The sequence below is a fragment of the Rhamphochromis sp. 'chilingali' genome (genome assembly GCF_963969265.1).
Source record: "Rhamphochromis sp. 'chilingali' genome assembly, chromosome: 6".
Lineage (NCBI taxonomy): Eukaryota > Metazoa > Chordata > Actinopteri > Cichliformes > Cichlidae > Rhamphochromis > Rhamphochromis sp. 'chilingali'.
This window is the reverse complement of record NC_137933.1, coordinates 32,697,331-32,841,509: the sequence shown is the minus strand read 5'-3', so window position 1 is coordinate 32,841,509 and position 144,179 is coordinate 32,697,331. Positions and strand designations below refer to the sequence as shown.

The window sequence follows — 144,179 nt, the reverse complement described above, 5'->3', positions numbered from 1 at the left end:
CTTGCGAATTTTAATTAAGTCGTGGGCGCAGCCAAACAATGATGAGGTCTATCCCAATTTCAACTGTGTTTTTGTGTCACTCACTCCTCTTGTGTAGCTTTGCATATAAAATAATTAGGCTGGTTTGGAGCAGCAGTGTTAGATTGAGCTTGCAGATAAAGCCCAGCATTCCCTCGACTGATGTACTTGATGAAGTACATTATACGTCACTGGGTATTAACTCAGTATGAACGCCATGTTTGGTTTTGGCACAGCAAAACGGTTTACAAAATGACTCTATTTTGGAAGCTTGTCAGTTGCAGGGCAGGTGTGTAACAAGTTCTTCTTGCCAAGTAGTGCAATGGCACTGTAGCAGAAGTGTGACAAACACTACACGATGTGACAAAAATGTCCCAGTGAAAGACCAGTCATCCTGTGTGACTTGCTTGATGACCCCTGGCAACAGGGGCTGTCTGTCTGATAGAGTGCTATGGCTGTTACTCTCCTCACACCTGACGTTAGAAACACCAAAACACCTGAAATCATCAGTAAAGCATTCTTCCCCAAACGCCTGTACTCGAGCGATAACGTGTGACACAGACAAAGTAACACCCTTAAAGCAGGAAAAGGGTTCTGACGGAGATGTAGACACTAACACAGCAAAAAAGCAAGAACCTACCATTGCTTTTTCTCATGGTAAATATGATTTGTGGCATGCACCAGCTAGCACAAGATTTACTTGTGCTGTCAGTCTAAGTGGTTGCTGGAGTACTTTTCTATGCTGTGGTGTGCTGGGGGAGCAGCACAGCAAAGAAGGACTCATCCAGGCTGGAGAAACTGATCAGGAAGGCTAGCTCTGTGGTCGGCATGAAGCTGGACACTCTGGTGACAGTGGCAGAGAAAAGGACATTAAAGAAACTGCTGCTGCTGGACATTATGAACAATGCTGGGCATCCTCTGCACACGGCCATAAACAATCAGAAGAGTCTGTTCAGTGACAGGTTGCTTCTCCCCAAGACAAGAACTAACAGACTTAAAAACTCCTTTGTCCCACACGCCATCAAACTGTTTAACTCCTCTCTGGAGGGGAGAGGGAGGGGAAACAGGAGGACAAAGGAGGGGGGAACAACTAAGCTGTAGTGCCTCTTCACCTCACTGTGCAATACCTTGCGCAATACTTTTTGTAAATAGTCAACAGTGCAATAGACTCAATACTTGAAATGTGCAATTCACTTGTATTTTTATTTTTTATTCCTATTTATTCTATTTATCCCCTTTGTATATTTTATTTATATTTGTCTCTGTATTTATATGTGTGTGTGTGTGTGTGTGTGTGTGTGTGTGTGTGTGTGTGTGTGTGTGTGTGTGTGTGTGTGTGTGTGTGTGTGTGTGTGTGTATATATATATAACAATTCTGTAACTGTAACTTCGGTCGTTGCTGTGCTTTTTGGAAGTCGAATTTCCCAGAGGAACCCACCCGAGGGATTAATAAAGTTCTATCTTATCTTATCTTATCTTAAGTGGTCATCTTTATGTCTGTTCCATGCATGAGGTGGGAGATCCTTTCTTTGCATTGCCAAGAACACTCAGTTGCAGGTGCACAAACGTTTACAGTGTTGCATAAATTTAAGACACCATGCAGAAGTGTGATCTAAACATTTAGAAAAGTGTATAGCAAAGTGGTTTTGCCATAAAGCGACAGTTTTTCTCAGCTAAGGACAAGTGAGTCATCTTTTCTCCTTCACTGCAAACCCCTTGCCTCCACTGCCAGATACAAAAAAAGGCTTCTGATCTCCTCAAGATATTGTTTTATGGCAGGATTTTGCGCCGCCCTCCCTTGGCAGACAGTGAGATTACACAGTGATTATAAGCAGCTCAATATTGTATGACAGCCTCTTCTACGTGAGGGACTTACAATCATGTTTCATTAATTCAGCTTGAATGAAGCCTCATTTCAAGCACAGAGAAGCTTAAGATTTATGTGAAATTAATAACATAACAGATGTCTTCAGAATATCATATCCCTTGTAAAATAAAAATAAATAAATAATAACAATAATAATGATAATAATAATAATAATAATAATAATAATTAGGGAACATTATTTTTTTAGTCTAATTAAATAAATAAATACAAACTTTAGATGTGGATACAGGCAGGATTACAAGGGTGGAATCTAAGTACTCAAGGACCCTTTACTTACATCATGCATTGTAAGGTACCAGAGGGGGTGTCAACTGACAGATTTATATCAAATGGCCTTATTCAATGCTGCCTTTTGGCTTTAATGCTTGCAAGCCAAAACGAGCATCGTGTTGTTTTTTTTCCATGAGAGTGTAATCACCTTGGGAGCTTGCTGTAACACGGTATGTATCAGAGCTCTCCTTTTTTTAATTTTCATGACTTGCCATTACTTCTCATCTATTCTTTTCTTCTGTAACAAAATGCATCTGTGTTTCGAAAATGTCTCACGCACTTTGTTCACGCTCAGGGAGCCCAACACAAGATAGCCTCAGGCCAAAACTGCTGTACTCCCTTTCCCTTTTGGATGTACTTTCTGTGCATAGACTAAATATGGGGACAAGAACTTCACAGACTACTGTCTTGCATAGTGCTGCCCTCCCCAGGTACTCCACCAGCGCAACTCAAACAGAGGCAGTGGGGAGACAGCATTTCTCTGCTTCAAAGAGGGGGAAAAGATAAATCATTCAGGTTGGGCTTTTGTTCCAATATGCCACGGAGCTGCGATCACAATCCCTTTTTCCACTCTCTTTGTTTCCCAAACTAAAGTGTCTGGATGTGACAGTGAATCTAACTTCCTCTGCAGGTTGTTTATGCAGCTCAATCACTATAATTCTTCATATTCGAAATGACACAATTGACATGTTTGCTTTGAGAAAAGTGGAGCTGTGAGATCTTCATGTGCAAAGATTACCCACTTGTCATTTCAAAAAAAAAAAAAAAAACCAACAAGCATGCATACATACAGTGTGTATTGCAAAATACTTTTACATATATTTAAACTCTCTATTTTTCACAATGCAGAAAAAAGGCAATACGGAGTGACAGATCTGAGATGGAATGGTATTAAATATGATTAACAGAAAGTAAACTGACTATAATCTTCAGAATTGTTGAATCCATTTGCGCCAAGACAGATAGTGATCATCTCTGTAATTAATTTAATCACATTTATTCTGTTCGTCTAAGTCAGCTTAACCATGAATTCAACTTTTTGTTACCCTCACTGAAGAGAGCCAGCATTTATTAATGCTCTCAGTCAATGCTGTGAACTATGTGTATGTCTTTGGTAGGCAAAGCTGCACAGCTCCTGTCTGAGCCAGCCCGTCATCCAGTCTGGTTAAGTCACTTAAAGGAATACAATGCAAACAGAAAAAACAATAAAAGGAAATCAGAGTTATTAAATTGGATATCACAGTAATGCATAATCTAACTTCATCTCAATGGATCCGGTGGAAATTCTTTGTTTAGCCAGCGAGATGAGGCACTCCAATCACTGAAAAACTAATTCAAATTTATATGAGAGCCGGGTCTATGCAAAAATGGGCTAATGGAAGAATGAGGTGTAGAGGTGCATTAATCTTTATAACGTTATTATTTTTTCTTCATTTCTAGAATAACAATTGTCTACAGTATAATAGGATCAAAGTGAATTTGCTAATAATGTCTGAAGACGCAGGGGCTTACTGTATGTCAGTCAAACACTTTCTAATGGTGTCTAATTCAGTGTGAACTCAACAACCCTTTGCACTGCTCATTCTGCTTTACACATCAATGGGCACAGTGCCCCTCCAGCTCCTGCCGAGAGCACAGTGGGGCAGAATAAAACACAGCATTGTGCTAAACTGTCTTTAATCAATTCACTATTAGGGCTCGGCTTATGTTCGCTGTGTCCGTTTTATAATTACATCCAGACAACAACTAGTACAACTCCTAACATTCATTGTACATTCTTGCTACATTGCACCATCGCTCCACGAAATCTATAGAAAGAAATCTCTTAAAATAAGCCTTTATGCATGTTTGAATGCATTCAGATTTTAATTTGACTGACATCCAGATACTTCAGGTCAAGAAGGTGAGGTTGGATATTTGAGACATGTGGTGGTAAGTATGAAGGTGTCAGTGTGACATGGTGTTCATTTACTAATAAATAGAGAAAGGAAGGGTGGCAGAAGGACGAGAAGAAGGAAATTCCTGATTATTGCCCCTGGGGTGATGAGTGGAGGGACATAGAGCCCAGAAGCTTTGGCCACTTGCCAATGTTAACTGTACTTGTCCTGCTCCTCCCTACTGAGGGAACATCCATCTCCCTCCTCAGCCTGACACTCCGTTTATTCCCACATTCATTTGTCATGTCCCCAATCAGCTGGATGAATAGAAATGCTGTGACCATGATAGATGGCGAGTCTCATTAAGCACCCTTCACCCCATCCCAAAAAAGAGAAGTCTGCCTCAGCTTAAAATGCTTCTTTCTTCTTTTTTGAACTATAATTCACAAAGTTTGTTTTTGGTTGCTTTTTTCCTTTATGGTTGGTCATCTGGAAACAGAGAGAGAGAGATAAGGAGATAGGAAGAGAGAGAGAGGTGGGATGGCGAATGGGAGGGCAGTTGAAGTAACTCTGGAGCCAGGACGCTTTTGTTTGTTTGTTTGCTTTGTTTAAAACAAAGAGCGCATGGCATTGAGAATTCCATCTGAGGGAACTCCCCTCAGAGATTAGTTATTCAAAGACATGCAAATGACATTGCCATGTGCTGATTTACAAGGGGGTTGTGTTCATTTTGGATGTGCTTAATTGCTTCATTTCTAAAATAACTTTTCTGTTGTTTACCAACGCACTACAGATACAGGCTGTGTATAGCGGGGCTGTACCACATTTGATGTGTCTTTTTTTTTTTTGTTGGTATATTATTATGTGTATATTATTCCGATATTTGGTCTGCAATGGGTTTATCTAAAAATCACAGACCACATCTGAATAGAGTGTAATGTGGATTAGGGTATACTGGCAGAACCACTGGAAACAAAAATAAACACACATAAATTATTGCACATTAAAACATATTTGGAACCTTTTTTTCAAGTATTTCATGATTGCTATAGCAAAAGATTATATGTTATTTCTGCTTTGTTATACATTTGAAACACTCTGTTTGTTTTATGCAGTCCACAGATTTTGTATGCATTTTGTAACTGCCTGTCCATATGTAAAATTGAATTGAATCAAGACAAGCCAAAGTATAAAATCACGTGAAACTAAAATAAACGATATTATCTTGAAAATTTTTCAGTTTTATATACAGACAAGAGTTACATAGATATAACAGTGAAGTGAGTGCAGTCAGTGTGTCTGGAGCTGCATACAGAGTCAGAATGCAGTCATTCTTTATCTCCAGTTATTTTTTTATTCATAATTTTATTATCAAATATTTATTTTTAATATTTAAAATATATTACAAATGACTTTTCTAACTGTAGGACAAACAAACAAAACCAAAACCAAAAAAAAAACCTTTCATATTTCAAAAGGTGAGAACGAGTATGTAGGTGGAGAAAGGCTGGATTGAATTGCAAGAAAGCAGCATATCTGTGGAAGGAAGTCATGCGTGACATGCCTGCACCCCTTTTAAACATGCAATGCCAGTAGGCGCCACAGAATTTTAAAATCACTGAAAAGAATCAATTACCGAAAATGCAACATGGGCAGTCAGGCATGTAACACTTGACATATCTTTGGGGAGCCAGAAATAGCATTTGGACTATCTATTGTGAAATTCTGTAGGGGAGCCAACATTATTCTAAACTAATATCCATAATACATGGTACATACACCCCCTCAGCTATGTTGGATACTTCAAATACGCATTTTGAGAAAGACTAATACCCACTAACCAAAGGTTGTTTCACATTTGTTATATCAGATATGATGATGTGTTCAGCTGTTGTTAAATCATAGCGGGTTTTACTGAAATTCCAGATATCCTAAAATCATATTTATAAAGGCTAGCAGTTTATTTTCTTTGCATTTTTTATATATTGTAAGCAACAGTGATTATTTTCATTCTCCACCCTTGAATGCCAGACTGTTCGGAGTATGTCCACATCAAAGCTCCCAGTGAAAAGTAATGTGATTTCAGTGGCTTTTGGATTGCTGTTAGTAACTAAGCATTTCAAAATAACCCCAATATTGCCCAAATATTCTTGTTATGTACATCACATAACCTTCTTTGCTTCCAATCAGCGTTGAATCCTTCCTTCAGCTTTATTTCAGCAGTTACATGTCTAATCCCATGTTAAACGCGATGACACATAATAAACGGGAAAAAAAACATCAATCCATGGTCAAGCCCTAAATCTCTTTTCCATGTCCGTCCTGAGTGAACAAGCAATGTTATTTAGTGTGAAACAAGGCAGGGACAAGGATCAGAGCTCTTCTTTGAGCACCCATCTGAAGACTGAACCACTGTTTTCGCATCATATCCGAGTGTATACAAGCTGTAAACCCACGTTGCAATGGCCTAGGCCCTTTGTTAACACTTGTATATTGGTCCTTCTCTTGATCAGACATACAAATATTGATCGCTACAAATTTCTGACAATGTCCTCATTGCCAGAACAGCAACCTTGAAAAAAATAAGAGCTAATGTGGAAGAGCATTGCCTATCTAGCTCTGTTTGTGTTGTGGAATGACACCCCTCAACCCCCCTTTTTTTTGCTTAGTGCCTGTGGATACTTATAGTGGCTGTTCTTGTTTGAGGGGCATAGCTTGATCATTCATTATTAGCTCATGTCTGTCACACCAAACAATGAATAGACTGCTCAAAATTGATGACTATATAGAAGTGCATATGAGCAAAAAAGACTTTCATTTAGTGCCCTACTCTCCATGTACGATGTGACAGCAGTGATGGATATGACACTATACACCAGATTTATCTTGGAAATGGAATAATTATGCACTTAATGCATGGCTGGTGGTCTGCATTTATACTGATAGTTAACAGGGCAGGCAGCACTATAAGCAGGGTGGAAGGGGGGGTTGGACTGTAAAATCCCAGAGGCCTTATAGCCTCAGACCTCATTGGAAATCTTTAAATACTAGAAAATACATTTTCTTTGGTCAAGGTTAAGATACGAGTCTGCATTTGCCAGGTAACACCCTGACAGTGTCACCTCCACAGGGATAGCCAGCCCATCGCAAGGTGACCTTAGAACAGTTTATGGCGACTAATTATCCTGTAGAGGGAAGCTGAGGGTCATAACACCCAACAACACTGACAGGAGAACGATACAGAAACACAGCTAACACTGATCAATATGTTGCATTACAAAGTCCTCCATCGTTGTTTTCTCTTCTCTACAGGACAGCCATCAAGATACCTAATGTAGAAATAATGTAGATTTCCATCCAATCTCCTGTAAAGGCAGTGCATAAACACCTGGCATGCAAAGGCTCAGTGTTTCAAGAGAATGACTTTCCATTACAAGTTTTCAGTTTGACTGTTCTGCTCAGGGAACTGAGCAAACAGTTTTACATGCAGCGCTGCCTTTACAATTGAATGTGCATTTCGCAGACATCAAAAAGATCTCAATGGCGTGGTGGAAGGCTTTCTCTTCATTTTAACTCATTCTAGCTTCAGACAGTTTCTTGTCTTATACTGTAGGGGGAGGATGGAATCCTCAGTAGTGTCACTGAGTGTTTTGTAGAACTCTAGACAAATAATCCTCCCTTCTCCGAGGCGTGAATGTATTTTACAGGTATCCGTCATCCAAGTGTCAATCTTGCCTGCAGATTTCACACGCCACTGGCACCACCGCACCTCTGCCTGCTTGCTTCTTGATTGCATAAATACTCCCGGTGACACAGTGGGCTGCATCCAATTCCACACCTGCTCAGACTTCACAGGGAGAGTTTAAAGAGAAGCATTCGCTAATCAACACAAAGTGCACTATGAAGCTTTCGTATGCAAGACTGGCTTCTCAACTCCTGTGTGCTTCTTAAAAATATATCATCATGTGATGATGCACATCATCAGCATAGAAATGAGGGAAGCAAATTAATCATTTGGGAAAAGGGTCATCAGAGTGCCTAATAGCTCATACTAGCTAAATATTATCTGTATGCACACCTCAAAGACAGCAACTCTGTAATTAAAGTAATTGTCGTCATTAGCCTTGCATTTTTTTTAAATAATAAATTCCCTCAGGCTTAGTATGATTGCATTGTTGTGCTGAGGCAATTTGAAAAGCCACAAATCCACCCTGGTGCTAAGCTATGTACAACAAATGTTACAATGCCAAATTCCAGGTACAGGATGATGAACAGCAGCTGAATGGGAAAGTGGTTCAAATCCATCTGGCAGCTTCCTATTCATTTCTGTTCCTGTGGTTTTAGAAGTGTGCGGTGGCGGTGCATTGCCTTTGATCAGCTGATGGAAACAATGAACTCTCCTCAGCTCTGTGGCACGGGGGTTTACCTGCCGCTAAGTGAGGTATCACACCCAGGGACCCAGCACCTTAAAGAGGCTTTAACCCTGCTCTGGATCAGGCTGACATGATTCATGTAGGTTGGGTGTGGATTTGAGTCCCTGCTGTGGCACAGCGTCTTTCATGTCAGGCTGTTTATGAGAATATGGAGATGGGTTTTGCGTGCTCGTGGGTGTTCCTTAAAGCAGCGATACGACCTCAGGCTGGGCTTGATCCCTGACGAGTCAGAATCTACCTCTCGATGAATCTCTTGTAGCACACTTAATACCCGTAAGAACATGGTGCATGAGGCCCCTCATCTTGGTAACAGAAAGGAATTTGAGAGAAGATTAATATTATGAACAGTAATATTCCCCTGGCGGCATCTGCATGCGCCAGGGATTACAGGGCTCCAGGGTGATTACCGGCAGGGGAAGTGGGGTTACAAGTCCAAAAAAAGTTTTCATCTTTACCCAGGGCACAAGAGCACACACGCAGAAAGACATCTAAATATATAATAATATAGCCTGTGTACATGTGTGGTTAAATCTGTGCCTTGAGATGCCCTGTTATGTGCATTGTGGTATGGCTTTTTTCAAGTGTTAATGTGATCAGCATACATAATGGGGAAAAAATAATCTTAACACTAAGGTGAACGGCTGAAAACTGGACTGTCAGTGCAACTACTACTGTAAACCAGAAGGTCAGTCAGTAACACGTAAACCATACTAATCTACATCTGACCTATTGTGCATTCTTTCCACTAACTTTGCACTACATGGACACTTTGGTAACATTGGTTACTTATCATAACAGAGAAGGTTACTGCATTGGTTTTACACGACAATTAAGTGCCAAACCACTATACAATTTTATTTATTTTACTCAAAAAGGTGATATTTCAGTAAACATATCTATTATTTTATAAAATCTTAAACAACATTGGAAACAGTGACTAAAAAGTTTTGTCCTGTTTCTACTTTTTTAGCTTCTATTTCAAGGTGAAAGCCAAAACTCTGCATTCCTGTAAGTGTGAATTACCCCGCCACATGTAATCTTTACAGTAGCCAGTGTCTCAGAGTGTAATCTTGTTTTTTTTCTTCTCTCTCTCTCTGTGAGAATATTATTAGTTTAGTGAATTAAGAAAGGCAAAGCTAATCTCCCATAGGATGGCATCAGAGATCCCTTGGGGTTACATTTCTGGCCCAATGTAGATATCGGTATTCTGTTCGGCATGTGGACCTGCTAGGCTTAAGATCCTGCTCTATCTAAGCCCCATTATTCCCCACGCCACCGGTCTGACGCCAAGCCACGCGTACAAAGCAAGCCAAGGAAATCACCTTTAGGACCTGTCTCGTGACGGAAGACTCAGCAATTTCCTCAGCACCTCTTGCATGTGGATAACACACAGTCCACTTTGACCATGTGCAACCAATAAGGTGGCCTAATGAAGGCCAGGCTGCACAGGCAAAAGGGGCAAAACAGAGGGCTGAAATGGGCCTCTCATGTCTGAAATTATCCAGAGGAAAGTGGTCTGACATGCTGTTTTGCTGCTAGATGGTGGCGTGAAAGAAAAGAAACAACACTGTTTCCATTTAGTGTTAAGACTGAATCACAGTGTGCCAGAGATTGCGCACATTTGTGAGGAAAAACAGCAGGATATTTCCTTTCGTTAGATTCCAGTGTTGACTTTGTGTATTCCACAAGGTCTTAGAGATTGGATAGAGGAAGGAAGGTGAGGGGCGCTGTGCTACGCTGCCTTGCCGAGTCTAAGTTTGTCAGCATCTCTCAAGCTTGAAGTTCAAAGAGCAATTTGATAGAAAATCTGTCTTGGCAGTGGTTTCCTCTTGTGTATTTTCCAGCACACTGTTTCCGTCAGACTGTACCCAGTGGTCATCAATTAGAAAACTGAAGGGTGCCATCCACACACTATAGTACAGCCACTGTTTGAGTGTTAGTAGAGTAGATAACTGTTCTGAAAATTCCAGGCCTCTAGTCACACAGGTCCAATAAAGAACAATATTCCATAATACCTTGTGCTGCATTATTCTCTTCTGTTTTGTTTGAAACCTCTGATAAAATAAATTCGTTCTCTTTTAAAGAGAATTAATCTAATTTCCCCACCAGCAGTAAAGAGGATGAAATAAACCTGACTTTAAGACATATACACATAGGTAAATGCTGTGCAACCTAAACTTTTCTATTGTTTGCAAGTTTTAGTTTTGTTTACACACATCTGTCATTTTTTAAATTAGTATTTAGTTGGAAAACTTTTGAAGAAGTTCCTAATAGCGATCAATTGTTACCCAACCCCATAACTGCTAAAGTGATTTAAGTTATTTGGCTGTTTTGGTTTTCTGGCAAGTTAAAATATTTTCGATTTATTGTCTTTGCAGTACTTTCAGCCACAGCAGGGCTCTATCTATCGGGTGATTTGTGACTTGGTGGCCAAAAAGCTATACACATGATTATAAATGAACTGCAGTGTTGCTGCATATCTGCTTGAGAGGCAAGCAAGCGTCCTTCTGCAAACAACTTTACCATATCAGACTAATGATAGTGATACTTATGGTAATATTCATGGGGTTTTTTGTTGGTTTTAGAAGGATTTAATATTTTTCCATATCTTATTAGAAAATTTTAAACCAGTTTTTAAAAGATTGTAAATTGCAATATGTAAACAAAAAACTCAAAGACCACATAAAAAACACAGCTGTTTAAGTTCACCATGTTTTATAAGAATGGCAGCTGCCAAGTCTACACTATACCTCTCTATGCAATGCAAAGCAAAGACTGAATTTCAAGTATACAACAACAGCATGTGGTAAATTTTAAAAGGGAAAATTATCCTTTGGTCTTTTACCTAAATATCATTCAAAGTCTAGTATGAGGAAACATCCCAATTCATAATTCTTGATATATATCATTAGTGGTATAATGTGTTGGATGAATTACTTTGCAAACACAAAGCGCCTGGAGCGTGACCTGTGAAAATTCCATACAATGCCTCTCCAGAGCTGAAGGAATTCATTTTCATTTCCCACCGGCTGTCCTAATCACCATGTCTCACTGTGACAGAGAGTTTACACAGGCTGATCACATATCAAGAATAAGACCTTAAATTGGTTTCAGTGCTGTCAAGCAGTAGTAACAGTGAAATGTAACCAAATTAAATTTTCTTGACCAAAACTGCATCATTAGCATTATTTGACTGTAATTGCATATTCTTTCTTTCTTTCTTTTTCATGATAAATTAGATATGTCAATGGATATTGTGATGGGACTGGCATATAGGACACGTCATAGAAAAACCATCTGCTACAGCTCTGCATCCTCTTTAATCCCCTGATCTTCAATTGACATCTTTCAAATCTGCAATGAGATATACAGATTTAAAAGAAAAAAAAATCTGATTACGCACAAATGTTATATATTATAGAGATTGTTAGCTCATCATTCTTCCAGAATTAAAACGCAAAAAAAAAAAAGCAAATATCATCACATGCATTTAAAAAAAAAAAAAACATTAGGATAACAAACTGCCTTCAATAATAACAAGAAATCAGAAACATGGAAAAGTCCATCTTTGGTGTTCCAGGTCGTTTTAATGACAGCAGTCCAGGGATTAGAGATGTGCATGGAAACTGAGTAGCAGTAAAAGGAGTGATATAAGCATGAGAATAGGGATGCTGTAGAAATCAATATAGCATTGCATTTGCATTGCTTTGATCATGTACAGCAGGACCGCAAGATTAAGTAATACAGATTCTCCCTGACAGGCCGATCATTAACACTAGTTTGCAATCTGTGTGTGTATCCGCTCGTCCTGTCTAACGCCTTGGGAAAGACAAGTGTTCTACATAAGTGAATTTAGGAGGGCACATGTAAGACAGTGGCTGTAACAAGCTGAATGGTGAGCTAGGTGTAAATCATTGCCTGACTTCAAGCTAGTTTGGTCAAAAGCATATGAGTTGAAAAAAGAGGGTAAGTGAAATTAGCATCTTTGCCTATAAATCTAGAAGTTGCCTTAAACTTCCATCTTTCTGCTTTAAGTCATTACACTTAACTAATTTACAGTTTTTCTCAGTTGCTTTGATGCAGTTCTCACATCAGGAGCATCGTTCTCACCACTCTTAATGTAGTTAAGAGCACATTTCCCCATCCACATTAGCTCTTTTCAATTACCTTAATGCTGTCCAACACTGCATATGTGTTTTCAGTTAAATCATTTAAAACTGTTATCAAGTAGGTATGAAATAGTAAGGTCAGTCACACATGCTCCGTGGCAGTAGTGAAATGGCCACTTATTTGAAAGCAAATAGAAAAGTTCAGATGAAAGAAATAGAAACACATACTCCCAGCCTTGTATCGCACGTACATGTCATGGCACTGCTAATTACACATAATCATATATTGTACCGTGTTGTAAGTGTGCTGTACTATACAGGAGTCTAGGCTATGCTCTGAGGTTATATATATTTTTTGTTCTCTGTTTTTTGATACTACAAGGGTCATTTGCAATACAAGGATAACAGGAAGAGTGAAAGTAGTGAGACCTGCTGTAATTTATGCTTTGGAGACAGTGGCATTCACAAAAAGACAAAAGACCAAGCTGGAGAAGACAGAACTAAAGCTGCTTAGATTTTCACCAAGAGTGACCAGGAGGGATAGCATCAGAAATTAGAAAAACATTAGAAATCATATCAAAGTGACAGCTCAAGTTGAGCAGTTTGAAGACAAAGTTAGCGAGACAAGGCTGAGATGGTTTGGATATGTGCAGAGGAGGGATGTTGTACAAAGGCTGTTGAAGATGGAGCTGCCAGGGGGGAAAGAGCAAGACTACAGAAAAAGTTCACAGACGTAGTGATGGAAGACATGAAGAGTGTTGGTGTGACAGAAGAGTTAGGGATAGGGTGAGATGGAGGCTGACGCGCTGTAGCGGCACCTAAAGGGAGCAGCTGAAAGAAAAAGGAGATAGTATCACATAGTTACACATGTATCATTTTGCTTTTCTGTATGAATTGTGGCCTCAGTTTCCTGTTCTTAGCTGACAGGAGCGATCCCCAGCAGGGTGGCTTTGTCTATTTTGTGCAGCAGTTTCACATGTATCATTGGCCTTTTCTGGATTCCAGCAATTTTGTATTGTTTCAAATAATCTTCCATTTCTGCGTCTGTACATGTTTTACCCTAAATTAGGCCTACATTTTTCAGTTCTCTTTCCAAATCAGAAAGGTTTTGATAAAACCTTATAACCACTTGGTGTCAAAGTCTTAAAACTGTGGTTAAAAGGTTTTTATTCATTGGTTCAGAGTTCAAGTGATTGACTGACTTTGAGTGTTTTGACATATGTGAATAAAGACTTTTGCACAAAGTCTTTTTTAGGAGCTTTTGTTAGGAAAAATATCTCAACTGTTTTGAGTATTCTGACTACTGAGTGATTAGAATGACATTAATGTGAGAATTGCATCAAAGGAATCAAGGAAAACTAAGTATACTGATCCAGGAACAGAAAGTACTAATTCATATTGCACTGATATTGACATATCAACTTTCTGGTCACAGTCTATCCATTTTTGCGTAGTCTCAATGCTCATATTCACATAAACAAATGAAATACAGAGAAGTGAAATAAGGTCTCACTATGCCCAGATGTGAACATTACTGTCTCTAAGAAATTGCAAATATCAGAAATATAATGTGTAATATATAATGTTGTGGATTATGTTTTTTTATATATATATATCAGCTCTTACTTACTATTGTGCATTAGGGAAAAAAGAAGAAAGAAAAAAACCCACCTGCCCTCTATCACACTAGGATCAGCAGATTAATCTCGGTAAGATGTAACACACACAGATGGTCAGAAAGAAAAAATTAGAAAAATATGCCATATGAATACATTTGTCTTGTGTAATATCAAATAAGATTAATCTATATGGCTTGATGCATTGGTATACTTAGCATAGAGACAAAGTTAATTTCTTTATAGGCCAAATAATCCTACCAAGATTTCCTGTAATAAAAATCTTTTATGTGGGAGTATTATATAAATTGATTGCAAGCCATCTTTCTGGTTTGCATGATTAATTTGTACTTACATTTCATTGCTGCAAACACAATGCACTCAGGATATACTGAGGAATTACTGGATTTCTGCTGCTAATTTGTTGTTGTTGTTGTTGTTGTTGTTGTGAAAAAAATAAATAAATAAATTGCCTGTGGAGATTTTAGTTATTACACTACTGAGTTTGTTGTTTAAGAGGATATAGACAGAAATATGATATGCCAGTTTAGAGAACCACGGTCACAGATCCCCAATGGTCAGTGGGGCTCCACTTCCTGTCAAAGGTCTTTTTCAATATCCTACAAACATGGTGCTTTGCATGCTATCCTGTAGTTAAAACACAGGGGGGCTGTGGGTTGCAGACGCAGTCCTAAAAGTGACTCAGATCACAGGTAGCAGCAATAGAAGGAGGCATGACTTCCACGGGTGGAACACTGACTCATACATCCACCCAAGTCTACAGCTACATCTCAGAACAAAGCTGTTTTCATGCAATACATGCTACACTCTGGCCTTATGGTAAAACAAGCCATCCCTGTTGATAGATATGGAATCTAATGTCAGGATAGAAAAGGCCTTTTGCAATACTCATAATAAATCCAAATTATCTCAAGGATAACATCAGAAACTGACTCACCTTATAACAGAAAACGCTCAGGCTTTCAACATCTTTTGCCTTTTAAAAATGAACGTATTGACCATCTATATCTACAGATATCTGTCAAAAGTGCACACACCTAAAACCATACATTTAAAAAAAAAGCTGTGTTTGTTAAACTGTGTTCATACAGGATACTCAGCATTTTTTGTACTTGCCAGAGGGGAAAAGAGTACTTCAACCTTTTCTTCCTAACAAGGTGAGAGAGGTCAAACTGGAAAAGCACAAAAAAACCTTAATCAAATCACGCACCCCCCTGACTTCAGAGGTGACATTGGGTTTGTTATTGACACAGAAAAGGAAATTCAGTTTTGTCTGGAATTTGCGATGGTACAGCCAAACAATAATAATGTATGACCCATTGAGCTTTAAAGGAATTACGCTTATCTTCCAGGAAGCAGGTTTGGTGAGTTAACTGTTCGGATTTATTTCGGCTTTACATGTGACTGATGACTGAATTTGGAGAAACAAAAAGCAAAAAAAAAAAAAAAAAGTTAAATTAAGTCCAGTTGTTGAAGCATGCTGCAAGATACACATCAAATTAAATTCACACACTCTGTTTTTGTGTGTGCCATCTAATTAGATTAAAGCTGCTTACCAGAGCATACTGCACTTTCTTGAAATAAAGGCCTGTCAACTTTCCTGTCAAATTTCCCCAGTAAAACAAAATATTAAACCGAATCTGTTCTTGTTTGGCAATTAATGATACAGTGTGACAATTCAATACACTAAAAAGATGCTCAGAAACCAGGAAAGATGTTGCCAGGCCTCGTGGCATTCTTTCTTTAATGAGTTAAAGGAAGTAATTGATTTCCCAAAGGGGCGATGTTGTTTTGGAAACACTATTTTCATTTTGTTCTAATGGACAATTACTTAACATAGGATTGTTTTTTTCTATTCCTAATTATACTCCAAGGGAAAGAAAAAAATCACCATTTGCATAAAAAGTGGTGTTCATCTATCAACTCGAATTATAGGCAGAAATATTCACAGGTAAATGGTTTCTGGAGGCTGGAATCCTGTAGTAAAGTTATAATTGTCTAAAGCGTTTACTAATTTATATGTTAAGAGAGGCAGAAGCTTCCAAAGCTGACATTTGCAAACTACATAATAGCTAATGTGCCGCACAGCTCTCAGAACTGTCAAGAGCACCAGACAGATGGCAGCATTTCAACACTCCTTTCAGTTACTTGCATCATGCACTATTTCATTTTCATCCAACAATCCAGGTAGCAATGTTCCTGACTTTTCAAGGCTATCCATTTACTGTGACGGCCAAATCAGATCCTTACTGAAAAATTCATCCCCAAATGTCAGCCTGTGCACAACAAGCAATCGGCACGGCGCTCCAAAATACCACGGTGAATATTTTAGAATAACTAAAAGCAATCCAAGGTAGACATTTATATTTCATATGCATGTCCTTGTACCTCACGATATCTTTGAGAGTAATTTGTCTTTGATGTAGGCGAGGCATCAATATTTGAATTTCTTAAAAAATCACACTGGATCAAGGTCAAGCCCAAGAAACAAGTTTTTTAGTTGGTCTAAGGTTTGTTATTTGAACCTAAACTTTTATATATACTATAGATAGACATAATTTATATGTACTTGTTAACATATAGATATTAAGCTACAGAGATAGCTTTTCTGCTGCAAAAGAGAGAACAAATTGTGAAATGCTGTGGCACGGTCAGCCATCTCTTCACTTGCTTGTTTCCATCTGCTGTTGCCAGTTTCTGCCACAGAGTGGTGCAGACGCTGCTGTCTTGGAGTGAGGCAGGGCCAGCCCCGTGTCCCATAAACACACACAAATCATTTACATGCTGTACTCATCAAAGGCAACTCTTCCTCATCTCCGCAGAGATTTGCTGCTGATCTGAGTTTCCAATATTGCATCTCAGAGCGTTGCGGCTAACCTTTGCAACTGCCAAGAATGTGATTAATTTTTTAAATACAGCTGTTGACCTATTATTGAGATGGAGAAGAGCCACGCGAGACACTCATCTCCTCTCCGCTGTATAATGGAATGCATTATTGCATCAGTGTTTACAAGGCGTGCTAAAAGAGAGACAGAATGAGGGAGAAAGCATTAAATAAAGCAATTCAGCTAATGTCGCTTTGGGCCTTGTGCACACACAAAATGCCAATCAAAAGTCGCAATTCTTTGATTCATTGCAGTTTGCGCTGGCAGTTGCATCTGAGAGAAGAGCGGTGACACAATGTGGAACAATAATTACCCCGCAGTGTTAAAGTCCTCCAGTGTCTTGGTGCTTTCATAAATAAAATATGTTCAAGATAATGGATTTATGCTCAATAATTCATCATCAGAATGTTTCAAACCAAGTGATATGTGTCGCAGTATTCTGTAACACAGCGCTTAGCCAAATTAAGTTATCTTGAAACAGATTTATTGACAGGGCTACTGCTGTTTTCATTTACTCAGCAACCATTTCTTAATTACCCCTGCAAAACACATAAAACAAACAATGCCAATGGACTGATTCTAAACCACTCAGTGTCATTATTAACTACACACCGTGCATTCGAGTCCGGACCAAAAAGTACCAAACATTACAACTCGCTCAAACACTTTGAGTGGCTCTGAGTTAGAGTGAGAGGAGAGCAGTGGGACTGTGATATTTGTCATTCATGACCTTGGTGCTAGCCAGCCATACAGGCAGTTTGGTTTGATGACCCATCAGAGAATCTGTCTGGGTCCTTGCAAGAGCCAGAGGACCAGGGTGACATCCAGGTCTGCGGTCTGTTCAGCTGGACGGGGGTCAATCAGTGGGGCTGAAGATCCAAAGCCAGCTGGAGAGCCATGATTTGACTGGCCTTCATGTCCAGAGTGTCCCATTCCCAGAAGCAAGAGGAGGCCTCACTGGCACGTTGGAGAAGGCTGCTCATACTCATAATTAATTGCATGAGTTTGTATGGTGTAGGACCAGCACAAGCATATTGCGGTTTTGCATTAGATTGCTAGAAAGACAGAAAACACATGCATATATATAAACAATGAAGTACAAATCATCTGTGTTAGTGTAAAGCAAGCCCTACCAATGTGATTATGGTTAAATCAGTTGTCTCAGCCACAAACAAATACAAATGGGACGGATGCACTTGCAATCAACTGCAACAAGATACCCACTTTAAATAAAAACAACTCCATTTCATCAAAACACACATATGCGGTGCTTAAATCTAGAAAAGGCTTAAGCATCCAGCAGAGAATGAGGGAGAGAGAAAAACAATTTACATGCAAATCAAACCTTATCATCTCCATCTCTTTATGCCACTTTTGCCGACAAAATTGCATTCATATGCACAAAGGCATTCAATTACTGTAGCTGTGGCTCAACTTTTCACATACCAGCATTTTCTATTTGGAGAGGCAGGCCCATGTACATTTAATAGGTAGCCATTCTGTTCCCCGGCTCTGCGAGAGATCACTGCCAGTCTGTCAGTTAGAGGAGATGGCAGCATGTATCAGTGCATGAAATAAAGCTCATGCTCCAAAGTGACAGGTCCTGGATATTGTTGGCAAATGGATGTTAAATTCACTCTGCAACCACCAACAGCAGCCCTGGCTATGAAAAATTAACTGTACTCTGGCTAAAGGGAAGGGAAATTGCTTTGCTAGATATACCACAAAATCCTGTTTGTGATCTGTCAGATCTCTTTGCAAAAAAAGTCCTTCAGCTCTCTCTATTAAAGAGTCTGCTCTCATATGCTGTTCAGAGTAATCCAGTATGAGAGCGGAAACAAAGAGATGTCAAAGAGAGTTAGAGTAAATCCTAAATCTGTGCTGTAGATTACAAATCAGGAAAGAACACTGGCTCCAAGGGCCACAAAACAGACCAGGTACTTGTTATATGTGAACCACTAGAGGGCACCAATCACCACTGTTACTATTCAATAGTTAAAGTAGGTTAGTTCACTTAGTGTACATTATAGTCTATAACTGTTGGCTTTGGGAAGCAAAGTGTTATACACCAAACTACATAAGAAACATTGTAAAGGATACATTTTCCACTGCACAAGAAATATTTTGTAAACCTTTATTTATCCAGGCGCGTGATTTCCAGGGGGTTTAGGGAGGTTATGACCCCCCCAATAATTAGACCCAACCAATATAATCCTCCCAATAAAATTTCAGGTATTACCAGCAAAACAGTATAATGTTTAATCATCTGGGAATTTACCCAGATTTATTTCAGCACAAAGTTACACTGATGTATATATACACAAGGCCTGGTATTATATACATGTTTTATCTGCAGATTGCTGTCGTTAAGTAAAATGTCTCATGAGGTTTGAAGTCCACTCATGGTAAGCAGCAGTGTATTTATTTATTGTTTTGTTTTTGGTTTTTTTTTGTTTTTTTTTTACCGTGTATTTATTTTCTATAACATGTATACTGGGATAAGTCAGCATTAGCAAATCTCCCCCCGGCACACACACACACTCTCACCCTTATTAGTTTTCATGGGTACAATACATATGGTTCACTTGGCTCTTTCTAGCTTCCAAATATTGAGACCAGTTTCGCATCCTACCAGTAGATGTCAATCTACCACTTTGAATAACTTCTGGCCTTTCTGCAACTGGGTGTCGCTGTTTTTCTCTCCTGGCAAGGTAATATATTGTGTGGTGACGCTCAGCAGCTTTGCGTCAATGAATTCCAAATTAATCCAGTATAATGATTTCCTCCCTCTCCCCCTACCCACCGCATCGCGAATGATTATTTAGAAATTCATGAATAGGGATAGAAAATCGGTCGCTGGAAGTCAGAAAGTTAGAAGGGAGGTGTGGTGATGCTCTCAGACAGCAGTGAACAGTGCAAAAAAAGTACCAAAAAAGTCGCCCACTTCTACCAGTTATAAGGTTATTGGCTGAATTGGTTGGCAGAACTTACTTTAGTAAACAAATAGGTGATTTTAAGTCTGGAAAGAAAAATCATGAAGATCATTCCCAAACAAACAAAAAAGTCAAACAACATGCTGAAACCTCTTGGCATGCAGGTTATAGTTTATCTTGGAATCTGCACATATTAATTTAAGAAATGCACACTTAAAAAGCAGGTCTTCATTGGTTTAATTGGTCAGCTTGGCCCAAAATTGGTTAATTTCGCCTCTAGATGATTATCCTACTCTTTAAAAAAAAAAGATAAAAGAAACAATTTAAAAAAAGAACATTTTTATTTGTTTGTAGACGTTTTCTGGTAAAAGCGAGTGACTAAGAACTGTAGTCGGTGAATCATTCAGCATTTGATTTGCTGGTTCGTCCCCATTTCTTTCCCAACCTGGAGACTGCGCAGAAGGCGTCGGGGGAAAAGTGCATGTGCAAGCAGAACTAAGAAAGTTCGCAGACCCGAGGTGCAGGATGTCCCGTTAAGGAGAAAAAAAAATCCTGCTGAGGAGCAGAAGCAACACAAGCTGACGGGCTGCAAGGACTGCGAACGGCACTTACCGCACAAGATATACTGTTAACCAGAGAAAATGGGCTTTCCGACGATATTCAGTTGTCGTCGGAGTCTTCTCAAATTGTTTTTGCTTCAGTTCATCGTGTTCCAAACAGTAAATGCTCGTCCTTCTCCTATTATCAGGTTTCCTGGAGACGATACCCCCAGAACAGACAAAGAAGTTGCTTTGGTAAGTTTCTGTCTTTTTTTTTTCTTCCTTCCTCAGGATATGTCTAAGTAGGTCAGGCAGCAATGAACTGTTTTTACCCCTGGAGTACCAGAAATGAACAGGAGTAGTTTTCACATTATTTATTTCTTATTGCTCTAATTTTATATAAAGATACCACAAGAACGCTAACCTATTATTTTATGTTTTTATCCAAACTTTAGCATTATCTAAACAAGTTTTATGGATGCCCACAAGACAGATGTAATCTTATGGTGCTCAAGGATACCCTGAAGAAAATGCAAAAGTTTTTTTCTCTGCAAGAAACTGGAGAGATTGATGCCAAAACTGTAGAGATCATGAAAAAACCCCGCTGCGGTGTCCCAGATGTGGCCAATTATAACTTCTTCCACAGAAAACCCAAATGGCAGAACAAGGACGTCACCTACAGGTCAGAGAATTAACAATAACACACATGATTAGAGAGGCTATGGATTATGCTATAATGGGAGTGAGTGCCAATCCACTGTGACTCCAAATTAGTTCTCAAACAATTGCGGAGGTTTTAATCAGCTTTGCCTGCAAAATGGTTATGGCATTACCACTGGGTGTGATCTAATAGTTTTTGAGTTACTTGGCATGCTGCACTTTAGGAAACCGTTTACTGCACAGCACTATTTTAAAAATCTGTTGCTTTAACAATTGCCCATAAATCAAAGTTGTTGTACTGAGACATATTTGCCCCTGTCTAACCCTCTAAAACCGACCCCACCCTCTCCACAGCCTCCATTCCACACTACCCCCATCCACACAGTCTTGAAGTGCTTGCATCTTTATGTCTCGCTAACACCAGCATTCCTACACAGTATGTGTCAGGTCCTTTGTTTTCATTCTGTTTGAGGTTTACTATGATGTGGATGTAGTTTATTTATATCAGCGGTTTTGCATGTTCTGATCATTCCAGCCTCTCTGTCTGTGTGTTTATAAGAAAGACTGGAAGCCAAAGACAATAACAACTATGAGATCTTAGACTGTTTTCAGGAAAAGGACTGTGTAGACAGGCATACAAATGGGTTTGCGGCTGAACATTGTTTCAGGAGGTGCTTTTACAGATTACTCATATTGGCCTCTTTATTTTCCATGATCTTTAGTAATGAAAGGAGAATTTGCAACACTCACAGGTTGTCCTGATTGGACAATTCAAGTCATGCTTGTTTTTTTTGTTCTACTCAATTTGTAGAATCCTGGGTTACACTCCCGATCTGGATGAAGAAGTCATAAATGATGCTTTCTTCAGGGCCTTCAAAGTATGGAGTGATTTCACGCCACTCACTTTTACTCGCATCATGGATGGAGAAGCTGACATCATGATTAATTTTGGCCGCAATGGTATACTATGTGTATAAACATCACACTATATAGATATTCCATTTGTTATTTGAAAACTATTGTACATCTGTACTCAGGTGGGTTTACGAGAATCACAATTAATAAAGAAATGTATCAGTTTGTTTTATAATAATACAATTGTAAGCCCTCAAAATCCTCCTTTTATTGGATCTGCCACATCTTTGTAATAGAATAAAGAGATTGTACCACAGGATAAAATTCTAAGAATGTTCCTATAATAATTAGCACAAGTCAATATTTAAACAGAAGCTCACCGAGTTCTAGACTAATGCTGAAGGAGCAAAAACATACATCTTTTTAAAGTAACATTCTTTTCAAAGTGACTCTACATCCCGCCATCCTGTATTTTAGGAATTCTTTAAAGACAGTGGGGATTATGGTATTAACCCAGTTCATTCCAAACATTCCAGCTAAAATAACCACTTGATATTTACCCGCATTCTGTCTGGTCACAGCTGACTATATTCAGAAAGAATCTAGTAATTATAGGGAAACGCAACTGAAAATCGGCCGCTGAAGAAGACATGGAATTGTTGTTTCAGAAACAGAAATCTTTGAATACATGGACAAATGTCACATCATGTCTTAAGCAGTCAGTATACATGTTTTGATTGGTTAATGATGTCATCAATAGAGCATGGAGATGGTTACCCCTTTGATGGCAAGGATGGCCTCCTGGCTCATGCCTTTGCTCCAGGCCCAGGAATTGGTGGAGACTCTCACTTTGATGATGATGAGCAGTGGACACTTGGAGAGGGGCAAGGTAATGCAAGAATGCTAGTTACAAAAAGTGCATGCAGCAAAACCACCAGTGATGATTTCTTAAATTTATTTAGTTCTTCATTTTTTTGCTTAGACTGTTATGTAAAGTTAATTTAAAACTTTGTCAGGTGAGAATTTGAAATTGTAGAAACTAATATAACTTTCAGATGCTATTTTCCAAGCATCTTTTTCTGGCACCTGACATCATATCAAACTACAGCCATCTGGAAGCTAAATTTAAAAAAAAAAATCTCTATTGCACACATTTGTATTCGCATCCATTGACCCAGATAGTTTTACTCCCAAGTACTTCCCCTTTTTAACATCCTTATGTCTGGATATTTAATTTGTATGGAAATAATCTATAAACCTATTTTCCATTTCTCTTGGTGCTAGTCTTAAACAGATGAACAGATGAGGATCTCTTGGATGAATTTTTATTTTCTCAATATGTGTTTGTTGTTCATACTGTTACATACAAATCATTTGTACCCTGCATTATACAGTTTGGTTGGACATTTTTCAAAGCCTACTTTGAAACTGCTTTCCAAATTCTAGACAACAATATTTGCTTTAACTTCCAGGAAGTTGAAGCTTGCTATGTTATGTTAGCTTGCTTGCTATTATTGTAACAAAAGTTACCTTCTAAACATGTGTGAAACTAATGCTACAAAGTTTTATAGTGAATTGAGAAACCATCATATGAAATCAAACACCATAGAGCAAATATTCATATATCTTCACTCCTTTCTATGTATGCATTCTTTGTTTTACAGTGGTGAAGGTGAAATTTGGCAATGCTGATGGCGAGTTTTGTAAATTCCCTTTCCTGTTCATGGGCACTGAGTACAACAGCTGCACAGCTCAGGGTCGTGATGACGGTTTCCTATGGTGTTCCACCACTTACAACTTTGATGAAGATGGCAAATATGGCTTCTGCCCTCATGAATGTAAGCTTACCCAGTGGGTCCCTTTTTTGTTAAAGCATATACTATATGTTTGACATGCAGCTGTGATGTCTGTTTGGACATTTTGCTTTTGAAACTTGTGATTTTTGTGGCCCCACATGACCTTAGGCGTGATGTGCCCTACTTGGATCTTATTGAACCAGACAAAACATTTAATTAGTCTTTCAGTACTGGTAAAGCAATACTTAATATCACATCATAGCTATACTCAAAGCTGTTCTGTTGTTTTTGAACATGAAGAAAGTAGGTTGGCCAGGAAAATGCTTTTTTTTTTCTTTAAATTTGTTTTATTTGGAGTGAATTATGGAACATTTCTTCTCCAAGTTACTGCCCCACTTTACAACATGAGGCTTTGTCAAACATTTTGTTTATCTCTGTTATGTTGCTGTCCATGGTACTAACATGATCAGATGCTATTACAACTAACTGCCAAAATACACATGTTCAAAGTCATTTTATGTGATAAAAACATGAGTAAGGCCTGTTTGCACTGGAGTTTTCTATTTTGTTAAACTTTAGTTTTGAAGTAAAAAAAAACCAAACAGTTCCAATGTACCTATTTTGTTAATTCAAGTTTATTGTGTTCCCTTGTGTTATATCACTACTTAGTGATCAAGGGTTTTGTATTACAATTGAATTTCTTATTTTAGTTAGAAGAATGTAAAAACAAATACTGTTTTTAAATTTATTAGGCCATCTGTAACTTCATTTGGTTTGTGATTTGCAGTACTTTTCACCCTGGGTGGAAATGCAGAAGGGGCTCCATGTAAATTCCCCTTCAACTTTCAGGGGGAAAAGTATGATGGATGCACCACTCAGGGCAGAGATGATGGTTACCGCTGGTGTGCCACTACTGAGGATTATGACCGCGACAAAACGTATGGCTTTTGTCCTGAAACTGGTAAGTGGTGTGTCATGTGTTGTCTCTTATTCACATAACATATAGTAAAATGAAAGATAATCACATCAAGTTGATGTCCACTTAGGTGTGCATAGTGGTCACGGCCTTCATTATGCAATAACACTTAAATAAATAAATATTTCACTAGCGGTGCTTTTTTTGATGAGCAGTGCATAGTGCCTTGCCATATGTTGGGCTACAGGAATTCTGCAGCTGCGGTTTTTGGTTATGCTCGTGGTGGGCTGAATAGCTATAAAAGTATTTTAATGTGCAGTAGCAGGGCCTATTTTCCATTCTGTCAGTGGGGCTTGTTTTAGGGTTGAGGTACTGGGGTAGGGAGAAAGGCATACAGGGAGAGGTACTACCGTTGGTGCTTTCATCTGATTTTATTTGATTAGGGATGAAGCTTTGCTGTAGAGTCCTGTGTGAGAACTTGTACCGAATAAGAAATTATACTGTTTTTTTGTTTTACTCTTTCTTTCTTTCTTTCTTTCTTTCTTTCTTTCTTTCTTTCTTTCTTTCTTTCTTTCTTTCTTTCTTTCTTTCTTTCTTTCTTTCTTTCTTTCTTTTAACACAAAACCACTCTTGCCAGACTGAAAATGATCTCTCTTTGAAAGAAAATCAATTTGGATGGGTGCATTTTGGTTGTGTGCCTAATGGATTAGTTATTGATGTCGTGTGTGTTGTGCCAGCTGCTTTCATCGTGCTATTTCTGAACATCATCTGCACTCATTTCATAATAACCCAAACTTTTCCAGAAAGAAAAAAAAATCACTTTGCATAGTGAATTTATAAGATAATTAAGCAACTGAATTCAGTGCTTATTTTGCATTTACTGTTTTGCATTTTGTTGCTGTTACCAGCAATGTCAACAGTGGGAGGCAATGCAGATGGAAGCCCCTGTGCCTTCCCTTTCACCTTCCTGGGAGACACTTATGAATCTTGCACCACCTCTGGACGCAGCGATGGCAAAATGTGGTGCGCTACCACCAAGAGTTACGATGATGACCGCAAATGGGGTTTCTGTCCTGATCAAGGTAAAAGAATTTGCCAGTGGTATTTGGGGATATTTTTCCCAAGAGCCAGTGGATTGGAAGACACTGAATCTATCTTTTTCTTTTTTTTCTTTTTTTTACTGTGGAAAGATAATAGATATTTGTTTAAACTAACTTGTTTCTAGGCTACAGCCTTTTCCTGGTAGCAGCCCATGAATTTGGTCATGCTCTTGGTTTGGAGCACTCTCAGGACCCCGGTGCACTGATGGCCCCTGTTTACACTTTTACTAAAGACTTCAGGCTCTCCAATGATGACATCAAAGGCATCCAGGAGTTGTATGGTGAGAGAAAATGCCACATAGAGTCTAATACCAATAAGTGCCTGGGAAAATGATTGTGTTGTCAGTGGATAATTTGCAGACCCCTTTAAATAATAAATACTGTGGTAAATCTGACAACAGGTGTGCCAACAGACAAGCCTTTGCCTCCAACCCAGGGTCCTGTCACTCCAATGGATATCTGTAATGAGCCAGTGATCTTTGATGCTGTAGCACAGATCAGAGGAGAAACATTCTTCTTCAAAGACAGGTAATCATCTCAGTTAGCAACTTGATGTATCTTTAAAAAAAAAAAAGACTTCAATGTAAGAAAAGTCTGAAGCCCAGGCAAAGTGTTCTAGATATGCAAGCTGTAATGTTCCCAGTTGCTCTTTTGAGTCTTAAATGTGATGTAAAGGCTGAGTTTGTGAACACTGAAAGCACTGCCAAAGTCCTGTTAAATTTCCTGTCTGTGATCTGTGCGAAGAGCGATAAAGAAAACGAAATTGCCTGCTTCAGGCTGTATCGCGTGACTGAAACACAGCAGCCTGCACCAACTGGATTTCACAATCACATCACTGCAAACAATGAGCAGTTTAACATGAGGTTTCTTGTTAATTATGGTTTCTCTTTTTACAGTCTTGTGCCACTTGAAGATTGTGAGCATATTGTTGTTTTGTGATATGACAATTAGTAAGAGTTGAAAACAAGCTATCCCTCTACTCACGCAGTGACAACCAAAGTAGTCATCATTCATAAACAGTCTACACTCCTCTTCTCCACCGGCGCCAGTGAATCCAAAGTCATGTAGCTTTACTATGTGTCTGCTGGCTGACTCTGTAGAAAAGAAGTTGCATGAAGTCCTGTGGTTCGGTCAACAGTCTTCGTGAGTCAGGGTACTTCCCGTAGAAAGATGAACAGTTTCATTGCAACAGCTGAAGTTTGTTACAAAGAGCTTACCCCAGTGGCATGTTACAAAAAGGAACTGTTAGGACAAACAAATGATGGGTTAGCTGTTGACATTGTTGACACAAACACTATAATTTCAACGTTAAGAGCTGCATATCCTGTCACAATCATTTGGAAATCAGCTAAGAGTAGATGCATCAGCAAAATGCTCAAGAGTCAGTTAGCTTGGCTTTTTTCACTGAGTTACAATATTTTTCACCTTGCTGTGGCTCTAGCAGAGAGTGTGCAGCGAACCATGAAACTTTGGATCAGTTGTTGGTCATCAAGTCAGCTGAAATGATCTTTTTCTTCCATCTGAAACATTATATATCTTATTTAACTGTTGGGACAATTTTTTTTTAAAGTGAAAATTTTATTTTCACTTTAAGCATTGTTGAAGTCTGAAAATGCACACAGTCACATTAATGTAAGGGCAAGAACAAGTTTCCGACATACCTCGGCTCTCAGGTCACCGTTGTTTAAATGAAGCCATGGAAAAATAATATCTTAAAAAAGAAATGACATTGTGTCTAAATGATAGGATGACAGCAGTGCTAAGCATCACCTACCTGGGTGGAATGTAACAGATGATTAAACTGTCATTTTGCAGAGAGATGGTATTTAGAGCAAACTGGTTCAGTTTAAGGTGGCTAAAAGTTCCATATACATATGTTACACTGAAATTTAGCTGAGCTGTAACATATTTAGACATTTTCCTGTTTGCCAGATTTTTTAGCACCATTGTGCACTAATCTAAGCTGTTGTGTGATGTTTTCAAACACATTTAATTCAATATGACGTGAATTTTAGGTTGCTATGTGAAAATTTAATCAAGCAAAGTTTAAAAGTTATTCTGAAGATCTGGGTGGGAAAATGAGGACATAGTATTATGAAGTTACTGTAGTGAACAAACAGTATATTTCACTGAAATCTGGGATCGGTAAAGTTTTAGTACAGGCCTGTTGGTCCAACTTCATAAGTTGCCTGAAGGGCATGTCAGAGTTGTATGCTGCAGAGTTCTGGTACATGCTAAGTTTTATAGCTTTACAGAAAGAGCTGTACCCTCTGGGCTCTGGGGCTAAGCTCACTTGACTCTCCCACTGTAAAAGTGGAATCTCTCATTCTGTTAGCTCAGCATATTTATGTTGTGAGACAAATCTTAACATGATGCAATGAGTAATACTTGCAGCACTCCCTGAGCTCAGCATATAAGTGGGTCTGTCTGTCTCAAGGCTTAAGGAGAAGGTACTTAGAAAGTCTGACTTATAGAAAATGTTTGGCCAACCTGCTGGTTAGGTCTGTTCTGAAGCGTAAAACCAGTAGAGATTGTTGTGACTGTTGTGCAGAGGCTGGTGAAAAACTGTTAAGAAAGACTGCTGTTTTATAGAAGCACTTTTGTTGAATGGTAGTAGTTAAAGATAATGACAGTATAAAAATACAATAGGCCTCACAAACACTGCCAAATACCTGTGACTGAACTTTGCTTTTGAATGTTTCATTATTTTCTGACTTTTTTGGTGCACTTTAAACATATTTAGACTCAAAAATGATAAAGATCTGTTCTCCATCTACTTTATTCTTTTTCTTCTGGTTTGTGAATGTCGAATGTTTTCCTTTTTTATGTACACCACAATCCATGTCTGAGAGGATGTAGCGTTAAACCCCACAAACCAAACTTTTTGTTTTACCATCATAACTCTCAAAGAAATACTTTGGTGTACCTTTTCCAGCTTCCCTGACAGATACTATTGTTACTCTTTCTTCAGTTGTGAAATTCTTTCTATCTTCTTTTTTGTTTTTGCTCTGTTATACAATTTTAGTGCCTTTTCCACAATGCATTTTAGGCAAACTTATAATGTGGGTCAGTACATTGAGCCATTTAAATCAATGTGTTAAAAACTTATATTTCTCACAAAGCTCAGTTGCATTGTCATAATCATCAACCTGTATTTTTACACAGTTCAAACAGGACTTTGTTAAGAACAAATCCAAGATCAATGGATTATCTACTTCAGATGTTCGGGTTATTAGTAATTACCTGTATGAAAATACAGGTAAATAAAAAAAGAATAAAACAGACTCAGAGATCTAAAACAACAGGAGTGCTTTAGAAAAATCACTTGAATATTTTCTGTACACGTATTCCCCTTACCACCCCTAGGCAGATCTTGTTTTTCCTTTTATTGAGTGCATACTGGAAGAAAAGAGAGGGAGGAAAGGATAAAATTAAAGCTCTGCTACAGACTGAAAACCCTCTGGATATTGTTAGTGCACGAACAGCAAACTGATCTGCAAGAACACAAATAAAATAATGACATTCGTAGATGGTTGGTTCAGACTGGAATATGTCTCATCTTTCATCCTGACAAATGTAACTTTGGGCAAGTGTTATGTATGCACACTTCTATTTATGCTTGTTTGTAAAGTTTTATTCTCATCTTCACTTTATCATTATGACAACTGATCTTTGTTTTTGGCAAATCTTTGTCTGTCTAAAAAATAGGTCAGTGGAAAAGAGTATGGTAAGCTGCTATTGTTGCGCAGCTGTGTATTGGAAATCCGGGCAAGATGGGTCTTGTTCCGCTGGCGTCTGCAGCCTTAGTCCTAACGAGAACCAGATGCTCATGAATCAGACCATTGTGGCTGGCTCGGCCAGCGAAGCACTTGCACTAAAACCCCGATCTCTTATACACACAGACACACATGCTTTTTCTCTCTCTTTCTCTCCCCACCTCCTCATCAGCCCCCTCTGGTCCTTTCACTCTTACTTCTTCACTCTTATTTCTTCCCTAGCCTGTCTAACTCATGATTGCTCATCCACCCACTCTCTCTGCAGGTTCCTGTTCAGGTCAGTCAACTTTAGAAGCAAACCCAATGGACCAATGCTAGTGGCCACCTACTGGCCTGACCTGCCCGCCAAGATAGATGCTGCCTATGAAAATCCAGAGGAAAAAACAGTCTTCTTTGCAGGTATTCTGAGGAAAGCAAGAGACTTTGAAAAATGCACATTTAGATCTGTTTTAATATTGACATAACCCCGCACTTATAAGGTGATGAAGGAAACAGATGCATTACTTTTAATGAGTAATGAAGATGTGTCTTCCCCATTTTACCACTTGGATGCATTTCCCCTAATGGTCAGCCATTTCTATTACCTGAAACTTTAGGAGGCACCAGAATGTAGGCCAAACATTCTTAAGTGCAGTGTGGACTCTTCCAGCATACTTATTAGTGGTTTATGAAATATTCACAGCATTTTACAAATATGACAACTTTCCTGAATACTGATGAGACTTACATGATATATCCATCAACTCTAAAGACATTAAGATGGTTTGGTAAATGTTCGACTTATTATCTCACTGCAAAATTGGTTCATAGAGTTAACCCTTGTGTTGTCCTTGGGTCAAAATTGACCCCTAGGTGAATGGCAAACAAGTATATGGGAATCCCGAGGACAACACAAGAATAAATGATTAAATGTTGATTTAAAAGTTTAGTGATTTTCATTAGAATAACATTATGTATCCTAAAGGTGAGTTCTCTTTTTAACTTACTCTTCTCTCCCAGGCAATGAAATTTGGATTTATAGAGCTGATCAGTTGGAGACAGGCTACCCGAAAAGGTTGTCCAGCCTTGGCCTCCCCACTGACCTGCAGCAAATCGATGCTGCCTTCAACTTTAGGAAGAACAGGAAGACTTACTTCTTTGCTGGAGACAAATTCTGGAGGTAAGGAGAGTTAAACTTTGTGCAAAGATTTGCATTTAATGTAATTAAAAGCCCTGTGTGACTCAACCTAGCTCTTGCAATTCAGGTCATAAACTGTTGCAGTTGTGTGCTATATCTGAACTGAGTTAGTGTTTGGTGTGACCTAAACGGTACAGTAACTCAACAGCTTGTAGTTTTTGCACACATGAAGCCGTAGTGTTTGTTTTATCTGGGAAAGTGCCATCATATGTGTTTCTGATGCACTTTATCAGATGCAAACCAATGAATGTCATTCAACAACAGAGGGTCTTTAAAAAAAAAAAAGTGAAATCATGGCTATCTCACTTCTATTGTGCATATTGCACTGGTCTGCAGGCTCTTTGGCCTAAACAAACAGGTACAGCATGCTGGCCATGTCCACAGTCCCTGTCCAATTGTAAATCGACTTTTTAGTGCATTTACAGCCACAAACCTTGAGTAACTGAGAGTAAATCATAATAACAATGCAGCCAGAACAGTTTGCCCTAACTAACGTCCTATGTTATTAAATAGCAATGATATTAGTCATTATCTGGCTGATGTGCACACACCCAATTTTTAACAGGCTAAAACAGAGAGCAAAGCAAAGCAGCAACTGTACTTTGATAAAAGGACTGTGCATTATAAAAAAACATTTTTTAAATTCTTTGGGTATGGGAGCGACCTAGTTAACAGTCTGGATTGTTACTCTACTTCTTTTACTTTTATTCTCTTCTCTAAATGATGCAAGAAAGGAACAACAGTTTATGAAACTGATGGTCAGATTAGCTACTAAAGCTCTGAAGGCATCCTCTGACAAAAATGTCAATACACTACATATTTTTGGCACAGCATAGAGTTGTTCGGTGCTAAATTAATGCTATTAATGTAATACATGTCATATGTAAAACCTCAGATGTGATTTCATTGTTGTGTGTTTACAGATATGATGAGACCAGCAAGACAATGGACTCTGGCTCCCCAAAACTTATTGCGGATTCCTGGAATGGCATCCCAGATGGCATTGACTCTGCCTTCAGTCTTAATGGCATTGGTAAAATAATACTTTTAACAAGTAAATTTGACCAAAATATGGCAGGAACAGTTATTAGTATGTGAATGAATTTGTTGCACGATTCATACCATTGTGCCATTGCTGTACTCTATTTTCCAAGCAAAACTGATTTCAAGCTTTCAAGATATGGCAGTATTTAGGGAAAAGGATAAAAAGCTACACCTGCAACTTTGTTAGTTACAGAGCAGTGTAGTTCTTTCCACTGAAAACAATATATGAGTATAAGGTTTCATAGGTATATCATTTTAGAACACTGTCATATTTTAATTAGTACTAAACAAAAAGAACAGCTCAAACTAAGCAGGAGAAGTTTGATTCCGCCACATTTCATGGCAGCCCATGCCAAAGGAATGTCAAGACATTTGACTGGAAAATATGAATCAACCTCACTATGGTAGGAAAAGTCACAGGTTCCCCAAAAGGTCTTATTTTCTGGGAATTGTGAATGTTTGTACCAGATAATATAGAAAGCTGTTGAAATATTGGAGTCCTGAGCAAATGGGGAACTTCCTGACTCTACCGCTTCTAGAGCCATGGCTCCAATATGCCAAGAATATGCCACACAACTGTTGCTATGCTCTGATAACGACACTAGTGTTTTTATGTGTGTGTGATTACTGTCTGCACAGCAGCATTCCTTCTGGTAAAATTGCAGGAAAATCCAGTCAGCTCTATCAGTGAGTCTGGCACTCTGCCTTTGTCAGTAAAACTCCTCATATACCAGAATTGAGCAAACAGTGACGCCTTCTAGGCAAAAAAAAAAAAAAAAGTGTTTAGAGGAGTTGGCTACACAAAGAATGTCAGGAAGGCAAATAGACCATAAGGAGTATTTCTGAAGTCAGGGAGTGATCAGTGGTTTTATAATGACAGAATTGTTGCATTTTTTGTGAGTGAATATCACAGGTTAGTTGACACTTACTTTTACTGCTGGTGCAAAGTGCATTGCAGCCACTGTAAGAAGTAAATGGTGAATTTTTAATGTGAGACCACCAGTAAATATCTTTTGAGATTCTCACTGTCAGCCATGTATACTTGAGGTCAGAGGTGGTTAGCAAATTTTTGCCTATGGCAAGCAACCAGGGACTTTTTCATTGCTTCTCTCCTAACATACAGACAGTGCTGTAAGTGTCACATAGCCCCTTCCCCACACCGTAAACAAACATATTTATATAAAGAAGGTCTTTCACCCTCTACAGAGGCGCCTCTGTGTACCTCCTCCTTAGCATAATTCAGAGAACGCGAGGCTTGACTTTGGCTTCTGATTGGGTATTTTAATTCTTGTACGCTTGTACAGAAGCTTGTTTATTTCACTGTTATTGCGTGGTAGTTTGTTTGACTCGAGCAAATTTAATAAAGAAAATTCTCAGCTTAGTAAATGTTTTAAACACAATGTGTATTCTGCTTGTCTTTCACAGACTACAGCTACTTCTTCAAAGGCAACCACTATTTCAAACTAGAAGACAGCAGCTTGAAGATCGTGAAGTTGGGTGAAATCACAAAGGACTGGCTCGGATGTTGAACATTTCCAAAATGTCTCACAACTAACTTGTGTAATGGTGACCTCTTGAGCCTCATGAGGACATTATTGTAGTATTGAACACAACTTAAGGTCGCTGCAGTGAAAACTGTTGTAATTTTTCTATCATGGCAACTCTGCACGCTTTCCTGCAGCCTGTATAACCGGTCTCCAGATTTGTAGAACGCCACCCCTGAACCTTCTTCGTAGGCTGAACATATGCAACTGGATATTTGCTACATTTCTGTGTGACTTTGACATTTTATTTGTTATGCTGTTATGCAGATTTATTACAATATGCACCCCATCTTTTATTATTTTATAGATTTTTTTTTCCCAAGTCAGACATCAGGTATGTCCACACTGCTTTAAAATGCAGTGCTATACTGTGCTGGTCAATATTGCCTTTTTATACAAATTTGATTTCTTTAACACCATAAGAGGAAATCATGTTGGCTTAGAATTATTTCAGTGTAATAAGTGCAGTTTAATAATTGTATCTGTTTAATTACGTTTTTCATTGTTGTGCGCTACATTTGAAAGAATGAATTTGCACAATGTGACCGAAAATGGTGCTTTTAGAGATCGCTTTTTGCATATAGTCATATATATACATTATATTCTGTATAACTATGTCTGATCGGACTACTTAGTATCCTCTGGATGTATAAAAGTAGTATTCCCAGACACATTATCCTTCATTTGATTAGCACTTTGTTTAGGACTATACAAGGGAGTGGCACAATAGGAAGACCAAATTATTTCCGTGTCAACTCCATGTTACATTTCCCTACACTAATGGTACAGAAAGATTAATGGCACAGGTTGCCTCTAGAGGCTGTATAGGTTTCATGCATAATGGAACCATGACAAGAGTACCGCAGTAGTATTGCTTAATTATCTTTTTTTACATGTTTTTTCCTTGTGATGGTTTGTTTATGCTTTTTGCACTGTCATCAATAAAGATGGTCAATATAATAAATCTACAAAATTGTGAATGATTAGCCATGATATGTGATCCTTATCCGCTAGGTACCAAAAAAAAAAGTGGGAGATCATATACCTTAGTGCACTGTATACATACTCTTGCAACACATTAGTGGTAAAAGTAGATCTATAATGCTTGTGTTATGAACTTACACCAGTGTTGCTTTGTCATAGAGTTCATCTTTATGATATATAGTAATGCTGGCACTTCTTTAAATTTTAAGGTTCTATAAGTAACAAGCGGGCTAACTTTAAAATAATCAGATATAAAATTCATTGAATAGAGCAAACGGACTTTATCTAAACCCCTGCAAAGACTATAATTTGTTATGAAACTGTGCCATCTTGTGGACATTTATGATAAATGTGTAGCCTTTGCATAAAATCAGTTATTTGCTCGTGACACCGCGATCGTCCTAACTTTCTTTAGCATTTACTCCCCCGGGAGTCCTAACCAGTGTTATTTTATCAAAGCACACAACCTACGAGACAATTTTAATCTTTTCCTATCTGAACCAATTTTTTTCGAGGCATCTAAATGGGATACCACTATATTTTAGATACTGTCGAAAGGGTACTGTCTAAAGTCAGTACCTTGCAAAATTTAGTGACAGTGTACAAACATTCACTTAACAGTCTTAATTCCCCACTGCACAGCGGAGGTGGAGCTTGAAGCTACCGGTTTTGCTCTCGCGTGCTTGAGTTTTGTACTCGTCGTAACTCGCGCTTGATACCGTTTGGCTCAGCAACAAATGAGAACAGGTTCTCTGTTGAGGAAGTGAGATGGTAACATCACGGGGCTACAAATTAGAACTTCAGCCGTCATTTCGCTCACTGGACTACGATGCCACCGCAGCGAGTAGGTGCCTTGCCGAGGCAACAATCTCTGCTTTTGCCTGCGGTCATCAACCCGTTTGTCCAAGACACCAAACTAAGCAACGCTGCTATAATTAAAGTGAGTATTTCTTCTTCTTTTTCTTCTTCTTCTGCTTTTTTAAGAGATTGCACAAAGGCAGGATTTTGAAGAATGCTCGTTTGGTAACAGTGTTTCATAGTGTGACATAGTGCACTCAGGCTGCTGTATCCAGGGCCTGTAATCTTCTCCAACACGGCTTTGACAATCAGCTTGTAAAGCCTCCTATGCAGCACAACAGACTGAGCCATTGGGAGCTTTCTAGAAAGCTTTCCAGCAATGTGGATTTCTAGGCTCGTGCATATTTCTGCTAGGTGGGAGGTCAGTTTTCAGCCAGGCAGCAAGTGACTTGAACACCAGGGAGGTTTGGGCCTGTAATTAATATGCATAAATGTACTCCTCTGCCTGCAGTGTGTCTTGTTGGGAATTTTCTTGGTCCCTCTTCGAGCTATCTTTATAACCCTGGTTCTGATGGTGTTATGGCCAGTGTCTGTCATTGTCACCTTCAAGCTGCCTCTGAAAGGAGCTGTGGAGCCAAGCACAGGATGGAGAAGGTAACTATGGATACCAGTAACATCCAGTCTTTCTCAGAGTTGGCCACGACTTTATCACACCTAAAGCAAAACAATAATAATATATTTAGCTTATTCTTGACATCAGTTTTGTTTACTTGCAAATGATCTTTTGCTTATTTATTTTTTCAAAACTTGGTTGCCCAGAAAAACTGTTTGGCTAATCTGGGACATCAATAACCCATTTGCCTTTTTTACTGCAGACATTTTGTTTGCTAAGCAACTGCATTCACCTTGCACGCCATCTTATCACCATCTGTCAAAGTGAATTGAACTACTACTACTAAACGCTTTGAACATATCTATCAAACAATAAACATATTGAACTTTAAGTTTTGCAAAAGTAATGAATTGTACTGAGGTGAGAAGAAGGATAAAAAGTCAGTTTTCGCTCATATGCTTTACAGAAGCAAAACATGCCAAAAAAATAATAGTTCCTGTAATAATGAATTAGCAGCTACTTGTGTTCATGTCGACTCATGCTTTTCTAGATCATATCCTCTTCACAAGCAATACCTCACCTCAGTTTCCTTCAGAAAGGAACTAGTCGGTGGGGGGTTAAGGGGAACTGGAAATGATGTTTTAGCCACTTTGTTCACCTCTGATGTCCAAAAGTAATAACAGACATTATAATTATAATAATTTTCTATATCTGTTTATATCTTGTATGAAAAGGACTCATTCCACTGGACTTATTAAACAGTATGTCTGTACATATAGTCTGAAAATGACAATTAGTTTTGTAGTCTATATTTTACTTGGGTGTGTGTTGGCTTCTTCACACTTGTTCACAGTGTAAACAGTTCTTGTGATCTTAGACTACAACATTTTTCATACATTTTGCAGATGACTGACAAAAAAAAAACCATAAGTTTAAACTATTGAAATCTTGTAATCTTGTGTCTTGTCTTTTTTTGACAGACAGGTTAGGCTGTTACTACAAAGCTTTATATCAATGAATTTGTGTTGTATTGCAGATACCAGTGAAAATCGCCACCCTGCTTTGTCGAACCACAGGTTTTTTTAACCTTGATAGTTTGTTTGCATTAGTAAAATGATGAACCATCCTTCAGCTTAAAGGCTGTATACTATTTTCGGAGCCTGTGACAAATTGCTCAGAAGCACAGAAAGTGTGACATGATAGTTTAAAGCAGGGCATAAGCCCACACTGCATAATGAAGGAAGTGAAACTTAACCATAATAACTTGACTGATAGCATACGTTAAAACGTTTTACTGTAAGAGCCGATTGATTAATGTATCTTTAAATATTCATGTTTGTATTCTCTTTAATTTGTTTCATATTAAGTATGTGAAACTAAGTTCATAATGTCATTCATCATTTTGTATCTCTGACTCCATAGCAACACCCCTTCCTTCCTTTCTACAGTTTTTGAGGAAGCAATTGGCAACAGTAACATACTTTGCGCTTTAAGGTTAAAGAAAAGCACGAAATTGTGAAACGCATCCTGTTACCACAACACATCAGTCAATATACTGAACCGATAAACAAAGAAGGTCTAAATAGACCCATTAAAAATATTATACCAGCCCTTTTTATGTAAAGAATTTAGGATTTTCTCATGCAAAGCTTCTTGCACTGTTGTGTAGAATAGACAGTCACTTCCCATTCACATTTTTTTTCATTCACAAAAATTCAGCAATTTAAAAAAATATTTTTTTATCTCCAGATTTTTGTGTCAAAGAGTGATGGCTGCCTTGGGGAGGGCTTACTTCTTCAGCATGGGTTTTCGAGTGGTGGTCAAGGGTAAGCAGGCCAGCAGCCATGACGCACCCATCCTGGCTGTGGCCCCCCACTCCACCTTTTTTGATGGGATTGTCTGCGTTGTAGCTGGCCTGCCCTCCACTGTCTCCCGTGTCGAGAACCTCGCCACACCCATCTTTGGCAGTAAGATACTTTTTGCATGATTGTTTCGAACAGGAAAGTAGGGACAAACTGTGTTTGTTATAGTCCATTTCCATCTGCCTTCACCTGAATGCACAGTTTCCCACTCTCTATGAAACGTGGGAGAGCTTGTAATATATATACAATGGAATGTCATTACTTGCTGCCTGTACTGGGTATCAATTAGTCCAGTACTTTGGAGTTGTCATTGACATAAATCCTTGTTATAGTAAGTAAAATTTACAAATGCACTCTATGAAGTAAACACGAGCTAAGACATTGATTAATATAAGCCTTTTCATCCATCTTTTTAAAAGTAATAACAACACATAACTCATTTCATATCTGTCACATGTGATTTGTTAAACAGTGATATCACTCTGTCTTATTTAACGCTTACAAACGAATGCAAATAACTAAAGCCTGTGCACCAGATTAGTGGAAAATATGATCAAGATTACTATATTCTTTTGTATGTTCATTACCATTAATCTTTTGTTCTCTCTTTAGGGTTCCTTCGGAGTCTCCAGCCAGTGCTGGTATCTAGAACAGACCCAGACTCCCGGAAGAACACAATCAACGAGATTAACAAGAGAGCCAAGTCAGGAGGCCAGTGGCCACAGGTCTGGCACTGCAGTCATTCTCAATAAAAATGACTTTTATATGAATTTATTCGTTGTTTCCAAAGGAGCAAAACTGTATTCAGTGTTGACTCAGATTATTTTAAAAGCAATCTTTGCAATTTTGAGGGGTATTATTTTACCATTCAGCAAGGATGCTTTTTTTTTTCAGGTTCTTATATTTCCAGAAGGAACATGTACAAATCGCTCATGTCTTATCACGTTCAAACAAGGTAAGATATAAAATGTACATTTTGTGTAGTGTAATCATTAGTTTAATTTCTATCAGCATGTCAAATGCAAATAAAAAAGATAACATTTTACTATACAAAACTTAGATCTACTACTGTATTATAGAACATTTAGTATTTTCTCTTAACATAAATCAAATCCATTTAATACATCGATTTCATAACAGAGAGTGCTTCTTCGTACGTTATTCCATTTAATCAATATTTGATGTGGTTTGTGTTTTAACTTTTGGTTAACTGATGCCTATAAGAGTGGTTCTGTATGTGGTGAGAGAATGGAGAAGTCAGAGTAAAATCATATAGTTTTACAGCTATGCACTTCATATTTAACTACACGCTGTGTGGTTTTTTTTTAATTTTAATACCTATTGTTCCCCACACCACTTTTAGGTGCCTTCATTCCTGGTGTTCCTGTGCAGCCTGTGCTTCTGAGGTATCCTAACAAACTGGTAAGTAGGGTTGTGACAGTAATAGATTTTCATTTTTCGTACATATACATACACAGCCAGTAATATCTGTTCAGTGATGTAGTGCAAAACTATAGGAATAGTGTATATATTGGATTCCCTGTTGGATTTGTAGATTTGCTCACAAACAAATGAACAGTCGTATTTTTTATGATAGTTTCATTTTATTGGAGAACGACTTACTTTCTAAATCTTTTACCTTTTTTTGGTTGTGGCTCGGCAGTTCAAAGCTTCAATTCCCTCCAGATTTTCGTGAGGATTGTGGGCTTGTCTCATCATTGTGTTCACTAGGAAATCTAAAAGCATGACATTCCTATATATTTGTAAATGATTTTAAAATTTATACCAGTGTTGTAGTGGATAATATAATATGACACAGTCCTATGTGCAGACTGTCTTATACCAATGTTAAAGATTCAGGAATGAATGAATAATATACTTGTGTTTTTTCTCTGTAGGATACAGTGACTTGGACATGGCAAGGATTCAAGTCGTGAGTATGCTTTATAGAGTTTTGCCTCGTCCAGTATACATCACTCGATCTATAAGTATGCATGTCTAAATATGCATATTTATAAATTGCATGCATTTGTAAACTGTCACTTTTTCCCAGAAAATAAACATAATTATTGCACAATTATATGGCTGCCTTATTTTTACAACACTGTAGTTCTAATGAATGAGAATGTATAACAGTTTTTTTGATTATGCAGGAAAACACTTCTGCTTTTGACACTGTGCCAGCTCTACACAACAGTAGAAATTGAGGTAAGAGATTTTCTGATTTCTCGTAGTGTTTGTATAATAACATTATCTCATGAAGTCGTTTAAAGAGTTTTAGTTGTTTTGGATATATGATGTACTCAAAAGGACTCTTTTAAACTAAGGCTAGCAGAAGTTTTTATTTTCCTTTTTGGTTTAAGTGTACTTTTTGTTTGACTGTTCTCATACACTTCTCATCTGTTTACATGCTTCCCAGTTCCTCCCACCTCATATCCCCACAGAGGAAGAGAAGAAAAGCCCCGCTCTGTTTGCCAGCAGAGTACGAGAAACTATGGCCAAGTAAGTGTTCATTAGTCTTAAGCGTATAATGTATTATGTAAAGCAATTTATGTTGCCTTTTCGTAAAGAGGTTCTGTGCAAAACCACATTGCACTGCATATTGCTCAAATGCAAAGTGGAACAATTTGCTATAGAAAGTAAAAGTACTGTATAAATGTTTAAATAAGTCATAAATATAGTGTTATGCACATGCAAGGCTACTAAGCTGATAAGAAAATAAACAAGTGGTCAGTATTGGAGAGTGAGTGCAATTTGTCAAACTAAATTTGCATTTTTTACTGTCTTTAGGTCTATATCCATGCACAGTGAATCTGGCTATTGCTTTGCTATAATCTTTGTGTGCCTCCTTTGACTACTATAGTGAGTTGATTAAATGTCTGCAAACCTTCTATTTTTAGGGCTTTGGGCGTTCCTGTGACAGACCACACATATGAAGATTGCCGCTTAATGATCTCAGCTGGTGAACTCACACTTCCGATGGAGGCTGGCTTGGTTGAGTTCACTAAAATTAGTCGCAAACTCAAGTAAGAACATGTAATATGAGCGTTACCAAAAATTGCAGTTAGTACTGACCAATGCAGCTTCAAAGGGTTCTTATTGTTGTTAATGTTGATTATGATATAACCTGTCACCATTATGTTTGGCTCAACTAGTCTGAAGTGGGACAATATAAGGAAGGAACTTGACGGTTTTGCAACCATGGCCAGCACCTGTAAGGGGGGACGCATAACTATTGAGGAATTTGCCAGTTTCTTAAAGCTTCCTGTCAGCCCAGTCCTCGAGGATCTGTTTAGACTGTTTGACAGGGTGAGAAACTTGTATGTTAAATATTTGTTAAACATTATATGTTGAAATCAACTGAACATTACCCTTTTCAAATATCGCCGTGGCGTGGCACCACTTCACAAGGTTTTAAAACAGCCAGTATTTGGCCTGGCCAAGCGAATGACATTTATTAGATGGACACATTTGAATGTGAATGATCAGTAAAATAGTGAAGTTCATTTTACTGATAGCTGTAGTATTTATGTAAGTTTAGGCACTTTAGAAAAACTTCGCTTGCAAACCCTTAAAAAATAAAACACCTTTTATATTTATTTTTATAAAGCTCTAATAGGGTATGTGAAATGAAGTGAAAGTCCAATACATTTCTGTGTCACAGTGCTGCACCAGTTGGAGGGGGAAAGCTACTGAGTTTCATACTTTCTGTTCTCTTATCTGTGTTCATCACTTTCAACATGAGTCAGAGAGCATGTGTTTACTAAAAACTGAATGTTACCTTGTATCATGTGCATTTCATAAACTTGTTATCAAATCACTATAGTAGTAAAGACTTAATCAAATAGTATTATCACTATTACCAGACACCGAATAACAGCAGACAACAAGCGCTTGCACCATAAATGATTAAATGCTGTCGATCATAATAATCTTTACATTTAACAGCTCATCTGTTCTAATTGACCTCTCTCTCTAGAATGGAGATGGCACTATAGACTTCAGAGAATATGTTATCGGTGTGAATATCCTGTGTAGGCCATCTAACACTGAGGATGTTCTCAAAATGGCTTTCCAGGTGAGACCATACATTTCTCATACTGATGTGTTCATATTGGGGGCTGAATATTATGCAAATCTCTTGGAGTGAAGCAAGAAAAATTACAACAGCTCCTTTATTGACTCGCCCAAGGTAGCACTACTATGGTTTTTGCAAGGCAAATGACCTTCAAGGGTATTTATACATTTCTGTATAAATACCCTTCTGTACACCTAATATGTTACTTCTATTGCATCATGCATTTCCTGCTGATAGTAGTTTTATCACTCTATCATGATAAACTAGTAGCTATGAAGGATATATCTGAGATGCTTAAACTGTAATCTGTGACAATTTGTGAGAAGTATAAACAGTGCAACTGTTATGAATATGAATATATATGATGTTTATATATGAAATATATACCCCAAAATATAAAAAGCATATACACTTTGCAAAAGGAATAAGTTAAATGCAAAAAATGACCAATGTTAAGATAAAATCAACCAGCCCAGCCCTTACTGTATGTGCACAGCAGCAGCTTTAGTATAGCAAGAACAAAGGCAGCATACAATTCACAGAAGGTTGCATAATGTCAGGCTAACAATGTGTGTCTGCTGTGAACATTTTGCTGGCCATAAAGTCAGATGCAATTTGAACTTACTAATCAAAACTTACTTTCTCCTGCTTCGTGCAACGTCCAAGATCATTTTGAAACCTTTTTCTTGAAAGTCGTTACTCATTTCTCACTTTTTATTATCTTTCATGCAGCTTTTTGACACAGATGAAGATGAGAAAGTCACCCATGACGAGTTTACTGCTCTGCTGTGCTCTGCTTTGGGTGTGTCAGATGTAGACATGACCAAACTTTTTGAAGCGATTGATGCCGACGGCTCTGGTTTCATTACCTTCAGTAAGTAGAATCTAATTGAAGAGAAAAGCCTAATGCAAAGCTCCCGTTATGTCTTGTGGCCTCTTATTTGATTCCTGGTGATATTTTGTCAAGAAAATGTTAAATAAATAAAATAATAATAACAATAATAATGGATTGCATTTATATAGCGCTTTTCGAGACCCTCAAAGCGCTTTACAATTCCACTATTCATTCACTCTCACATTCACACACTGGTGGAGGCAAGCTACAGTTGTAGCCACAGCTGCCCTGGGTCAGACTGACTAAATTGTTCAAAAAATAGTTCATTATTATTGTGTGTACAGCACCCTGTAGTTTTTCTCTGTTCTGATTCTTTAGATGAATTTCAAGAATTTGCTGCAACCCATCCTGAGTATGCCAAGCTCTTCACCACCTATCTGGAACTTCAGAGATATCAAGCTATCCAAGAAGCAAACCCAGGTGATCTGGAACTTGCTGGTCAGCCCAGTTCAGGGGAAGAACCAGAGGAGAGCACATCTGACAAAAAAGATGACTAAGACAGACCATAACTGTGACTTTTATTTGACTTCACTGAAAAGAGAAATGAATACAAGGCTGTTGCAGTCTTGTCAGCATATTCAAGTCACTGCAGCAGAAATGGTCATATATGGTGAAGCGCTTGCATTTTTATAGTTTTAGAAAGCTTTGATTTTCGATTTTAGTGCCTTATAGATAAAAAGCAACTTACCCCCAAATTTTTTCTGTCAGTGTATTTTTGTGTATGCTTTGCTATGACACGAAACACAGATGGGGTGCGTCATAGCAGGACAATATGTCTGAAAACTGGTCATTGTTTTAAATAAGGTTTACACCTATTCTTCAGTCATCACTGTGGTTTTTGCTGGGTTTTTACTGACGGAGATGAGCACAGCCTTGTGCACCTTATCCTTTGTCTTTGTAATTTTTCTTTAACAGAGTGGGAAATCTTGCCAAATCAACACAAATTTTAAATGTAAGCAAAGAGTCCTTGTGCTTCTTTATTACAGTATAATTAGAGTACTGTGAGCAACCCAGATATGTTCTGTTTTAAAATTTTGTCTACAGTGAGCATAGATGCTGTGCATTACACTTTTCCCACCCTCGGTGCTCAGGGACACAGAACTTGTAACTCAGCTGTATAATTAGCCAGAAGTTTGCTTTGCATGTGTATCTATTTGCATTTCTACTGAAGATTGTTGTTGCTGAGACAGCACCACATCTGTGCAGCTTTAAGTTTACTAAAGCAAATCAACCACTGAAAATAGGGCAATTTGTGAGCAAAAAGGCAACGGTGCTTCTACACAACAGCATATTCCAGTGGGGTATGCTTTCAGACCCGATTAACTAGAGGCATTGTTATTTATTTAGTGGGTTGTATTGCAATTATGTTTTGCTTTTTGTTAACACTGCAAAATGTTATTTTTAAAATAAAACAAGAACACAATCCTCTTTGCCATTTTTTTTATTCATCACAGAGGAAACTTGTAATGACTTTCATAGACTTTGTTTCTATTAAGGCATAAGTGCAATAAACAGGCTACAGCTGAACTGCTGTTTTTCCAAAATCACCACAAGGTGTCAGTAGTTACCCATTACAGTTCTGTTGTGTGTGCCTTTTTTCTTCACCCACTTGCCAATGTGAGTTAAAATACCTTGTGTCTATTTTGACTGTACCTTACTTTGATGTTGGCGCTAGACAATGAGGTTTAAACTGGGGGAGGAATTAAAGGCAGGCATGTACTGATAAAATTGGATAAATGTTGTTGTGCATGTTTGTAAGATTTACCTCATTACTGGCCAACATGGATGATTTTTTTAAGCTATGGATATCTATAGCATGATTCAGGGGTTTTTTCTGATTACACTTGCTATGGATTTAAATGTTAAAATTATTTGAATCAGAGAAATATTTATGCAAATAAAATAACATCCTTGCATGTCTTGAAAGAATGTGTCCACTTTTATCATTTAAGAATTTGTGGAATTTTCAATTTCTAAAAAAAAAAAGATTATAATCACTTATCATTTGGTACATATTGATCTGTCAACTGATTGGTGAAACTGTTGCTTTTACGTTTACCTTACGTTTTAGCACAACTGTGTGATCCTCCTCACCTGATCTCAGCAGAGAACAACCACTAAATGCAACTTTAGTCTTAATACAATTTTGGTTACTTTGTTCTCACATCTACAGAAACACAAAAACGCACAGTCTTGCTTTATATGCACAGACAAGGCAGAAATGAGTGATGGAGAGCGGCCTCTTCATTGAAAGCCCGCTGTTACACAAACTGTGATTACCAGCTGTGATTTCCACCTTCAATTTGTTTTAACCTTTTCAAACATACAGACGCTCATTTAATTTTAATCAAAATTGATGAGGTGGCATGGAATCAATTAAATCACATTGTCGCCGCGCTTACAACAGTGTGACTCCCTCCCTACCCCCAGCTTCTGCTCTTCTCTTTGGCCACATCTCCCTCCATCCTCACACTTTCCTCTGGATGGTTCTTGTATATTGCTGTATCCATTTGAGCCATGCCTGCAGGGCAATCCTGTCGCAGTAGATTGTGGGAGAGATGTGTTGGTAATCTGATTTGGTCTCCTCAGGACCTGAGTGAGTGATCAGCCTCTGTGGATGCGAGCTGGACACAGGCCTCATACGGATTGGGGACTCACCGTGCCAAGCTGGAAGGAAAGGTCAAACCCGACAGGCCTCACTCCTAAATTAATGTGACTCAACTTTGGGCCTCAATTTAACCGAGCTGCCTTCTCAGGCAAAATCAGAACCAGGAATCAGTCTTGGCGGAGTTCCACTCTGCAAACTGAAATCCATCTGAAATCCATTTAGTGTATTTCAAAAAGTTTAAGGATGATTTTTATGTTGCGCTGACAGGTTTGACTTTCAGTATACAAGGCAAACACTCTAGTCCAAGCAATCCCAAATATCATGTTTTAACATCTACAAATGCTGACCATATCCAAATCCACATTTTGCTCATGTAACTCCAGAAACAACAGAATAGTCTAATTCATCTGCTTTTATGTAATATTAATAAAAAAAATATGTCTGTGAAGGTTCTCAGTCATCCAGGTCATCGTAGTCAAAGGAGCTTGCAAAGAAAAGCGTCTGGACTTCTTTAAGAAGTCTTAATAAAAAAAAACAAACAAACATGAAAAGTCCCCAGCTTTGTTATTGCAAGGATGTTTTAGGAATCTTACATAAGAGGAAGAAATCAAAATAACTTCATGTTCCTATAGAATCGACTTTCCTGATTATAAAAACAGGATACCTGGGTGTGTGTATACATAGTCGTCTGACCCTCCTTCCTATGAGTGACGAACATGGACATAAGGTTTCAAAAACACAGTATTAACGTTAGCTTACAGGTCAGAGGAGTGCACAAAAGTTCTGGCAAGAAGAGGTTGGCAAGCTGAAATGCTGGAAATGTTTGGATGAAAGTACGTAAAAGGTATTAACGCTTTTACCCCACCCAAGCTTGAAATTAGGCCTTAAAAAGATAACATGTAAGAAAAATGATAAAGGCTTTGATCTCTGGTCCACTACAAATGCTTTGTTCTTCCTGGTTGTATCAATTGTAAAGTGGAGATCTTTTCCACTGATTTGGCATGGCATAATGGGCTTTCACTTTGAGATGTGCTGCATAGTTTACAAAAAAAAAAAAAAAACAGTCTATGAATGTTTGGCAGCATTATGGCCCTCTGTAAAGATGAACCCACTGTTTAATCTGCTGTCAGTTCAGCTGTACTAAAGCCAGCTGGAAAGGCTGAACGTGATACAGGTGCTGGGTTCAACTGTAGCTCAGTGTAAATGTTTAATTTAATTCTTTTGGATGGTTTCCTCTCTAGACGCTGGTATTTTGATTTAATACATTTTTACTGCGATCGGTGCACTCATTAGTACACACCTTCACAGCTCACATGTTGGACCACCCTTGACTTTTGCTAGCTTAAGCTTAGCAGTCTTTCTCCTACAGCTCTTCAGGGAGTTCCTCCAAATTTCATTGTTACATTTCCTTATCACACCAGATGACACCTTGTTGATTTTCATTCTCCTATTATTCTCTCAGAAAAGTGATTGCGCCTCATTTCCTGTGTAGTGGTTTATAGAAACAGTGAAGGGCTCGGTGAGGGCAAGGTTCGGGGAACCTTATAAAACATCAGTTATCCAGCGCCAGTATCTGCAGTGAAAGTTTGTTTTCTTGCTCAGTGTTTAGGGTGTTTTACATCTCTGTCTGATTTCCAGATGGTTCTGTGAATGAAGGGCAACAACTTTTCCTGCGTAATAGTCGAGGATGGGTCAGCATGAGGTTGAAATAAAGAAATGTGTCTTTTATTTGCCAGTGAGACTGGCCAACAAAGGTGTGAAAGTGTTTCTATTTTTCAAACAAACCCCAAATAATGCCTAGATCAGTGGTTCTTAACCCGGGTTCGATCGAACCCTAGGGGTTCAGTGAGTCAGTCTCAGGGGTTCAGCAGAGCCTCCACCGTGACATGCACGGCTCATTTTGTGCACCAATAAAAAAACATATCTATGTCTTGAATTTGAAAAAAATCATTTTTTTATTTTTCACTAAAGAGGGGTTCAGTGAATGCGCATATGAAACTGGTGGGGTTCGGTGCCTCCAACAAGGTTAAGAACCACTGGCCTAGACACTCATTTTCTTCCTCTTTTTCCTACTTGATTCCTATTGCCAACAAAACTTGATCATGCGTTACAGTGTTTACAACAGTTTCACAATATGTATTTATGGTTACATCATAGAAAAGTAGAAGTTGGAGGATGGAAATTGAAATGTGTCTCTTAGAGGAGATGTTAGTGCAGTCTGATTCTAATCTATAATTTGAAATTTTATGTAAGACTTCCTGATCAACTGTAGCCTTTTTTCAAACCATAATCATGTCAATCAGCATGCTATTAGGCTTCCCCTTTCAGGCCAATGATTACTACCCACAACTGAAGGGTTGAAAGGATGTGACCAACTGAAAGATAAAAGTCTTTTTGATATACTGATGAGGACTGATGGAGGACTTTTTTAGAGACAATGGCATTCTTACAGATTTTCTTTTGTGTGTACGTGTTGGCTGAAGCTCTCTTTACTAGTCTGCAAGTTTGGATTGTCTTAGGCATATTTTAAGGATGTGCTGTGTGCTGCTCGGAACATGGCTCTCTGTCCCCAGACATCTGACTCAAACTGCTGTTTCACTCACCAAATGTATACAGCAAGAAGGAAAAAGACTTAACATTGCTGAAGTAGTTAAATCTTTGCAGATACTACTAAAGCCTAGAGGGGAAAATTTAATGACACTCCTCCCTTAGTGAGGCCTGGAGAGATTTAAAACAGAGAGCTTTAAAGGGGCAGCAGAACAAAACAAACCCACTCAGTACTAATACCATGAACTGATTGCCATGTAGTAAAGACCTGGTAAGTTAAGTCTGCGGAATGACCACGTAAGAATTGCATTTTTGTTTTTATGTGTAAGGGCAAAGGTCCTTTACGTTAAAATTGTGGCCTATGGATTTACAGAATAGCCTGAAAGTCTCATTTAAGCTGTGTCATATGTGTCTGTTTTGAACTTAATTATAAGGTAAGACAGAAAGGTATATATTTGTCATTATATTTATAATATTACCAAGACTGAAACTATTAAGTAGAATAGGTGCATATGGCATTGTATGGAAAGAAATGTTTGTGTGGTTTTAAAGGGCATTAGAAGGGAAAAGTCTTTGCTTTGCCCCTAACTAAATGTTCAGGTTAATTCTAGAGGGTCATGCTGTGGCAGCTGAGAGATTGCCTCTCCGTTTATTACAGTTTAAGCCTAAGGTCAATCAGGAAGAATCCAAATCTTAAGAGAAAAAGAAGACTGAGGAAAAAGTGGAGGATAGAAGAGGACTTAAAAACTCCATGGATACAGCATGATTAGGGTTATAGACTGATTTGCCCATTCCCAGTATTTGACCTGCATTATGCACCTGCACAGCAAAAAACTGTGAGGACTATTACCTTTAAAATAAATGTGCTATTGTATAATATTTAAGATGACTGAAAATTTGAAGGAACACACTTGTTGAAGGTACATCATAACAAAACGCAGTACATGCAATTTAGCTGATTATGGTCAATTTTATTCTTACCTAGAAATGCCATTTTCAAATGTAACTGGCACTGCAAAATAAAGTGCAAAAGAATAGAAGTAATTCAGAAGAAAAGGGCAGTAATAACACATTATCCTACCTTGTTACCTGGTCCTTTGTCTTACCATCACTGCAGTTATTCAATCTTCACAAACAAAACGCCTCCAACCAGCCCTGTTAGGGTTTTTTAAAACAAGCACTGGAGAGCAAAGAGGACATTCATTGACTTTAATGGGATGAACTGATCAACCATATCTAATAGAAATCATTGCCCCTGGCAAAAGCTGCTTTAGAATTGAATTACACATGGGACACAATGCTTTTATGGCTTCTTAGAAAACTGTAATTCAATCTGTTTAGTGCAGAGAAGAAACAGATAAAGTCCAAATGAAAACATTAAAAAAAGTTTTGGTGTATGTGAAATTTACGTGCTATAAAAACATGAAGGTAAAGCGATCATATGTCTCTTGGACAACGTTAAATCCAAACACCAAGTAGAAATGCACATAGGCCTACATGCGCTATCGTTTTACCCCATTCTTGACACGGAAAACTTAAACATCAAATAAATCAACATATTCTAACAAGTTTGTGCTGTGTACGTTTTGTGTGTTTGTTTTTCTCACATACTTGATTTATAGAAAAAGCAATGCTTCGTATAAGTTCGTACAAGTTTCGTTCCAGGTGGAACAATCTTACCACGACTGTACAGTCGGATGTAGGCGTGCAGATTTATGGAAACTTGAGCTATGACAAGCCAAAAAAAAAAAAAAAAAAAGTCGACATCAAACTGGAGAGAAAGCGTTCAATTATGAAATATCACGTGGAAGGGAGAGGGGAAAGCGATTTAAAAGCTCGCATTTTATATCGTCTCTGCTGGAGAAGGCGAGCCTTAAAGTTCCTTCAGAATGGGCAGTCTTCCCTCAGAAGCATCTGGACAACAACAGTATCGGGTCATAGAGTCGTGTCCTTAACTTTACCAAGTATGGGGGGAAGCCTTTTATTTGCAGGACTTTAAATTGCGTTAGCAACAATGGCATTCAACCATTTATCTTTTTTTAAATTATCCTTATGATTAATGTTTTAGGTAATTGTTAAGTAGATTGTTCAGCGCACAATGCGCTCAGTGCGCGCTGTGACGTAGAGAGGATTTTACTCTGAAGTATGCTTCACTTGTCGCCTCGTATTCCTCACTACATCAGATTCCACAGGCATTTTCCTTAATGGTTTACTAATAATAGTAACTCGGATTCAGTAGGTCTGTTTCCTACAGAACGAATAACGTCGCTTTTTCCATCTTCGCAGTTCTAAGAAGTTTCCCGCTGTGCGTAACTGAAACTTTACGCACAAACACCAAATCTCTCTAAACTCTTTTTTTTCTTTTCCCTTCTTTTCAGCCCATGTACACGGGAGTATCACCTGTAGTGTCGGCGGAGAACACTTGCGTATCCGCTTTTTGCCGGCGGGATAGCGGTCCTTATTCAAGCGCACCGACCCAGACCGTTAACTCCACCAGAACCCGCAGGGGGCCGTGAGAGCGCCGCGCCAGCGTGTGCTTCGTACTCACTGCAGAGAAGATGAATATCCAGGTTATGCCAGAGCACAAGCTCTCATCGGTTGCCCCAATGAAACAGTGCAATGTGGAGAAAAAAGAGGTAGAACTGATTCTAGTGAAGGATCAGAACGGCGTCCAGTACACAAATTCCTCGATCATTCCCACCAATGGTTGTCGCGTAGGTCCACCCGGATCCTCCTCCGAGGACAACCGAGAAACTTGGGGCAAGAAAATAGACTTTCTCCTGTCGGTTATTGGCTTCGCGGTGGACCTGGCTAATGTCTGGAGATTTCCTTACTTGTGCTACAAAAATGGAGGGGGTGAGTATGTGGCCTCTGTTTCTAATACGAGTGTATATAAAGATGCTTATTTATTTTTTTAATTACCAGACTGATTATGTCACTAAATAGTCGTAATGTAACGGCAAAGATAGCGGACAGCGAAAATGAACTACAAATTACCCTAGGTGCCCTTAGTAAAATTTTCTTCTGTACTGGTGTTCCTTTATTGATGAGGATGAGGATGATGATGAGACGTGTGTGTAAAGTGTGTGTAAATCTGTTTTTATTTTATTTTATTTTATTTTATTATTTATAAAAATAAATTTATGTTTATTTCCTAAGCAAATAAAGTAAATATCCTTTAATTAACTAAATGAGCTGATGACAAGACATTAAATTAATGATTTGAAACTGTCAGATAAATAATGGAAAGTGACGAAAAATTAAAGTGGCTTGTGGCTCCTCATAAATTCTGGGGACAAGATAATCAACTTAAAATATATATTTTTTCAAATGTACTTAATAGCTTTAGCCAATGTATGTAAACTGGACTTTAATGGACTATGGATTGTTTACAAAACTACCAAACACTGCATTGATGCTATACAGCAGTGAGAGAAAAAAAGTACAGTGTGTGGTTAAATAAACAAAGGAATTTAAAACAAAGTGGTGTTTTACTTTCAACACTAATGACAACAGAGTGCTCACTAGAAGGTGCGCCCTATATGTTTGTCTGCATATGCATTCACAAAAACATGTTGTGGTCTGTGTTCACAGTGGTCACCTCTACCGCCAACCTGTCAATCATATAGGCCCTCAGCAAAATGTATTCATTACTGTGAATAATGTGTCAGTTGTGATGGACAATGTCAAGAACAATTCAATTGTGAGAGGTTGTTTCCATTTTGGTGGGTGTGCTACTGAGGCACAGCATGAAAATAGCCATGAGCCATCCCACTTCTATGTTATAGTGTGCTGCTTTTACAAGTATGTTATGGTTTGTGGCCCCTACCACTTCCTTTCTCCTTTTCTTTTTGAATATTGTGTTTTGTTTGGCACTTATTTCACTATCAGGCACCCTTGTTAGTTTTTTTTTTTTAAATATTTAATTGATATTATTTCTCTCCTTCCAGGTGCCTTTTTGATTCCCTATATTCTTTTCCTGTTCATTGCCGGGATGCCATTGTTCTACATGGAGCTTGCCTTAGGCCAATATAACAGAGAAGGAGCAGCTACGGTTTGGAAAATATGCCCCGTCTTTAAAGGTGAACTGTGACACACCCAAACACAGAGACACTCTACATTTACCTGCACAGCCATGTATGTCTATATACTTCACCCTTCACTGATCTCCTAATCTGTGTACCTGCTTTGGTCATGTTGTTTTTGCTTCTGTTCAGTGTCTTGCCCTTTAATTTTGTCCATCTGTTCTTGTCCTTTCGCCCTCAGAGGTGCATAGTGTCACTTTAAACTAGTGTCTGTCACATTGGCTCTTTCATCTCTCTGTATTTTCTTTAATCCCTCACCTATTGTACTTCCAACCTTGCAGCCTTCTGCAAATCTATCTAATCTAATCTAATCTAATCTAAAATGTCAACTTTCCACGAGTGAAACAAAACCACACTAGGCCAATGTTAACAGTACGCTAAGGAAAATAGATGATTACAATTTAATCACTCATATTCGACAGAAGAACACTGAAACAACTCCAATAAAACCCAGTCTATTTTAGATTTACAGAAAAGGACAGTGACCTCACTGGAGTTTGCACCTAGCTTAAAACCTTTAATTTATTACCACCAAAATGACAAGTGCTTTTCATATTATGTAAACCAACTGTAGACGCTCAGAATATTTAGATATTTTGTCAGAATAAGAGTGAATTGTTTTTCTCTCCTTGTATTTTTTTTCCCAAAGTCTTGCCCTCCATATTTTCGCTGGCACTGATTCCCTACTGTTATCTTTATGAGGATAACTGACTGCCAATATGTGCCAAAATCTTCAGATGCTGATTTCAACAGCTCTTTGCAAAGCAAAATTCTGCAATGGTATTACAACACAGTTAAAAAAAATCAGCAGGAGTGCAGAAAACATGTGGATAGTTACTACCTAAAAACAAAACAGATCTACAGCGTGCAATAGAATGCTATAGTCTGAATAGCTAGTGGACACTGTTTGGCCACACATTTTCATAGATTATAGGCCTTGTACTAAAGTTTGTATGCTCTCTTTTGCAATCTAACAGTGAAAGAACCACTGTTAGGCTAAGTCCATCACTATTACCTGCATCAATAAATTATCTTCTGCATCTTCATAGCAACAACTCAGGGTAGCAACATGTTGCTACTCTGCCACATGTTATTATGTATCTTACTGTTCAGTGAGGTAGGTTGTTGCTTTCATATAATGTTTATACAAGCTACTCCATGTTCATATATTGTTGTAACTCTAGTGTCAGAAGCTTTAGAACTTTGTTTTACAATACTCATACACATGACTTACACTTGTGCTCCTGGCAGACTTTAAATATTAGTAGACTAGTGTGCACCTGATGACTTAGACCAGGGGTCCCCAATCCCAGTCCACAAGGGCCGGTGTCCCTGCAGCTTTTAGATGTGTCCTGGGTCTGGGTGCAATTCCCCCCTCCAGGGGCAAGGGTACCTAGACCCGGTTTGTAGAGTACGCTTGGGGAGTGTGATTGTGTGTACAGCGTCTCTTTATGTCTGTCTCCACGTTGGTTGAGTGTGGAGTGAGTGCATATGAGAGCATGAGGGTGGGAATGGATGTTTGTGTCTGTGTGTGCCTGTATGTCTGTGTCTATATGTCAGGTTGGGTATCAGACGCCACCTCTCTGGGGACACCTCAGGCCCTCCAAGGTTTGGAGGCCTATCTCCACCCACCACCACTTCCCCTGCCGGTGGCGGACTCCCTCAGGTGTCGGTGTGTTGGTGGTTCTTTGTGTCTGGGGGTGGGCGTCCGGGTACACACCGGCTCACTCCTTGGCGGCCGCTTGTCGGGGCCTGGGGCCTGGGGCTCGCTCGGGCCCCTTTGGAGGTGGGGTGCCCCCGGCCTCTCGGCCTGGGGCTCGGTCACTCAGGCACAGCTGGGGGCCGGCGGAGCTCACGGGCGCGTCACTGCAACTCCCCCTGACTTCTGCTCCGCGGCTGCTGGGCGAGCCCTCATCTGGGACTCTCCTCAGCTCTTACTGGAACAGTGGCGCGGCTGCCCCTCTGTTGGTCTTCCATGGTCTCTTGTGTTCTGGGGGCCTCTGGATGTCTGGAGTTTTGATCTCCTCCATACCCGCTTCACACCCTGGAGGACGGGGCTGTGGCCCCCCCACACTCCCTAGCAGATCATTACATGGAGAAACCTTTGGAATGCAAGCATGCTGATCCACACAGGTATGCACACATGGGTATTCACAGACGCGGACTAAAGCTTTCTTGGCTGCTGCCTCAAAGCACACTGTGCGCTGTCTATCTTGCGTGCTGCACAATATCATTTATTATTTAGTAAATATTGATATCTATGACTAGCTAGTTTATTGTGATGGTGCTTTGTTTTCTCTATTATTATGTTACTCTTTGTTGTTTGCTGTCTCCTCTGTTTGTTTTTTTTGTTTGTTTTTTTTTTTCTCCATACAGGTGACCCAGGAGTTCTTTTTTTTTTTCCTCTCTCTTCCCCCCCCTTCTCACCGTCTCTTCTCCCCTTTGGTTTTCTTTCTTTCTCTCCCCCTCTTTCTCTCATTCATTCCCCCTGTCCTATTTATTAAAAAAAAAAAAAAAAAAAAAAAAAGATGTGTCCTTGATCCATCACAGCTGATTTAAATGGATAAATTACCTCCTCAACATGTCTTGAAGTTCTCCAGAGGCCTGGTAATGAGCTAATCATGTGATTCAGGTGTGTTGACCCAGGGTGAGATCTAAAACCTGCAGGGACACCGGCCCTCGTGGACTGAGATTGGGGACCCCTGACTTAGACAATGAAATATGTAGGAGAATAAAACTAATCAACTGAGAAGAAACCTAATCTTTTTTTAATCACGACTTATGCAACCAATAACTGTTTAAACTTCATTTGACAAAATGTACAAAAAAAGTTAGTATAAAAACTTGAAAAGTTTAACAATAAAGGAGGTATTACAACGTGTATCTTAAAAAAACGCCAGAGAAGTCCCTCTGTCTCCACTGTTAAAACAGCACCAGTCACTGCTTTTGTTGGCTTTTGTGCTAAGGCGGATTTGTTTTTTTTCCTGCGTAGAATGAGTGGGTGATGGGTTTATGGGCTTCTCTGCTTCATGCAAGGACATTACATTCCAGAGTAGGCAAAATAACCCACCCAGAATCCATGAAAATATAGTGGATATATTTGTGTGTGTGTGTGTGTGTGTGTGTGTGTGTGTGGACAGTATTTCTGTTTTCAAAATACTGGTAAATTTTCAGATATGTGTATTTACCATTTACTACAGTCCCAATGAAAAAATATAGGTGCAGGTCATGGTAATGGCGAAACGATAAAACAAAAACTTGTTCCCATGTCTGCAACCTCTAGTGCTTATTTGCCTGTGTTACCCATTGTTTGTTGATTATATCGCTTTCTCTTGAGTAATGGGTGAACTCCACCAAATTTTCCATAGTTTATTTATTATACCTCCAGCTTTATACACTTATTTTTACAAATTATCTTGAAAAAAACCACATTGGAGTGTTTTTTAAAAAGAACTTGACAACTGCATGAATTCCATATTGTGAGAATAAGCCGTAATTTCTTTCTCATTAATAACCCAATGTTCCTTAGGTGTGGGCTACACTGTGATTCTCATAGCCCTGTATGTTGGCTTCTACTACAATGTCATCATTGCTTGGTCACTCCACTACCTGTTCTCCTCCATGACTACTGAGCTGCCATGGCTCAAATGTGGGAACAGCTGGAATAGTGTGAACTGCACTGAATTCAATGGATCTCTTCCTGATAATAGCACATCATACGCCAAGAACAAGAATACACCGGCAGCAGAATACTATGAGTAAGTGATTTCTGAAATTAATTTGTCAGACAATAAACTATTTAGAGTACTGGATTTTAACAAAAATGAAAACTGGCAGATTTTTTAAATTCAAAGCAAAGGAACATCCTAGCATCTAGCTTTTTTGATGAGTGACAAAATCATTAGATTAAAAACCAGAAGCATGTCTACATCTGTTTTTTAGTAAAACTCTTATGAAAATCTGAAGGCTAAATGTATATTGAGTATATAGTGTAAATGAAATAGTAAATCAGTAAATAGTAAACGTAAAAAATGTAGTGATCTTCATCACAGTATTGTATATAAATGGGTTTTTTTTTTTAATTGATGACAGTGCTTTGACCTGCTTAAACAGGAACTTGCTGTCTTCATAAGACAGTGTTTAAATGTTTTGTTCATTCAAAACTCAAGTATTTGTTTTTTTTGTATTGTTGCTTTATTAGATGCAATTAGCCTGAGTCAGTAAACTGAATACAGTATAATAATTTACATTTTAACTATGACATACTGAAGTGAAGCATTCTAGTTTTGAAGTTGTTCTCACAATAACATTAGAATAACATATACACCTGGCTAAAATAACCCAAGTAATACTTCTAGAGGGAAACTACCAGTTATGGAAACAGAAGTAGAAGACTTCAAAATTGTCCAGCTATAAATGTTTTCACTGTAAAAGGCTTAAACATAAAAAGTTGAAATGCACTCTTTGAAGTGAATGAAAACACTCCATCTGTTTATACTTCAAAGACAGCCAGTTCTTCCCCAGCTTCTGTGAAGACTGACTGTGCAGTCCAGAGGAAGTCTGTGAAATGATTTGGACAATACAAGGGACACATGCTAAGCATGACGCACAGAATACATTGACAGTGCACCACAGCCAATGAGCTTTTCAAGATTTTTCACTCCCATTCGGCTGAGCATGTATGTTTATTTAATCAGTATATATAGTTATCTTTCAAACTTCAGGAACCCTTAAACTTGATTTGTTTTAGGTACCAAATACTTTTTATTTAACACAAAGAGGTCAGTATTCACATGCAGGCTCTAACCTTTTGGATTACGTCAGATCCTCAAAGAAGTGATGCAATATTACTTAAAGCATAGACAGGATCCATAAAACCACATCTCAGAATATATATTCCTCATGTATTATTGAGCTTCATTCACAGACAACAATGGGGTACTTTAAGACAGATCTCGCACTGCAGGGGACAATAAATCCTCCTGCTTACAGCTAGCTTTGAACACAGGAGCAATGCCAAAGCACAGCATGAGGAAGGCCAACTGAGTCAACAGTTCTCTTGCTTCACCTTTTGAGCTTAGTTTGTAACACGAAGTTAGTGTGTATCAAAGTTCAACAGTAAAACAAACTGTAAAATATAATGCCTTCAAAAAACGGGTTGTACTTTACATGGTTTACCAACCTAAGTGCCAAATACAGCATTTCAGTGCAGTACATTATAGGCAGAAGACAGCAAGCGTGTACACATATTGTCAACCAATTAAACTGATATGACAAATATTTTAGGAAGTAGCTGTCAGTTGATTATTCTTTGGTGTAGGGTCTAATGATCCTATACCAGCTTGTTTATTGGTTGTTTTCAACCAAAATTAAAAAAAGCCTGATTATTGATACAGCCTTTGTACCCTCAGAGTAACACTAAAATATCTGACAAAGACCTAAAAAGTGTTTAATAATAACTCATTTGAGGTTTTTCACCTCACTGTTACCTTTCCTGCAAACATCTGATGGGATTTTATTATAGCATAAAATAATGATTTCTAACTATTGTTAATTTTGAATAAAATTCAATGGAATTTTATTCAATGGAAGTTTATTCCACTGAATTCTTCTAGAACCAAGTCTTTCCATTTGACAGCTATCTTGCCAATGGCTCAAATCAGATTGTGGACACAATTAAACTATCTGGCTTATGAGATCATTGAACCAAGACCATGTGATTCATGTTATGTTACTAAAGCAAAAAAAGGAGAAAAGAAAGTATACTTGCGTACATTCTTAGTATGTTAAAAAATAGAGCTAGGTTTCTGTAACTACATAAGTGAAAATGTGGTGAACCTCTATTGCATCAGTCGATCAACAAGAATTTCCTCTTTTGGCTTTTGATTGGCTCTTTATAGATAGAGGTGAGACAACCAATTCTGTTGCATGGATTGCAGTTTTCTCATAGATTTGTATTATTTTGAATGATGTCCCTGATGATGTCCTTTTTAAAAAAAAATCTTTTTCCACTTCTTTTATATCAAGTCAGTTGAGAGGAAGAGCTTTTACATTACATATACAGCAAACATACACTATGGCTGACCTGGCCTTATATAGGTGATATCAAAGTAAATTTTAAATCATGTAAAAGGGTTTAGCTTGGAAGACGTCAGCTGCAGGAGTCACGTAAGGACAGCCAAAAACATGATCTCTGCCAAAAAATCTGACCTGGGGAAAAGAGATTTGCTGGGCATTCCTCTGTGATTAATATGATAACTTTTACAGTATCAGATCAAAGAAACCTTCCAAACGTTAAATACCCAGATCACTGAATCATTTCAATTACCATAAAACATAGTATCTTTGCTGTCTCATTGCTTAAAGCCATACATGTCAAAAAACCACCGGCTTTCACTTAATATTTAGTCTAATAGTTTGCTTCAAAGTACTTTTGAAATGGCTAAACTGCTTTGGGAAACCTTACACAATTCTAAATTGTATTTCTGTAATTTCTTAATAAAATAATATAATGACTAGGCTTTGTTTACAAAAAACAAACTTGTAAGAAATATAAAACTCTTTTCCATCTGGTCTGTGCTGTAATTTGGTTTTTTAAGCTTTCAGTAATATTACAGTATGATTCCTCTTATAACAACAATTTCCGGTCTCTACCAACTCCTGAAACAAATATCTGACACATTAGATGTGATTCTATACTTTTTTGCTAGCTATATAATACTAACTAATATTTTTTTAAGTCAGCAACACTAACTCCTTTCATTATCGTACACAATATCTATTCTCTACGGATCTAGCCTGAAAGCAATCACATCTGATGTTATGTCAAGGATAACTAGACTTGATAAATAGCTCTCATTTGAACTAAAATATCTAATTTCACAGACACTTGAAGAAACTGCCTTTGCTTCTGCCGCACACATGAATTTAACATTTGTTGAAATAATTGTTCCAATCACATGTAATTTATTAAATAAAGCAGATTAAAATTACATAGAGGTGTAACTTGACACTCAGGACTTTGGTCCTGAGTTTTACATGTGCTTTTTCAAATTTTTTAAGCAACTTGAAAACCAGGCTGAATGTAAAGTAGTGTGCTAGCTTCAAATATACAGAGATGAGTAATGGTAACAGTGAGTGTTGGGATAGCAGAACAACTGGCTTAGTGAGTGACGATTAGATTAAATGTGTTTAGAGTAACTCGGCCAAAGGGGCCTGGATTTATGTTATAGTGCGCATGTACTGGCAGTGCTTTAGCAATGCTATCAGATGAGCAAGGAGGCTCTGGGGCATTACAGCATAACACTAAGACGAGGCCTACAGGCCAGAGCAGAGACTCTCAGCTCCTCTCCTCAAATAAACTGATGTCTTCACACGAGCATCTTCTTCCCCAAAGACCATATAGCTTTGAATACATTATCTGAAAAAGATCAGCAAATGTCTGTCTCTGAACAGTCTTCAGTTTGCATGTCCTTGAGGATACTTGTGTCGGGCTGTTGTGTAAGCAACCTGAATATCAGATCCAAATCCAGTTCCACTGCTTATCAGCCCATAACATTGCATGCCAATTGAATTTTATCTTTCTTGAGGAAAGTCTTAGGGCAAATGTGAAAGGAACAAAAGTGCTTTTAAATGTTTAACTGCACGATAATGATATCCAATTAAAATCAAACCAACTCCCAGTACTTATCAGCTCTGGAGCAACATCTAACAATTTATAATATCATGACCTGGCTTGTTTTTGGGTTGTTGCCCATCACAAGCGCTCATTGGGACAGGCTGATCTCTTGGGGTCCATGGATGCAGAATCCTAAATTGATGCTTTGGAAAGCATTTTTCATGCATTCCAACAACCGCCTCCTTTCACAGTGCTTTTGAGTAGATCTAAACATTTTATTATTATCCATCCATCCATCCATCCATCCATTCTCTTCCGCTTATCCTTTTCAGGGTCGCGGGGGGCGCTGGAGCCTATCCCAGCTGTCATAGGGCGAGAGGCAGGGTACACCCTGGACAGGTCGCCAGTCTGTCGCAGGGCTAACACATAGGGACAGACAACCATTCGCACTCACATTCACTCGCACATTCACACCTAGTGGCAATTTGGATTATCCAATTAACCTATCCCCACAAGTTGCATGTCTTTGGACGGTGGGAGGAAGCCGGAGTACCCGGAGAGAACCCACGCAAACACGGGGAGAACATGCAAACTCCACACAGAAAGACCCCGGCCTGATGGTGGAATTGAACTCAGGACCTTCTTGCTGTGCGGCAACAGTGCTAACCACCGTGCCACCCATTTTATTATTATTATTTTATAATTATTATTATTATTATTACTATTATTTTAAATAAATTCCAGATGTTGCAACCACACCTAAAAACAGCAAAACCAGCATTTCATTTATCTGTTATCTTAATCTAAAGAGAAAATCATACTATTTTCTATACTCTTCAGCCAAACTGTAGATATTTCTTAGTAATAGTAATGAATAACTGTATAAAAACAGATATTCATTATGTCTGTGTTGGTTCTCATTCATTCAGGTCATGGTAGTCTAAGGAGCTTGGAAGAAAGCGACTGGACTTCTTTACCTAAAGATCTTTAAAAAAAATTCACTCACTTTCTTTTCAAGCTCCTTAGAAGACATTCATAATCAATCCAACATTATGTGGCACTTTGAAACTTTTAAAAGTAAAAATTTCTATTTGGTTAACAATAAAAGAAAGATCTCATGAGTTTATCCATCTATGACCAGTGTGTAGTCTTATAATCTTTGCCCAAAATTAATTTGATCATCAAGAAAAGTCACTGTAAAGATTCAGAAGAAAATGCACTCATGAAGACATTGTTATCTCATTTAATTCCTCTATAACTTAAATTTGCCAATTTTGTATTGCTTCTAAATGTGTTATGAAAGAAAAGTGATTTTTTGATGTGCTGGAAGACATACTAATATTTTAGGATGACATATTAAGTAACCTGAAAGATGAACTTTTCACCATACAATATGTGTACAGGTTTTTCTAAGCATTGGACGCTGTGAACTTCCTTCCCATTACTCTAGAGCAAACATTCAAAGAATGGCCTAGCAGATGAAAACAATATTTACTGTAGATAGGGAAGGAAGAGATACCATTTGTCTGTCTTTGTTTCATTATGTCATAACACTGCACTTGAATCTTTGAACCACGACCTTTAATCTTACAGTAGCATTTTGCTTGAGGAATAGCCTTATAAAAGTAGAACAATGCCATAGGTCTTTATTGACAGTTTCAAAGCATTTGTGTGCAGTTGGGTGACAAAGGAAAGCAGTTAATTCACTTCGAAAGCCTGGAAGCTAGATGCGTTTTCATCCAATTTCAAACAACTTTCATCCCTTAAATTTACTGTCAGAGCCGGGCAGGCCGAAGTGTTTGAGGTGTGGACCCAAAAGCAGACACTGGAGAGAAAAACTAAGTATAACAAAAAGCAAGCTGTTTTTTAATGCTGATATCAAAACAAAAAACAAGGCAAAGAGAGCTTAGAAAAAATTAAACTAAAACCTAAACTGGGATAAACTAGGTTTAACAATGAAAACCATGACAAGAAAACATTAACATTAAACTGAACAGAAGCATAAAATAATCCTGGGACCTGATGTGACATGATCTAAGGCGAACAGACGAAACAACGCTGAACAGAGGGAGACAGAGGACTTAAATACACAGAAGGGTAATGAGGGAAGTGGAAACACCTGGGAAAACGCAGCTGACACAAATGAATCTGAATCAAAAATACAAAATAAACTCAAAATGCTGGGACACAGATCAAGCCCCCTTACATTTACAAGCCAACAATGTTAAGTGACAAACTAAGGAAACCATCAGCTACTAGTTGGAAATGTTGGGACACATTTGTCCCACAAGTTGTTTTTACCCAGGACACTTGTTAACTTACTATTTTTAAGACTACCCGAACTGTTGTAGAAAATGAATGAGCTTATTCATCAAAAAGCATGTCTGGTAAGATATAGCTTCAGTGTAAAATAAATACATAAATGAATTTAAGATGCTTTATCTGTGACAACCTATGCTAAAAGCAGTGTTACACGACAGTTTAAATTGATATATAGCACTTGTTTTTTGTATAATTTTTAATAGATATATGATTTATGGCTTTGTTATTTACCAACAATGCTGTGTAATTCTTCAAAAATAGCTTGTGAAATACTAAAAATTGTTTGAATGGAAGTATACACTGCATGAAAAGGGCAAGATAAACCCTCTTGGTGTCATGATATAATGCTATTTATCATCTTTTGCAGACGGGGTGTGTTGAATCTTCATGAAAGTAGTGGTATCGAGGACCTGGGCTGGCCTCGCTGGCAGTTGGTTTTGTGCCTGGTCGTGGTAGTCTTCATCCTGTACTTCAGCCTGTGGAAAGGTGTCAAGTCATCCGGCAAGGTACAGCCATGGATCAACAAACAGTTTTCTTAGTTTTTTCTCAATCGTTTTATACCAAGTGGGATGATTGTTCATATCCACAGTTCATTGTATTGCACGTTTTCACTGAAAAAACGGTTCACTGAAAAAAAAGGAAAGTATGATTTTCTTTTTGTTTTCTGTTTGTTCCCTACTCAGGTGGTGTACATTACAGCTACAATGCCCTATGTGGTCCTTTTTGTGCTGCTGATCCGAGGCATAACTTTAGATGGGTCTATGGATGGCATCAAAGCTTACCTCTCTATTGACTTCAAGCGACTAAAAACTTTAGAGGTCAGAGACAGACTATGAAATTCCCTGTTTCAGTGCTATGCAGATTTACACTTTTGTGCTTTTTTCAGATGCTGAGTTGTTATTGAGTTGTTGTTAGGAGTTAGGTCATGAAACCCTCAGGTGCATTACTTAACCTGCTGCTGCAAAAAAACAGTCATGTCAGTGTCTAAGTCGATTTACACAGCCCACTTTCTGAGTTACTGTTATGTAGTGGGTGGAGTATGTCATGCTTAGGGTTAAATGCTAAATTTCATTAGTGCCTCCCAGACTGAATGAATGTACAGTATATGAATGAATGTGCTCTATACACACAATCTTGAGACACAGTCTTCCACTGTCTGAGCTCATGTATGTGTGTAAGGGTTGATATTCATGTTTTGCAAAACATTTGCACAACATCCATAAATAATATACCTGACATGTTTTGTAAAATAGAGCCTGGTGTTCCTGGCTGATTAAAAAAAGGTGCAGGTAGACAATGATTTGTTTTCTCAAAGATGATATTCAGGGAAGTAATGAAAGTTAGTGTATTCACGTCAGCCTATGGCTGTGTGGCATTTTAGGTGGGAACCCTCTCTTTAGGAATTGATACATTTTCTTGTTACTTTTGGCATAGGTGTGGACTGATGCTGCAACACAGATATTCTACTCGCTGGGTGCAGGATTTGGTGTGCTCATTGCATTTTCTAGTTACAACAAATTTGACAACAACTGTTACAGGTAAAAGTTTGCATTATATTTGTGATAATCTGAAATAAGCCCACTGCAAAATTTATCCTGCTGCTTTTAAGCTGCCCTGTTTTTTCAGCTTTTAATTGGATTATGCTGCAGAGGTGATCTTAATCTGTCTAACTTACCCCAATGAACAGGTGTTAGCAGAGCAGATAAAGTACAGGCCAGGAAGAGCTGCCAAATAATAGCCAAAGGCTGTATGTTCACCGGTCTGTTTAAATGCTGCTTTTCCTCAGGAAACGTAGGAAATGTGGTTGGAGACTTGACTAATCTTTTCCACATAATTAGGTTGCAGTTGTCCTCTTACAGGGAAATGTTGTTGGCAAAACACTTTGAGTTTGACCTATGGTATATATATGTATATATATGTATATACATATATACATATATGTATATACATATATACATATATGTATATACATATATATATATGTATATATAATGCCTGGAGGTAGAAAGAGAACATGAAGAAGCACATGACGGGATAAGGAAACAGAACACAAGGAGTGGGAACACGGCACCAGAACTAACATCACAATGTAAACACAGATACACAGAGGGCAAGTACACGAGGGGAACCTACTGAATACACAGGGAACTAAACAGAGAATACAGCACAGGTGTCGAACTCCAGGCCTCGAGAGCCGGTGTCCTGCTAGTTTTAGATGTGTCCTTGATCCAACACAGCTGATTTAAATGCCTAAATTACCTCCTCAACATGTCTTGAAGTTCTCCAGAGGCCTGGTAATAAACTAATCATTTGATTCAGGTATGGTAAATGTATAGCGCTTTACTAGTCCCTAAGGACCCCAAAACGCTTTACACAATCAGTCACCCACCCATTCAGACACTGGTGACGGCAAGCTACATTGTAGCCACAGCTGCCCTGGGGCGCACTGACAGAGGCGAGGCTGCCGAATACTGGCGCCACCGGGCCCTCTGACCACCACCAGTAGGCAACGGGTGAAGTGTCTTGCCCAAGGACACAACAACCGAGACTGTCCGAGCCAGGGCTCGAACCGGCAACCTTCCGACTACAAGACGAACTGCCAACTCTTGAGCCACAATCGCCCAATGTTCACCCAGGATGATATCTAAAACCTGCAACCTAAACTAGAACACTGGACACTAAGGAATAAACTAAGATTAACAAAAATAACCTGAAACATTAATCATAATGCAAAATCACAAAGACACAAACAACTCAAAATGCTGGGTCGAGAGACCCAGGATCCTGACATTAAATACATTTACAGAAGTGAAATGAATACAAATAATTGAATAAAAATAAATTTTTCACAGCCTATAAACTAAAAATAAATGTCGAAAGGGGTGGTGTTAGGGGGTAGAAAATTTTTTGTTGTTGAGATGAGTCACTCACTAAACCAATAAAGATGTCAAGGTCAAGTTGGATTTGTTCTTTTGGTCTAACAGCAGCAAGTTAGTGACCAAGCACCATAATCGCCTTTCCAACCACCTACTAGAAGCAAGGGACAAAAGTTTCTCATTATGTATTATATGTAAATCAATCCATGAAACATTTGAAAGATAACAAGTAACATTCGGCTTCATTTTAGCTTTTTTGCCTTCTTGACCCAGTACAAACTGTGATGCAGATTACCATAAAAGAGAAGCACTTATATTAGCAGTGATTTAACAATGTTTGATGCCATAGAATGTGAACGAATGATACTAGCTCATTGGAACTATTGTGTACTATAAAGATCGAAAAGGTCGGATAGTTGGCACTTTTAAAAATAGAAGGTATACCGAAAAAAAGAAAACTGTTCCTTCTTAACTTTTTATTTTTGCATGTGCTTTCTTAATCTAGGGATGCTCTCTTGACCAGCACTGTGAACTGCGTTACCAGTTTCTTCTCAGGGTTTGCCATCTTCTCTGTGCTCGGATATATGGCTAAAAAACATGGGGTGAAAGTAGAAAATGTGGCAACAGAGGGTAAGTTTTCACATAGCAGCAAAAGCATTCGTAAGACTGACATCACTCACTAACCTATGTTGCTGTAATGCATTTTATATGTGATTTTTAACTTTGGAACGATTGATACAGTATTCGATCATCTGTACTTAATACTGAATACACATAGATACATACAGGAACGCTGAATTGTTCATTGTATATACAGGTGCAGGTCTGGTGTTTATAATCTACCCTGAAGCAATTTCAACACTTCCGGGCTCAACATTTTGGGCCATTGTGTTCTTCATCATGTTGCTGACTTTAGGCATTGACAGTGCAGTAAGTACTACAGACTATTACAGCAGCTCCTTAAACTAAACTCATATCCTTACAACTGAAAGTGGACCGCTTATTTATAAACAGTTATTTTCCAATTATCTCTATATTTTATATATAAATATATAATTACTCACACACACTGTTGGGGAGTAACGGAATACATGTACCGCCATTACGTATTTAAAATACAAAATATGAGTAACTGTATTCTGTTACAGTTACCATTTAAAAAGGTGGTATTCATAATATAGTTACTTTGCTGAAATAAAGGGATTACATGGCGGTCTTTTCCTGTTTCATATGTTAGACTATGCCCTCTCTATTTTTGGTTTCAACGCCCAGACAAAACACGCATTAAGAGGCTCTATTGCCTGTGTCTCAATCTCACGGCCCATGTCACCTCTACTTGCAGCCCGCATAATGACGTGAAGAAATATTATTAAAAATTATTGTTCAAAAAATTATTTAATATGAAGGCAATAGGCAGAGTGTTTACAATCATAGCTCTAAAGAATGTAGCCTCATGGGCAGTGTAGTCCAGTTGTAAGTAAGCTATTAAGACTGGACTGTACACTGTGTTCGTGTTTTCTTCCGAAACAATAAGTTCCTTTGGAGCAGCCTTTCAACGCTTCTCTCTGTCTCTCGTTAGCAAAGTTGACCCAGACAACAAACTAAAGCTAGTTTTCGGCTACGAGCCCGACACGAACCCGATGTATTAGCCAGAGGTCCCTTTATTACGGTTCGGAGCCGCGGACCTGTTTTATATACGTGCGGAATAGTTTTCTATAGATCGCTGCAAAAAGTGCAGCCTTACCTAATGTCCACCCTACTGTTACTCATTTTATATTAAGATTTAAAAATCTAGTTGTTAAGTAATCCAAGGTATTCAGAATACGTTACTCTCATTGAGTAACGTAACGGAATACGGGGCATGTATTCTGTAATCTGTAGTGGAATACATTTTAAAAGTAACCTTCCCAACACTGCTCACACATTATGCAAGTGGAAAATAAATATGTTAAGTTGTAAAAATATATAAAAGCCCAAAGACAAAAATAAGGCAGCAGTTGTGTGGTGAATGTTACAGCTGAAATACATTATTATGTATGCACAACAAGAAATAATTTTATTAAGAGAGAAAAAAGTGTAAATAATAATGTGCACTCCGAGAAAAATGTGTTACTGTGGTTCACAAATGATGCAACAAAAGTAGACACCTCCAAGCACAGTTGTAAATGCAGCAAAAAGAGACATTGAGGAGCAATAGAGCTCTACTCACACCATACTCAGAGGTCACATATGGCCAAGTTCCTTTAGCACTGTCTACACAAAAGTGTCCACAATGGTTTGACCTTAATGTGTACACAATTCTCTTTCAGTGTGACATGTCGTATGTTGCTTGGCAGTATTGTCGACTTGACAGTTAAGTTAACATTGTCAAGTTAAACTACAACAACAGGATAGATAAGATAGATAGATAAAAAATTAACTTATCGATCCAATCACTTATTGCATAGAACAGATTGGGGTGTGTAATAAAAATATTAAACAGTATAACGGTATTTATTTCATTAGACTCTTTATTGGCACAAAACATGAAAAATGTTGGTACATTTAAACAAAAGGAAACTAGCATAATGTATGTGTGGCTTCAGGTGTCATCAAATGATTAGCGAACAACATGCCAGTAAAAGAACAGAAATATAATAATAATAAAATGAATGAATAAAATAAACAGATAATTGACAACTACAAACATAAATATTAATAGAAATATTGTTACACTATAACCAAATGAATTTTTGCATGAAAAAGCTCTTATATCATAAGTCATCTAGACTGTCAGTCATGCCAAATACCTAAAGTTTGTATTTTGGATATTATTAACATATTTAAAGATGATCTGCATCCCTGTATCCCACTCTAATCTTAGGACAGAGTAATAACTATTTCACAATTATTATTATTTCATAAAATATTGTACAGATTTGAGGATTTCCAATTATTTTATAATATACCATATCTATCGCCATTTTGTGTGATATGTAGATATTTCACTAAGGTTTTTCTCCTCTGAAGCCACCTCTTGTAGCTAAAACACTGCCATAACAGTATTGACTGAAATTGCAAAGTTGCAGTTGTATGATTGCCATTGGAGTTCACTTATGGCTCAGATTCAGTTCTGAGTGTCTTGTGTCTTTTTGTGTGTCCCCTCCCAGATGGGTGGCATGGAGGCAGTCATCACAGGCCTGTCAGATGACTTTAAGATTCTCAAAAGAAACCGAAAGCTTTTCACCTTCGCTACAGCTTTTGGAACCTTCCTGTTTGCTCTGCTCTGCGTTACCAACGTCAGTATGACTGGATGTTTATCTGCTTATTTACTTATTCATGAATATCTAAATAGTAAATATTGTTTTAAATATTTTACTTTTGTAATATACTTTTGCTTTGTAAAACACAGCTGACATTTAAAATGCAAGGGACTCAGTCTCATGACTTGATGCCATCACGAAACAAACTCTTTCAAAGAAAAAGACCAGCTCTGATAACAAATCATAATTTAATTAAAGCCAATATTCAGTTTTCATTCACATGGTATCACCAGCAAGGTAAAATTCATGCTGACTGTGGAAATATAAACTTTGGAGACAGGATGAAATTGTGTTAGTGAATCACATGGTTTATTCCCTTTATCAGATCAGTAAAATTATTAGTAAAGTGAATGATGCCTTTCTTTTGGCGTATCCTTGAGAAAGGAAACAGACCAAATCAAAGATTTACTTACGTCAAATGTGCATGGCATATCATCCTGAGATGCCAACTCCACAAACTCAATTTTAAATAATCTTTTAGAACAAAATTTGTATATGACGTCTATTAGTTCGTTTACGTTGAGAGAGACTTGTTGGTTGATTTCACCAGCTGCATTATCTTCAAAGTAAAACAGTTATATATGGCACACACACTAAATGATGGTTCTTTCCTGCTTTGTAGGGTGGAATGTATGTCCTGACCTTGTTAGATAGGCATGCAGCAGGGACTTCAATACTCTTTGGTGTGTTGATCGAGGCCATTGGAGTGTCGTGGTTTTATGGTAGGTATGCCCATGGTGTTCTTTATTATTTAATATTCTGTTAAGTTATTTATCTGTATATCTGTATATGTATCTATATTATACAGATAGGTATCCAATTAAAGTGAGAGGATGAACATTTATCCCATTAAAATCCTGTTAGGATTTTACTGGTATGGAATTGGTCCACTTGTCTCCTTTGAGGGAAAGATCTCTGCAAATCAGTGCAAAACTTAGTTGTTCTCTGTCCTGTGAACCTGAATTGGATTAGCAGAAGAAAATGGATAGATAAGACAGAAATTTAAATGGTGGAAAAAAGCAGACAGTCTGTCATAGGTTAAGCAAGGGAAGACCAACAAGCAGAAAATTAAGTTTAGTGATGAGTTTTGCCTTAGTGGAACACATATCCAGTTTGCATTTGTTTGTATTTTGCACTATTGCAGCACAGGGATGAACAAGATAACATACTTGACTTAAAAGTGTCATTAAGAGAGTTGTACAGAGGCAGAGAGAGAGAGAGAGAGAAAAGTGAATAAACCAAGTCCAAGACAGAATACTTTTTGGCACATCACACCTATCTAATCTTTTAAGTCATCTGTAGACAAGCAAAACTGGATAGATATAGATAGATTAAAATATCTAGGAGGCAGAAAGAAATGTTGATAACAACATGGTCATTTCTTTGAAATAATGATATGAATAAGATGCTTGATGGGTTATGTCAGGTTTAGATTATCTCAGGTCACTCATGAAAAATAATAGTGGACTATGAGGGTGTAAACCATGTTGCATTTTCTCCTTGAGAAAATGCAACATGAGACTACATGCTTGGCACAAAGAGCTGGCTGAAGCCTACACTGATTAGTAACCTTCGCTGTTTAACTTTTTATGCTCGCCCCAGGTGTGGATCGCTTCAGTGAAGATATTGAGCGAATGATGGGCTTCAAGCCAGGACTCTACTGGAGGCTGTGCTGGAAATATGTCAGCCCTGCTTTTCTGTTGGTGAGAGCGGCAACAACAAGAAAGATTGTAGTCCGATACTCTGGGACAGGCATAGTATCTGAGCTCAGACCAAGACACAAACTCAGCAAGGCCAGATAAAACTAAAATGTTTCAAGAATCAGTGACTGGATTTCTTGGAATTATTATTTACTTTATGTATTTATTTATTTAATTTATTTGAATATCTTGCATTCTTAATGTTTGAAAGCTGCATTGAGGTCCAGTTCAATTCAATTTAATTAAATTCAGTTTTATTTATTTAGATGGCCTGTATTTGTATAGCGCTTTTACTAGTCCCTAAGGACCCCAAAGCGCTTTACACAACCAGTCATCCACCCATTCACACACACATTCACACACTGGTGATGGCAAGCTACATTGTAGCTACAGCTGCCCTGGGGCGCACTGACAGAGGCGAGGCTGCCATATAGCACCAAAGCACAACAATAGCTGCCTCAAGGTGCTTTATATTGCTAGGTAAAGACCCTACGATAATCCAGCAGGTCCATTTCATTCCAGCATTAAGTTTCCTTCTCAGTGATACAGTACTGGTTAGCTCATGCAAGATGTAACATGAGAAATAATAAAAAACAGAGAAAGAATAGAGAACTTAAAAAAAACAAAAACATTTACTACACCAGAGAGAGCACATATGCACATAAGCACAGAAGGAGGGTGGGATAAGGGAGACTGTTATGCAAAAGTGGGTGTAGACAGCCATGTGCTTCCTTTAATATATATGCGTGGTGGTTTGCAGAAATTAGTAAAATTACATATTGTAATGAATAATAACAAGTTACCATTGTTTATGTATACATTTTCGTATACAGGGAATTCCCCGGGTTACATGCTTTTGTACACCAACAGAATACATATCCTTCCTGAAAACTAAAAAGTTTAATTTGTTAGTAAGCTAGGAGATAAGTAATATGGCAGCGATATGGCAGTGAATTCAGTGTTTACTTTTTAAGTCAGTGAATACACTTAAGTGTCCATGTGTTTCTCTGTGTGAAGTAATAATTTGTTCTGGACTATAACTTAGATTTACAGGCAAAAATGTCTTACAAGGCAACAAACTCTTGTGGCCATTAGAAGCATTGCTGTTTTTTTTACAGCCAACTTCATTAAAGAATCTGAATGCATTCATTCATTCACAAGACTTGGGAAAATACTGTCTCAATGAATGCTGAAAGAATTTAGGATCAATCACATGCCTTCCTCTCATATATTAGTACACGAGAGATGGAGAACAGTTTATTGAAGCATAAACAGTTAAACAGATTAAATTAGTTTCATAAATATCATTTTTCAATCATGTTCTGCATATATTTTGCGGTGTGTGGTTTCATAGAAGTGTGTTGCTTGTTAGGGATAAGAATTGATAAGGAGTTAGTGATTCCAATTCTATTATCAATGTCTTATTGCTTTAATTCCTTACTGATTTTCTTTTTGTTTTTCACTGGGTTGTTATTGGCTCTGTTGGTGTCACCACCATCACTAGGCAACATTTCAAAGGCATTCCATTAATGCAAATTAATTGCCTATTGTGTGGGCAAATGTTTGTGCATGTGGGAGAACTTTACTGTTTTTACTGTAATCAGTATTGGGGTTGTTACTCAAAAAAAGTTATTTATTACACAAATTACAAATTTGTGTAATATGTGTAATATGTGTAATGGAGTATTTTGCATAATTAATTTGAGGAGAAAGTAATTCATTATATTACTTGTTACATTACTTTTGCATTTCTCTGTAAAATGACCCAAAACACATTGTCTTAAATTACAATTTAACAATGTAAATCTATGGGCTATAGTCCCATACACCAACACAAATCTCTATCCTAATGACACATACAGTATATGATCTTTATCGTAGTATTGAGATATGACCACAAACCCAACAACACAAAGCAAAGATGGACACAAAGAGACTTTAAAGTGATCGCTGCAGTGATTCTACTTTAGAAACATGGACAGGTATAAGTGGAGGCTGCAGCCTGATTGCTCATCTGTTTGCTACCTTTTGAAATTTTGGGTCTGGCTGCTGGGCTGCCAGCTTTGAGCACTCAGCTTTAACATCAGTCTGGGTTTTTGGCTAGCTTAGCATTAGCACAGTGTCTGTGCAGATGGTTGCAAAAAGCTAGGGTTAACAACATAATGCAGTTGTTTCTGTCCTGGTTTTCACTTTACCATCGTGCTCTCGTCCTTTTAAAAGTAATGGTCATATCCACACTCTACACTCCACAAGAAATTAAATCAGCTGATTGTAGCAGTGCAAGTGCTAAGTGGAAATGAAAAGGGGAATCAACAGGCAAGCAATTTAACAATTTTGAAGAACTGATCAGATCAATTCTCAATTCCCATCCCTATTGGTGATTTAAATGTAGTACTCAGTTTCTGATCATCTAATTATGCTTCTCACTGGTTCTCTAAATTGTCTAGAAACCTTTAATTTTACCATACCTAAATTATTAAAACACAAACGAAATCATAGACCCCTTGTATAGCTTTTTGCTTTTATGAACATGAGCACAATTCTATAATGAGCAACAACCTGCAATATGTACCAAAAATCTTCATGGTTACACCTGCAATTAAAGACCAGATGCATTTTATATCCGTTTTAATTCTTCCTTATCTAAAACCTCCTCAGTTTCAGGTTAGTTTTAATTAGTCTCAATTAATAGTTCTAGTTGTATTTGCAATCTCCCTACTGCAAACTGCACAAGAACCTTACACATCCTCCCCAAAACACTCTCCCGCCAAGCTGTAACCCTGTGTAAAAACATTAGTCAGCAGTTACATGTTAAGCTCCTTCAACTCCCCATTCACCTGGCTGAGCTTTTATTTCACTCTTCTGTTTACATTCCTGCCTTTTATTCTTTTCCTTTTTTTTGCCTTTGTTGCCTGTTTTACAATTCTATGCATGTTTTATTTCAGACATTAAGACCATTATCACTCCAAATAGATCTTACCTTTATATTGTGTCTATTATTCTCTTTTTCTTCTCTTTTCTGTTCTATTTTCAACAGTTTGTGGTAATAGCCAGTCTGACATCATCAGACCTGAGCTATGATAACTACGTCTTCCCTGAATGGGCCAACCAAATCGGCTGGGGTGTGGCATTGTCCTCCATGCTGATGGTTCCTTCTTATGCGATGTATAAGTTCTGCAGTCTATCAGGAACCTTCCGAGAGGTTTGTATCAGGATATGTTCAGCACACAACGTTTAAAAGTAACTGTATTAATTTCGTGACTCATCCAAGTGACTTCTTCAGTTTGTCTCTCCCACTGAAAACACAATTTCCAGATAAACAGGTTCAACTTTCTTGAATTTCCTTACCTGGATGATTAAGTGTGTATCAAGACATATATATATATTGACTAAGGTTTTCAGCAGGCTGATCATTGAAAAGAAGCAAATATAAAAGACGTTTTCACTGTAGGAAGCACTTTGTTAGAAACATTTTAAAACAAAAATCTAATTTATCTATATTCTTTGATGGATATTTTCTCATGGGTCTCATCTGTCACTGGAAAAAAAAAACATTCTTTCTGATCATTTGCTAGTCCAATATTTCACCATGGACTTCAATCTCGCACCCAAAGCAAACATCATTTTTTGCTTAGATTAACCTGTTTTTGATTTGAAGGATCATCGCTCAGAATTATTATTTCTTTTTTAGTGCAAAGAGCAACTAGAAGTATAAATAAGTAGTTGGTGAAAAAAGCATCACTCTTCATACGTATACAATACACATAAAATAGAGCATCAAACACAGTGAAAATTAATCTTACATAAGAGTAGCTAGATTCAGTCACTTCCATTGGTGTACACTAATGCTGTGTGAATTTGCTTTTGTTAAACTCTTGAGACCTATATTGAACACTTAGCAGTTAACTATTGTTAACGCCACTCCATTGTAACAATTCCTTCATCCTTCTGGCATTTCCCATTGATCCTCAGTGATAAATATTATTCTCAGGTTTCTCAGGGCATGTGCTGAAAACTATTATGATGCCTATTCATTTTTTTGGCTGAAGTTTCCTCATGATAAAGTATTTTGCATGTTCTTTAGAAGAACTCAGTCAAAAAATCTATCTATCTATCTATCTATCTATCTATCTATCTATCTATCTATCTATCTATCTATCTATCTATCTATCTATCTATCTATCTATCTATCTATCTATCTATCTATCTATCTATCTATCTATCTATCTATCTGTGTGTGTGTACTTAATAGAGGACATGCTTCTGTTAGAACTGATTTGTCGTAATTACTTGTTTTGCAGAGGATAGCTTACTGCATCACTCCAGAACATGAACATCACATGGTTGCTGAAGGAAAAGTCCGGCAGTTCAAAGTAAGGCTCACATTTTTTTGTTTAAATATGAACTGGCTAAATGGCTGTAATTAATTTGGATTTGAACACAGGTGTGTCTACTAACTATTGACTATTGACTATTGTCTCAAAGTGTGCATGAGAGGCAAACAAAATGTATGGTAGACTTACAAATGTAATGTAATGTCATTTTACTGAACAGAGAACAATATCAAAATATAATAAGGTACTTTTAGCATGTTGATAAAACAGACCCTTGTGAGTAAGCAATGAAGTATGGATGAGTATATCTATTGTGTTACAGCTCAGACACTGGTTGGCCATCTGATCACAAATACAGTACCCAGAATGCTATCATCCATCCTCACATCTGGTGTCTGAAGTTCCTGTGTGCCACCTGTGGTCAGACAGACAAGAAGAACAGTAGGCTCCAACCTCTCTCAGCAGCCTCCCTCTTCTCTCTGCATTTACCACCCAAGGCCTTTGTTGTCAACAGTGGCTTCAAGCATTTTGATTCAAGAGCCTGCCTGCTAACATTTGGAAATCATTCTACAGCTTCCACTACCAAGGGAGGATCACACTGTGGGAAAAATTTACAGTTATTTGCTCATGATTTTTATACACCTTAGTTTTCATTTTGTACACTTTTCATTATCTCTTGGAAGGTATAAAACTTAAAACAGAAGCAATCCCATTTCCCTGTATACTACTAAACAGGGGACTAAAAATGTTATAACTTTGAAACTTGTTTTAAAGATTCTTTATTATTGCGTTGTTATTGGAAGAAAGTCTTTATTCTTACCATTCTGTGTGCACAGTGACTTATCAATGTCAGTGCCTTATCAAGCAAGACACTCTATGTTTCTTACAGTTCACAGACAAAGAAATAAAATACACTGTGTCGACTCAGGAACCCACTACAATCCAACCGCTTTGTGGATGGCAATCTCCTAGTCCTTTGACACAAATTTCAAAGAGCTGGGAGTCAACAGTGCATCAAGGTCAAGCTCTTTATCAAATGAAAAACCAAGAAGAAACAATCCTTTTGTGTCACACTGTGTTATAGTAAAGGGAATAATGCATGTATTACTCCAAAGCTTCAAAGAACAGTGGCAGGCTTCGTTCAGCTCTTACGCTTTCAGAAGCATAAGGAAAACTTATAATTAAATCTTAGCCTCAAAGAATGGCTAATTTATAACCTGGTTAGTCTCTGGCTGCTCACTTAAGGTGCAGGGGAAAAAATTCACCAAAACAAATGGCGTAACTGTTACAAACAGCTTTGTATTTGTGTTGTGTGACTTTTATCTTCCATTTTTTTGTCTGTTTAGTGCTTCTAAAGAATCTCTGTGGCTTTTCCTTCAAGGAGACAATGAGAGAAAGGACAGTGAGAGCATGTGTGTGTGTGTGTGTGTGTGTGAGGGTGTGTGTGTGTGAGTTGTGTATTGGGATTATGTTGCAAACCATGCTATATGCTGTTAGCGCACATTACACAGAATACAACAATCAAATGCCTCGTTTTCTTGTGCTGTATATTAATGATTATGTTATTTGATTATAACACTTATATTTTCATTTGAAACACGACTTGTAGTGTTCCTGTTTTCATCATCATAGAAGTGCCAACAATTTGTATTAGTGATATTTTTTATCTTCTCCTGTTTTTTGTTTTTTTTTGTTTGTTTTTTTATTGGGATGAAGTTGAAGGAGTCTAACCTTGAATCATAACAGAAAAAGGAATAAAGCCACAAAGAAAAAAACAAATATATGTGGAATATATAAGAAGATATAGAAATATATGAATATATTCTTTTGTTATAGCTAATATTGTATTTATCAACTTGTTTATAGCAAACCGTGAATGTAAAGTATTTTAAACGTAACTGTCCATAGTCATAATATAGTGTTTGATGTATAGCTAAGAAAAAAAATTATATTCCATGTAACCTTGGGCTACTTTGTCACATATGAATGTGAAAAAAAACCCACCCTGGCTTTACTGGACTACGTTTAGAGTAATGCTATGTACAACACCAATGTCCTATTGATCGTGAGTGACAAATGTCTATGAAGAATTCTGAAGTATCAACACGATGTTAATAAAGAATTTCTTCTATACAGTTTAACATTGCTTTTTCTTTCTTTATTTCCTTTTGTTTTAGTTTTTAAGCATTCAGCTATTGCTAACTTCATCTGTTTGTCATAGACATTATGAACACAGTTAGTTTTACTGTTGGATAAGCACTTCTAATACTGGTTCACTGTGCCTTTGTACTCATGCTACTAACTCTGTTTTTTAGTTAATGCTTACTAAAGTTCAGTATCCTTAAGGTGGTATCATTTTCATGTTCATCAGTTACTCTAAAAGAAACTCTGAAACTATAATACAAAGTTAGTAAATTACAGTGATAATCTGCAATACACACCAGGTTTTTTTTTCAACATGATGAGTTTAAAAAGAACACTTCCCTCTGCTATCTCTGTGGTTTCATTGAAAAAAAGATACTTCTAAATACTATTTTAGAATGGATCAGGCATCGCTTTCTAGGCTTCCTGAGCACTGCCCAGGATGATTATGAGTGGTTTAAGTAAAATCAACCAGAGTATTTATAGGATAATATTACATCCAGCAGTACGACAGTACTCTAGAGGTTTGTTTCCAATACTAGCACAATCATACTGCAAATGACAAGGTCTACATTTAACCTTATTTAATTTGATGGAAAGGTGATGCTAAAGCTTAAGAAAGATTCCAGTGAGTAAGCAAGCCATCACTTCCATAACTACTATTTTCAGTATTTCATTGCCCACCAAACATACACCATGTATGAATAAGGATGCTCTAATAAGTCTGATACTGGTCTAATTGTGTCTGCACAGGAGGTATCAGGTCAGTAATCTTTTTCAGGTCACTAAAAATACCTGAATAAATAATAGTACATAGTACACAGAGGTACATACAGGTAAATTTAAAAAAACCCTCTTTGGCCATTGTGTCACACACATAACTGGGCTGAATAGTACATACCCTTTCAATCAGCTGCACAAGATAATTAGCAGAAATACATGGCTGATTTTTTTTTTATTTGTAGACATGAATAAGGCACAGTTACCTTTACCTTTACTCGTGTGTTTGGACTGCAACGCCATAGAGTCCATAGCTATAATTGGTTCTGTCTATACATTAACCCTGTGACTGGCACCCACTTGTTCAAAAGTTGATATGGAAACAGACATAAAGATATCTTACTTTTAAGGAACTCCTTAGCTTGACCAGTTTCAATTCATAGGTAAAAGCATGGCTGGAGGACATCCCGCACCCTTACCCTATTATCTTGCAGGCCACTAAGATAATTCACAGGCTCAGTAGCACATAGGTTAATGAGAATCACGGTGAAACAGAAGGTTCTAATATTGTTTAGCTCTTAATTGCTGTATAGAGCTTGGGGGGCAGCATGTATTGGCAGATACGGTAATAGTCGCCTTTTTTTGTCTTAAGGAGTACTATTTGAATGTCACATGAGGTCTCCAAACAATTTAGAATCAACCAAAAGGACCTGGGTGATAGGCCTGGGGTGATGTAAGGAGAGTCTACATGATTTAGTCAGTCACAGTGATTCATAGCCAGATGGATGGAAGAATTGTATATATTTTCATGTGAATCCATTCAGGCTTATAAATCCTTATGTATATACTATATATATATATATATATATACCCAATGTATATACTATACTATATATATATATATATATATATATATATATATATATATATATATATATATATATATATATATATATATATATATATTTTTTTTTTTTTTTTTTTTTTTTGCACATGTCGAGGAGTGTGTCAGGCTACATTTCACTGTGTGTTATACTTGTATAACTATGCATGTGACAAATAAAGAACCTTGAACCTTTAAGGAAAATGTTTTACATCTCCTAACATGAAATATGCAAAGGAAAACTAATGTTATTATTATATAGACAATAAACAAATATTAAATAAAATAAATGGTTAAATAAATGGAGTGGTTATTGTGCTATTCATTTATGAATATCCAACATCAGCTCTGACTTGACAGGAATGCTATCAGTCATAATATAAAATGTAAATGAAGCAGACAAAATGAATAAAAACACTTTTATTTAAAGAATGTATGCAATGTGCCAAGAGGCAGTAATCTAGAGTATGACCTAGTCTCAAGGTGCAAGGTTCACATATTGCAGCAAAGCTAAAGGAAACTGCAGTTCATTACTTAAAGAAGCTACCACTTACATGTGCAGGTCCAATCACAAAGAACCAAAGTATACCAAACAAACGATTGCCAATTTTACAAACACAAGACTTGTTACAAACTATTAACAACACTGATAAGTAAACGCAGAACAAATAGAAACAGTGCTAAGTGTTTTTCTTTAAGTATTATTTTAAACAAGCGACACAGCACTGTGCGTAAGCTGGAACTCATAACCATTAACATCAGGCTGAAAAGCAGTCTTTCACTGATCTCTCTGGCTAAGAACTGCAAGAGTCTGTTCTACCTTCCATTTGCATGAAGTCTGAATGCAACCCATCTGTTGTCTGCACAGCGTACTGACATGCCCTGGGATACATTTCTATATTTCCATAACCAGACGAGACATTAAACATCTAGAATAAAAAGATTAAAGGAACATCAAAAGGTTAAAATGGAGTTGCAAAATATTTTATTTCATTTGATGGATCTTTAAAGTCCTTAATGCTTTTCTTTGACATGCTGTCTGATTATATGTTATAAAGGCCTTTTCAGTAACAAAACTATGCAAAAGCTGCTTTGGCTCGGTCACAGAGAAAAGATCACTGTTTTGTTTTCTTATTATTATTTCAATGATATGAAAAAAAATGGAAAGGACATTTTTTAATAGATGAATGAATTTGGGGGTGTAGTAAAAAAAAAACAACCCCCTCCCCCAACAAGAACAACAACAAAAGGCTTACTTTTGCATACTTAGGCTAACAGTGATAATTCAATAAATGGCATCAACAGTATGGCAATGTTTATGTTAACAAAAATTACTTCACAAACACATTTAGAAGGTGCATACAATTTCTGGATTTGTTTGACTGTAGTGATGAATGGAAAACATACTTGCAAAATGGAAATTACATAATTTCACTGACTAAGAAAATACTGTTTTCTGCTTCAGAATGACTAAATTTAATGATTAACATTTTATAATTGATCATTTTTTGATGATGGGCTTGAATAGTTTTAGTTCTACCTTAATGCAGCAAAAAGGTCAAAACCACAAACTTTCATCAAATTTGTTAAGCTAATAAAAGTCAGGCCAGACCAACATAGACTGCTTCTTAATTGTCAGCTGTGTACAGCACTAATAGGATTTGAGCAAAGGAGGGTCATTTTTTAATCCAGCTCTTCAAACAGAGGACTTGTTCTATGTTCACAATCCAATTGTCTTGAAATAATCCATATGACTGAGCAGTAAAATCCTTTTTTGGTTGGAGGGAAAGTGTTCTGTTTCCTGGAGACAACTCAAAAAAGGAGACACAAGTAGAGCATTGACTGTGCTGCTACAAAAACACTATAAGATCATCGGTTCAGATTAGAAAACCTTTGTTTTCTACAGCTAAGAAGTGCTAATATTAAATTAATAATAATACAGAAACAGTAATATGTCTGACTTCAGATAGTGTTAATAATGTCAACCCTTTTTTGTGTCACATTAGCTTGGCAATCATGCAGAAACCTATTTAAAGTTAAGAGTTCTTATTTGTTCACACATGTTTGATGCATACAGTTTGAAGAAAACCTTATTTGTGTTGATGGATAAAGTCTTAGGTTAACAGTTACTGTGGACGTTGAAGGTTAAACAGAATGCCAGACATCAGTTCCTCCCCTTAGTGCAGCAAAAATGCCTTGTTTTTCTTGGAAATATAAAGGAAACTCACCAAGCAATGAACTTTTCCATCATGACCTCCAGCTGTGAGAAAAATAATCTTTTACTGTTTGAGCTTTAACAACATTTCCCGGTTCTTTAGCATGTGGCATTTTTTTTTAATGAAAAGAATGCCCCATTAGGTATTTTCCATTATTGGGTGCCAAATTTGATTATTACATTAATTTAAACCTTTTTTATTTTTTTAGTTCTGTCCAACACTTGTAATATTGTGTCTGTAACAAAAATGACAGACAGTAATAGTCACTTAAGTGCTTGGAAGTCTTTAATCACACAGCTGAATTGGAGATTCAGAAATCACAGAGCAAGCATGGGCATAGCACAATGGACAGCATACCTCAGGAAACTCCTCTCCTCCCAAGGGCACACTTCTCTGGATGATGTATTTCCTGTTTATTTCTTGGGGCCCCCCATCAGCTTTGTACCAAAAAAAACCCCAAAACCCTGGACTATATCGAAATTGCTTTCCAAAGAATGAGATAACTCTAAAATTTATGTGACCCTCTCCTCCACTTTTGTAGTTTAAGCCCATCCATTTTTATTATTCTTAGAAGCAAAATTTTCCATTAAAATGAGTAGTGCCTGTTTCCTGTCTTCCAAGAAAAAGGAGACATAAATCTAATAGACGTCAAAATCTGATTCCCACTTAAGATATGGTTACATATAGTTACTTTTCAAAATTCCTGGTACAGTAAACATTTCTGATAGTCCAGGTTTAAAACCAACAAAAGAGTAAATGTTCAATAGAATATATATTCTATCTAATAGAATGTTAATTCATAACTGATCTGTGGCCTTCCGGCTGTGTGATAAACCAGTTATCAAATAGAAGACAAATAGCTTTCAGCTTAAAATTAGGTTTTTGGGTTGTTTTGCCTTGGGTTAAGTAGCTCTTAAAGTCATCCGTACTTTCTGTATACCTTGAGAACAAGAAATTAGTTTTCTTAATTTCTTTACTTTCTTAAGTATATGTCTTGTTTTAATTTTAAAAAAATCTCAAGAGCAAAGAAACATACACATACTGTACACAAGCAGACAAGCATGTGCACATACTTCCAGACATGCAGACCATAAAAATCTGATATAAATCCTTCTGGGAGTTCATGTTTAAAAATAGGCACAGTGTTGGTCTACACATGAAGTAACTTTTGAACATAAGCTGGAAAATCACTTAAACTGAGGTACACTGGTCTGCACCTATGGGACAGGACAACAATTCTTTCCATTCGGTATATTTCTATGTCTGTATTTTATGACATTTACATGCAATTTAGCCAACATTTGTTCTTTGTTTGTTCTTAAATTTTCACCAAAGGTGTGTGCACTCCTATCACTGTTCCTAAATTCACATTAATGTTATAGACATACAGAAAACATAGTGAGCAAAGTGAGTTTGAAGTCTGAGCTCAGTAATACTGAGCTCAAATGTCAGTTTATATTCTTACTACATTCACACTGATGCTATGAGTATTTCACAAAGTATCTGCATTCGCTTTACAAAGAAATGTAAGTGAATCAAACCAGGAACAAAAGACCAGAGAGGAGGCCTTTTACAAGACTGATGAAGTAACTCAAAATGTATTAATGATCCAAACAGCAAAGATTAGGCCAAGGCATTTCCTGCAACCATGTGGTGGTTTTAAGGCCTGGACCTTATTTGACATCTGGCACATCTATTTGGCACAAACAAGTTACATCACCTCATGTGTCCTGATATGTGGAATGTGGTTGCAAAAATCTTATATTTCAGCTTCACTGAATTCAGTGATTTGTAAGCCTGAGTTGATGTAAATTCATGATGTTCATGATTTTCAAAGCAGCATCAAAATCAATTAAGACCGTCCTTAACACATTTTAGATGGCTATGGTCAATCAGCCTGCACATGCTCATCAGGTAATAATATTGGGATTGAGATGTGTTCAGATATGAACGTATATCAAAACATTCAAGCCTAAAATATCATGGCTAAATAAAGAAAACATGGAAACATAGGAAACCTAAGCTTTGCAATTTAACATCAACAAGATTTTTGGCAAAGACTCCTCACACATGACATTGATTTAAATCCAAAACTGAATCAAATGATGTCTCAAGATGAAATTCTTCAACTCAGGTTGAACTGGGTTTAGGACATGGCTTCAAGAGGCTCTTTTGTCTTGTCTTGAAATTTAACTGGGTGTATCTAATTTCACATATGAGCCAGAAACATAGAAGTGGGGCAAGACCCATAAAATGTTTCTCCCACTTGAGTTTTTCATGATTTTGCCTTTGAAAAGATTAACTGGTGTAAATAATAATAAAAGGAGTGATTCCAATATACCCTTTGCATGTGACTTATAATATAGTATGAGGTTCTCCTCAAGGGGTAACAGTGCAGCTCTGTTTGTTTGTGTGAATATTTACATTGGATGTAAATGTGGCAGGAGTGTACACAAATGGATTCATTCAGGCATGTGAGTGTGTAAGTATGTTTGTACAATATAGTTTACATTTGCTAAGGACTTTTACACCAGTGACTGGCATTTTATGCCAATCTAAACTCGACTAGCCCCAGATGGGTTTTTTTAAAGGAACCGAATTAACACTGAAAGCAAGTTATAAACTTAAACAGACATATTTCGGGTAAAATTACATTTACTTATCTTTGCAGCATTATGTATGTTGTGTAAGTAACTGCATGTGAATTGGTCTAGGACCACTACACTGAAAACTTAACGTTTTCAGCAAATTTCTGCAATACTTAATATTTCAGAACCTTAGTAAATCCACAAAACACTCTGTAAGATAGAGAGAAAGTACTTAAGAAAGTATTTAAGTAACTTAAGTAATACCTAAGTAACTGATGGACTGGTGTTCTTTGTAACACATGAATGCCATGATGCTCTTCTGTATCTTAGTTAACCAGCTAAGATCCTTCCAGGATTCCCTGATCTTGTTGTTTAGGCTTCTTCTCTGTGGTGGCCTTCTTCTGCATGCATCCTTGAAATTATACCCAAGTGATTCTAGTATTACTGTGGTAGTGTTGTATATGCACTCACTGAATTCAGCGATATGGGTTGTGGGGATTGTGCACAGAGCAGTGTTCACATTTGCAAGCATCTTCGCTGATGGGACTTTGTCAGTGAGCTGAGGGAGTTTGGTTAGAATCTCCATCATCAGCTCAGTAGATGCATCTGTGATTGGAGGTGGCTGAGCATGATCTAGTTCAGTTACATTGCTCTTTTCTACCAGGGTTGGGTCATTATGTCCATACTTTTCAGTATTGTTCCCACGATGCTGTAGCCTCTGGATCTCCAGCTTCGATAGTAGCTGTCTTCTATTAAAGTTATTGTAATACGCTACCAGGTGCTTCTTGGTCAGGGTAGATGTTGGCTTTCTGCTCATTCATAATTCCCACATGTGTTCCATAATTCTCTCCTTGGGTTGGGTTGGTCAGGACAGTACTATTCCATCAATTGTTAGTCCTTGTCTATGTATAGCTTGCTCCATTAGATTATTTCTCATTAGTATATCCTGGTTCCCTACACTTGACATGGACCTTGTTAAGCCAGCTGGTGTAGATTTGGTTATCCAAAAGTCTTACTGTACTTAAGTAGTCAAAAATAGCTCAATTGCTATCAAAAAACTGATATCTGGCTTAATACTTACTGGAAAATTAAATGTTGCAAAGACATAGTAAGTTACCTAGGGAAGGCTGCATCTAATGGAGTGGTAAATTGTTATGTAATTTGCCAAGAGTTCAACTCTTCAAAGCAGAACAAAGTGTAACAATGTGTATTCGTGGAAAGGAATGCTGTGTAAATAGATGGAAGGGTAATTTGGTAAAAATAAGTGCATGAAAGAAGAAGAAGAAGGAGAAGAATTCCAAACCTACAAGCAGCTTGAGAAGCTCTGGCAGCCTTTGCTGCTCAATGTTCTTTATCATTACACAGTGTTAAGCAGTTCAGAAACTGGATGACGTGCAAAGGATATGTACTATGACAAAGCAGAAAAGAAGAGGACAAACAAAAACGTCCTGTTGTGACTGAGAACAGAATGTTTGTTTTCACCTAACCCTGGCTTAATGTCTCTATCACTCCAGATCTCCAGTCCATGGCTCTTTTTCAGTTTTCTTTCTTTCTCTCTTCTACATTCTATTTTCTGCTTCTTTATGTTCTCCATTTTATCTCTCCTCCTCACTGTGTCTCCTTTATTCTCTCATTTGAAATCCTGTTTGAGTTGATTCCTAGTCTGCAATCTGTCAAAGAAGGAATATGGTCCTCATGTTATCATACCCATCAGCAATACATTTCCTGGGAGGATGGTGTCTGTTATGGTGTATGTGTGGGTGTGTATCTGTCCTGGACAAAAATTTAAGCGTTAAGCCCCAATCTTTCGTAAGATACGTAAACTATATAAACTAAACAGAATTATCATGTAAAACAAGAATAACAAGCTGTTAAAACACCCCGTATGCATGGATACAACTGTTAACTTTTTTAAAAGGTGAAAAGTACATTTATTTCTACTTACAGTGGCTTGCAAAAGTATTCGGCCCCCTTGAACTTTCCCACATTTTGTCACATTACAGCCACAAATATGAATCAATTTTATTGGAATTCCACGTGAAAGACCGATACAAAGTGGTGTACACGTGAGAAGTCAGTACAAATACAGCTGCTCTGTGACGGCCTCAGAGGTTGTCTAGGAGCTTATTGGGAGCAACAACACCATGAAGTCCAAAGAACACACCAGACAGGTCAGGGATAAAGTTATTGAGAAATTTAAAGCAGGCTTAGGCTACAAAAAGATTTCCCAAGCCCTGAACATCCTGAGGAGCACTGTTCAAGCGATCATTCAGAAATGGAAGGAGTATGGCACAACTGTAAACCTACCAAGACAAGGCCGTCCACCTAAACTCACAGGCCGAACAAGGAGAGCGCTGATCAGAAATGCAGCCAAGAGGCCATGGTGACTCTGGACAAGCTGCATAGATCTACAGCTCAGGTGGGGGAATCTGTCCATAGGACAACTATTAGCTGTGCACTGCACAAAGTTCAAATTCAAATTCAAATTCAAATTTTTATTTGTCACGTACACAGTCATACACAGTACGATATGTAGTGAAATGCTTGGACAACTGCTCGTGACCTAAAGAAAACAAAAAAGGAAAAGGCTATGAATAAGATAGGAAATAAATATGAAAAATTAAAAAGGGTAAATTTAACTAGGAAGGAATAAAATATAAATTAAGGTTAAAAATGAAATAACTGTACAACACAAATTAGAATGAAGGGTAAATTTAACTGGGAAGAATAAGATAAAGATAAATATATAAATTAAAGTTGAAAATAAAATAACTGTACAACAAAATACACAATACACAATATAGAACTATATAAGAATGTATGAAGAAATCTAAATATAAATAAATATATACACAATAACAGCAGCTGTACAAGTATTAACCGGAAATGAAGAATATAGTGACCAGTGTTGTGCAAAACCAAAGTCCAGAAAGTCCAGTGTGTGTGTAAGAACTGTATGTGTGGGTCAGTACTGTGTGGTGGTGTGATTGAGAGACCGTATCGCCTGCGGGAAGAAGCTCCTCCTCAGTCTCTCTGTGTTGGTCTTCAGGGAGCGGAATCGCTTTCCTGACCTCAACAGAGAGAACAGTCTGTTGTTGGGATGGCTGAGGTCCTTCACGATCTTCCTGGCCTTGGTCCGGCACCGCCTGCTGTAGATTGAGTGCAGGTCAGGGAGCTCGGAGCGGATGGTGCGCTCAGCTGACCGCACAACCCTCTGTAGAGCTCGTCTGTCCTGCATGGTGCTGTTCCCGAACCAGGTTAAGATGTTTCCCGCCAGGATGCTCTCTATGGTGCACGAGTAAGTTGGCCTTTATGGAAGAGTGGCAAGAAGAAAGCCATTATTAACAGAAAACCATAAGAAGTCCCGTTTGCAGTTTGCCACAAGCCATGTGGGGGACACAGCAAACATGTGGAAGAAGGTGTTCTGGTCAGATGAGACCAAAATGGAACTTTTTGGCCAAAATGCAAAACGCTATGTGTGGCGGAAAACTAACACTGCACATCACTCTGAACACACCATCCCCACTGTCAAATATGGTGGTGGCAGCATCATGCTCTGGGGGTGCTTCTCTTCAGCGGGGACAGGGAAGCTGGTCAGAGTTGAGGGGAAGATGGATGGAGCCAAATACAGGGCAGTCTTGGAAGAAAACCTCTTGGAGTCTGCTAAAGACTTGAGACTGGGTTGGAGGTTCACCTTCCAGCAGGACAACGACCCTAAACATAAAGCCAGGGCAACAATGGAATGGTTTAAAACAAAACACATCCATGTGTTAGAATGGCCCAGTCAAAGTCCAGATCTAAATCCAATCGAGAATCTGTGGCAAGATCTGAAAACTGCTGTTTACAAACGCTGTCCATCTAATCTGACTGAGCTGGAGATGTTTTGCAAACAAGAATGGGCAAGAATTTCAGTCTCTAGATGTGCAAAGCTGGTAGAGACATACCCTAAAAGACTGGCAGCTGTAATTGCAGCAAAAGGTGGTTCTACCAAGTATTGACTCAGGGGGCTGAATAATTATGCACACCCCACTTTTCAGTTATTTCTTTGTAAAAAAAAGAAAAGAAAATAAATGTTTGGAATCATGTATGATTTTCGTTCCACTTCTCACGTGTGCACCACTTTGTGTTGGTCTTACACGTGGAATTCCAATAAAATTGATTCATATTTGTGGCTGTAATGTGACAAAATGTGGAAAAGTTCACAAATACTTTTGCGAGCCACTGTATATGAAACTTTTGCAATAACTTATATCTGGCACTAAAATCTCCTTTACAAATTTGATTGGGCACTGTCTATAATATGTGTGTGGTATCCTGCTTTGCCACCCTTTCCTTGCGATAAGACTAAGCATGTGCATGTGTGAGATGAGACATTTGACTAAATTATCTGAGATGTTTTCTCATCAGACACATTTGTAGTCTCATCCAGGGCATGTGGAAGATGCAATCCACAGAAATTACAAAGAAACAAGGTGGCACATAAAGGGAAATACAAATATCCTGGAACATATAAAGGTGTTTAAAATGTGTATATGACTCGGGGGAAGGGAACACTGGTTCTTTCCCCTATTTTCTTTGTGTCCTCTGACCTCTTCATCACTCTATCAGGAATGTGGCTGGAGCTCTTTTCCAGGTACTCCAGCAATCTTGAAACCAATATTCAAATAGAACTAGTGTCATGTCACTGAGACAGTTATTCTAATTTTGTGTCGTATCACCCCATAGTGAAATTGTAAAAAAGTGTAGACTTTACTTCAAGTGGTATTTAAAAAAAAAAAAAAAAAAAAAAAGCATTGCAATAACTGTTCTGGAATGAAAGACATTTATATTGCCTCATTTCAGAGGCTCAAAAGGTACAAACGAACAAATTTAAATAAAAGGATTATAATTTTTGAAACTCCATTTGAAAATTATTTTCAGTCATTGATTCCCATGCTTGTTTGAGGGTTTTTCTGCAAGCTGTTTTGCATTTAACAACTGAAAGCATGTTCTGTTTTGTTGAGATCAGGTGAAAATGAAGAACATTCAGTTTATTTGTCTTGAGAAACTCCTGGTTTGCTTTTGCAATATGCTTTGAATCATTATACACCGGCACTGGGGAGCACTGCCAGATCATTTTTGTAACCAGTATTTTGCAGCTTGTTATATAATCTGTGTATTTAAATTTATACGGGTGCCTCTAGATTGTAGATGTTAACAATGCTACCTGACTGAGAGTGTTCATGAAGTGCATAGCTGTTTTTTTTTTTTTTTTTTTTTTTTTTTTTTTGTTTTTCCTCAACACTTAACACTTTACATGATCATTCACCAACAGGGATTCTTTGCTCCCCTTATTGAGAGCACCAATGAAGAGCTTCCATATGTTATTTTAATGCTCAAAGTCAACTAAGAGATTTTCTGCTTGACTTGTCCTTAGACAGGGCATGAAACTGCTTATCAGTAGTCTAGCTATGTTTGAGCTTGAATACAGAGGGTGTTTAAAAATGGCTGTACTTTCTAAACATTTAATGTGGACTTGCATTTAATGCCATATTATGTGTTACGGAAGTAACATTAGGTAGTTTTGCTCTGTCATCTAATAAACATTTGAGTTGTTTAATATGAACATTTAATTCCTACATAATTTACCAGAAACTGTATATGATAACTGAACCAGACAAAGAAGTGTCAGTGTCATACTAATGGAAATGAATGTTTGATACCAGGAGGCAGAGCGGGTTGTCTACCAAGGTTTGGGAATCAGGCCCCTGCTCCTCCACTCTGTATGTCAAAGTGTCATTAAGCATAATGCTGAACTTGTGATAGCTGGAAAACAGAATAAAAGTGCTGTACAGATATGTATATGTATATGATTGTGGCTGTAGCCAAAACAAACAAAAAAAATAGTTGATTGTTTTTTACATGTTTGTTTTTGTAACAGACAAACTTGCTCTTTTAGTAATAATCCCCCAGAATTGTGCTGTTGGGAATTCTTCACTTTATTGAACAGACAAAAAAGCAACAACAACAAAAATAGCCCACATCATGCTCATACAGTAGTAACCAATCAAAAGCAGTCACATTGTAAAACATACCAATTGTTATGCTCTTTTTGACTCCATATGACCCCGTCATTCATAAAAAATAGAATGTTGTATTAAACAAGAATGAATATTGACAATTTAAAAGAATAATACATGTTGCAAGCCTAATATGACAATTACAATGGCAATTTTTGTGCATATTTCATTACATAAAAACTCAATGTGCTTAACACAAAACATAGAAATATAACAACACATGTTTGTACAAAATGCCTTAAGTCTGTGAAGGTTCTCAGGTTTGAAAGAGGAGTGAAAGAAGCCATCTATGTCCACTGTGAGCGACCATCTTTGAACAGAGGCGGGGGTTTACGACACCAACTCTCTGCCATCTATAATCCAGTTTTGAGATCCCTTCCCAGACGCCTTAACGCCCACTCACATCCTGGGCCATCTGACCTCAGGAATTCGCATGATAAGGTGGGGCCAGGTTTCACAATGAACACACCCGAAACTCTGACTGATTGGGACCCACACCCAGTTTCACACCTTGGCTCAGGCGATTAGAGGATCATCAGGGGGTCCTTTTGTCCCTCTGTGGGGGGTCACTCCCACTAGGTTTATATCTGGGACTCTCCACCATTTGACCTTAGAACTGAAGAAGCTTCTTGGATGAGAGGTGAAACGTCTTCAAGCAACTTAAAGAAGTCCAGACGCTTTTCTTTGCAAGCTCCTTTGACTAAAATGCCTTAAGGCAATGGCAATTTAAACAATTATAATATTAAAGTAATGGCATCATATTATATCAAAATATTACAAAACAACAAAATAAAACAATAATAAACACCTAGTGTAGACTTGATTACAAAAGGTTTTGAGTCTATTTTTAGCAGGCAGCTAAATGCATGGTGTTCCTGACCAAGTTACTTGTACTTATATTATTATTATCACTATTATTATTGTTGTTGTTGTTGTTGTAGGCATTTCCCCTTTCATATGAAAAGAAAACAAGCTGTGATTCGATGGGTGGCTTCTCCTCCTCTAAACCCAGTGAGTTTTGAACCAAATACTTTACTTTTGTTATTTTGTTGTTGTTGTTTTTTTGTTACAATTTTATTTCCACATAAGAGCAGGATCTTCTGCAGAGCCAAACTGACTGAAATCATCACAAATTGCTGTCAATTAGAAGACAGGCATATGTGCTTTGAAGATTATGCCAGTATTTAGTCACAATCCCAGCCAGGCCTCATGACATTCATTGTCCGCAGATCCAGATTTTCAGTGCTGGAGACAAAGTGGAAGGACCCTGCAGCCACGTCAAGCTAATCATGGCAGCCAAAGGTAATTGGATTGACTTAAGTCCCAACAGGCCCAGTATTAGAAAATTGTAATCAGTGTCATTGGTAGAAAGACAAGGGGTGCTTTGCTTTCAAAATCAATTACAGTTAGCCAGTAAAGAGTCATTTGTTAAAAATGCAGAGAAATCACTTTGTTCAGACATTTGGCTTTAAAATGCTCTCTTTTTCTCAAGAAATGTTGGAAGGTAGAATCATGGGAACAACTGGCTGTGATAAAACCTGACAAGTAAACCTAAAGGTTTCCAATATTTGACATCATTCCTGAACCTTTTGCATGACTGATTCCTGCATTGCTGAGAAAAAGGATTTAATACTAATATTCCAGTAGAGACTGTTACACCAATTGTTCTGTAATTTAAAATCCCTGACATAATTTGCATGTTTGGACTACTCTTAGGTTTCTAGAACTTATTACTCTCACAATGTAAACAAAAAGGTAACTCCAACACTATATTTCAAAATAATCAGTACTTGCTGTCATTTTTCTCTGTTGTATGGATTATTGAATTGAGTTGAGACTGTGTTTCTTATTGTGTCGGTTTTGCTTTTTTATCCCATCTCTTGGAAAGATAAATGCTGAGAGAAAATCTTGAAATAAATATAAATTGATGTGTATTAAATGTATGACAGCTATAGGTTAACCATTTACATTTAGATCTGTGCTATAGCCTGAAAAGACCAGAATGAATAAGTGTTCAAACGCTGCCATCTAGCGGATGATAACCATAATCACAACTTGGTTAATGTACATGTACATGTACTGCAACAGGAAGAAAGGCCAAAAGATGGAGTGTGAGTTATGATCATATCATTCTGGTAATATATAACTTAACATCATATGGTATCACACATGCTCATGTACAAAGCTGTTGCATTATAGGAGAAAGGGTGTTAGGAAACAGAAGTTAATTCTACTTTTCAAACTGATTGTCGAAGTACACTTGATATTAAGGATATTTAAGCAAAGTTATCTACATACCTCTCCTAATTCTGACCTCAGCAAAGCATTGTTCCTTCAAGGATGAGATACTGTACTGGACAGACTCAGTACACTGAGTCTACTGGTATGCCTTAGGGCAGTGAAAAATATAATAAATTATATTTTAGAAAGTTTTATCACTGTACTTTCAGTTGCAGTAACTCACAGTACCAATTCCCAAGTTATCTTCTATGCTGTAAACAAGCTGGCTCTCACGTTTCATGGAACCTAGCAATCCTGCTAAGACATCTTTCCACAAGAATGAGTAATCATTCTTGTGTCAGTGCCCATTGCTCACTGACCTTTACTTGTACACAGCACTGCATGAGTTAGGAAATAACCTTATATGGACAAAGTCTTGTGTGTATTACTTTTTCAAGCCAGAAAACTGGTCAGGAAGAAGAAGAAGAAGAAGAAGAAGAAGAAGAAGAAGAAGAAGAAGAAGAAGAAGAAGCTATAAACAATTACTACTATGGGCTGAGGAGAAATTTGATCTCATATATAATTTGGGGGTTGATGATGTGCATAAGATGACTAACAAACCTTCTTATAGGAGTATGATATTGATTGCAAAGTATTGCTTGCAAGGTGAAGCACTATGTGTTCCCAGGTTGATTTTAATGTAAATCAGATATATTGAAAACATCTTTAAAGGAGGCCATCTTCAGTATTCTTATAATCATGACAGTTACGTCATATGAGCTAAGAGGTATAGATTCAGATTAGATTTTTTTTTAATACACTTTCATATTCTAAACCTTTATATTAATTGATTTGGAGTTACATTAATTGAGATACAATGTATGGCATGTGGGAACTGACTGCTCCTAATTAAACTATAAACCTTTTTAAAAAAAGATTTTTTTGTAGTATATCATAAAGCATTATATTTACTGTATACTCTATTTTTAGTTTCAAAAAATAGACACTATAGTCTTGACAAGGGTTAAGTAATGTACATCTTTTGCACTGGGTCAGATGCCTTTTACGTCATATAAACAATGCCATTGAACAAAAACTTGTGTCTAACTGTACAGTACACAAATCCATAGATGCAATAAATATTTTCCCCTTTTGTATGAGGTATGTGATTGTCATTCATCAAAACTTTAGCTCATTTGCATAAAATTGTTTTATAATCTTTAATAGTTTTTATAACAAAGAAAATGAAAAGTATGAGAGAAAAGAAATAACAAAGCTTCAGCAATCAAAGCCTGTGCTGCAGTAGCAGCAAGATGTGGAAAAAAGTCATCTTAAAAAGGAACTCTAATAACAACCTTTCTAGAGTGTCTTTGATCTCTCGGTTTTTTATGGTTTTATAGTTGCAGACTAGCTTCTATTCCTGGAAAGAGGAGGGTAAACTTTACTTCTCGTTCTGATGCTACTGCAGTTCATTGCAGAGGCTACCCACGCAGCTTCAACAGCTGCTGACCATCATATTCCATTAACATACAATTAATTTCACTCAGTTAATAATTATTTCACTCAGTTAATTGGTTATTTTACAAATGTTAGTTTTAAAAACATCTCCCTTAAATCTTAAAAAAGCTCTAGCTTCAAATCCTAAAATGACATCTAACTGTCCCCCTGTTTACCATGGGGCCCTAGAGTAAGTTTTTTTTTTTTCTTCCATCTTACACTGATAAATGCTTTTTTTCCCACTCCGTCTTTTTAGGCCTGTGGTTCCACTTCACCAACATTGATTATTTTCCAAACTGCCACGTTGCTCTCTGTGTGTTTTAGGAAAAGCTTGCTTACACAGAGGACTGCCTGTCTGAACCTTGAACAGACAAGGACCACTCTGTTAGATGTCATTATGATACACGGAGACCAGAAGGGGGGGAACCTGCACTCTCTCACGCTATGTATGACTCGGTAACTCTTTAACAATAGCTGTGCCCAACAGATTATTACTTTTATTTGGAGTTTGGGCATATGGGTGAGTGTCACACCCCTTACAGCTGAACCTTACAGTTCACACCAAAACCAAAGAAGAAGAAGAAAAATCAGCGAAGGCTGGCCTGTGGGCGGAGAGTATGATAATACCCTTCAGAGGAAGTGAGCGCAGTGTAGTGGAATGTAGCTGCCATTAGTGGGAGTTGAGCTGAAGCTGCCCAACTGCTAGCCCTCTAAGTTGTGTTTGAGCAAGAGACACCGAAAAGAGTGATGAAAACATGCCTCACTTCACGGTCGTACCAGTGAAAGATCAAGTTCAGGCTAGCTACGACAGCTTAGAGGGGATTAACTGGGTTGATTACAGGGATACTGGACAGGACTACCCTGATCATCAAGATACTGTCAGCTCTGATGGTAAGTCTAATAACTTTTACGCAATTCTCAACTTTTGAACAAAGGGACTTTTTAAGTTCTATAGTTCAAAGAAGTGTGTCCCTAAAGTGATAATTCATTAGCTGGACACGATATTTGTTGAGATTTGTTTCCTCCCGAGAGAGCCTTCTGAACAGCTGGTTGAATGGTTACCATGGCAATTCTCCATTGCCAGAAAGCAGTATTCCTGCAGTCTGTTTTTGATATTAGGGTAAAATTAGAGAAACATTTATCACATTGGAGCTGCTTTTTCCCTCCATCAGCAAGTCTTTTAACATAAACTCAGGGACAGATGAGTAACAAAGGGAAACAATGAAAGGGGTGAGGACTGTGGTGGGAAGAAACAAAGGGGATGGTGGTGTGTGAGTGGGGCCTGTACTCCGGCAACAAGAAAGGCCTCAAGTGCTTCCTCGCACAAAAGATGGAGCTCTTTTTGTACCAGAGGAGTATTTTCTTTCATAGATCAGCTGCTAAACAAAACACAAGCAGATTCCTCCCTCCCCACTTTTCAGTCTAAGCTGTTTTCTGCACTGGATCATGATAGAAAGAGTGGAACCATACTCTGAAAGAAAAGACAGGGAGAAGCTCTGAGTTTGTAGCCTTTGGGTAGGATTATGTGAGAGCATTGCCAGTTTGCATTGCCAGTTACGAGCAGGAACTTATTTGTTTTAAATAAAAGAGACACATGGGGTGTGGCCTTTAAAGGGGCACCCTGCCTTTACTAAAATCCCAGAAGGCTGCACAAACCACAAGCAGCACTGTACATTTCTTACTATGTGACTGTGTTAGTTTATTTATTCTAGTGCAGCCACTGTTTAGTTTTTTTTTTTAAAAATATGTTCGGCTGTGTTTGTCCAAAAATGTGGGAGTGCATGTGTGAGTAAAACATTTTCCATGATGCAGATGAGATTACACATGCTTCAGTGAGCCAAAGTCTCCAGTTGACTGATATTTGAAGCAAAACAATAAGAAATCTCAGCACATGTTGATGCAGCTCCTGGCTCGTATACTTCTGGAATATATGGAAGCCACCCATTAGAGTTGAAAAAATGGCACAAGTTGTCTTGAAATAACTCTGAAGTTTTTTTGTATTTCCCACAAGGCTTTTGCTGTTTAACCTTGTCTTCCTGCTGTCATAATTCTCTCTAACCCACAAAAGAAGCTTCCTGAAGTGCGAAAAAAAAGCAACAACCATTAAAAATTTCAGAAGGCAGCATGGATGACTATGCCAAACATAATGAGAAGGAGGAGAAGGATGTGAAACTACTAAATGATTAGAACAGCAAAATGTCCTATTGTTTTTCAGTTAATCAGATGTAGAAATTAAACTCTCTTTAGCTACTCAAGTTGACTGAGGTTTTATAGCATTGCTTTTCTTTAACATGTATGTTTTTAAAGCATCATACCATACTTAAGTATTTATGAAAATGATAATCAAAAGAAATGTGTTTTAGTAATTAAGATTGGAATATGTATAATATGAAGTAATTCTAGCTACATACATATTAATTTCTTCTCCATATTATCTTTCCATTAATCCATATTTAGACAGAAGAAAAAACTGGAAAGTAGTCTGTGGTAAACAGTTTAAGAAATGGGTGCATGATCTGGATGATTTCATCCTGGGAGTGGTGTGCCTGGCAGTGTTACATGCTGTATATGTCTGCTACAGTATGACGAATGCAGCACGGAGGAAGTGACACAGTGCGAAGTCTGTTTAAGGCTCTGAATTCAGCTCTGTTCAGCTTACAGGACAAACTGTGCAGTCATTATGTTGCTGTAGTTGAGACCCTGAAATAACAGAATTCTTCTGCTGTGGGTTTACATTCTATGATTCTTTGCCCACTGAGCTTTAAAATATTGCTTTAGGTCATTGTAGTTTGTGTAAGTTTGTTTACGTACACCTCTCTTAAGGCCCAGTCACAGTATTGTAATCAAGCTAAAGTCTGGACTTTGACTGGGGCATTGCAACACCTAAATGCTTTTGTTTTTTCCAACAATTCTGTTGTCAATATGCTGATGTGCTTGAGATAATTGTCCTGCTGCATGATCTAATATGGACCAAAGCGCTAGACAAATACAGGCCATTTACCAAGCATTAGTCACTGGAAAGGTAGACTGTCCAAAGGAAAGTCGTTTTATTCAGTTGAAGAAGAGCACCAAAACTGCTAACATGTACTTTTTTTGTTTTTGGAAACTATTCCAAACAAGTCTTTCAGTTCAGTCTTTTTTTGATTGCACTGCCTTGAACATTGGCATTTAGCCTGTAGCCTCTGAGATGTAGTCCCTGGATTGTTGGGGAATTGAGCATTCCATGGTTTGAACTTTGAGTGAGTTTAATAGGATGTCCACTCCTGGGAAGATTGTGGCATTGTTAAGCCACACCTGAATGCTACAGGTCAGCATACTGTCAAAATGTTGCCTTTTAAAGAGGTGCTCATGCTTGCTAATGATCATTTAATTAAGAGCACCTGGCTGCTACTTACTCTCTATTTATGTCTGTCCTGTCTATGGAATCATGAAGGGTGTTAATTTTTCATAGAGAAATTGCAAAGAATTCTCTGAAAGGTTTTCTTTTTCAGGTGACTATAGGTGGCACTCTGATATAAAAGATAAACATACTTGGATGGAGTGGAAATATAGAGCTAGTGACAGAGTTAAAACACAATGTCACACACACACACACACACACACACACACACACACACACACACACACACACACACACACACACACACACACACACACACACACACACCGGCATGAAGCTGGACACTCTGGTGACAGTGGCAGAGAAAAGGACATTAAAGAAACTGATGGACATTATGAACAATGCTGGGCATCCTCTGCACACGGCCATTAACAACCAGAAGAGTCTGTTCAGTGACAGGTTGCTTCTCCCCAAGACAAGAACTAACAGACTTAAAAACTCCTTTGTCCCACACGCCATCAAACTGTTTAACTCCTCTCTGGAGGGGAGAGGGAGGGGAAACAGGAGGACAAAGGAGGGGGGAACAACTAAGCTGTAGTGCCTCTTCACCTCACTGTACAATACCTTGTGCAATACTTTTTGTAAATAGTCAACAGTGCAATAGACTCAATACTTGAAATGTGCAATTCACTTGTATTTTTATTTTTTATTCCTATTTATTCTATTTATCCCCTTTGTATATTTATTTACATTTGTCTCTGTATTTATATGTGTGTGTGTGTGTGTGTGTGTGTATGTATGTATATATATATATATATATATATATATATATATATATATATATATATATATATATATATATATATATATATATATATATATATATATATATATAAAAATAAATTCTGTAACTGTAACTTCGGTCGTTGCTGTGCTTTTTGGAAGTCGAATTTCCCAGAGGAACCCACCCGAGGGATTAATAAAGTTCTATCTTATCTTATCTTACCTTTCCAAGCAACATGTCTGAGTTCAAGTACTTGTAATACATTTTGTCACTGGTGACATAGACGGTCATACCCTGATTAATGGATAATTTCATGCAATGCAGCTATCTTGCCATCGTCAGCCATCTTTGTTCTATCTGCTGGTTTGCATGAAAGTGACAACAGTGCTAGCTTGAACCCCCACCTCCGAATGTTCCACCTTCCTAGCTTATGTTGAGGATCTCATACTTCAGTACAGCTGTACTTCAGTACTGTTCAGATTAAAAACAAAAACAAAACCTTCTGTACTTGTTGTGCAAGTACTGAAGGTACTAAGAAATATATATTTAGTATTTTGATCTTTTACCCCATTGCAGCATACTTTTTAGCATTCTAGGGAGATTGTGCGACCTTTCACACTAAACAAGCATTCACAAGTATTCACTCTACTTACAGAAAACACAACTTTAAACCACTTCGTAAAGACACAGCAGATGTTTTCCCTGTGCTCACTACATTTTACAGTTAATTTGCTTATCAAATACTTCAGACACACTGGCATGCCCATTTATTTTATTGGTGTGTTTTTGGAAATCCATTGTATGATAAACCTTTTACGACCCCCTGAGGTAATCAGACTGAGCAACCACCCTTTTCTCATCATTAGAACACATCAGAGTTAATATGTTTGGCTGTAAGTCTCAGCAGGTTAACATTCCTCTGCTCTGGTCAGATTGTACTCGCCATGAAATACTGTCATTACAACAAACCTTGCTGTAATAGCATTGCTTTGCTTACATGATTTCTTGCCAAAGGCTAAGACAATGAGGAAAGTGGAATTTCCGACACCGTGCAGTAGGGTCCTTGATACCAGAGGCTCAGTGATGTGCAAAAGGCTGGCCTGTGTCATTTGATTGCATAGAAGAACTACTGTTGCATAGATAAAAATGGTCTAGATCTAGTTAATAACTACCTACAATGGGCACATTTGGACCAGAACTGGTTGGCTGAGTTACCATAGCTTTCAAACTCTCAGGGGAGCTTGCATTGCTTATTTTGGAAAATGATGGTAGCAAGACACTATAACAAGAAGAAAGCTGACTAAAAATGTTCTGCTGAAAAGTCTTGTGTCCTTGAGTTTATGGTTGATATTACTTTGAGTTTACGCATTTATGTAGACCATGTAGACCTGTTGTTTTGCTCTTGTATTGCCTCTAATGAAGTAATGATTAACACATTCACAAGTAAAAGGTTGCTAGTTTGATTCCAGCTGGAGATACAAATGCCCTTTGGGGTTGTCAGGGAATCTGTAAAACTCTGCCAATTCAAACATGTGAATCTAACCGCTATGGGGACCTCTTGTGGCAAGTGAGCAGCCGAAAGTGACTTCTTGCACCAGTGTGGAAGACTTGTGCAGTACACATGCCATACGTGCCATCATGTGTAGTGAGAGAGCATACTGAGTGCACAACATAGAACAAGTTTACCTTTTAACTATTTGTATTGCTGCCACGCAGCATTTGTATCCTCTTTGCACAACCCTGTAGAATAGACACATCAATATTTGCTTTGTATAAATTTGTTATATAAAAGCAAACACACTCACACACGCACATACACACAGAGGGGGAAAGAGTGAGCTGTTTGCAGATGGTGTATTCAGTTGTCATTAGTACAATATCATTGCCAACTTACTTCATGGACTAAGCTAGGACTTAAGTCTCTCGCCCAGTGTTAAGTCTTAAATATTTATTAAAGAGGAAGTTTAGCAAAGAGGCTTTTTCAAATCCTAAGAAGCTAATAGACCACAATATTGTTTTCCATGTCTAATCAGCTTTACAAAGTAGATAAACGTTGCTAGACACACACACACTCACTCACTCACTCACTCACTCACTCACTCACTCACTCACTCTTAGCCTTTCGCCCTGTATTTTAACTTGTCAATGTAAAACTAACCCTGAGGAATATTAGTAATGCCATACTCATGTTTATTATTATTTATTTTGTTTTTATTGAATGGAATAAGTTCATTTTATATATTACTATCACTATATCATAGTAATAGTGTTAGTAAAAATAATAATAATAAAAATATCATAATAACACTGATGGATTTTAATATTTTGTGAGATATCTCAAACATGTTTTGTGAGATTTGATGAGTGTATAACATCATAAATAAACTTGAACTTTGGTTTTGTTTAGAACTTTGAAATGCTAATACACAACAGACAGATTTTATTGCATGTTGTGTTTGACATGAGCTAAATTGTTAAAGTGGAAGTAGCCAGATAGTTTCTGTTGTTTTGGAAATCTCTACATGGATATCACCATTGTCAGTCATATAACATAGTATGATTTTCAAATGAATACAATTATACGTTAGTCAAATGCTTCTAACTGGATGTTCTTAACATGCAAAACGCACCTTATGCTGACTTTTTCAAACATTAGAGCCACCATCACTTTCAGTCGCCACAATTTTCATACAAACTGTCATCGCTGAAATAATGAGTTAAAGTACTTAAGATTGTTTAAAACAATTTTGCAATGGGATCATATTAGCTGTGAAGCTTCTAGCTAGTAGTATACTAATATTATACCGTACCAATGAGATGCACTACATCTATCTTGGAACTCAGCCTTCATTGTTGTCTGAACTACAGATGTCTAAAATTTTTGGAGTGGTTGTAACAGTGTTGTACCGACTGCCCCGTGATGGCTTTTCTATAGTGGAACTCAGAACGTCAAAACTGTATCAGCTTTGCTATCACTGCTGGTAAATAGATTTGTTGTTGTTTTTTATCTATTTACACATTTTTTCGTAGATAGATAAATAGATAGTTGACTTTTATATATTTTTACTTCTATAAACTGTGTTATTCCCACAGTGAAGTTTTAAATCTTCTAGCTGTAGCTGTGAGCTGTTTTGCAGGGAGCACAGATGACAAGTTAGCACATGCAGTAAAGCTTCTGCTGCTCTGTGCTCACAGCAGGACTACAGTTTGCCTTCATAACAGGCCAGTTAATCTTTAATCTTTTAGATTAGACATTTAATGTGAGGTTATTAACAAGAAACCCCTTCTGTCTCCTTGGCTCATTGTTAAAGTCAGATTTATGTTGCCTGCCCAAAAAGGAAAGAGTTGCACGCTTAACTATTTGATGTTTTAGCTCTTTGGTTATTATGCAGAGCATTCAGCATGGCCGAGTCACAGTTCTTGCCAGGAAGCAACTGAACATCTCATGGCAAACCAAACATCAAGACAACACTAGATGGCAGTATTGAGATAGTTTTTTTTTTTTTTCCTCTTATTGCCCCCTAGTCATCCTTGCATTCCAGCTATAGATAGGGGTTTCACGTGAATTTGGCCTTAAACTTTCAAAGATCAAGGTTTCTTTTGTAAAGAGAAATGTCAAGTTTCATATTATATCTTGTTACTGAGAATTTGCAATGGATGGTTTTCAATAACAGGTTTTTGCATGTATGCTTATCTTTTATATTGTGTTGCTTTTTGCTGCAGCCTGGGAGCACCGAAATGTGATTTTGCATACAGATATATCCAGAATGATCATGAGCACATTTTAGAAATGCAGAAAATATAAGACTGCTCTTTAAGGTGATACCGTGAATCCAACCCAGCCTTTATATTCCTGTGAGAAGGCTTGTGTCTTACATATGTGTGTAAGTGGTGTGTATGAGTCAGTAAATTATCCCTGTTTTCTCCACTCCCCACCTCTTACCCCTCCTCACTGTACGCCATGTGTTAGATTAGGCCCCTGAATGAGTATTCACCCTGGGTGACCGAGTGTCCTGGATAGCAGAACATAGCATACGCTGCTGCACACTGCACAAACAGTGCATAAGTGCATAAGTATGCTCGCTGATAGCGCTGTTAGCAGCAGTGGGACGCAGAACACAGGTGAGTAAGGACCAGCATGGAAGTTCAGCCAACTCACTTGCTGGTATTTTCTGCACAGTTGAGAATACTTTTCTATTTCATGTCCACTTGGTACATTGGCTGGGTTTTTGCTGCAGGATTCATTTGGGTTTTAAGATGCCGCTGTTAAAGTTTACATGCTCCAATAATCCAAGGTTAGGTAATTTCTAGGTAATGAGATGTGTTTATGCCTATGAGTGTGAATGTGTGTGTGTGTGATAAAGTTAGCAGAGCTGCTTTGCGTGCAGTAATTGCCCCAGGCGCTGTGCTTGTCTCTGTTTGATTCTCTTCCTCAAACGCAAACATTAATGAGAGTGAAACTAATTATAATCCTATTTATCACCTGGTCTTGTGCTGCTTTTGGCCTTTCATTGCAATTTTGCTGAATGAATTGTCTTTCTAAAGATTACTGCTTCGTGAACGCTGTTAAGATGTTTCAATTAAAATTAGCAGTGACAGTTAAATGCGAAGAAGAATTGCTATGGAATAAAAAAATTGAATTACTATTTGTTTCTTTTTGTTTTCATTTTTTGCTCCTGTACAAACAATAGTGTTGATAATGTTTTTCCTCTGTAATAATGTCACATATTTTATATAGTTCAGATAATTATTAATTAAAAAAAATCCATCAGGTGTTCTTTCTTTGAAGTGTTGATGTCTGTTTTGGTGTAAATCCATCGATGACTTTTTATGGGATTTGAGACTCACTGAGCCATTGTCTTTTGTCCATTTTACATATAGCTTTCATTTATTTTTTGTTAAAGAAGTGCTCGACTTTACCATCACAAGATGCTGTAATGATGCTACAATATTGTTTCAGCCTTTACAAACATTTTGGGAACCATACCTCATATTAGTGAATCAGTCATTAGCTTTGCTTATGTAAATGAGAATAATGTTTGCCATACTTACTGTCCAGAAAAACATTTGGTAGGCCTAAACTAAACTGCTGGTTTTCCACATCTTTGTTTTCATTATGTTTTTATTTACTTTTCTATCCCTTTTCTCTAACAGGACATGGCAACCATAAAGAAGACAGTCCGTTCCTTAACAGTTCTGATGCTGCTAGCAAGAAGAATGACTTCTATGACAGGAACCTGGCATTGTTTGAGGTTTATTATTTTTACTGTGCAGAATTTCTATCAGATTATAGATTAAAATCAATCTGCTGAGATTAACTTCATGTCCTGTCTTCTTTCAGGAAGAGCTGGACATCCGGCCGAAGGTTTCCTCTCTGCTCAGTCGCTTGGTCAACTACACCAACATCACCCAGGGCGCCAAAGAGCATGAAGAGGAGGAGAGTGCTGAGGCGTCACGTAGGAAGACCCCCAAGGTCAGTAGTCGGGGCAGAGCAAGGGAACACTGTGCTTCACTGTTTTAAAAATCCGTACACTCTGTCTTTTGAGGTTTGGAAACATTATACTCCTCTGGTGGTTCTCTCCCTGCCACTTTGTCCATGTTATTAAGGCTTGCTGATTGATTGCTAATGCCTTTCTACACTCTGCATTTAGACTGTGGCTGTGTAAGACCTGGATACATGCAACGAGCTGATAACATGATTGAATGACCTTTAAAAAGTACATCAATCAATACTAATGATCAATACACTTGTTTCCTGAAATGTCATGCTCAATACACTCTCTCTCTCTCTTCCCCCCCCCCCCCCCCCCCCCCCCCCCCCCCCCACCTCTCAGTCTCCCAACATGGGCACTCTGATGGGAGTCTACTTACCGTGTCTCCAGAACATCTTTGGTGTTATTCTCTTTCTCCGACTGACATGGATTGTCGGGATGGCTGGCATCGTACAGTCCCTCTTGATTGTCCTTATGTGCTGTTCATGTGTTAGTATGCGCAAGCACACTATACCCAGATATACACACAAAATAAAACCTGCTTAGTTCTCCGACCAGTGTGGGACATTAGCCAATGTTTTGTTGCTAAACCAGTCAATCAAATTCAAATGTTGGATTACGTAAAACTGCAGCAATTATTCAAAACTAAACAGTTTTTTTTTCTGCTCACCATGCCCCCACTGTCTTGTCTCAACAAATACTGTGCATGTTCTAAGTTACATATTCTGATCCTTGTAGGACTAGATGAATACCAAGACTTTTCCTTAGCTATCAGTTAGATCTGCAGATGTTAACATTATACCCAAGAAAGAGAAGTTGCCGTGGTGTCTGCATATGTTTATTTTCTTTTCTCTTTTGTTTTTTAGACTATGCTGACAGCCATATCTATGAGTGCCATTGCTACTAATGGAGTTGTTCCAGGTAACACTTAGAACATCTTTATTCTCTTCAGTTCAGTGTAAAGGTTTCTTTAATTTTATTCTATATTATTTTTTATCCGTTTTAAATATGTGTAGATTATTTTGCCAGTTAATTAAAATTGCACATTGGCATTTGCTATATAATCTGCTGGGTGCTCGAAAAAGAAAATGAGAGAAATTTCCAGTGAAGTTTTGTGTTGATGTCTTTTGTGTATAGCTGGGGGAGCTTACTTCATGATCTCACGCTCACTTGGTCCTGAATTTGGAGGAGCTGTGGGGCTGTGTTTCTACTTGGGCACTACCTTTGCTTCTGCCATGTACATACTGGGGGCCATCGAAATCTTCTTGGTCAGTTTGCCAAAATGATATTCTCCTGTTGCATTCAAGCTCACATTTGTATAGTAAAATATAGTTCTAGATATGGTTTATTAGTTGCATACTATGGGTTTTATACTGTATAGGGTTTATATCCTGCTATGATTTTTATTGTATTTGTTTTCCTTTCTAGAAATATCTGGTTCCCCAGGCAGCCATCTTTCATGACACGGAGCCCCATAGGAGTGACAGTGCCATGCTGAACAACATGAGAGTTTATGGCTCTTTATGCCTCAGCCTGATGGCTGTGGTCGTTTTTGTAGGAGTCAAATATGTCAACAAGTTGGCCTCTCTTTTTCTGGCCTGTGTGATTATCTCAATTGTCGCGATTTATGCTGGGGCAATCAAATCTGTGACTCATCCACCCGAATTCCCGTAAGTCATAGTAAAATAAACATGTCTTAACAAAACATGGTGAGAAATATGTTTTTTTTTTATGTTTTTTTTTTTCTAAAATAGAAAAACTAGTTAAATGCCTAAACAGGCTTATTGAAGTCAATTTGAGGTAATCATTCCTAAAAAAAAGAAATGGTGACCAAATTAGTATGAGTTTAATAGATGGTTATACTAATGCAGCTGATATGTTTTATGTTATACTGATGTGTAACGTTGATATTTTCATCTTTTGTCCATGTTCTTGTTGTAGGATCTGCATGTTGGGCAACAGGACTTTGGTCAGAGATCGCTTCGACGTCTGTGCTAAAACTATAATAAAGGGCAACATCACAGCGCCCAGTCAGCTGTGGGATAAGTTTTGCCTACCAGGGAACATGAGCAGTGCTCATTGTGATGACTACTTTATCCAGAACAATGTGACAGAGATACAGGGCATCCCTGGACTTGGCAGTGGAATTATTAGAGGTAAAAACTGACAAGGTATTAGTATTTGGTATTCTGCATTTTAAGAGTAGGCTGCCCTTGAGGTGGCATGAAGCATACAAGTTAGTAGAAAACAAGCTGCCCTAGTGTTTTCTTAATGTAATCTCATGTAGTCTTACGTTACAAAGAGATAAATGTGATATCAGGAAGTTTTCTTTTCAATGGCAGTGAGGCGTTGAAGTTCATGAAAGTCCAATTTTAAGTTCTGTCTAAACATCAAATCTATCTTTTTTTTCATCCTATAGACAACATGTGGGGAAACTACCTAGAGAAAGGAGAGCTCTTGGAGAAGGCGGGGCTACAGTCTGTGAATGCCCATGGGGCTCTGGAGAACTTTGGCATGTATGTCTCAGCAGATATTGCTACATCATTCACACTTCTGGTGGGGATCTTCTTTCCATCTGCCACAGGTAGGACAGTATGATAAAGCTGACAATCTAACTTTAAGAATAAGATATACAGCTTTTATGACACTAACGTCAGCCTACTGGAAAGGTAGAAACCCATTTTTAAACATTACATTCGTCAAACATGACATGGTTGTGACAATAGCTTGAGTGTGCGATTATATGAATGTTCTTTAGAGTTTAAAGCATTAATATGCATTTAGTAATTTTATGCTACCTTTCATGTTCTCATTTCTAAAGTAACACATGAACAGTCAAATTGTGTGGAGATGGCACAATGCTCCCTACAGACAGTAGGGGGCATTGTTTAACAGTTTTAAAATTTGTGTTGTTTTTATCTGTGGTCCATTCCTATTGCAGGTATCATGGCAGGCTCCAACAGATCTGGTGATCTCAAAGATGCTCAGAAGTCTATCCCTGTGGGAACTATCTTAGCCATTACCACCACTTCACTTGTTTGTATCCTCACTTCTGGCGAATACAAACTCACAATGTTTATTTTTGCAATTTAAAGTTGACTGAAAAGCAGGTATGCAATGCACATTGGTTTTACTTCGAGATCCTTAACTTATGGTAATCAGATTTTAGTTCTGTGGTCCTGTTTGGCTCATGCATTGAAGGAGTAGTCCTTAGGGACAAGTAAGTTTATTTTTGCAATTATAATGACTTTACTATTACAACACTTACTGTAAATGGTAAGGTTTCACAATTGGAAATAAATAAATATACATATAGTAGTTAGATATTTATTCAATCAGCTTGTACTTGCAGGTTTGGGGATGCAGTTAAAAAAAATTTGGTGGTGGGAACTCTTGCCTGGCCATCTCCATGGGTCATTGTTATTGGCTCCTTCTTCTCTACTGTTGGAGCAGGCCTGCAGTCTCTCACAGGAGCTCCACGACTTCTACAAGCCATTGCAAAGGACAACATCATTCCCTTCCTGAGGGTAGGACAGCACAGCTTTGATGTGGTTCAACAGCTATTTCTGTAGGGGAAAAACATTAAAGCAACTCTGCAAAACAGAAATAGCCTCTGTACATATACAGTATAATAAGAAAATAGGTTAATCCAATTTTCATTTTTTTCCTTCTTTTGGGGTTTTTGTTTTGTTTTCCCCCTGAAATATTTGAATAATTGCGGTAACTTCCCAATACTTATTTGCATCAGGTAATATCTTATTTACAGGATTGTTTGAATATAAAACAGTATGAAGCACGAAGACATTTGCATTGCTTTATGCGAACTATTTGAATTTATTTATTTTTTTTAGGTGTTTGGTCATGGTAAGACAAATGGGGAGCCTACGTGGGCACTGCTGCTGACTGGGCTTATCGCTGAGCTGGGGATCCTTATTGCCTCTCTGGACATGGTGGCTCCTATCCTTTCCATGTAAGCTCACATATATGATATTATGTATTGTAAAATATTGAGCATATATTCCACAAACAGGCCTTTCTCTTTCATCAGAGCCATCAAATATATTTTTTGTCTTTTTGTTAAAATCTTTTATCACTTTACTTATCTCAGGCATCAAATTTCCTCTCTGTGGTGCTCTACTATATTATCTACTTTACATGTTTTATTTTGTGCCCTTTTAACAGGTTCTTCTTGATGTGCTATCTCTTTGTGAACTTAGCCTGTGCAGTGCAAACTCTTTTACGCACACCAAACTGGAGGCCAAGGTTCAAATATTACCACTGGTAAGTAAATGTGTTGTATATTTATGTTTTATGATGAATTTTACTAGTTTTGCACCCTTTATAGTTTTATTGGTGACACATGAGAACCAGTGGCACCTACGTTATCATGCAAAAAATAATTTCAGCTTTTATGTATCGTACTAACAGGGCTCTGTCATTCCTGGGCATGAGTATGTGCCTTGCTCTGATGTTCATCTCCTCCTGGTACTATGCCATTGTGGCCATGGGCATTGCTGGGATGATCTATAAGTACATTGAGTACCAGGGGTACGTCTGGAATTCACTTTACACTGTTTTGATGTTCCTATCCTGCAACTATAAATTTTCATGTGGTTTGTTGTGGTGGTTGTTTTTCCATGTGACCTTTGCATACAAGTAGTAAATATCATTTGACAACTAATTATTTCATCTGTCTTGCATTACTATGACTTTTTTCCTCTCTTAAACAAAAACAGAGCAGAGAAGGAGTGGGGAGATGGCATAAGAGGACTCTCTCTTAGCGCTGCACGCTATGCCCTACTAAGACTAGAGGCTGGACCACCACACACAAAGAACTGGAGGTATAGCTACACTTCAACACCAGCGTTGACTGTTTCTCTTTAGATACTAACATTTGGATCCCATTTTCGAGGAACATGCTGCATGCTGGGACATAAAAGTTTAGTTTTCTCATTTATGAGAAGAATGTACACACAATAAACAAAGCAGCATCCAACATCCTGCAATCTACTGACCACAAGCAAATAGCTGACATTGGTACTGGTTCCTTGTAACAGCACAACATATTCATTGAGTATTATGTTTAAAGTAGCACAACCAATGTTATAGAAGTTTTGGTCAGAATATTTTTTTTTTCCCCCCTTGTTTTTAGTTGATAGCGTGACTGCTTGGGAGTTTCAGTAAGTTAGCTTGCCACACTGATATTGCCACACTAAGTCTGAACTTCCTGTCACAATGAAAGAGAAAAAAAAAGTCACTATCTGCAGAAAACAATTCAATCAAGGCAATAGTTAGATTAAATGTAAAGATGATAGCCTAATAAGCAAAATCAAAAATATCTAGGTAACTGGGCAAACTTTTGGTATTCACGTAATACTTTGAATAATTCTGGTCAATGTGGAAATCAGTCCTAAGACTTCAGTATTTCAATAGGACCTAATTCATACTGAAACAAATATGATATGGGTCTAAATAACTGGAACACTGGTGTTTCAGTAGTTAAACAACAATCCTACAGTTTGTAATTAATAAGCACAAAGTCACAGCCCACTCTTTCATCATTCCTTGTTTATGGTGAGTCATAGTTCATTGTCATGAGCGTATTCGTGATGTCCTTATTTTGGTCAGAGTTGCAGCACTGAATTAGAATTTCTCCATTTGCTATTTACTACTTTGTACATTGCAAATGGAGAGGATGCATTCTCATATAATCTATGACTTTCCGCATTGCAGACCTCAACTGTTGGTGCTGTTGAAACTAGATGAGGACCTCCATGTAAAATATCCCCGACTGCTCACCTTTGCCTCGCAGCTGAAAGCAGGAAAAGGCTTGACCATTGTGGGCTCTGTTATCCACGGTAACTTCCTGGACAGCTATGGAGAAATGCAGGCAGCTGAGCAGGTAGACGCGTGAAAGGGATGCATGGAGCACTCTATTGTTTTCTATTATACTGTGCTGCTGAGAAAGCGGCTGATTGTTACAAATGAACACCCTTTGTAATTTGAAAAACACAATGAAGCATAGAAATGCTTCAGCGTGAATTGTGAAATTTATGTCACATTTCTTCAGCGGTGATTGCTTTATCATTATTTTTTAATGCCTTTGTGATGTTATTCAAAGGGTATGGCAGCAAAGTGCTTGTTGTTAGCGGTCTAACGACCAATGAGCCATTTCAGACAAAATAAGGGGCAGTGCTGTAAGATTTTTCCTAATGTGATATGACTGGTATGACTCCCCCAGAGAATATAACAACAGAACCAGGTTTTCTGTTGGCTATGTTGCAAGAAAATACTGAAACCGCTCATCTTCTGTTCACTAAATGCTGAGGTTATTCATATATTTTTCATTAGGATGGATACTGTGGATACTGAGCAGGGAGGCAAACACATGCATTTAATTTATCTGATGAATAGCTTTATTATCATCCTCTGTCATCTGTGATTCCATTTCTATAACTAATTATCTATTTTCTTCAGTGATTATTATGTAGGTCTACTATGTGTAGTTTACCAATGTAAAACTTTTTTTTTATTTTTTTTATAAAGAACTACTATTCAGTCTTTCCACATATTTCTTCCCCTCCCAGGCTATCAAGAATATGATGGAAATTGAGCGGGTCAAAGGCTTCTGCCAGGTTGTGGTTGCATCTAAGGTACGGGAGGGCATTGTCCATTTGATCCAGTCATGTGGTCTGGGTGGTATGAAGCACAACACTGTCGTAATGGGATGGCCATATGGCTGGAGACAGAGTGAGGACCCTCGAGCCTGGAAGACTTTTATAAGTAAGAATCTTAAGAAAATGAAAACTCACAAATTCAGCGGGGTCCCCAGTGATGGCTGCTTACCCAGATTATGTTTTAGACAATCTACAAACCTCTATAATAAAGCTAGTCTAACTTGTAAATATACCTTGTGGATGCTTAACCATGGGTTTCAGTTGGATTGATATATCTAGTCAGCCACTCATTTGTTTGCATTATCTGTATCCAGTATACTTTTTATACTATGTGATTTGTGTAAATATCTTAGCCTGCACATTTTCATCCAAACCCAGACACGGTTCGCTGCACGACAGCTGCACAGCTGGCCCTGATGGTGCCCAAAAATGTGTCCTTCTATCCAAGCAACCATGAACGTTTCACAGATGGCAACATTGATGTGTGGTGGATTGTCCATGATGGGGGGATGTTAATGCTGCTGCCTTTCTTGCTTAAACAGCATAAGGTGAGATGAAAGTATTACATATATGTGAGGGTTTTTTTTTTTAAAATTCATGTTAATTCTGAGCTTAAATGTTTCACTTTTCATCAAAAACACGATTTAATAATAATCTGCTTAAATAACTCCTTTTCTTTAACCCGCCTTTGTTAAGTTTGACTTTATATGCTGTTCTAGGAATTGTCTTTAAAACTGAGGTTTCTTTTTTAATCATTTATTTATTGCATAGTATATTATCGTTGTGATATCTCAAGACTTTATTTGTAATTTAGGTCTGGAGGAAGTGCAAGATGCGCATCTTTACTGTAGCCCAGATGGATGACAATAGCATCCAGATGAAGAAAGATCTGGCCACTTTTCTTTATCAGCTGAGAATAGAAGCTGAGGTGGAAGTGGTGGAGATGGTGAGTCCCACTTATACAACTAATTTTGAAAAAAAAGAAAAGGAATTCTTATGCTTTGGATTAAAAAAAAATGTTAGTGACTTGGTCATTTAACAAAAAATCTCAAACCAGTCGTGTATGACGTCAGGTTAAACTGAAAACATCAAGTTCGTTGCTTACTATAAGGCTCCACCAACCTGTACGTGAAGAAAAATGAAAAGCTGGAACAAACTAGTGCTTAACTTAATATTTCAGATAACAGAACACCATGAATGAATTCGTTTGCACCTCCAAACTCCCTATGTTTCATTTACTATAACCATTAACATTACTCCCCCGCTCCCCAAATGTCATTCCAGCATGATAGTGACATTTCAGCATACACCTATGAACGAACATTAATGATGGAGCAGAGGTCCCAAATGCTGAGGCAAATGAGGCTTTCCAGTGCAGAAAGACAGCGAGAGGTAGGGTTGTTTTGAACCTTGTTAAACTCCGGAAAGTTATATTTGTGAAATATATGCATTTTTCGAGTTTAAGCTTAATAGAGTGACAAAATAAAACCTCATTTGACTCCTATGGAATCCCAAGGCTCAGCTTGTTAAAGACAGACACTCCTTGGTGCGTATGGGGAGTCTGTACTCAGATGAAGAAGAGGAGATTGTGGAAGCTCCTCCAGAGAAGCTTCAGATGACATGGACTCGAGAGAAGTGTGAGGCTGAGAGGAGGAACAAAAACAATGCACCTGAGAACTTTAGAGAGCTCATAAGCCTCAAACCGTGAGTCCGACTAAGTCAGATTAAGCTTCAGCTTCTTCTGGAATGATTAAACCATTTTACTTTTAACCACTAAAAGCACACACGTTGAAAATTTATCTATTACTTCTCTGTGTGTCTGAGTGAAAACCTTTTAGAGGCACAAATCAAACTATCTCCATTGCTACATTCCAGGGATCAGTCCAATGTGCGGAGAATGCATACAGCTGTGAAGCTGAACGAAGTAATAGTAAACAGATCCCATGATGCTCGATTAGTACTGCTCAACATGCCAGGACCACCCCGAAACACAGACGGAGATGAGAACTGTATCCTTTGCCACTGAAATTAAAAATGCTGTTTTGGGTTGTAGTGTGTATACAGAATGTATAGGTTTTTGTCTAATTGGTATAGTTTCTTTAACGGTACCTCAGACATGGAGTTTCTGGAGGTGCTGACTGAAGGTTTGGAAAGGGTGCTTCTGGTGAGAGGTGGAGGGCGGGAAGTTATTACTATCTACTCATGACTAAATAAGAGCTGCTATACGAGGGCACTGACCTCATCAGAATAAATTCCACCTCTGTTCAAAAGGTGGCAACCAATTTGCCTGCAGACAATTATGCGTAGATGCATAAATTTGATATTTTTTTTATGGACTTTTGATTATAAAAAGAGGTTCATTCTATTCTTGTAGAATATTGGGACACTTTTGAATACATATCATCCTGTTTGTTCATTCTTTTATAAATGAAAGCTGTCATTTATGCTCTTTTATTTCAAAACTTGTCAGAAACAAACTTTTGGGAATTTGTTCTTATTTTTTTAAGGTACTGATTCTGTACCTCTTGTACATGATATTAAAGCTATATTTGGCAATTTGATAGGCAGGATTGTACCGAGTATTACACATTTTGTTAGAACAGTATTAATAGGATGCCAGATTATTATTCTGAAACAATTCTCTGATTATTTTAGGGAAACACAAATATTTATTTATTTATTTTCTAAACATTTCCCCGATGAGAATAAAGAAAATGTTACTGTGGGTATCGAACAAAGCGATGGATATTTTGTGTGTTGTACAGGTGGCTTACAATCTAGATTGTAAATCTGGATGATGGACATTATAATGCAAGAGGAAAGAGTAAGAATTTGTATTTTTTTTAAGATATGAGTCAAAGTGTTCATGAACATGACCTTTAAACTGTTGCATGTATACTGATAAGCTTACATGTTTATAAAAAAAGATGCTTTAATTTAAAGTTGGAATCCTTATGGTTTAATTTTATTTTATTTTTTAAATCTACTCATTATTTACAGTTGACCTTTTCTTTAACTGCCACTCTAAATCCATTCTATAAAACAATGGCTATCTGTATCAAATCTATACCTATTAGTGTGGAAGTCTTCTTTTTTTGCACTGAATTGTAATTTTCAGACTACACACACACACACACACACACACACACACACACACACACACACACACACACACACACACACACACTATTTTGTAGCTTCTAGTAGTTTATATTACCACAGGCATCACTAATTCAACTAAGACTGAAACTCTACAAGGATTACATCTTTAAATTAATCTAATCTAGAATCTGAATATGTTTTTAGACTTTGTTTTGTGTATGTTTTACCTGAGAAACTGAAGATAATCAGTATTTTAGATCAGGGTGTAGTGTCTGGAACGACTATATTTTTTTGTGTTGACTAAATAGTTTTTTTTAAAGGCAAGGGTGTGTCTTATGGAAAGTATGACAAGTGTGCAACTATTAAACACTCAATGTCAGAACAGCATTCCTGGTTCAAATTTATTTACGCTATTTAAACCATTGTTAATTGCAGCAAACTAAATATGTATTTTTTTGTTTTTATTTCTCTTTTTTTTTGGTTACTGTATTTCTGGCACAGTCCACTACTTCAATAGGAACTTTAATAGAGTCGTATTTTATTTCATTCATAACTGTAGGTTTTTAAGAAGCAATAAAACTACCAAGTCAAATCCTATGATTACACGAAGATCAACATCACCACCTCAAGTGAGCACACCAAAGCAGATATTTATCAAATTTATTGCCATTGGGTTGTGAGCAACAAGGCTACATGAATGACGTAAAACCATAATATTGTCTTGTGCTATGAGAGTAAATAGAACAAATATTTGCTTTGAAACTGATATTCTGTACAACTTTGTTAAAGTGCTTGAAGCATTATAAACTTAAGTAGACAACCTCAGCTTCTAAGCTGTTTCCTAGTCAATCCTAGATACAAAGTATAATCTCTAAAGTTATATTTATCAAGTTTATCATTCTATTATATTTTGTAATCTTCTATGGACATCATGAAAAAAATGTTCTGCCAACTAAATAACAAAATAAATAGTGAATTAAAAAAAAAAAAAAGATAAAACCAAGAGGTCTCTTTCAGACATCTTCTGAATTTTTAATTAATCGATTAACGTATGTACAGGAGTTTGCATTTTAATTATAGCAAAAATGAGGTTAGACATTAAAGTCATTAAATTCCTCCTAATCTCCACTGATGTGCAGCACTGTGACACTCCTTTCTGTGTACTCCTTTCTATACAACTTCAAAAGAATGATACGGCTGAACTGAGATTGTTAATATTCATTCAATCAAAAATATTCTGGAAAGCACCAGAACTGTGGCAAGGATTAACAGACCAGGTAATCCACCTTCTGCTCCAGAGGACTGATCTGAGGGCAGGCTTCTTGGGTCTGGACGTCTAAGGACTAGCCTGCATGGGTTGTGTGCCTCTTCAAATGGAATCTGGACCTCACTTGGTAGATTTGAACTCAACTGATCACGGACCTTGGTGAAAATAAAGGAAGGAAATAAGAGTATGCCAACATATAAAATACTTAAACTCATGAATCTTTCACCATCTATTCTCGTTATATAAATGTATTCTCTCGCTCACCCTCTCAACCTGTTCAAACACACGCAAGAAGTTACGTCGAAGGACACCAGCCAGCTCATTCTCAGTCCAGTTTCTTCTCAGCAGTTCCTGGATTAGGGCTGGGTATTTTGAGACATCCTCTAACCCATGAGGGAAGCTTTTAACCAAAATGAAAACAAAATTACTCTCAAATTATTGTTTTTAGGCGAACCATTGTAGAAACAGATCCCTCATTCTGAAAATTATGGTGTTGCTAAATACATTTAGTTTCATACCTTTGACACGTGGAATTACAAAAGTAAACACAGAAACATGATTTGTTTTATTCTCAGTTCTAATAAGATTTTGGGCTGAAGAATTCTGCAAGAAGAGCCTTGGCATCGACTCTCCAAGTCAATGGGTCAGGAAGAATTTTAACCTTTATTAAATTCCTTTATTTAAAGTTTGCTGTAACAGGCTGGAACAAAAGCTCCAAAAGGCAATGAAGAAATTTGGTCACTGTTAAAGACATGGGGTATGATTCATGGCATTTTTATATTAATTGCAGTATTCAATAATGAGCTTTGTTTTCTTTTTTCTTTTGTTTCATCACAAAACTACCTGATACTGATTGTTTAAGACAATTCCGTTTAAGAGGACTTTGCGCACTTTGCACCCAGCAGCACAACAGAGTCACTGCATCCTCTCACTGTAGGGGTTAAAAGTTCTGATTCTGATTTTCCTTAAATTTGTCACCCCTCTGTATGCATAGCAATAACCTAATATCCACCATCTTGCAGAAAATCTACCGCAGCATAGCAGCCTCCATTTATGCCTATTAGAGGTATAAAGTTATTGATTTTTAACCCACTTCAGTCTGTTGACAACTGGACAGCTAAATTGCTGATATGACAAGCAAACAAAAACCACACAATTGATTTGGCTCAACAACGGCCTTTGAAATAATCTGTCTGGAGAGTGCCTCAGACAAGCGTGTTGCCTATTAGTATTAGCTTTGTTTTGTCTCAAAAGCTTTTCATTCATCATGACTATAGAATATAAAGAAGATTTAAGGTAACTTGCATGGATTTTCTGTTTGCAACATTTACCACAACAATTACAAACAAACAGTTACCTCTTTAGCTAATAATTTGTGTTATCTGGTTATTGCAAATTGATTTCTTACCTTGTAGCACCTTCATAATCCCCTCCAATTCCTATTGATTCAGCTCCAATCAATTTCTTAATGTAATCAAAATGGTCTGTAAAAATAGTGGAATAATGTATAAACTGAGATATAAGAAATACAAACACATCCATTCCAGATGGACAGCTCACCAGCCACATGAGAGATGTTAGCCTCATCTATGCAGGAAACAAATGTGTTGTGGAGATTCACCATGATCAACCCTTGGTTCTTTTTCTGAAACAAAAACACACAGGGCCATTACCAGGCGTGGAGAAAAGGGTTAAATGCCACCAAACAGACTAAAATAATCTATGCATGTGTACACTCTACAGAAAAGTTATTGTTTAATCATTTCATTTGCATATAGTGTAAATTATTATGTCTGGCATATCGAGATGCCACTCAGATCCCAAAAAGAAAAACAATAAGACTAGAAGTCAAGAGGGTTTTAGAACTGTTTTATCTAGTTCTTCCTGTTCAAATGATGATTTACTGAGCTTATGTGTATGAGTAATCACACAGAAAAAAAAAACACGTGGAAATATCAAATTCGTGGCTATGATAAAATGTAAGTATTGATACTATTTATTTTTCAACTTGATTAATAAATAGAAGAAAAGAATATTCTCAGTTTAAAAATAAAGAGCCTGAAATTACCCCGACACTGTTGACAGTAGGCTTACACACAGCTTGAATTCTTGATCATCAGCCTGTCATTAACCACTATAAGCATTTTTTTTTTAAAGTAGAGGGAGGAAAATGACTATCATTGTTAGGGTAAACAATCTGATATTCTCATTAATAGGTCCTCACTATAGTACTTTTATTTCATCCTGTGAGATCACGTTCTGGTTCCTGTCTGTGTATGCAAGTAAAGGGGAAATGGCAAGAGCTAAAGATGGCTGAGGAAATCATGGAGAACACAGAACGACATAAAGACAGAAGAAATGCATTAAGTTGATTGTGCAAATAAAGCCTTAGGATTGAAATCAATAACTCTTAGTGGGTGAAAACTGAATAATTTCTAATGGTGGAAATCTGTTCATAAATGTTTTATGCTGTTGATACACAAAAAGCCTAACCATTACAAAAATTGTCTGACAGTTTTTCTTCTTTAGATATACACATAAAGAGACACAATTAAAATGAGCCAGTCATCGATGTGACTGATCAGACAGTTGTTTAATCAAGCGGTTAAGAAGGCAAGCAATTACTTTTAAGGTTGTATTTCTCACCAGTTCAAGTAGCAGATTGTCAGGAACATTGCGGCTGTGGTTACATATGGAGTAGGAAGAGGAATGGCTAAAAATAACCGGAGCCTTAGAGTGACTCAGAACAGCAAAGGATGTGTTCCACGAGGTGTGGGAGAGGTCCACTATCATTCCGAGTCTGTTCATCTCCTCGACTACGACCTCAAAAACACAATTAAGAACATTTTGGTGGCATCAGGAAGGAAGTCATTTATTCAGAGGAGAGGATGTTGTTACATGTAAACTATTAGAAAACACTCATGCAGATAACAATCAAGAGTGTCCCTGCACTTTGCTGTTGAGACGGAGATCTGAATGGGAAAGGAGTAATAAAGATGTTTTCTATGTTTAAATAAGCTGCCTATAATATATTACCATATTCCAGTAATACACAAGGAGTTATTAAATGAGAAAAGTCCAGTTTGGGTTAACAGAGATTCTCTTTCCACAGCTTCCTATCAGGAGAAGATTTAGTATGCACAGTATTCCCAAATTCTAATAGTAATGAGGTTCATTTTATTCAGAAGGTTCTCAAGTTGCAATAACTATACAATCTCTATTAATGCAAACATAACAACAACAATAATGCATAGTAGTTTTATAATAGTTATAATAGTTACTTAGTTAATACAGTTTTATGTCAACAACTGAATTTCTCTTATTTCTTCAATACAGTATGGAAGGACTGATATGTTTTATGCTTTCTGAAAAAGGGTCAGGCAAAACTGGCATGCACGCTGACATACTACTCTGTGGAATGTGAGATAATGAAATACAGCTGTGGCTAATGTTACTGAAACTCAGAATTACCTTCCCAAAGGATGTCAGGCTGTTATTCTCCCTCTTATATACAGGGTAAAAAGTTGAGGATGATTCAGCCCTGCATAGAAACAATATATGTATTTTAATGTCACAAGTGCTGCAAATTATTCTTCTCCTGTTTGTAATTACTTAAAATTACTTTGGGTATCTGAAGGGAACTGCTTCAGATACCCACAGCTATAGTCAATGTGAGATATCTGAGAGAGGACATATATAGGTTAATTTGCATAAAAGAAAAGGATGTCGAGGTGAAAATGTAAATATGTTTCACCTTTCTATCTTTCCTATTCTATAAACAAATACTTCTTAGATTAAATGTAGCTCAGTAGTTCCTGCTTTAAAGTTGCTATGTAGCAATAGACCATTACAGAGCCAATGCTACGTATTTGATAAAATAGAAATTCTATTCAAAACCCAATTTATTGCTTAAATGATCATTTAAGAAAAGATCGAGATATGACTTTTTAAATACAAAGTACTAGATATACTGTAAAATATATGCTGTATAAAGTCTTTTCCTATTACCAGGGTGTATTACAAGAATGCGTGAGACCCATGGAGCGGACTCCAAGCTGGTAAAACATCCGCAGGGCAGGAAGGCTGCTGTCAATAGAGTGGCCTCCTTCGATACTTATTAAACAGGCTATCTTACCCTTGTCCTTAGAATCTTTTAGCTCTGCAATGACAGGCCCACATACAAAGCACATAAACACATAATTGGACATCATTACCTTCAGTTATCAGTTCTACTTTTCATCTGGTTACAGAAATGCAAGCTAACGTAACCATCATATTTTAGAAAAACAAACAAACAAACAAGATACATTTCAAAACAGTAATCTAGTAACCTAAAAACATTAAGGAAATGACCTCTAGTTTCAAAATTTCTTGAGAAAGTAGTTAGTAGGAAGTTCTTATCTGATTTATTCCAATCTGGCTTTAGAAAAACATCACATTACAGAAATCACTTTATGACATTTTAATGAGTGTGGACCCTGGAAATTTTACAGTTCATATTACCTCATCCTTCTCTTCAACAGACTCAGAAATGAGCTTGGGTTAGGTGGAACTGCACCCAAATAGTTCTAATCCAATCAAACAGAGTATTTAGAATCACTGTGGTTAATTTTAGCTCATCGAGTTTCTCCCATGACTCAGTCCAAGGGCCTATTTTGTTTAGTTTACATTTGTTACCACTTGGCTATGTAATTTGTAATTATACACAAGCATCTGACCATTGTTATGTCAATGGCTGCCAGTTAGAATGAGTCATTTAATCCTGGAGAACACAAAAATCTAGACTTCATTCATTCCTATTTTACTGGCATTAAGGATGGGATAAAATTAAAGTTCTTGTTCTTCTTATTGGTCCTGATGATTATTCTTATAGTCGCCCTGCTGACCTTGAACAATGACTCACTGACCTAAAATCATCTGCTGGAGGTTTAGGGGAGTATTTCTGATCAACAACTTAATTTCAAACAGCATATCAAAAGTCCAGACTAGTCTTGTGTTGTGAAATATTTGTTGCATAACTCAGACCAGTACTTATGAATAATATAACGGCATACCTTATATCTGCACCCTCATTTCCCCCTGATTAGATTACTGCAACTCACTGTTTACATGCCTAAAAGTTTGGAGGAGTGAACCATCTATAAAACACAGCAGCAGTACTACTCACCAACACTTGGTGAGATGAACATGCCATTCCAGTCCTTGCAGATTTACACTAGCTTCACTACAGAGTTCAATTTAAGATTTCCACTGATTACTTTTAAATCACTTCACAGTGAAGCTGCACTTTCTATTTTAGAAGTCCTAACGTCTAATAGATCAGAGAATCGATTACTTCTACATGTTCCACAGTCCAAGCTTAAAACCAAGGGGTTTTCATGCATTTTGAATAGTTTTTAAACCAATGTTTTGTGTAAATACTGCGAAACACCTTATAACTTTGGTTTAGAAATGTGCCATAGAAATATAGTTAATTATTATTATTAAGAAAGTATACAATACCCTGGACAGATGTGACCAGTTCAAACTCCTGGTACTCAGTGCACATACGTCTCACCACATCTATTTGTTCCAGAGTAAGCCTCACAGCATCCTTCTGCTGAGCACCACACAGTACGTAGACAGCAAACATCTGATACAACATATCACAGAACATTAGACACATTTTACTAACCAATAAATCTCAGATGTAGATGGATTTTTTTCCAGATTGCGCTGTGAACACTTGTGAAATTGCAATACCTGTGTCTGCACATGCCCTGCTTTGAAACGGGATATGTCTGTGGATACTTTGGAGAGGTTACGAAGGTCAACTTGGCTTAGGTAGTTGTTGTGACGAATCCTCAACTGGAGAGCGAGGTCATTGTGACTGACAGAGAGATGGGATAGTGGGTGATACAAAATTGAGGGACATTTTAATTTATGATAATTTATGTATCTTGTATGTATGAAGCACACTTTACCCATCAATCAGTGGATATGTGGACATCAATTCATCTACGTCAGAGCATCCACATATTTTGGCACACAGAGAGAAAACCACCAGAGCTTCGATAAACTGCATCCAGAAGCTGTGTGAAGCATGTTTTTCACTTTTCCAAGAAGGCATATCTGAACACAGAACACGCATCAACGCGTTACAGTTATCTGATAAGGCAAAGAAGAATAACATGTGAATGATCAACACGTGCACACAAAGAATATTTTGGATCTGTAATTTATTTTGAAAGGATCACAGCGCAGCTTGGATTGTTACAGAAATATTATAGCGGCACTTTTAAATATCGTCGCAATAAACCTCCTGCTTTTTATCGAATGTATGAGTTCTGGAATACATTAAACTGCAACTCCGATAAATATAATAAGTATTTTGGGATCGTCTGTTTTTTTTTTTTTTAAATTGAAACTTAAGTCCACATTAAAATAGCATATAAAAACAACGTACCATTTAAGCGTGCTTGAAAGTGGAATAATGAAAAAGGTAATTGCTCGGGATAATTAGTGCATGCTCATAATGAACCATTTGTAACTATAGACAGCGCGGAACAGCAAAATTTAAACAATATACTTACCAGCCAGGTCGCTGAAAAATGAGCCGTATGGCCACTTTGTTTAGCAACTGTGCACACACTGTACCAACTTTCCAGCTCTCCGCCCCACACAAACGTAGAGCAAACCTTTACAAAACTGGAGAGCTGCCTGTGTGGTGCATTCATGTGCTATCGGAAAATTGCTAATTCATATAAATTATTTATCGCTTGATGTTGTAGAAGAACTGCATTTTGCAGGACCGGGTTCTACAAGGACCTTAATCATGCTTTTCTTCGTTCTGTCGCTTCTCTTTTGACTTATAGCAGCTTCCAAATTTGGTAGTGGTAAAGCCTGCTATCAACGGGTAAGCAAAACAAACAAATAAATGAAGATGTGAGGGAAAAACTACAAAAACTGTATTTCACATTTTTTACGTATTCTATACTGTTGTATCTGTAGGTTCCATAACTAGTATGTGGCGTTTTAAGTATACATTTATTTGCTAAACTGCGTCGCCTTATTTGGAAATACAAATTGACGACTGCGAATTGAAAGCATGATAAAACCTGAACATTTGAAGTTGCCATCTGCTGGCCAGATAGTAAATCACATTGTTAATGACCCATGTGTTTGATTTGGCAAAGAATTTACGTTGGTTGGAGAGGGTAGTCGACTTTTTGACCAGATTGTTTAACACTATCCAGGTCAGTAAGAAACTTAAGGAAGGCAAAAGAAGTGTACCGTGTATGTGCAGAGCTGTAGTAACCACAGAGGGATAAAGTTGAATTAAGCTGCATTAAGAAGAGAGGTGACAATTAGCGAACAGTTTAGTTTCATGCCGAGAGACTGCCAGTTGCGATGATTGCTTTGAGGGTGTTGATGGAGAAGTATTGAGAAGGTCAGAAGGAGCTGCAGTGTGTATTTTGAGGATGTGACGAAACAGATCATAGAGTGCCAAGAAACTAACGTGAGGGTGGTGCAAGACATGCATGAGGACAGCGAGACAGTGGTGAGGTGTGCGATAGGAGACTGATGGATTACAACGGGGATCGGCTCTGAATCCGTTGTTCTTTGCAATGATGATAAGTAGGATGACAGATGATGATGCTGTCAGGCAGGAGTCTCTGTGGACTATGATGTTTGATCACAACATTGTGATCTGTAGTGACATTAGGTAGCAGATGAAAGAGAACCTGGAGAGGTGGAGGTATACTCTTTAGAAAAGAAGAAAACAGTCAGTACAAGTAAAGCAACATACCACGTGTGCAAATGAAAGGGGAACAGGTGTAACAGTGAAGATGCAAAGTGTAGAGATAGTGAATGTGGACAAGTTTAAATAGCCAAAGCGATGGACAGTACACATGAGTGATGAAGAAGAGAGTGCACACAGGTTGGAGCAGGTGAGTATCAGGGGTGAAAGGAATAGCACATAGTGAGGCCTGCTGTTATGTATGGATTGGAGATGGTGGAACTGAAGAAAAGAGTTGGAGGTTTGGAAAAGTTGAAGTTTAGGTTTTTGCCGGGGGTGACCAGGACGGACAGAATTAGAAATTAGTTTATCAGATGGACAACTCAGGCTGTTTAAGATGGTTTGAACACGTGCAGAGGAGGGATAGCAGATATACTGGACTGGAATATGTAGATGTCAGGCAAGAGGAAATGAGGAAGATCGCAGAGAAGATTCGTGGATATAGTGAAAGAGGACATGCAGACAGAGGAGGATGCTAGAGATGGGATGAGATGGAGACAAATGTGCTAAACCCTAATGGAAGCAGCCAGAAGAAGATCTGTTGTTGAGACAAGCCTGTTGCTAGGAGAGGGGAAAAGAACAAAAACCTGACCCCATGGTCACCATCGAGTTTAGCTAAGTTACGGCAGTAGTGGTTAAAAGTTACATCGTTTCTGATCAGCTGACAAAATATTTTAGTAAGTGAATTTAAAAGATTTGTTAAAAAAAGGGGGGGGGGGGGGTTTGGTGGTAAATAAAACTAAAAGTACTTCATTTGGTGACAAGAGGATATTAGTAACAGGCCTATTTCATAACAGACATCCTCACAATTGTAGAAGGAAAATGACAGCATCTTTAATCACATTACCTGTGGTGAGTGAGGCATCATCAAGACTGAAAACTAAAACTTAAAACACCAAGACTGAAATGAGTCTTGGTGTTTTAAATAAAAATAATAAAATAATTCATTTTATTATTTGGGACTACAGATGCTCACATTTTCTACTGTGGCTTGTGATTTGTAAATTTGTAAGAAGTTTCAGGCTTTGCAGTGTTACGACAACTGATACCAAATTGTGCTTTCAGGAAGCTGGATGATTTTTCACGCTCACAGAGAGACAGTGACTATTTGCAACACAAATTTGCAGTTTTGCATTAAAGCACCACCACAAAAACTCAAAGTAAGAACCCATTTATATAAAACAGTAATCATATGTTTACTATTAATACAATAATGAGGGTCCTGGGATGATATTCAGGGCCTGAACCGATTGTAGAAATTTGGCTCTTTACTTTTGAGAGGAAAACTCATTTTAGAGTAGTCTAGTGGAGAAATTGTGATACATTTTCAGTTTACTTTTTTTGCGTTAACTTGGTTTACTCTGGAGATATGACACCTCTTCCTGTTTTGTACCAGTGGTGTGCATACTTTGTGTGCTACTGATACAGAGCTATGTAGATTGTGAGTTATGTGGTGCAAGTATGTGTCACACACAGATAAATAGATAATGCTTGACATTTAATCTGTTTCTATGCAGTTGTTTTATTAAAATTGTAATTTCTGAATTAGTTCAACCATAAATGAAAACACTAAAGTTGCTCAAATTTGTGCAGTTGCAGTGAACTTACGACCTAAACTCAGTGGATGGCCTACTCTTCTTCAGATTTGAATAAGAAGATATCCAGGGGAAATTTCTGTTTTGCTTTCATTATTATTATTACTATTATTATTGTTATTTTTTTATTCCTTCTCTAATTTAACATATCCAAACATATATCTAATTGAAAAGCTCTCTGAGCTCTGCTTCATTATTGTTAACAGGCACCAGAATAAGGAAAAGGAAGGCGATAACACAATGTGTGTGTGTGTGTGTGTGTGCGTGCGTGCGTGCGCGTGCGTGCGTGTGTGTGCGTGTGTGTGTGCGTGCGTGTGTGTGTGTGCGTGCGTGCGTGTGTGTGTGCGTGCGTGTGTGTGTGTGTGTGTGTGCGTGTGTGTGTGTGTGTGTGTGAAAACTTCCATTATAATATCACTGAAACATGAAAAAACACTGGCTGCTTTTTCTACATTTAGTGAAAATTATAATGAAGCTGTTTTGGCTACATTTCATTTTCTGTAAGGTACAATGTCTCCTTTTGAAACTGTTCTACATACATGTACTTACACTTTTCTGTATTAAATGTCTGATTACTGAAGAAAGAAAAAGTAAAAACAGCCTGATCATCAAAACCAGCTGGCTGGGGACCATCAAACATTTGTGCCCAGGTCTGTCTACATGGTATGTTTTCATCTGTAAACATGAAAGCTCAATTTGTGCTTAGGAGTCTTTGTCTTGATGCTTTAGGCATGTGTGCAAGACATCACTTTTTAAAACTATGGGCTGTTTACCAATTTATATACAAATTATGATTTAAAAATAATAATAAAAATTAACAATAATAATAATAATTATTATTATTATTATATTTTGTAAGTTTATCTATTTATGCTAAAAAACACTGCATAATGTACAGTTACCATACAATCTGAACCTCACCATAAAAGGTGAAGTTCAGATTACAAGCCCTGCTTTGTAATGCTTTTTTACTTGGAATGTGCTTGCACTTAATGAACCTGAGTTGAATTGTGCAAATGTGAATTAGTCTGGTGTTGATGGGGAGCATCAGGGCACCACAAATGAATTTCAATTAATTTCAGTGGGAACATGCAAAGCCTGATTTTGTGGTCCACCCACTGATATTTGGCCTTGTAGTCTGTAATGAGTAGAGTGATTCGGCTCTGATTGGAGCACCCCACTGTTGCAATGGAGTAATCACAACCGTGTTGATATTACTCTACCAATCCTCCCACTGCGCAGAGTGGACCCCCAGCTGACACTGTTTGAATTCAAATAACCAAATCATTTAGTCATATTGTCAACCTTGCTGTGGAATGTGATTGGCAAAATAACTGATGAAATCCTGTTAAAACCTTATAGTGTGTGTTCACAGTTTGATGACGGAGCTTAAGCCAAATCCTTTTAATTAGCATGCGGATTCCTGCATGTGTTTTATTTTATGACATTGAAAGCATGAGTGCAAGGGTTGGGCTACATTTAGGTTAGTCATGTCAGAAAATAGATTTTCTGAATAATTATACTCATCTTCTGTGGAGATGGAGTCACGGAAAAACATTTTGATCTTGAGGGAAAAAATGTATAGTGACAAAATGACAGTTATGTGTCATTTTTATATTTATATATCTCTGATCACCACAAATATATGTTGTGAACCCTCTTTTGCTATTGATTTCTCACATTTCTGAAAGGCAATTCTGTGTGTCAAATGCAATCTTTTAAAAAAAAAGCTTCTGAAAGTCATGTAACAAGGTGATCACTCTTTTAATTTATGTAGCAATGTATTGAAAATCATTATTGAGGCATTTGTTTTATTCCTGCATTATTCATTTGACTGGTTAGACTTGAGTTTTATAGCAGACATGTTAAATGTTTTTCTGGGTTGTGGTTCACTTTAATTCAATTTATGTTTATTTATATAGATCCAAATTACAACAACAGTTGCTTCATAGTGTTTTATACAGTAAGGTAAAGGCCCTACTGTAATGTGGAGAAAATTCATTAACGTCAATAATCAAATTATTTCCTATGAGAAAGACTTTACAAAGGTAGGAAAGAAGAATCCTTAGGCTGCCCTCCCTGAACCATTCTCTTGGAATAACAGCCATCTGCCATGATGAGTTGAGGGGTGATAAGAGCAGTTTCCATCAATTCCAAAGAAAAAATAAACGAAATAAAACAGAAACATACAAAACAAAGAATACTAACTAAAATTGTGTGAAATGCAACGTAGTATGTACTCAGTAAGCTGTGCAGTCACTGTAATATCATGTCATGTTGTGATATTAGAAATCAATGGCAGTGCAAGTTAAATTGGTGTCAAACAGAGATTCCAACAACCAAAATATTTTCAGCCCAACACAGAGGAAAAAAGCCATCTAAGGATTTGTGTTGAATTCCATTATTCCTCTGTGAATTAAAAAAAAAAAAGATGTTGAAAAAGACACCGTAGCAGTCTAATTATACTACATTTTCACTTTATTTTGTGCCCGCATTATCCTGGTCTTTTCTTTTTCCTTTTTGGTCTTTTAAGAAAACTTCTTCTTTTCTCACACAGGAAATCATGATTTAGTTTCACAGTTAAATGCAGCCAGACAGTGCTAAGAATTATGAATTGTATGTTTTCATCTCTACACATAGGCAGTATTTTTGAGCAGTTCATTCGCAATATTAACTGCAGTCCTGCATCTTCAACAGATTGCACATGTGCACAGTTGAGATCAAAAGGTGAAGCCTGGAAAAATTTAAAGGGTCTTACTGTTTCCAGCTTACCATTAGGGTTTATTTCCTTCTTCTATCTTCTTCTGAGCATTACTGGAAAAGTACAAAGCTAATGTTGTTTGTTTTTTCCCCCTGCACTCTCAGAAATAGAGGTACGAGAGAAGAACATTTTTGTACCTATAGGTACATTTTTTTAAAATGTTCCCTTAAAAGTACAATACTGGTCTTTAAAAGTCCAGAAATGCCCCTTTAAAGGTACAATTTGAAATAAAGTACAAATCTGTACCATTTTGACCTGTACTGCAGTGACAGTGGCAGAATGTGGTAATGGGTCAGCATGGGAAAATCTGGATGGGCCTGGTTAATTGTAAAATTCATATGAGATGTGAGTGTGCTCATAAAAGCTACATGTTATAATCAAATCTGTTGGTCCTCTCCTCTCTACGTAAATTATCCTATGATGCAAAGAATATCTGTAACCTACCTTTGTGTAAGTTATGTTAAATTATATTAAAAAACACACACACACACAATGACATGCAGGCACAACCAAATGATGTTAAAAAAAACTGGTCCATTTCCATTTTATTAAGTTCCAGTTATAATTTTTTAATGTTTTAAATCTTTCAAAAACATGAAATCATTTTACTGTTATGTTTGGCCGTTTACTTTTTTGCTTTTACTACATCCTAGAATTGTTCATTAATTGTGAGGTTTTTATGGAATTTGCAACATCAAGTTAAACCGAGGTTCTTTGGAAGTTAAAATGTCAAGCAGATTTTTATGTTACGGTGACTACATTTTGTAAGTTACAAATATAGTTCGCCAAGACAGCATAACGGTTTCTAAACAACTGCGCATTAATACCACAATGTTGTATTTTCATGCGTCAAGTTCGCAACGCGCATTAATCCCAAAGGCCGAAAAGGCAGCAGCGATGAGTGCTCCGCCTCCGCGCTGACTAGCGTTGATGCAGAAAATGACTCTCAGGGGGTTATCCACGGAGGAGCTCCTTAAAAGGTTGATGGAAGAAGGCATTGATGTGTCAGACGACGAGGCGCAAAGATTTAGAGGTAAGTCGGGTGTGATTTTGTGTTTTTATAAAAATTACAACGTGTAATTTTACAGTAGAGTTAGCAAAAGTCCGAAGAGCTAGATTTAACATGGGCGAAAGCTAGCAGTTAACTAAGTTTTAAACAAAGAAAGGTACAAATGTGGACTATTTAGACTGTTGGTGGAATGTTCAACGTCTGTCTGGTATTCGAGTGTTTTATCAATAAATAGTGACGAACCGTGTACAACAATGTAAAAAAATCAATAATTTCTCAAAACATGCTAGTATGTAAATATAGCTATTAACAAAATCGTTTTCTAAGCAAAATTTATCGCATCTAACTTGTTTCCCGCTCAAAGGGATTTTAAACAATGGAAGGTACACATTTATACCATTCCACCTACTTAGTGGGATTTTCGAATATGAGAGCTGTAAGCTCTGCGCAGGGACACTTACTTACATTTTTATATTACCAGTTAATTTATATTAACAATTAATCAAGAGAATTAATTGTAACTTCCTTTTGGGGAATATAGACAGATTCACAATGATAGCTTATTATTATTATTATTATTATTATTATTATTATTATGTATTGACCATAATGTCACTTTAAAACTAAATTTGAAAATGGTTTTATTTTTATTTCATACTGTACTTTATATTTCAGATAACGATGTAGATGGAGAGACGGTAGACTGTGGACTCACTGAGACCATGGTTGCATATCTTTTTGACAAGTCTTTCAAAAAGCAGCTGAAGTTCAGAGACTTCACAAACCGCTACAAGGAAGTCATCATCACTTTACAACCGGTCGACCCATTTGAAGGTACAGTTGAAGGTCCAGTGTCCCAAGCAAACCAGAGGTAGGTTGTGATAAATGTCTAAATTTGCATATGCATTTAAGTGTTTGCAAAATGGCTAGTTAATGCTGTTTTCCTACTGTATTGCAGTTCTATACCTTCTTGCCGTAGACTGCCTGCAGTTATTTCCATTCCAAAATTCCCACAAGATGTCCAGAGTCGCTTGGATCTCAAAGAACCAGTCCAGAAAAAACAGAAGTACCGAAACAAAATAATTGGGACTCTTTATGAAATGCTGTCACAGTACACAATGTAAGGGTTCCTTTCTGAATAATTACATTAATTTCTTAATATTAATATTGCTGTTGTAAGAGAGGCAGAGAACAAATGCTTAGCCCATCTGCCTCCCAATCTGGAGACCAGCGTTCGAGTCTGGCGTGACACACGGTTCCAATGAACTGGCAATAGTGGTAAAACCATACATCCTGTGTCTCCAGACCTTGTCTGGACTATGATATCCAAAGTGTTCATTTTCGAATTTGCTCAAGAGTAAATTAATAATTCAGGACTGCAGTCAATTAAATTAATGAAGTTTGGGAGAGGTGTGGCTGTTTGTCCACGCCCATTTTTAAGAAATTAAAATCAACTTTAGCTACATTGATTTGACATTGGTCTACAACATACTATTTACGGTAATAACAATATGATTAGAAGAATTGAAGAACAGAAAAGCCCCCAGGAAAGGATAAGAGTAATCAGTGTACTGTGGGTTGTTTTTCTTATGTTTGAAACAGGTACCCAACCCACTCAGACTACATCCAGGTCATCAAAGCCCTGATTGTGAAGTATCCTTTCTTAAGAGATGTACACGGAAATGGTTATGTGAGTACCTCTCCTTTTTTGTTTCTTTTATAGATTATATTAATATAAAGTAACCATAATTAACTACTTATATACATTTGAAACAACTAGGACACCTGGCACAGCCAACTCAAGAGAAAGTTCAAAGCAGAACGGGCTCCCCTAATCAGCAACGAAGAAGTGAACCGGGTTAAAGAAAAGTTTGGACGCACGCAGAAACATCGGACCACAGAGGAATCCAGCAGCTCCTGTCTGAAGAGACTGAAGCCCTCTCTCGTAAGTCCTCACACCCTCAGCCTCTAAGAGCTAAGGTAACATATGTAGTCTTATTATGTTCACTGTAAAGCTAAAAGTAAACATTAATTGAAAGAAACATGTTAACAGATAACATTAACATAGAAAAAGGAACTTCACAGTTGATTTAACAAAAGTCAGCTCAACTTGCAATTCCTATTCAACATTTTTGCATTTTTTTCAAAGCATTTGGTGTACAAATTACCGCATTTCGAGTAACATTAACTTATCAGAGTTTACTTATGATAATACTGATATCTGCTTTGACAAAGGATTCGTGCTTTGTGGGGGAAGATGCAGCCTCCGTTGATGCTCATATCAAGGTGCTAAATGATCAGCACAAGAAGCTACATCCTGACACAGCACTGGTGAAAGACCGCATGACAAAAACCTTTGCATGGAGACGTCGAGAGGTAGCTGAAGGAATGTGTACTGTGGACCTATTAAAGAGATATCCATTCCTGGGGACATCTGCAGGGGTAAGAATTGTTAAGATGATTGGGGAAATGGCTAATGATTTTTTTGTCTCTAAATCTGATTATTATTTTCTGTACTAACTGATTAATCAATCTGTTCATTATCTTTAGAATTTTTGTTCAAGGGTTAAAGCACTTTACATTTATCTCCAGTCTGTGTCTTTAAACATGTCAAAAGTTTAAATCCTCAATGTAAAATGTCATTCTTTTGTCTATTCTGCTCTTTTCATTTCCAGTTGTGTGATGAGGTTGATTTAATGCATCCCTGCCAAGACAACATCTGTCGCCGCTTTAGCGAAAACTTCACTGCTGTTCTTCAAAATGTTCTTCAAATGACCAAGGATTTTCCACTGAAGAAGGTCTACATGGAGGCAAGAGAGAATGCACTGGCTGAAGACATTACAGGTGCTAATTTGACCTCATACAAATAGTAAATTTTGTGACAATTCATTTGCTCTCTCTTCCAAAGATAATTGATGTACCATAGTGCCATGTCAAGAGCATGTTAATGGGAATTTGCATGCTATCAAAATCTAATGAAGTGTATTTGCATCTGTATGACCTAGGAATTGACTTCAAGGGGGCACTTCTCCTCTTGCCATCCATCTTCAAGGAGAAGATAGAAGATTTCATCATCCTTGGAGAGGTAAATGCATGATGCAATGCATAGCCTTTGGCCACAAGTTTCATTCTCGGTGTTTTGTTGGCATGGAGCTGAATTCAGCTGCGGTTCAGCATCACAGCTAAGCTAATGTAGGGGAAACACTGCTGTTAATCCACAGTGCTGCTGTGCTCTTGGGTTTTGTCTGGTGTTTATATAGATAGATAGACCTTTATTGTCCCCTTAGGGAAATTCTTCTTCACAGGTACTGTCACTGTCAGGGGTGATTGCTTTTGCCCTTGAATATTATGTCAAACTTTAACAGCTTATCAAACACTACCACAACAGTCATTGGTCAAGAAGCTTTTTGTTTGGAGTAGGGGCCATGTTTACAGGTTATCAGAATAGACAGTTTTGTTTTGCAGCAAAAAAAAGAAGGTAATTTGAGGAATCTGTTGAAAATCCACTTGGCACATATTGCTTAAACATACTGTATACTAATGTTTTTCTTCCTCTTCTGCAGAATACTCCCATGAGTCCATACCCAACCATTCGAATGAAGGATAAGAGTTGGACAACTGCCCTCTCAAGACAGTGTCGCTGTGTTGTCACAGTTGAAGGAGTGGATGTTTGCTCATGCTGCTCGCTGGATGAGGCCTACATCTCAGCATTCTCCACCTTCTTCGTGTTCAACATGACCTACCCTGCATACTTCAAGAAAACACTTGTCTTTGTTCAGAGCTGCATTGTCAACATAGGAGACCAGGGAGACAAACCCCTGCCAGTAAGTGTCACCAGGGTACTTAACCAACTCTATTAAATATGCCCCCACTCCACAAATGTTCAAAATGTTCAAAAAGGGCATTTACTCTGAGGAAGTTGATTACACATGTTGGGTTAGTACACGCACATGAGCCTCATTTCGGCATCACTTGTGGAATAAACGACTGCCAGGCAGCTTTTTCCAAGTATCACTCTTTTCAACGCCATGTGTGATCCGTCAAAACATTGTGTTCAGGTGTTTAATGTCTTTATGTGATTGTTTACTTTTTTTAAATGAATGTATTTTTCTTGACATGTCCTATGGCAATATACGAATGTAATCAAGGATGTATTCCTGTGGTTGTTTAAATGCTTTGATGTGATTCTATTATCGAAAATAAATGGTTAAATAACCAAATATTTTGGACTATTGGGGTACATTTTTGTCTCTTTAGGTACGAAATAGGTTGTCGCTGGGGGGGTACCCTCATAGGTACCCTATTGTACCCTTTTCAAGGGAACATTTCTGTACTATAGTTTGAAGGTACATTTATGTCTTAGGAAAGTACATGATTGTACTTCAGATGGTACAACTTCATAAGGTACAAAAATGTACCAAGCCTAAAGGGTACAGAAATGTCCTTCAAAAAGGAACACCCCCAGCGACAAGCATTTGTACCCTTTTTGGTACACTTTGGCACCCCTATTTCTGAGAGTGTGTAATTCACAGATATCGGTCCCTGAGCCTAGCCTCTTTGTTCCTCATCAAGGCCTTTCAGAAAAGATACGGGGCATAATGTGTTACCATGAAACCTCATTTATTCAAATTCTTTAATCTAATTGAGTCCTCTCATTATCGCATAGAGGAAGAAATGAGGATAAAAGGGTGAAATGTTGTTGTCTCTGAGAAAAGGAAAGACTTTAACATACCAGCCTTGAGATTGCCATTAAATGATCCAAAAAATAGCATAGCCCAGAGCTCCCATTTGCTTGTTGTAAATGCTTTGTTATATTCTTAAAACTGTATTATAGATAATAAGCTCGTCAGATAATGGTGTTGTATTCTGTGGCCATTTAGCTTTGTTGTGGAAATCATCTAGTGCACTGGGCCAGTTATGTCTGTCAGATACATCAATAATAGTGCTCTTGAGCAAGTTGTTTTTCTGCGGTTGACTTGAAACTTACTTCTCCACTAGAGGGCAGCAGCCATTAGTTGATTTTTTTTTTTCATATTTCTAAACCTATCTCTCATATAGGAAAATTATTTGAATACCAGTGTAATGTATATCACTTACAGCTGCATGTTAGTTATGGAATACAGCAAAAAGAGCTCCAGAAAATCCTCAATTTTCCCAGATTTTCAAACTTAAAATCTTTGACTTTGTCAAATTTTCCTCTAACAAAGTCTAAAAGCAAACTCTGAGTGATTGTTTTAGTTGTCGGGTATTTAAAAAAAAAAATCAGTTTAAATACATTTAAATACACCAAGCCTTCATCTTCAGTCGCAGCTTTTGAAAAAATGTTGAAGACGTCTTGGTCTTCAAACTTCTCATTTCTTTTGCCCTGGATTCTGGCAGCCCTGTAGTCAGTGTTCATTATCTGCTCTTACAGCTTTGACTTCAGCACAGCAATTACATCCTCAGCTGCACTGATTAATCCAACATGGAGGCATTTCACAAAATGGTTTTGAAAAGACATTTCCAGACACTTACCAGGGAGTAGCTGTGGCACAGCTTGTTTATGCAGATAGACCACAGCCAGTCAATTGGCAATAAGATGTTTTCAATGACTGCTTAAGTGTTCTCTTAACCTCTAGTGTACACTGTGCAGAAAACAATAGACTGTCTGGAAAATGATTAATTTAATCTGCTTTAGCCCTGTCATATAGTTGAGGTGCCTGATGTCATTTTTGGGTAATGTATGTTTCTCTATTGTTCAACATATTCCCTCTTTGGCCATTCATTAATATGTCTCCAGCGCTCTCTGCTTAACTGCTTAACCTTCCATTCTTTCCTAGCAATCACATAATCAATCACTGGCCCATTACTTGACAAGGCAGACAAAGAGAGTGTATGAGTGAGAAAAACCTTTTGGCCTGTCTCAACAAGCAAGAGGAATGTCGACTTCAGAGGGCTAACACAAGCAGAAAACATAGGCCCAGTAAATATTCAATTTAAAGGATTCCCAGATAAGGCGAGTTGAAAAATTGAGGCAGCACCCATTCTTCTAGATAAGAGAAGACGGAGCCATCTGGAGGCTGGGAGATAGCGAACTCCCACGCCATCCCAGAGACCTCACTCTCATCTGCTGCAGCGGCAGAGAAGGGGAAAAAAATGGAGTGCCAACACTTTCATTATGTTAACTTCAAAATGAATTTATTCACATTCAGTGCATGTAGTCATTGGCTTTGGCAAGAAGGAGGTTACTGTTGTGTCCACCATAACAGAAAACTGTAATCAGCCTTAAAGTAATGCTTTCCTTTGTCATTTATGATTGAAGTATGTAGTGAGTATTTAATGAATTGTTCACAGAAGAACATTCTGACCTTCAGAAAAAACGAGAATGCAATATATATACGTAACATATATACGTAATACGTAATATATATGTATGCGGTGCGTGTGCATCCGTGTATGATGTGTGTGTGTGTGGCGCATTAACTAAACGAACAGAATTTAAGCCTAGGCCTGTATTTCCTCCAAATTCACCTTGACTGCATGCTTGAAAACCACCAGCTAAACATTACTGGCAAAACAGACTCTCAGCTTGTGAATAACCTTGTCCACATTCCTGTAATGCACTTTGTTGACTCCTTCACCATACTATTTCATGCCAGCCTCATTGGATTTAGCGCTGGGATGATGCTTTTGTCAGGATGTTTTATCTGTTCTCTCAGTCAGGTACGCTTTGCCATTATCCCTAATTACCCCCACTGCATTTCACACTTGGCCCAGAATTCTTAGTGCTTAATAACAGATGCGGGTCGATTTGAAATGTACTTATAGTGGCATTATCTGTTCAACCTGGATCGTAGACTGACTGTCCCATAGGCTCTTGGATGAAAGCTGTTAACTCTGTGATAACAATGACCTGGAATGATAACCTTCCTGCAGTCTTGAGGACACACAGTTTGCTACATATGTCCTGTATTGCAGTCACAGCATTTTGTATTCAACCTTGGGTGCTCTGCTGTGCTCTGATTCATTTAATGGGATCGAGAGGGAGGTTAATCACTATGTCCGTCATAGACTGTTAAAGTGCTATATGAAATACTAGCATTTTTCTTTCTTTGTCCAGTGAGTTCGAAAGCAAATGCCGTAGACCTGACTATACCTTTTTTTCTCCTCCTAAAATCTGCTAACAATGCCCCCCTCCAATTAGGAGTCACTTTGATTAATCTACTTTAGGGGGTCGACATTTGCATTTGCAGATTTTCATTAAGATCGGCATTAAGACAAGGTTCCACTTATCTAAGTTATTATGCGTGGAACATATGGGTGATTAAATGGAAAAGGTCTTAAGTATTTGGATTGATTAATTCACCGGAAGGTTTATTTTGTTTGTGTTGCTCAGAACAACTTTTAAAGAAATTTTTAATCCATAAAATTCATTACATATGCCCTCAGTTGTTGTTTTTTCCTACTGCTGTGGAGTCTGCAGAGGGTAGAATTTTGATCCAAGCACCAAAAGCGTCTGCAGCATCCAGTTAAGCTTTTGCAATTACTTAGAGGTACTGCTTTTGCAACTAAAATGGTATCTAAATGGCATGAAAATGCAGGGAGGCAATGCATTTAAAAAATGGAAAAAGTATACAGCCATTTTATTTGCTGTCTGTCAACTCCAAGTGCATAGCGTTACTTTGAAAGCTTAGCTCCTTTTATACCATATTTTATAGCATATTATTTTGCTTATGAAATGTAAAAATATACCCGAAGAGCTAGACTACAATTGATATAGTGGGTGGCTAGGCCTATAGGCTGAAACAGGAAGGAGAGCAGCTAGTTGGTTTGATTTAATATTTTGCAGGAACAGTGTAGTGTGAAGCTCTGTCAAACCTAGTTTTAATCCTTTTCTCCACTGTGTTGTGTGATGTTATATTGCTATCTTAATGATAATCTGTGCCTGTATTTCTGCCCTAGGCATTTCTGTCAGGCTGGGTTGGTTTAGGACTGCGCCTTATCAACAGCTTTGTCATTAAATCAGCTTTTTCTACAGACAAATTTCACTGCTGTTATTCTTATCAAAAGAACAGCGCACTGTGATTTTCTGTTCAATCGCAGCTTTGCAAATTCAATGATGTTTGAGTAAGAAAGATGAAATACAAATGAAAAATCCCACTGAAAAAAAGCATTTATTTAATTTTGTTTTCATGAGATTTAATACTCAGACAAATAAAATGTGTATGCTGTGCATTTGTCATGTCACCAGTGGCTTTGGTTGTGTGTGTGTGTGTGTGTGTGTGTGTGTGTGTGTGTGTGTGTGTGTGTGTGTGTGTGTGTGTGTGCACACATGTGCGTTTGCGTACGTGTGTGTGTCTACTCGGATCTACGTTTTATATTCCGAAAGGTTAAATTTAAAAGCATGGGGAAAATGGTTGCCGAGATGACTGTAGCATAAGGCAAACAAATGATTTTATCCACAGGTTGTTAATAGTTTACTGAAAGCAGTAACCTAGAACCTATGAAATTCATGGCTTTTGTTAGTGTGAAATAGGATGTAATATTTTTTTCTAGATGTCATATATTAGCATGGTAGCACACATCATCAAAGTTTTCTGGATGTGAGAGACCATGTTGGACGTACCACAAAAGACGTCCTGTAAATGCTGTATGTCCAGAGGCAGCCTGTTAGGTCCCAGTCAAACTGACCTCTGGAGGATGGAATTGGTAGTCAGTTCTTCTGAGAAAGCACTGTTCTGTCTGAGTGGATGTTCTGATTGTCTCAGCATTGTGCTTGAGTGGAGTGCAGTGCCAAATGAACGCCTCTGATTCAATCCTCTCCACTGTGACACCAGTTGGGCCAGTCAGTGAGGAGGAAGGACTGAGGCTCCTTCCCCTAAACACACTCTCTTACAGTCAGGGAAACTGGTGTATTGCAAAGGTCCAAGGGATCTCTTGGATGCTGTCGCAGGTTCGGTACCCTCTCTTTCTTCCCACAATGCACTGAGAGTCTCTGGAGGCTGGTAGCCTGGTTCCTGGGGATCCAGAGGATCTTTGGAAAGAAGGATGCTGATGGAGGGCACAGTCCTGTGCACTGTCATCTCGGATGTCCCTCCTTCAGTACTCTCCCACACTTCTTTTACAACCTTATACCGGAGTTTGGTCAGCTGGTGCAAACAGCCCACTTTTCGTTTCATGATCTCGGCACAGGTGATGGTCTTTGTGACGGCACGACCTGACCCGGTAAAAACCACTTGTCTGAGCCCACCACCACTTGAATTTACCCCACTTACTCCCTTCTCTCCTTGCATCCGTGCCATGGCAAATCCCATTAAATTGCGAATCTTGCTTCCTTCCTTAACGCGCATCTCCAACACCCCAGAAGATAGCCCTGGGAAGGGACAGGGACTGTCCTCCTCAGTTCGGCACACTTTTTTGAATCCTTCTTGCCCTAATTTGAGTGCAGGAGGAGGGACTGGGAGTGGTGCTGGTTTCACTGGCCTAGAAACATTATTAACCCCACCTGGCTGTCCAGCATTGTTATAGGCTTGGCTTTGATAAACAGGGCACATGCTTGAAGTTACCCCATTCTCCATTTGGATTGGTCTGTTCAACTCCAGTCCTGGGTGGGGCTTCACGCCATCTCTGCTCAGGTACTGGTTCTGGCCACTGACCACTCCACACGCCGTAAACATTTGTGCAGTCCTCAGTGATCCACCGTAATGTTAGTCCAGGCACACACTTTTCCCACAGCTTAACATAATTTTCTTATGCACGTGGCACTTCTCTTTCTCTCTCCAGTGAACAGCTGTAAAGTTTCAAGACTTCATATTACCTCCTCCTCAAGAGCGCTATCAAAAAATTATTTAATGCTCTCCAAGACAGAGCTGCAGAAACAAGATAAATGTGTTGCTGGTAAATTAAGAGCAGTGCTGGGACCTTTAAAGATGTTCTTTAAAGAGCATCTAAATTTCATACCACAGACTGTTTGGAAAGTGCTCTGAAGATGAATAAAAAATCAATATATAAAGCTAAGTTATACACTTTCTTTAATTTGTAAGTATTTTATACGGTGGGTTATTTTCTTCTTGAATAGCAGTAAAAAATAAAATAGAGTTCTCTGTTGATTCTTCAGCAAAACTTTTCTAAAGAGAACCTGAAAGCTCAAATTAGGACTCCACCTTTTCTTTAGCGATCCAATCCAGCGCTGTTAATTTTGATGTGCTGGTCGTGTCACGTTCAACTCAAAATTGACATCTGGGGATGTCCATCTCTTAAGTTCCACGTCCTGTTTTGGACCTCTGGATGTTTTACTCCAGCTTGAGTAGGTCTGTGTCTCCTCTCCGTGTTCTCATTTTGACATCCACTGTAGATGAGGCCAGGGTTACACAGATGTCTGCAACTGGGGTGTCGTCCCTAGAGTTCTGTCTTGTCTTCAGTGATGCTCTGGGAAGTGTGTTCTGTTCCCCACAAAGAGACATAAGGGACAGAAGCTGCCTCACAAATGCTCACAGGAGGAGTGTCTGTGTGGCTGAGGGGGAGCATGAGGGAAAGGGGAGACAGCCCTCTTAAAGGCACAGGTCTTTTCATCTTTTAGACGAACACCCTCCCCTCCACAACTGAAGCCTGCCATCTGAGGAAAAAGAGAAGGGAGACGGCTACTGTGTCCCTTTAAAACCTAGAATGCAGATCCCCGGCAACTTTGTCAATCTCTTTAGAGGACGTTCCAGTGTTCAATGTACATGACTGATTAAACCTGAGTTCTGAAATAGAGACTCAGTCAACCTTTAAAAATGCATTTTCAGCTTCGAAACAATGAATTAAATTAGCTCTGTTATAATTGAAAACATCCTTCAAAGAGCTACTGAAAGTCAGCAGCATTAAATTGCACTGTACTTAGCCTTTATCCTATTAGATGTTTGTGACCATTACTATTTACATAATGCACCATTAATGGCTTCATTGCCGAGGCAATCAGGTCGTGCGGTAAGAATGCCTGTCTCTTAACGCATGGATTGTTATATTGTCGCAACCCTGGATAATCCTTGCGATCAAGGACACAAAGATCGCAAAATGCATAGAACCATGACTTTTATCTTCAGAGTGCTGTATTAATGATAACTGTCTTCATTACTCTCTACTATATGTCGAGGTGAGGTGATGGACCCGACAGGTGAGGAAATAAGCATCTTAATGGGCTTTTTATCACCAGTGGAGGGCGCTGGCCTGCTCGCTTCCACTAAGTCAAGCCCAGACATCTGTAGTATAGCCCTGTTCAGCCCAGTCTACCGGTCGACAGGTGGATTTGTTTTCGTGTGTGACTGACAGATGAAAAAATAGGTGAAGACAGCCCACTGAGGCTGAACCTATGAGGCAGAGAGAGAGCCAGACAAGTCCTAACTACTTTCAGCTCAGTGTATTCCATGGTGCACAGTAGTACACAGGCAGTATAAACTCACTGCGACTCACACAGGCTTTATGGTGAGGCTAATTCACAATGGCATGTGTATTATATTAGATCCCTATGGTAATCAAGGAAAAAATAAGGAACAACCAACCCCCACCCCCTCACCACCACCTCCACTACCACCACCACACCCCCCAATCCAACTTCAAAGTATCTTCTATTACATGGATATGAATCGTCACTGAAGTATCAATAGTTTGATTGTATCCATGGAATTAGATTATTGACTTTAAAAAATCCCACAAGGTGGTAGAGCTGTTTATCTTTGTAACCATTCCAGACAATGCAGGAGGCACGGTAGCAAATATCTTTCTTGCCTTTTTTGTAACCTAAAAAAAAAAAAAAGATGGGAGAAAGGGAAGACAGAGGGAGGAGGGAGGGTCTGTAGCGCTCACCACCAAAGTGATCATTCTGTTGTTTGGGAGAAATTACCCTCATCAGTCATACAGAGATGCACAGCTGCCTAAGGGGATCTGGTAATGTTACTGCATAATAAACTGTGTTTGTGTGTGTGCGCACATGTCCATGTTCAGTGAAAATGAGACGAGGCACGAAAGAAATGCAAGAGGGCATGGGGTAAAAGAAGTCTGATTTAACCACAGAGAGGTTAAAATTGATGATAAAAGCAGCTCTATAATCATCCCTCCTTACTACACGTTGTTGGCATATCATTTATTGCTTCTCAGTTTAGCTATAGGAACCCATTTTCTGGTGGGAATGTGATAGATTAAGCAACTCAGCTTCTGAGTAAAAAGGCAGGGTTCTGAGTAGTGTCTTCAGACACATATTAAAAACATTTTCGTCTCCATCGAAGAAAAAAAAAACCCTCTTCTCTGGATGCCTAAATAAAACCATCAGAGCTTTGCAAAAGTGTTGTGTATTGACCTTTTTGAGCAGAGCATTTTTCCTTTAAGTGGCTTCATTTAATGATGGGTAGAGGCGATGTTCATGCTTGGTCACTCACTCCTTCACACCTCCTCCACAGAGCTGGCCTCTGCCCCTGTAGCTCTCCAAGCACTTACTCCTCACTTTATGTGACCTTGGCTGGCATCTGTGACAGTCCAGGAATTCTCCCCTGCACTCTATCCTCCCTGTCTTCGTTTGAACAACCACCCTCAGCTTTTTCTCCTGACCAACAGAATTTAAGTAAAGATAAACAAAGACTGTGACAAATGGTAGTGATTCTCCCACTTTCTATGTACTTCAGGTGTCGAAGTCGGTTGCTGTTACAAATTGTAGGGCTGTCTCTTTGTTGTTTGTTACAGCACTGCAGAGTCTAGTTGTAGAGAAGCTTGTTGTGCTGTTGTCAGGGCTGCACATAAGCGCAGTGTCTCGCTGTGACAGCCGGTCGCTCACTTTACGTTAACCGCAAGTGTTTTCACGGTCATCAACCAATGGTGGCCTGGAGGCTGTCATTTCACTCTGTGTGGAGCTCGCCCGCGGCTTGGTTCTGCCCCACAAACTCACAGCCAGCCCTGGTGGGGGGACAGAGCAACACACACTCATGCATATGTACACACTTAAAGACAGACACACACCCACTGGATAGACACACACACACGCACACACATACACACACACAAAAACTATATGCTCAGCATAAGGCAGGCTGCTGGAGCAATTACAGAAACATGGCAGAACACGATGAAGCAGGCCCCACTATCAGAAGGGAAATAGAGTGAGTAGAGGAAAAATGATGATGCCATTAATAATAGGGAGGCACAGAGGCTCACAGGGAGGTGGGGGTGGATGACCCCGTCTGTGATTTCCCTATGACAGCACTTTGAGATGCAAATGGTTGTGTTTGTATTAGATTTTGGCTGTTTAAATGGGCATGTTTTTGTGTCAAAGAAAAAAAAAGAAGAGAAAAAAGTAAACTGGGATACTAAATGATGTTTGAAGTGATATTTTCCTTTCACTCATGCATCCATTATTTTTGTAAATGACAGATCACGCTTCCTTATTCTCTCTTTTTTCCTCTTTACACCTTGGTCTAAAGCTATTCATATGTACATTTCTTCTACTCCAGCCATCGCTTTCCCCTTGGTACTGCAATGCAGATGTGTCTCACACAGTGGCAGAAAACTTCCACTGAAGACAGTTATGAAAGAGGAACATGAGAGACTGGAAGGAAGACCATGAAAAAGATAGAAACAGCGGTGGAAGGAACAGAAGTTTACATATATATATACTTATTGTCAAGTTTAGAAGCAAAGCATTAAAATATGAACATTTTAATGGAACTGGGTGGAGCTGAACCCTATTGCTCTATGCTTTTAGGTGTACTGTTGTTAGGGAAAAAGCAGGCATGGCAACATTTGATTTATGAGGCCTGTCTACAAAAAAGGGGTGTCTTCAGCTTCATCAACTAAACAGCATTGCAAAGCTATCATGTCACCAAATAAATGCAATTTAGATGCTTTTGAAATACCACCATGATATAAACAGCTGCCTTTCCCCCCCAACATTTAATGGAACTGGGTGGAGCTGAACCCTATTGCTCTATGCTTTTAGGTGTACTGTTGCCCACAGTTTGATTAACAGCATTGTCTCCAATTTAAATTGGCAACAGCAGTTGAAAATAGCATTTGTGTTTGGTACTTCTGTTTTGTGTGGCCTCCGGGTAAAAATTAATGGATTTCATGGAAAAAAAAAGATCAATTACATCAAGAATTAATTGGCCATGTTGAAACAAATGCAAAACCCAAACAGATGCCTCAGAGGAAGTAGATTTTAATTTAGGATTCTTGTGCTGCTTACTGTATATATGTATACAAAACATTTGGAATGGGCGATGTATGAAGAATGGCACCTGAGTCGTCAACATCAGTACCAAAGATTGCTTGGGTTGATGATGTGTGGTGGTGTTTCTTTTTTGTCTAAAAATATGAACCGAAATGTTTCAACATGTGTACAAATTGTAATGTTTTCAGATTCATATAACCCCATATTAGTATCTATAGAATGTACAACAGTACAGCTGTAACTCAAGGTAAGTGAAAGATGCCTGTCCATGCTTGTATAACTCCTGTGCACGTATGTTAAAGTTTGTCTTTGAAAAGTAAAGTGAACATTTTCTAATCCTGATGGATTCAGTGAAAGAGCAGCCCAAAGGATTTAAGCCGACTGATGATAATTAATGGCCTGCTATAAGACCAAATGCTGCTTATCCATTAAAATCAAGACTCGCCAAATTTTATTTAATCAGTCGTATGTAGTATATTTATTGAAACTGCACTAGGATCTGTAAATTTAATTAATTTTATTAATTTACTTATTTTTATTATACAATTTTTTTGTGTGTTTCATGTTTTTTTTAGTGGTTTAGTGTTGAGGATATATTAAAGTTGAAGAGGACAGGCGTGAGTTTTTGAAATTATAACTGCAGTAGAAAGTGTCTGTGTGTCTTGTAGTAGTAGTAGTTTTGAAAAGACCAAATTCCAGTGTTGGCTATCAAAAGCATCATATTTCAAACTGTTGTTGAAGGACACAATAGCTGCTGAGATTTAAATCTGCTGGCTAGTTTCATTTATTATCCATTTTGAATTTCTCTTAGTGTCTCTGGCTTCTTTTAGTTAAATACAACTTCAAAAAAAAGAAATTATAATTCTAACCAATACATAACAGCACAGTGGTCTGTACAACAGTGTCATTGACAATCAAAGAACTGCAAAGTTCGGACATAACCTTGATTAAACAGTGTTACTGAATGGTATAAAAGATCTCCATGGGATGAATGTGTTGTGTTATTACCATTGATGACCAAGGTAGCCAAATTAAAATTACTTTTAAAAAGGACTTCATATTCTCATTTCTAGCTCTGTACTAGAATAGCGTCGTGAGATTCACCGAAAAAATAAAAAATAAACAGGCAAACAACAAAGCATGTTTTTCTTAAACTGGTCCTTAAGGCCCCCTCTCTAAAAACTTGCTTCCTTCTGACTGGCTGCCCCTCAGTTGGCTCAGTTGGGTTTTAAATAAGCACACCTAGCTTCTCTGTCAGAAGAGTCAAGCCAGTGCCAAGTGCCTGAAAACCTACATTCTGCCTGAAGGCCACCAGATGGCAATGGCTATGGTTGCAAAAAATACTTGTATTTATGGTGTTATGGAAGTCTATAGGAGAAACGCTTACTGTCTTGGCCTGTGTAAACATTTTCCTGCTGAGTTTATGGGCTCCGTCATTCAGTTCTGGTCATATTGAATGAAAACTGAAGTTTAGTTTTCAAATGTTGGTCATACCAAGTTTGAAAATTGAGGTATAAAACTGTGCACTCATTGGCTAATACGTTATCAGTAACTGGCCATGGAGTCACTGGCTAATAAGTGTGCAGTTGCACATTCAAACCCGCCCTTCCTCATCACATTAAGGTTTTGCAACCAAGATGGCAATGGCAGAAAAGCACAACTGCCTTCAGAAATTTGACTTTAGGAACCACTGGGTCCAAGTTTTCCAATAAGTTTTAAACATATTGGAAAGAAGAATGTAAACATGTACATTTTATTCATTATTTCTGAATATTCACCCAGTTGTCTTTGGAAATCAGTTTTATTTGTTGTAAAAACTCCCTGAAAGGCCTTCAGTTGATCCAAAATGGTGCAGCACGAGTACTGACTGAGCCTAGAAAGAGAGAGCATATTTCTCCTATACTGGCTGGTCTTCATTGGTTCCCTGTTAAATCCTGTTCCTCACATACAATTTCTTGAATAATCAGGCTAATCTTAAAGACCTTATAGTACCATATCACCCCATTAGGGCTCTTTGCTCTCACACTGCAGGCTTACTTGTTGTTCCTAGAGTATTTAAAAGTAGAATGGGAGGGCGAGCCTCCAGTTTTCAGGCCACTCTTCACTATGTCTTTGTCCTGTCTTCATCCACTCACCCCCAACCGGTCACGGCAGATGCCGCGCCTCCCTCCCGGAGATTTCTTCCTGTTAAAAGGGAAGTTTTTCTTCCCACTGTTGGCGAAGTGCTTGCTCATAGGGGGTCATATGATTGTTAGGGTTTTCTCTGTTTTCTTTGTATTATAGTAGGGTTTTTACGTGACAACATAAGGCGCTTTGAGGCAACTGTTATTGTGATTTGGCACCACATAAATAAGACTGAATTGAATTGAATAAAATTTTGTGCTGTCTTGCATGTAGATCACATTTGCGATCTCCCGGAGATTTTTAAAGCTGTTCAATTTAGGGAAACAGTGAACTTATTATTTGTAATTCTTGAAGTATTTCATGATGTGTTATTGCCGGTAGCAACAGTAATCATGGTTTCATATATTTCTGGACACATCTAATGTGGTTGGAACTACCACAAAGGCAGATTTAAGTACCTTGGCAGGTTTGCATATGTCTACTTGTCTATGGTGACACTGTACTAGTGAACTAGCATAATAACAAAATGCACTCAGTAGACATCAAAATGAAGGTAGTGTTTGATTTTGGTTGCAGTCTGAAGTCTCTTTAGTGTTGAGGCTGGTGTGAGACACGCTCCACCCTGGTTGAGTAGGTGTTCTTTCCTTATTCCTGCTTCTCATATTTGGTCATAATGACAAAAATTAATTTAAAAGAAAAATCAAGACTCTTATCATTTGTAGTCTGTAGATAATGATTTTTGTGATGAAGTTCTGGAAGGGCATCACTTTTTCAGCTCCTTTGGAATCATATGGATTTTCAATTTTTGCAGAAGACTGAGTGAAATGGGAGAAATAAGACAAAATTTTTGGGTTTTAATGAGCATGTTAAAATTTGATGTATCAAAAGGGGTATGCATCAGATTAAATGGAATGGTTTCCCCACTATTATGGGACTTGAGTACAGTCCTTAAGATGATTTTCAAATCTCATGAGAAAAATTAATGATGATAAACTTTGATAAAGTTTAAAGATAAAGATAAAACTCTACAGATAATTTTAATGACTTCTTATGGAAGTTGAAAACTATGCTTATTACTTTAAGTGCAGCCAAACCCTTTGGAAGCAAAAATCTCATAAAAGTCCTATAACAAATGATCAACAAGGTATTTCTTCAGCTACTCCTAACCACCACTGGTATGACTTATAGAACCACAAACAGGCTACTGCCACAGTTCTTAAGCATATAAATTAAGAATGGGCTGAAATGAAAGCTGTCATGCTAGCTTAACATGCGTTCTGTCTTCAGACTTGCATGACTCTCTAAACTTAGCACCACTTGTAATCTAGCTGAGATTGAAACCACCCACTCTCTCTCTCTGGCAGCAAAACCGAGCTGTAAATCCACATCAGCAGCAGAGGTAGTGGAGTGTAGGATGAGATAACTGATAGCAAGTGATGTCTGTGTTCATCGTTCTTCTTAAACTTCACTCAGTTGTTTCATGCCAGCACATAGAAAAAATCCTGGATTCAGATATGTTGTTAATATTTAAACTTCAGATTTGTTTCGTCATTAAGATCATATTATTATTACTTAAACAGTGTTTTTGCACATTGCAGACTTTTGTCATTTCACACACATTCAATTTTAACTAAAACATTTTCTTGGTGATGCAGATCTTCTGTTAATTTTCTA

General features: G+C 37.8%; 7 protein-coding genes across 9 annotated transcripts; 5 read left to right on the top strand and 2 right to left on the bottom strand.

Annotated features, from left to right (window-relative positions):
• Positions 1-20,514: 20,514 nt before the first annotated feature.
• On the top strand, positions 20,515-34,423 carry mmp2 (matrix metallopeptidase 2). Its single transcript, XM_080885731.1, has 13 exons — positions 20,515-20,844; positions 21,045-21,271; positions 22,061-22,209; positions 22,865-22,993; positions 23,769-23,942; positions 24,688-24,861; positions 25,725-25,898; positions 26,042-26,197; positions 26,318-26,444; positions 29,958-30,091; positions 30,692-30,851; positions 31,793-31,902; positions 33,339-34,423. Exons 1-13 carry the CDS (start codon positions 20,692-20,694, stop codon positions 33,440-33,442), a joined length of 1,971 nt encoding a protein of 656 aa, XP_080741857.1. The 5' UTR covers positions 20,515-20,691; the 3' UTR covers positions 33,443-34,423.
• Positions 34,424-34,933: 510 nt separating this feature from the next.
• Positions 34,934-44,564, top strand: lpcat2 (lysophosphatidylcholine acyltransferase 2). The gene is made up of 14 exons (XM_080885967.1): positions 34,934-35,381; positions 35,751-35,893; positions 37,602-37,819; positions 38,327-38,439; positions 38,609-38,669; positions 39,078-39,136; positions 39,613-39,647; positions 39,868-39,922; positions 40,134-40,216; positions 40,615-40,740; positions 40,870-41,023; positions 41,694-41,792; positions 42,525-42,666; positions 43,006-44,564. The coding sequence occupies exons 1-14, from the start codon at positions 35,271-35,273 to the stop codon at positions 43,182-43,184; spliced, it is 1,578 nt and encodes a 525-aa protein (XP_080742093.1). The 5' UTR covers positions 34,934-35,270; the 3' UTR covers positions 43,185-44,564.
• A 5,143-nt stretch (positions 44,565-49,707) lies between these two features.
• On the top strand, positions 49,708-76,168 carry slc6a2 (solute carrier family 6 member 2). Of its 2 annotated transcripts, none has more exons than XM_080884325.1 (15): positions 49,708-49,806; positions 50,221-50,698; positions 51,793-51,924; positions 55,457-55,685; positions 62,235-62,373; positions 62,551-62,685; positions 63,302-63,405; positions 65,249-65,373; positions 65,561-65,673; positions 67,893-68,021; positions 68,668-68,767; positions 69,648-69,748; positions 72,783-72,947; positions 74,047-74,118; positions 74,402-76,168. In XM_080884325.1, the coding sequence occupies exons 2-15, from the start codon at positions 50,401-50,403 to the stop codon at positions 74,423-74,425; spliced, it is 1,866 nt and encodes a 621-aa protein (XP_080740451.1). In that variant the 5' UTR covers positions 49,708-49,806; positions 50,221-50,400; the 3' UTR covers positions 74,426-76,168. The 2 variants fall into 2 exon arrangements, with proteins under 2 accessions (XP_080740451.1, XP_080740452.1); XM_080884326.1 differs by lacking the exon at positions 49,708-49,806 and adding an exon at positions 49,955-50,081.
• Positions 76,169-93,038: 16,870 nt separating this feature from the next.
• On the top strand, positions 93,039-112,211 carry slc12a4 (solute carrier family 12 member 4). Its single transcript, XM_080885604.1, has 24 exons — positions 93,039-93,295; positions 101,683-101,780; positions 101,870-102,001; positions 102,363-102,509; positions 102,887-102,941; positions 103,158-103,288; positions 103,449-103,690; positions 103,962-104,176; positions 104,440-104,604; positions 104,962-105,060; positions 105,183-105,240; positions 105,373-105,547; positions 105,872-105,990; positions 106,203-106,301; positions 106,449-106,568; positions 106,757-106,861; positions 107,754-107,922; positions 108,608-108,803; positions 109,076-109,245; positions 109,512-109,643; positions 109,982-110,089; positions 110,214-110,401; positions 110,573-110,706; positions 110,812-112,211. The coding sequence occupies exons 1-24, from the start codon at positions 93,160-93,162 to the stop codon at positions 110,901-110,903; spliced, it is 3,285 nt and encodes a 1,094-aa protein (XP_080741730.1). The 5' UTR covers positions 93,039-93,159; the 3' UTR covers positions 110,904-112,211.
• Positions 112,212-112,435: 224 nt separating this feature from the next.
• Positions 112,436-119,754, bottom strand: dpep2 (dipeptidase 2). Of its 2 annotated transcripts, none has more exons than XM_080885536.1 (11): positions 119,639-119,743; positions 119,030-119,213; positions 118,809-118,935; positions 118,569-118,698; positions 117,075-117,225; positions 116,538-116,607; positions 115,713-115,889; positions 114,627-114,711; positions 114,475-114,550; positions 113,331-113,466; positions 112,436-113,221 (listed from the first exon to the last, which is right to left on the bottom strand). In XM_080885536.1, exons 2-11 carry the CDS (start codon positions 119,194-119,196, stop codon positions 113,018-113,020), a joined length of 1,323 nt encoding a protein of 440 aa, XP_080741662.1. In that variant the 5' UTR covers positions 119,197-119,213; positions 119,639-119,743; the 3' UTR covers positions 112,436-113,017. The 2 variants fall into 2 exon arrangements, with proteins under 2 accessions (XP_080741662.1, XP_080741663.1); XM_080885537.1 differs by having other exon boundaries at positions 112,437-113,221; positions 119,030-119,177; positions 119,639-119,754.
• A 6,366-nt stretch (positions 119,755-126,120) lies between these two features.
• Positions 126,121-130,398, top strand: LOC308398641 (sterile alpha motif domain-containing protein 3-like). The gene is made up of 9 exons (XM_080885389.1): positions 126,121-126,232; positions 126,884-127,079; positions 127,167-127,328; positions 127,811-127,898; positions 127,989-128,153; positions 128,444-128,650; positions 128,884-129,052; positions 129,214-129,293; positions 129,772-130,398. Exons 1-9 carry the CDS (start codon positions 126,130-126,132, stop codon positions 130,066-130,068), a joined length of 1,467 nt encoding a protein of 488 aa, XP_080741515.1. The 5' UTR covers positions 126,121-126,129; the 3' UTR covers positions 130,069-130,398.
• A 2,009-nt stretch (positions 130,399-132,407) lies between these two features.
• On the bottom strand, positions 132,408-136,667 carry LOC308398654 (ribonuclease P protein subunit p25-like). The gene has a single exon (XM_080885399.1). It carries the CDS (start codon positions 135,862-135,864, stop codon positions 135,034-135,036), a length of 831 nt encoding a protein of 276 aa, XP_080741525.1. The 5' UTR covers positions 135,865-136,667; the 3' UTR covers positions 132,408-135,033.
• Between the last annotated feature and the right edge of the window lie 7,512 nt (positions 136,668-144,179).

Bases quoted from the DNA above. Each gene is read 5' to 3' on its own strand.
- dpep2 (XM_080885536.1), bottom strand. From the start codon at position 119,196: ATGCGTGTTCTGTGTTCAGATATGCCTTCTTGGAAAAGTGAAAAACAT. The intron at 118,936-119,029 runs GTAAAGTGTGCT...TCTCTCTGTCAG, and splicing joins ACATATCCACTGATTGATGG to TCACAATGACCTCGCTCTCC. The intron at 113,222-113,330 runs GTGAGCGAGAGA...ATTTTCACCAAG, and splicing joins TGTTTGAACAGGTTGAGAGG to GTCCGTGATCAGTTGAGTTC.
- LOC308398641 (XM_080885389.1), top strand. From the start codon at position 126,130: ATGCAGAAAATGACTCTCAGGGGGTTATCCACGGAGGAGCTCCTTAAA. The intron at 127,329-127,810 runs GTAAGGGTTCCT...TGTTTGAAACAG, and splicing joins ATGCTGTCACAGTACACAAT to GTACCCAACCCACTCAGACT. The intron at 129,053-129,213 runs GTGCTAATTTGA...TGTATGACCTAG, and splicing joins ACTGGCTGAAGACATTACAG to GAATTGACTTCAAGGGGGCA.
- slc6a2 (XM_080884325.1), top strand. From the start codon at position 50,401: ATGAATATCCAGGTTATGCCAGAGCACAAGCTCTCATCGGTTGCCCCA. The intron at 65,374-65,560 runs GTAAGTTTTCAC...TTGTATATACAG, and splicing joins AGAAAATGTGGCAACAGAGG to GTGCAGGTCTGGTGTTTATA. The intron at 68,768-69,647 runs GTAGGTATGCCC...TGCTCGCCCCAG, and splicing joins TGGAGTGTCGTGGTTTTATG to GTGTGGATCGCTTCAGTGAA.
- slc12a4 (XM_080885604.1), top strand. From the start codon at position 93,160: ATGCCTCACTTCACGGTCGTACCAGTGAAAGATCAAGTTCAGGCTAGC. The intron at 109,644-109,981 runs GTGAGTCCCACT...ATGTCATTCCAG, and splicing joins AGGTGGAAGTGGTGGAGATG to CATGATAGTGACATTTCAGC. The intron at 110,707-110,811 runs GTATCCTTTGCC...ACGGTACCTCAG, and splicing joins CACAGACGGAGATGAGAACT to ACATGGAGTTTCTGGAGGTG.
- lpcat2 (XM_080885967.1), top strand. From the start codon at position 35,271: ATGCCACCGCAGCGAGTAGGTGCCTTGCCGAGGCAACAATCTCTGCTT. The intron at 37,820-38,326 runs GTAAGATACTTT...TTCTCTCTTTAG, and splicing joins CGCCACACCCATCTTTGGCA to GGTTCCTTCGGAGTCTCCAG. The intron at 42,667-43,005 runs GTAAGTAGAATC...CTGATTCTTTAG, and splicing joins CTCTGGTTTCATTACCTTCA to ATGAATTTCAAGAATTTGCT.
- LOC308398654 (XM_080885399.1), bottom strand. From the start codon at position 135,864: ATGTTTACGGCGTGTGGAGTGGTCAGTGGCCAGAACCAGTACCTGAGC.
- mmp2 (XM_080885731.1), top strand. From the start codon at position 20,692: ATGGGCTTTCCGACGATATTCAGTTGTCGTCGGAGTCTTCTCAAATTG. The intron at 22,210-22,864 runs GTATACTATGTG...TGTCATCAATAG, and splicing joins GATTAATTTTGGCCGCAATG to AGCATGGAGATGGTTACCCC. The intron at 26,198-26,317 runs GTGAGAGAAAAT...ATCTGACAACAG, and splicing joins AGGCATCCAGGAGTTGTATG to GTGTGCCAACAGACAAGCCT.